The sequence below is a fragment of the Ranitomeya imitator genome, chromosome 2 (genome assembly GCF_032444005.1).
Source record: "Ranitomeya imitator isolate aRanImi1 chromosome 2, aRanImi1.pri, whole genome shotgun sequence".
Classification (NCBI taxonomy): Eukaryota; Metazoa; Chordata; class Amphibia; order Anura; family Dendrobatidae; genus Ranitomeya; species Ranitomeya imitator.
The window spans coordinates 312,753,364-312,897,542 of NC_091283.1; the positions used below are offsets into that span (position 1 = coordinate 312,753,364).

At 45.4% G+C, this 144,179-nt stretch overlaps 1 pseudogene; it reads left to right on the top strand.

Moving 5' to 3' along the window:
• Positions 1–13,535: 13,535 nt before the first annotated feature.
• Positions 13,536–100,041, top strand: LOC138663416 (zinc finger protein 585A-like; annotated as a pseudogene).
• Positions 100,042–144,179: the final 44,138 nt, after the last annotated feature.

The window sequence follows — 144,179 nt, forward strand, 5'->3', positions numbered from 1 at the left end:
GGCATGGCGCTGGGGCTCTGATCTCTATGTCCTGTGTAAGAACTATGGAGATCGCGCTATTCTTCTGTATAATGGGGCATGGCGCTGGGGCCTGAATATGAGACCTTGTCTGATCTGTGTGTCCTGTGTAAGAACTATGGAGATCGCGCTAGTCTTCTGTATAATGGGGCATGGAGCTGGGGCCTGAATATGAGACCTTGTCTGATCTGTGTCCTGTGTAAGAACTATGGAGATCGCGCTCTTCTTCTGTATAATGGGGCATGGCGCTGAGGCCTAAATATGAGACCTTGTCTGATCTCTGTGTCCTGTGTAAGAACTATGGAGATCGCGCTATTGTTCTGTATAATGGGGCATGGCGCTGGGGCTCTGATCTCTGTGTCCTGTGTAAGAACTATGGAGATCTCGCTATTCTTCTGTATAATGGGGCATGGCGCTGGGGCCTGAATATGAGACCTTGTCTGATCTCTGTGTCCTGTGTAAGAACTATGGAGATCGCGCTATTCTTCTGTATAATGGGGCATGGCGCTGGGGCCTGAATATGAGACCTTGTCTGATTTCTGTGTCCTGTGTAAGAACTATGGAGATAGCGCTATTCTTCTGTATAATGGGGCATGGCGCTGGGGCCTGAATATGAGACATTGTCTGATCTGTGTCCTGTGTAAGAACTATGGAGATCGCGCTATTCTTCTGTATAATGGGGCATGGTGCTGGGTCCTGAATATGAGACCTTGTCTGATCTCTGTGTCCTGTGTAAGAACTATGGAGATAGCGCTATTCTTCTGTATAATGGGGCATGGCGCTGGGGCCTGAATATGAGACCTTGTCTGATCTGTGTCCTGTGTAAGAACTATGGAGATCGCGCTATTCTTCTGTATAATGGGGCATGGCGCTGAGGCCTAAATATGAGACCTTGTCTGATCTCTGTGTCCTGTGTAAGAACTATGGAGATCGCGCTATTGTTCTGTATAATGGGGCATGGCGCTGGGGCTCTGATCTCTGTGTCCTGTGTAAGAACTATGGAGATCTCGCTATTCTTCTGTATAATGGGGCATGGCGCTGGGGCCTGAATATGAGACCTTGTCTGATCTCTGTGTCCTGTGTAAGAACTATGGAGATCGCGCTATTCTTCTGTATAATGGGGCATGGCGCTGGGGCCTGAATATGAGACCTTGTCTGATTTCTGTGTCCTGTGTAAGAACTATGGAGATAGCGCTATTCTTCTGTATAATGGGGCATGGCGCTGGGGCCTGAATATGAGACATTGTCTGATCTGTGTCCTGTGTAAGAACTATGGAGATCGCGCTATTCTTCTGTATAATGGGGCATGGTGCTGGGTCCTGAATATGAGACCTTGTCTGATCTCTGTGTCCTGTGTAAGAACTATGGAGATCGCGCTATTCTTCTGTATAATGGGGCATGGTACTGGGGCCTGAATATGAGACCTTGTCTGACCTCTGTGTCCTGTATAAGAACTATGGAGATAGCACTATTCTTCTGTATAATGGGGCATGGTGCTGGGGCCTGAATATGAGACCTTGTCTGATCTCTGTGTCCTGTGTAAGAACTATGGAGATCGCGCTATTCTGTATAATGGGGCATGGTGCTGGGGCCTGAATATGAGTCCTTGTCTGATCTCTGTGTCCTGTGTAAGAACTATGGAGATCGCGCTATTCTTCTGTATAATGGGGCATGGCGCTGGGGCTCTGATCTCTATGTCCTGTGTAAGAACTATGGAGATCGCGCTATTCTTCTGTATAATGGGGCATGGCGCTGGGGCCTGAATATGAGACCTTGTCTGATCTGTGTGTCCTGTGTAAGAACTATGGAGATCGCGCTAGTCTTCTGTATAATGGGGCATGGAGCTGGGGCCTGAATATGAGACCTTGTCTGATCTGTGTCCTGTGTAAGAACTATGGAGATCGCGCTCTTCTTCTGTATAATGGGGCATGGCGCTGAGGCCTAAATATGAGACCTTGTCTGATCTCTGTGTCCTGTGTAAGAACTATGGAGATCGCGCTATTGTTCTGTATAATGGGGCATGGCGCTGGGGCTCTGATCTCTGTGTCCTGTGTAAGAACTATGGAGATCTCGCTATTCTTCTGTATAATGGGGCATGGCGCTGGGGCCTGAATATGAGACCTTGTCTGATCTCTGTGTCCTGTGTAAGAACTATGGAGATCGCGCTATTCTTCTGTATAATGGGGCATGGCGCTGGGGCCTGAATATGAGACCTTGTCTGATTTCTGTGTCCTGTGTAAGAACTATGGAGATAGCGCTATTCTTCTGTATAATGGGGCATGGCGCTGGGGCCTGAATATGAGACATTGTCTGATCTGTGTCCTGTGTAAGAACTATGGAGATCGCGCTATTCTTCTGTATAATGGGGCATGGTGCTGGGTCCTGAATATGAGACCTTGTCTGATCTCTGTGTCCTGTGTAAGAACTATGGAGATAGCGCTATTCTTCTGTATAATGGGGCATGGCGCTGGGGCCTGAATATGAGACCTTGTCTGATCTGTGTCCTGTGTAAGAACTATGGAGATCGCGCTATTCTTCTGTATAATGGGGCATGGTGCTGGGTCCTGAATATTAGACCTTGTCTGATCTCTGTGTCCTGTGTAAGAACTATGGAGATAGCGCTATTCTTCTGTATAATGGGGCATGGCGCTGGGGCCTGAATATGAGACCTTGTCTGATCTGTGTCCTGTGTAAGAACTATGGAGATCGCGCTATTCTTCTGTATAATGGGGCATGGTGCTTGGGCCTGAATATGAGACCTTGTCTGATCTCTGTGTCCTGTGTAAGAACTATGGAGATGGCACTATTCTTCTGTATAATGGGGCATGGCGCTGGGGCCCGAATATCCTGTACAGGGGTCTCTGGAGAGATAATCCCACCCCAGCATTCTGGATGAGGGAAGGGAAAAGGGATTTGGGACATTTTACTGTAATTTCCCTTAATAAAAAATAACTGATTAATAAAAGTGTTTTGTTTTCCCCCATTTTGTCTGTAGGAGAGGTAAAGAGCCGTGGCTGAAGATGCTTTATCTCCAGAAGGCTACAGGAAAGGGAGGATTGGCAACTCTGAATGTCCTTGTCTATTCTGGGATTGGGAGTTAAGAAAAGGGGCAGGAGGACATTTTTGGATTTGTTTTCTGGCGTCGGGGGCAAGAGATGTAATATTTGTCCACACAGTGTAAATATATGAATACAGTTAGGTCCAGAAATATTTGGACAGTTGCTGAATCTTCGTGATTACAGCTCTGCAGGCCACTAATTTGGATTTAGAATGAAACAACTGAGATACAATTGAAGTGGAGACATTCAGGTTTAATTAAAGAGGTTGAAAAAAATATATCCTGTGAAACGTTTACGAATTTTTCTACAAATTCTTATTTCAGGGGATCGCGATTAATTAGTCAAATTATCTTTACCATAAATAAAATATTCATTTTTAATACTTTGTAGCGAATCGGACGTGGCCTGGCATCTGACTAATATGGCTGTGCGATTACTGAGCTCCTTCTCACCCAGAGCCAGGATAGCAACGTAGGCAGCGTTCATTCTACTTTTTATGGTTCATCCCGCTAATCTAACACCCTCCATGATGACCCGAGGTAGAAGAAAGCAGAAGAACCAAGGAAAGCTGGAGTTTTACTTCACAGAAGACCGGAGCAGCAAGGAGGGCACTGAGACCTCCATTAACAGCCGGATCTCCGCAGACGGCATGTTGCCCCCTGTGACCCGGACACCTCCAGCGGAGTTGCGCTCTCCACCGGCAGTGAGTATGGGATCCCTGGGTCTCTCCCTGCAGCAAAATCACTCACCGGGTTCAAGATATAGTCCCCTGGCAGACATGGAGGAGCATGTAGTCCCATCGGGGAGGTGGAGGGATATTTCCTCTCCCACAGTTAACCAAGCTGCACACAGCCAGAGACTAGGGGAGGAGCTGCAAGTGTCAACAGGGGAATCAGCCAGCGCTGCTACATCCAGTGCTACACTTGCACTGGCACAGTTCACCCCGGTTATACTGTGATCAATGACATTATACACAGGAGCTCTGTATATAGTGTCAGTTTAAAGGTAACACAGTGATCACTGGTGATATTGTACACAGGACCGCTGTATATAGTATAAAGTGTATAGTGACAGTGTACAGATAACACACTGACTCACCAGTGATGTCTCTAGGTGAAGTCCTTCATCTTTGCTTTTCATCTTCATCCCGCACAGACCACCATCATTTCTTCCAACCAGAGTTTATCTCTGCAGGAAATAACACAGTTAGCTAGAGCACCGCTTGCAGAACACATTGCTTAATTTTTCTCAACTTCTACACTACACCAGATGAAGAAAAAAAGGCGACATAGTGTCACTCTGCACAGTAACAGGACCGCCTCCCGCATTTAAAACAGTATCCTCAAAAAAATAAAATGAATACATCACTGCAATAATAATATTCCTTAATTAGCCCTTATGGTAATAATATCCCCCATCCTGGCCCCCGTGTGTTTGATTCTTGGCTCCACCCATATGTTCTCCTATCTTGGCCCCATATGTTCTCCCATTCTGCCCTCATGAGCATCCATTCTGCCCACATGTGATGTCCCATCCTGCCCCATCTGTCCTGTGATCCTGCCCCATCTGTACGGCGATCCTGCCCCATCTGTCCCATGATTCTGCCACACCTGTCCCGTGATCCTGCCCCATCTGTCCTATGATCCTGTCTCCATCCTGCCCTGTGTCTCCATGCTTTCCCCTGTGTCTCCCATCCTGCCCGTGTCTCCCATCCTGCCTCCTGTGTCTCCATCCTACTTCATTTCTCCATCCTGCCCCGTGTATCCATACTTCCCCCTGTATCTTCATTCTTCCCCGTGTCTCCATTCTTCTCCGTGTCTCCATTCTTCTCCATGTCTACATTCTTCTCCATGTCTCCCATCCTGCCCGTGTCTCCCATTCTGCCCCCGTGTCTCCCATCCTGCCCCCGTGTCTCCCATCCTGCCCCCGTGTCTCCCATCCTGCCCCCGTGTCTTCCATCCTGCCCCCGTGTCTCCCATCCTGCTCCTGTGTCTCCCATTCTGCCCCCATTTCTCCCATCCTGCCGTCTGTGTCTCCATCCTACCCCCGTGTCTCCGATTCTGCCCCATCTGTCTCCCATCCTGCCCCCGTGTCTCCCATCCTGCCCCCATGTCTCCCATCCTGCACCCGTGTCTCCCATCCTGCCTCCTGTGTCTCCATCCTGTCCCATTTCTCCATCCTGCCCTGGGTATCCATTCTTCCCCCTGTATCTCCATTCTTCCAACTGTGTCTCCGATCCTGCCCTTGTGTCTCCCATCCTGCCCTTGTGTCTCCCATCCTGCCCTTGTGTCTCCCATCCTGCCCTTGTGTCTCCCATCCTGCCCCCATTTCTCCCATCCTGCCCCCTGTGTCTCCCATCCTGCCTCCTGTGTCTCCATCCTGCCCCATTTCTACATCCTGCACCGTGTATCCATACTTCCCCCTGTATCTCCATTCTTCCCCCTGTCTCCCATCCTGCCCCTTTGTCTCTCATTCTGTCCCAGTGTCTCCCATCCTGCCCCCGTGTCTCGCATCCTGCCCCATCTGTCTCCATCCTGACCCCATGTCTCCCATTCTGCCCCATATGTCTCCATTCTGCCCCCATTTCTCCCATCCTGCCATCTCTGTCTCCATCCTGCCCCATTTCTCCATCCTGCCTCGTGTCTCCATTCTTCCCCGTGTCTCCATTCTTCCCCCTGTGTCTCAATTCTTCCCCGTGTCTCCATTCTTCCCCCTGTGTCTCCATTCTTCCCCCTGTGTCTCCATTCTTGCCCCTGTGTCTCCATTCTTGCCCCTGTGTCTCCATTCTTCCCAGTGTCTCCATTCTTCCCCCTGTGTCTCCATTCTTCCCAGTGTCTTCATTCTTCCCAGTGTCTTCATTCTTCCCCCTGTGTTTCCATTCTTCCCCGTGTCTTCATTCTTCCCCCTGTGTCTTCATTCTTCCCCCTGTGTCTCCATTCTTCCCCCAGTGTCTCCATTCTTCCCCCTGTGTCTTCATTCATCCCCCTGTGTCTCCATTCTTCCCCCTGTGTCTTCATTCTTCCCCCTGTGTCTCCATTCTTCCCCCTGTGTCTCCATTCTTCCCCCAGTGTCTCCATTCTTCCCCCTGTGTCTTCATTCATCCCCCTGTGTCTCCATTCTTCCCCATATCTCCATTCTTCCCCCTGTGTCTCCATTCTTCCCCCTGTGTCTCTCGTCCTGCCCCGTGTCGCTTTCAATAATAAAAAAAAAACTTTCTCCTCACCTGGCCGTGCTCCTGCGGCGATGCTCCCTCCATGCAGTACAAGCGTGCACTCGCCGGCGAAAGACAATGATGTCATATGCCGGCGACGTGTGCGCTGACGTCAGCTGCCAGCCTCCGATTGGCTAGCGGCTTTTAACGATTGCCGTGTGGGCCCGGAGGCAGGTTCAGTTATTGCACCGGCAAAAGCCTGCCACTGGGGCTAGATGAGCAGAAGAGACAGTGCCCGATGTGGGCCCCTCTGCTCATCGGGCCCCATACGCTACTCAGGGCAGTGATGCCCTATGGCGGCCCTGTTCACAAGATTTGGCCCCCAGAATTATGACTCTATAGAAATAAAGGGAGAAAATGAGCGTCTGTGTGTTGAATTCAAAACAACAGTTGCTGCCTAAAAAGTCATAAAGATTTAGAGGGACAGCACCCAAAGAGTCGCTCTTAAAGGGGACAGCAACCATAGAGTCGCTAAGGTGGGGCAACCAGAAAACATGCTCTAACGTCTGTAATTATAGCAGCAGCTGTTGCAGAAGTAATTGGGGCCCCATTTATGAGAATTTTCTCACAGTAAGATCGTTCTAGTTACCTATAGCAACCAGAGTGCAGCTTTCAGCACTGAAGCTGCTGAGGTAAAGTGAAAGCTGAGCTCTGATTGGTTGCTATGAACTAGACTAGAACAGTCTGACTGGGAGGCAGTCACACATTTTCTGCCTTATATACGGTATATAGATTCACCTATTAGCTCTCTAATCAGTGTGGCCTGATTACTAAGGGTCATAACACTAAGAACTGGTTTTTAAAATGCTGCCCCAAAAAAGGACCTTCTATTGGCCAAGTTAATCCAAAAGCTCAGAAAGTAAACCTTCTCAAACAGCGGAAACAAGTGAACAATATGAGCCCTGGCTTGAAAAGAAATGGATGAGACAGGCTGAATCAAAAGGCAGCAGAAACATCTGAGCAATGGGAATGTTGGGCAGGCTGACTTGGGTTTGGAAGTTAGGTCACATCTTAAAGTCATAATAAGCAAAATGGACGTAATATGAGAATATTGTTCAGCAAAAAAGGTTTAACTTTAAAGGGAACCTGTCCCCCCCCCCCCCCCCCAGGCGTTTTTATCTAAGGGAGCCACCTTGTGCAGCACTAATGCTGCATTCTGCCAAGGTGGCTCTTTTAGTTCGGGTCCCTGCAAACGCTGCAATAATAATTTTTATAATGTGCCCCTCATACCTGAAGTTTGTCAGGGGGGCATGTCTTTTCCCCCCTGACACAAACGCCTCCCAGCCGTCTCTCCGGGCCTCCGTGTGCCGCCTCCGTTTCCTTCCTGAACGTACCCGGCGCCTGCGCTGTAGGTTATTTTTTCGGGCATGCGCAGTTTGTGCTGCCCTTCGACTCCCATCACATGATAGGAACTTACAGCGCTGGCGCCGGGGACGTTCAGGAAGGAAATGGAGGCGGCGCCCGGAGGCCCTGAGTGACGGCTGGGAGGCGTTTGTGTCAGGGGGAAAAAGACATGCCCCCCTGACAAGCCTCAGGTATGAGGGGCACATTATAAAAAAGATTATTTCAGCGTTGGCAGGGACCCGAACTAAAAGAGCCACCTTGGCAGAATGCAGCATTAGTGCTGCACAAGGTGGCTCTTTTAGTTAAAAACGCCTGGGGGGGGTGACAGGTTCCCTTTAACCCCTTTCTGACATGGGACGTACTATCCCGTCGAGGTGGGGTGGGCCCCCATGACCATGGACGGGATAGTACGTCCAGCGCGATCGGCGGCGCTCACGGGGGGAGCGCCGCCGATCGCGGCCGGGTGTCAGCTGTTTATCGCAGCTGACATCCGGCACTATGTGCCAGGAGCGGTCACGGACCGCCCCCGGCACATTAACCCCTGGCACACCGCGATCAAAGATGATCGCGATGTGCCGGCAGTATAGGGAAGCTTCCCGCAGGGAGGGGGCTCCCTGCGGGCTTCCCTGAGCCCCCCGCAGCAACGCGATGTGATCGCGTTGCTGCGAGGGTCTCACCTCCCTCCCTGCTTCCTCCAGCCCCGGATCCAAGATAGCTGCGGATCCGAGTCCTGCAGGGAGGGAGGTGGCTTCACAGAGCCTGCTCAGAGCAGGCACTGTGAAGGCTGCAGCGCTGCATGTCAGATCAGTGATCTGACAGAGTGCTGTGCAAACTGTCAGATCACTGATCTGTGATGTCCCCCCCTGGGACAATGTAAAAAAGTAAAAAAAAATTTTTCAAAATGTGTAAAAAAAAATAAAAAAAAATATTCCTAAATAATGAAAAAAAATAAATAAATATTATTCCCCTAAATATATTTCTTTATCTAAATAAAAAAAAAAAACAATAAAAGTACACATATTTAGTATCGCCGCGTCCGTAACGGCCCGACCTATAAAACTGGCCCACTAGTTAACCCCTTCAGTAAACACCGTAAGAAAAAAAAAAAAGAGGCAAAAAACAACGCTTTATTATCATACCGCCGAACAAAAAGTGGAATAACACGCGATCAAAAAGACAGATATAGATAACCATGATACCGCTGAAAGCGTCATCTTGTCCCGCAAAAAACGAGCCGCCATACAGCATCATCAGCAAAAAAAAAAAAAAGTTATAGTCCTGGGAATAAAGCGATGCAAAAATAATTATTTTTTCTATAAAATAGTTTTTATCGTATAAAAGCGCCAAAACATAAAAAAAGATATAAATGAGGTGTCGCTGTAATCGTACTGACCCAAAGAATAAAACTGATTTATTAATTTTACCAAACGCGGAACGGTATAAACGCCTCCCCCAAAAGAAATTCATGAATAGCTGGTTTTTGGTCATTCTGCCTCGCAAAAATCGGAATAAAAAGCGATCAAAAAATGTAACGTGCCCGAAAATGTTACCAATAAAAACGTCAACTCGTCCCGCAAAAAACAAGACCTCACATGACTCTGTGGACCAAAATATGGAAAAATTATAGCTCTCAAAATGTGGTAACGCAAAAAATATTTTTTGCAATAAAAAGCGTCTTTCAGTGTGTGATGGCTGCCAATCATAAAAATCCGCTAAAAAACCCGCTATAAAAGTAAATCAAACCCCCCTTCATCACCCCCTTAGTTAGGGAAAAATTAAAAAAATGTATTTATTTCCATTTTTCCATTAGGGCTAGGGTTAGGGTTTGGGCTAGGGCTAGGGTTAGGGCTAGGGTTAGGGCTAGGGCTAGGGTTAGGGCTAGGGTTAAGGCTACAGTTAGGGTTGGGGCTAAAGTTAGGGTTAGGGCTATGGTTAGGGCTAGGGTTAGGGCTAGGGTTAGGGCTACAGTTTGGGTTGGGGCTAAAGTTAGGGTTGGGGTTTAGATTACATTTACAGTTGGGAATAGGGTTGGGATTAGGGTTAGGTGTGTGTCAGGGTTAGAGGTGTGGTTAGGGTTACTGTTGGGATCAGGATTAGGGGTGTGTTTGGATTAGGGTTTCAGTTATAATTGGGGGGTTTCCACTGTTTAGGCACATCAGGGGCTCTCCAAACGTGACATGGCGTCCGATCTCAATTCCAGCCAATTCTGCGTTGAAAAAGTAAAACAGTGCTTCTTCCCTTCTGAGCTCTCCCGTGTGCCCAAACAGGGGTTTACCCCAACATATGGGGTATCAGCGTACTCAGGACAAATTGGACAACAACTTTTGGGGTCCAATTTCTCCTGTTACCCTTGGGAAAATACAAAACTGGGGGCTAAAAAATAATTTTTGTGGGAAAAAAAAAGATTTTTTATTTTCACGGCTCTGCGTTATAAACTGTAGTGAAACACTTGGGGGTTCAAAGTTCTCACAACACATCTAGATAAGTTCCATGGGGGTCTAGTTTCCAATATGGGGTCACTTGTGGGGGATTTCTACTGTTTAGGTACATTAGGGGTTCTGCAAACGCAATGTGACACCTGCAGACCATTCCATCTAAGTCTGCATTCCAAATGGCACTCCTTCCCTTCCGAGCCCTCCCATGCGCCCAAACGGTGGTTCCCCCCAACATATGGGGTATCAGCGTACTCAGGACAAATTGGACAACAACTTTTGGGGTCAAATTTCTCCTCTTACCCTCGGGAAAATACAAAAGTGGGGGCTAAAAAATAATTTTTGGGGGAAAGATTTTTTTTTTCAATTTTCACGGCTCTGCATTATAAACTTCTGTGAAGCACTTGGTGGGTTAAAGTGCTCACCACACCTCTAGATAAGTTCCTTAGGGGGTCTACTTTCCAAAATGGTGTCACTTGTGGGGGGTTTCAATGTTTAGGCACATCAGTGGCTCTCCAAACGCAACATGGCGCCCCATCTCAATTCCTGTCAATTTTGCATTAAAAAGTCAAACAGCGCTCCTTCCCTTCCGAGCTCTCCCATCCGCTCAAACAGTGGTTTACCCACACATATGGGGTATCAGCGTACTCAGGACAAATTGTACAACAGCTTTTGGGGTCCAATTTCTTCTCTTACCCTTGGGAAAATAAAAAATTGGGGGCGGAAAGTTAATTTTTGTGAAAAAATATGATTTTTTATTTTTACGGTTCTACATTATAAACTTCTGTGAAGCACTTGGTGGGTCAAAGTGCTCACCACACATCTAGATAAGTTCCTTAAGGGGTCTACTTTCCAAAATGGTGTCACTTGTGGGGGGTTTCAATGTTTAGGCACATCAGGGGCTCTCCAAACGAAACATGGCGTCCCATCTCAATTCCAGTCAATTTTGCATTGAAAAGTCAAATGGCGCTCCTTCGCTTCCGAGCTCTGCCATGCGCCCAAACAGTGGTTTACCCCCACATGTGGGGTATTGACGTGCTCAGGACAAATTGTACAACAATGTTTGGGGTCTATTTTCTCCTGTTACCCTTGGTAAAATTAAACAAATTGGAGCTGAATTAAATTTTTTGTGAAAAAAAGTTAAATGTTCATTTTTATTTAAACATTCAAAAAATTCCTGTGAAGCACCAGAAGGGTTAATAAACTTCTTGAATATGGTTTTGAGCACCTTGAGGGGTGTAGTTTTTAGAATGGTGTCACACTTGGGTATTTTCTATCATATAGACCCCTCAAAATGACTTCAAATGAGATGTGGTCCCTAAAAAAAAATGGTGTTGTAGAAATGAGAAATTGCTGGTCAACTTTTAACCCTTATAACTCCCTAACAAAAAAAAATTTTGGTTCCAAAATTGTGCTGATGTAAAGTAGACATGTGGGAAATGTTACTTATTAAGTATTTTGTGTGACATATCTCTGTGATTTAATTGCATAAAAATTCAAAGTTGGAAAATTGCGAAATTTTCATAATTTTCGCCAAATTTCCATTTTTTTCACAAATAAACGCAGGTACTATCAAAGAATTTTTACCATTGTCATGAAGTACAATATGTCACGAGAAAACAATGTCAGAATCACTGGGATCTGTTGAAGCGTTCCAGAGTTATAACCTCACAAAGGGACAGTGGTCAGAATTGTAAAAATTGGCCCGGTCATTAACGTGCAAACCACCCTTGGGGGTAAAGGGGTTAAATCGCCTGGTGTGTGGTGGTCAAAAGGAAATGTCAGTTTGCCATCTTTAACTCTACCTCCCGAACCACTTTTCTCATACATGGCGGGAACAACTCATGAGTCTAAGCATTAACTGTAAATTATTAGGAGACAATTCATCTTTCCAGATGACATCCTTTGGTACGACAGCTGGACTCGAGGAAGCTGCATTTATGGCGACTGTAGAAAATCAAGACTCAATATTTTTACAAATTTACTGTTCGGGAGATGAACAGATACAAGCTGATCGAAATTATGAAGCTATACCTGAGACAAAAAGATTTTGTTTTGAATTTGCAAAAATGTTTTGATCAACACAATCAGTTAGTAAACCTTTATAAAACAGCCTTATAAGTAATGCCAAGTGCGGAATATCAGGGTGTAATAAGAGCAGACAAGACACCGGTTGGTGGCACAAAAGGAGATTTACTTCTCCCGGTGTTAATGAAGTAGCTATTGTAATGGTTGGACGGGACTTTCTAAGCCGAGATATAATTATTCAGTGACGTAGAGAACATGTTCAGTGTATTACAGAAACACATAGATCATATGATGCTCTGCAATATCCTATAATATTGTGGAATGGCCAAGATGGCGATCACTATAATCTAACAGACTGATCCCAACACTGCGAGGCCGACCAATAAACCAACCAATAAAATATCAGCTATGGACGTCTACACCTACCAAATAATGATCAGACAACAATGGAGGCAACTTTCTCCTCAATATATAGTAGATCTGTATGCCAAGATAGAAAGCGAGCGTCTTCTGTACATACAGCTGAACCAACAAACACTTACAGGGAGGCCATGCCAAAAGCGTGGTCTGATGGAGGATGGTCCACACTGGGACATGACATTGCAGGAGACGTCCCTCACTCGCTTTCTAACCTGCTCCCTATAATGACTACAACCTGTGCACCTTCCAATCCCCGGGCTCTGTGGGACAAATACACAGAATATCCTAGAGAAGATCTTCATAGAGAGCACAGGAGAGGTAATCCGGACTTAGACATCAATGTCACTGCCGACAGATTCACCACAGTCCTCCTGACTCTAGAAGAAAGGAGCCGATGTATCAGTAGTGACCCTCTAATAGCATCAGGTCACCGGCACCAGCTCCACCAGCCTTTGTGTCATGGGCAGAGATATTCTGGGAGAGAAAAGCCAGGATTTGGGAAGATGAGAGGATTTGTCCCAGTAAATAAGCCTCTTCTGGTTGATGACCACAAATCGGGGGATTTGGCAATTATGGCTCAGATTCCAGGTGAGAAGAGGAGACGGTTTTCCTTGTTGCCCCAGGAGGTTCCGGTAAAACATTCTTATTAATTTGCTGCTCTCAGAAATTCCCTCCATCAATAACATTGCTCCGGCCGCTGCATCGTCTGGGGTTGTGGCCGCTCTCTTAGATGGAGGCGCACGGCTCAGTCAGCACTAGGATTACCCCTGAATCCAGCGCTCTTGGAATCTCCCGTCTGTAATATCACTAAGGTCTATGAAAGATCTGGGGGGATCCAATCACTTAATGGGGGGAATTGTTCTACTGTTTGCAACGTTACCTGTTCTTAAAGGAACAAGACCAGCAGAGGAGCTGAATACAAAGTCAGCACAGCAGAGTGCTGCATACACTGAGGCCTGTGATCATGTGACCCTGACTCCTCCCCTCCTGTTAGCTCATCACAGGTCCTGTGCGCACAGAAAGGCCATGTATGTGGAGTGCGGCTCTGCGGGTTGAGGTAGGTGCTGGAGATTCCCCATTACTGAGGTGCACATACACAAATGATTATCCAACTGTAAACTATAACTAATAACAATAAACTAAATGTAATTATATTATTTTCCAACAAAAAAAAAATTAACAGCAGTTTTTTTTATGTAAAATGATAAATAAGTCACATGGTGCAAAATGTACTGTTTTCAACTGTCACAGGTATAATTGACATGTCTTTTGCATAAATATTTTTCACATCTGTAACATATCACATTTGATTTGTGATTGCTTGATGTTGGACAAAAGTCGCGTCGTTTCCGTTTTCGGCTGGTTGCGTTGCTGGTGGCGTCCGTGGGTATTGTAGCAGTGCTGGTGGAAGCTGTTGGTTCACTCTCTTTATCTTGCTGTTGGATCCTGTGGATAATGGCTGCCGCTCCATCAGCTCTGGGTGTTACCTTTCGTTCTTCAATATATGGGCTAACCAGTGATTTTCCCAACTCCTCTATAAAAAGTCTTCTCTTAGGCCAGTCTCACACATCCAGATAATTCCGTACCGGAAAAATCTGTACCGGAATTATCCGTGTCCGTGTGCCGGTGCGTTTCTGTGGCACATCAGTGTGGCACACGAGCGGCACACGTGTGCCGCCCGTGTGCCCACTGGGTACCACACGCACCGTGCCGGAGACAGCGCTAAATCTTAGCGCTGTCCCCGACATCGTGCTGAAGCCCCATTCATATCTTCCCTGCAGCAGCGTTTGCTGTAGAGAAGATATGAATGTTAGTGTGTAAAATGCAGATCCAGGTCATCAGCCCCCTCCCACCCCCTGTGCGCCCCCAACGCGCTGTGATTAAAATACCTAGCTTCCGGCTCCCTCGCAGCGTCCTGTCCTGGCCGCACCATGTACTGTATGAGCGGTCACGTGGGGCCGCTCATTTACAGTAATGAATATGCGGCTCCACCCCTTTGGGAGGTGGAGCCACATATTCATGATTGTAATCGGCAGCCCCACGTGACCGCTCATACAGTACATGGTGCGGCCAGGGCAGGACGCTGCGAGGGAGCCGGAAGCTACGTGAGTATTTTAATCACAGCGGGGGGGGGGGGGGGGGGGGCGCACAGGGGGTGGTAGGGGGGTGGGGACCTGGATCTGCATATTACACACTAATATTCATATCTTCTCTACAGCAAACGCTGCTGCAGGGAAGATATGAATTGCGGCTTCAGCACTAGGGGGGGACAGTGCTTAATGTAGTGCTGTCTCCTGCACGGCACACGGACTGCACACGGACAACGTCCGTGTGCGGTACGTGTTTTACACGGACCCATTGACTTTAATGGGTCCGTGTAATCCGCGCGCTCCCACGAACACTGACATGTCTCCTTGTTTGGCACACGGAGACACGGTCCGCAAAAAATCAATGACGTCTGAAAAGATGCATTGATTTTAATGTGTCTACATGTGTCAGTGTCTCCGGTACGTGAGGAAACTGTCACCTCATGTACCGGAGCCACTGACGTGTGAAACCGGCCTTATATAGTTTATTTTTGTTCCAATTTGGGTCTATTTCCTTCCATAGCACAAATGCTTTGTATGCTGACACATCAAGCATATTGTAAAAAAATCACCATTGGCCACCGATTTGTTTTGCGCTTACAGGTATAAGTGCCTATCAGTTGATCTAGAGTATCAACAGCCCCTTTTGTAGCATTATTTTCTAAAATGATGTCCGGTTTTCTGTCATCTCTATTACTGATTTCAATATCATGATGAATTGTGCTCATCAGAATTACCTGCTTGTGTTTCTTTGGGACGTAAGAAACTACTGTGGTATCCTTAGTAAAATAAAACATACTGTAGAACTATAAATTTCTCTCTTACTGAGAATACCTTGCGGCAGTTTTGGCTTATTTTTTTCTAATAGTACCCAACATAGTCATTTTTCTTTTCATCAACATCTGCCCTAATTGATATGATGTAAAAAAAAATAATCCATCAGCAGTATTGTAATGAGAAAAATGTATGTATGTGTAAATCTGCCTGGACCAAAAGGACCTAAATAAATTGATAAATACTTAGTAGATGTAATATATAGTCCAAAATGAGATTATAGCTCCTTTATTTTACTCATAAAATGGCTGGAGATCACTATAAAAGGCTATTGGTCATTTTTGACCGAAGAGTACAAGTGTATAAAAAATTGTGGAGCAAAAAGTAAACATAAAGAAATATATATAACAATACGCATAGTAAGAACCCCTCAAATGAGGATAAGTCAATCAACCACAAGTTTCAGAACCGCATCTTGAATATTTTAAAAAATGTTAAAGTTCAAAATCAGTCATTTTTGACCGAAGACAACAGCAGGGTTAACCCCTTCAGCACTGAGACTCTTTTGGTGTCTCTGTGTGGTGTGAGCAGTGATGTGGAGCATACACTTTGCCACGTGGTTTTTTTTTTGCCTTCCTCTGGATCAACATGTTAGTGCATGTTAGGTTAGGCTATGGGTGAACTAGATGGACTTAAAGTCTTCCTTCAACCTTAATAACTATGTTACACAGGCGTAGCTAGGGTTTTGGTTCAGGAAGGGTGAAGCTTCTGAGTGGGCCCCTAACCAGGTAACCTTGATTACAACTCGGTGACGCACCCTAAGGCCGGGATCACACACGCGAGATACGGCCGAGTCTCGCATAGTAATCCTCGACCCTGCCGCCTATGCTCCGGAGCGGAGCGTGCGGCTCCATGTATTGCTATGCAAACGCACGCTCCGGACTGCAGGCGGGAGGGCCGGGGATTACTATGTGAGACTTGGCCGTATCTCGCACGTGTGTGATCCCGGCCTAATACTGGAGGAGAACCTCAGCAGATGACCGCGCTGTTACTGAAGATAATCTCTATATAAAGACCAACATGGATATTACCGCCATATGGTCAATGGTAGATACCAGTCCTACAGAACATATAGGAAATCACAGCACAGTTATAGATGGTGACTTACCACTGACGTTCTTTTTGATGGAATCGTTCACTTTTCCTGTCTTTTCCATCTGGCCCAGACAGACATGACTTCTTCCAGACAGAACTCGGCTGCAGAGAATACAAAAAGACACCTTTCACTTCTCATATTCCAGCCCCATCACCATCTATTCCCAACCTGCACAAATTCCTCATCCTGCTGATATCCCAAAACTGAGCTGCTGCTGCCGTATGTGTCCCTATTACTGCACCTGCTGTGTGGTTCTCTGTGCCTTCTAAATTCTAAAGCACCCCTCTATAATACAGTAATGCCAGGTGCAAGTGCCCTAGAAAACAGTACCCACATTTTTCCCCCTAGAAAGTAATAATTCCCCCTGTGTGCCCCTTTGACAGTCACAGTAACCTGAGTTCCCCTATAACAGTAAGCGCCCACTTTTCAGTTTATAATGTCTCGAGACTCCCCCCTGTACAGCTCCCCTATGCACAGTATGATGCTCTCTTATACACAGTATAATGCCCCCTCACTGTATATATACTGACCCCTTAGTATCCCCCAAACGGTTTGATAGGTCCAACACTGTATGATGGCCCCCTAGATAGCCTCCATATAGTATAATGCACCAGACAATCCTCAATATAGTCCTCAATATAGTATAATGCACTCCTCATAGGCAGACTCTATATAGTATAACACACTCTCCATAGGCAGATTTTATATAGTATAATACACTCCTCATAGGCAGACTCTATAGTATAATGCAGTCCTTAACCCCTTTACCCCCAAGGGTGGTTTGCACGTCAATGACCAGGCCAATTTTTACAATTCTGACCACTGTTTCTTTATGAGGTTATAACTCTGGAACGCTTCAACGGATCCTGGTGATTCTGACATTGTTTTCTCGTGACATATTGTACTTCATGATAGTGGTAAAATTTATTTGATATTACCTGCGTTTATTTGTGAAAAAATGGAAATTTGGCAAAAATTTTGAAAATTTTGCAATTTTCCAACTTTGAATTTTTATGCAATTAAATCACAGAGATATGTCACACAAAATACTTAATAAGTAACTTTTCCCAAATGTCTACTTTACAACAGCACAATTTTGGAAGCAAATTTTTTTTTTTGTTAGGAAGTTATAAGGGTTAAAAGTTGACCAGCAATTTCTCATTTTTACAACACCATTTTTTTTAGGGACCACATCTCATTTGAAGTCATTTTTAGGGGTCTATATGATAGAAAATACCCAAGTGTGACACCATTCTAAAAACTGCACCCCTCAAGGTGCTCAAAACCACATTCAAGAAGTTTATTAACCCTTCAGGTGTTTCACAGGAATTTTTTGAATGTTTAAATAAAAATGAACATTTAACTTTTTTTCACAAAAAATTTAATTCAGCTCCAATTTGTTTTATTTTACCAAGGGTAACAGGAGAAAATGGACCCCAAGAGTTGTTGTACAATTTGTCCTGAGTATGCCGATACCCCATATGTGGGGGTAAACCACTGTTTGGGCGCATGACAGAGCTCGGAAGCGAAGGAGGGCAATTTGACTTTTCAATGCAAAATTGACAGGAATTGAGATGGGACGCCATGTTGCGTTTGGAGAGCCACTGATGTGCCTAAACATTGAAACCCCCCACAAGTGACACCATTTTGGAAAGTAGACCCCCTAAGGAACGTATCTAGAGGTGTGGTGAGCACTTTGACCCACCAAGTGCTTCACAGAAGTTTATAATGCAGAACCGTAAAGATAAAAAAATCATATTTTTTCACAAAAGTTATCTTTTCGCCCCCAATTTTTTCCCCCCCAAGGGTAAGAGAATAAATTGGACCTCAAAAGTTGTTGTAAAATTTGTCCTGAGTACGCTGATACCCCATATGTGGGGGTAAACCACTGTTTGGGCACATGGGAGAGCTCGGAAGGGAAGGAGCGCCGTTTGACTTATAAATGCAAAATTGACAGGAATTGAGCTGGGACGCCATGTTGCATTTGGAGAGCCACTGATGTGCCTAAACATTGAAACCCCCCCAAGTGACACCATTTTGGAAAGTAGACCCCCTATGGAACTTATCTGGATGTGTGGTGAGCACTTTGACCCACCAAGGGCTTCACGGAAGTTTATAATGCAGAGCCGTAAAAATAAAACAAAATTTTTTTCCCACAAAAATTATTTTTTTAGCCCCCAGTTTTGTATTTTCCCGAGGGTAACAGGAGAAATTGGACCCCAAAAGTTATCCAATTTGTCCTGAGTACGCTGATACCCCATATGTGGGGGGGAACCTCCGTTTGGGCGCATGGGAGGGCTCGGAAGGGAAGGAGCGCCAATTGGAATGCAGACTTAGATGGAATGGTCTGCAGGCATCACATTGCGTTTGCAGAGCCCCTAATGTACCTAAACAGTAGAAACCCCCCACAAGTGACACCATTTTGGAAAGTAGACCCCCTAAGAAACTTATCTAGATGTGTTGTGAGAACTTTGAACCCCCAAGTGTTTCACTACAGTTTATAACGCAGAGCCGTGAAAATAAAAAATTTTTTTTTTTTTTCCCCACAAAAATAATTTTTAAGCCCAAGTTTTGTATTTTCCCAAGGGTAACAGGAGAAATTGGACCCCAAAAGTTTTTGTCCAATTTGTCCTGAGTAAGCTGATACCCCATATGTTGAGGTAAACCCCTGTTTGGGCACACAGGAGAGCTCGGAAGGGAAGGAGCACAGTTTTACTTTTTCAACGCAGAATTGGCTGGAATTGAGATCGGACACCATGTCGCGTTTGGAGAGCCCCTGATGTGCCTAAACAGTGGAAACCCCCCAATTATAACTGAAACCCTAATGCAAGCACACCCCTAACCCTAATCCCAATGGTCACCCTAACCACACCTCTAACCCGGACACACCCCTAACCCTAATCCCAACCCTATTCCCAACCGTAAATGTAATCCACACCCTAACCCTAACTTTAGCCCAACCCTAAACCTAACCTTAGCCCTAACCCTAACCCTAGCCCTAACCCTAGCCCTAGCCCTAACCCTAGCCCTAGCCCTAATGGGAAAATGGAAATAAATACATTTTTTAAATTTTTTTATTTTTCCCTAACTAAGGGGGTGATGAAGGAGGGTTTGATTTAATTTTATAGCGGGTTATTTAGCGGATTTTTATGATTGGCAGCCGTCACACACTGAAATACGATTTTTATTGCAAAAAAATATTTTTTGCGTTACCACATTTTGAGAGCTATAATTTTTCCATATTTTGGTCCACAGAGTCATGTGAGGTCTTGTTTTTTGCGAGACGAGTTAACATTTTTATTGGTAACATTTTCGGGCACGTGACTTTTTTTATCGCTTTTTATTCCGATTTTTGTGAGGCAGAATGACCAAAAACAGCTATTCATGAACTTCTATTGGGGGAGGCTTTTATACCGTTCCGCGTTTGGTAAAATTGATAAAGCAGTTTTATTCTTCGGGTCAGTACGATTACAGCGATACCTCATTTATATCATTTTTTATGCTTTTATTCGATAAAAACTATTTTATAGAAAAAATAATTATTTTTGCATCGCTTTATTCTGAGGACTATAACTTTTTTATTTTTTCGCTGATGATGCTGTGAGGCTCGTTTTTTGCAGGACAAGATGACGTTTTCAGCGGTACCATGGTTATTTATATACGTCTTTTTGATCGCGTATTATTCCACTTTTTGTTTGACGGTATGAGAATAAAGCGTTGCTTTTTGCCTCGTTTTTTTTTTTTTACGGTGTTCACTGAAGGGGTTAACTAGTGATATAGTTTTATAGGTGGGGTCGTTACAGACGCGGCGATACTAAATATGTGTAATTTTATTGTTTTTTTAATTTAGAATAAGAAATGTATATATAGGAACAATATTTATTTTTTTTGCAATTTTTTTTTGAATTTTTGAAAATTTTTTTTTACACATTGGAATATATTTTTTTTACACTATAACATTGCCCCAGGGGGGGCATCATGTTATAGTGTAAGATCGCTGATCTGACACTTTGCTGTGCAGTGTGTCAGAACAGCGATCTGACATGCACAGCTCCAGGCTTCACATTGCCTGCTCTGAGCAGGCGCTGTGAAGCCACCTCCCTCCCTGCAGGACCCGGATGCCGCGGCCATCTTGGATCCGGGCCTGCAAGGAGGAGGAGGAGGAAAGAGACCCTCGCAGCAACGCGATCACATCGCGTTGCTGCGTGGGTCTCAGGGAAGCCCGCAGGGAGGCCCCTTCCTGCGCGATGCTTCCCTATACCGCCAGCACACCGCGATCATGTTTGATCACGGTGTGCCGGGGGTTAATGTGCCGGGGGCGGTCCATGACCGCTCCTGGCACATAGCGCCGGATGTCAGCTGCGATAGGCAGCTTACACTCGGCCGCGCTCCCCCCCGTGAGCGCTGCCGATCGCTATGACGTACTATCCCGTCGAGGGTCAGATAGACCCAGGTCACCTCGACGGGATAGTACGTCCAAGGTCAGAGAGGGGTTAAAGGGAACCTGTCACCAGTTTTGGCCTATATAAGTTACGGCCATCACCTTTCAGGGCTGATATACAGCATTCTATAATGCTGTATATCTGCCCCCAACCTGACCTGTAAGAGAAGAAAAAGACCTTTTATTATAATCACCTGTAGGGCAGCCCAGTCTGAGGGATGTCGCAGGTCATAGAGCCCCGGCATCTGCGCACTGCAGTACTTTGCTCTGCCCTGAACAGGGCACATAAGTACGCCTGCGCAGGAGCGCGATGTCGGGGAGCCTGTGTGGATGAAGCAGTGATGCATCATCCACTTGAAGCAAGCAGGAGGACAGTGATCATAAGAAGATGGGAGGCGCTGGGCCAAGAAGAGCGACACCCCTCGGACAAGACAGCCCCGCAGGTGAGTATAATAAAAGTTATTTTTCTTCTCTTACAGGTCGGGTTGGGGGCAGATATACAGCATTATAGAATGCTGTAGATAAGCCCTGAAAGGTGATGGCCGTATCTCTTATCGGCCAAACCTGGTGACAGGTTCCCTTTAATATAATGCACCCTCATAGGCCGCCTCTATAATATATTACAGCCCCAAATATACTGCACCCCCATAGGCATCCTCTATAGCATTTTGCAGCCCCTAATATAATTCACCCCCATAGGCAGCCTCTATAGCATAATGCAGCCCCTAATGCACCCCCATAGGCAGCCTCTATAGCATAATTCAGCCCCTAATATACAGCACCCCATAGGCAACCTCCATAGCATAATTCAGCCTCTAATATAATGCACCCCATAGGCAGCCTCTATAGCATAATTCAGCCCCTGATATACAGCACCCCATAGGCAACCTCCATAGCATAATTCAGCCTCTAATATAATGCACCCCATAGGCAGCCTCTATAGCATAATGCAGCCTTTAATATAAAGCACCTCCCGTAGACAGCCTCTATAGCATAATTCAGACCCTAATATAATGCACCCCCATATGCAGCCTCTTTAGTATAATTCAGCCCCTAATATAATGCACCCCATAGGTAAACTCTATAGCATAACACAGCCCTTAATATAATACACCCGCATAGGCAGCCTCTATAGTACAAGGCAGCCCTTAATATAGTGCTCCTTGATAAGCAGCCTCTATAGCATTATACAGCCCCTAATACAATGCACCCCCATAGGCAGCCTCTATAGCAGTGGTCCCCAACCCTTTTGACCTAGAGAGCCACCTTCAGTACTGAGAGGGTCGCGAGCTTCATTCAGCTCTGACAGCTGAACCATTGTGGTAACCAGGGTTTACCACAATGCCCCAATTCAGTATTCTCCCATCAAGGACTGACAACACACTGTCGCATCCAGCTTCAAGAACCTCCTCTAACAGGTAATATCATCCTCCATGCCTAAAACACCTCTAAACCCCTAAGACCAGTATATGTGAATCCAGATCTGCTCTTCTGTGCAGGGCTACTCAAAAATTCACCATTTTTAGGTGTACTCTTCACACCTGTTTGCTAGACCTGGAGCTAATGCATCAAGCTGACAGACAGTCACGAGCCACAATTCATGGGACCGCGAGCCACATGTGGTTCCCGAGCTACAGGTTGGGGACCCCTGCTCTATAGCATAATGCAGCCCCTAATATAATGCACCCCCATAGGCAGCCTGTATAATATAATGCAACCTTTAACCCCTTAGCGACCGCCGATACGCCTTTTAACGGCGGCCGCTAAGGGTACTTAAACCACAGCGCCGTTAATTTGTGGTATAATTTCTCCTGTTACCCTTGTGAAAATAAAAATTTGGGGGCAAAAAGATCATTTTTGTAGAAAAAATGCGATTTTTTTTATTTTTACGGCTCAACGTTATAAACTTCTGTGAAGCACATGGGGGTTCAAAGTGCTCACCACACATCTAGATAAGTTCCTTATGGGGTCTGGTTTCCAAAATGGTGTCACTTGTGGGGGGTTTCCACTGTTTAGGCACATCAGGGGCTCTCCAAATGCGACATGGCGTCCAATCTCAATTCCTGCCAATTCTACATTGAAAATGTAAAACGGCGCTCCTTCACTTCCAAGCTCTGCGGTGCGCCCGAACAGTGGTTTACCCCCACATATGGGGTATCAACGTATTCAGGAGAAATCGCACAACAACTTTTGTGGTCTAATTTCTCCTGTTACCCTTGTGAAAATAAGAATTTGTGGGCGAAAAGATCATTTTTGTGTAAACAAATGCGATTTTTTATTTTCACGGCTCTACGTTATAAACTTCTGTGAAGCTCTTGGGGGTTCAAAGTGCTCACCACACATCTAGATAAGTTCCTTAAGGGGTCTAGTTTACAAAATGGTGTCACTTGTGGGGGGTTTCCACTGTTTAGGCACATCAGGGGCTCTCTAAACGTGACAAGCGTCCGATCTCAATTCCAGCCAATTCTGCATTGAAAAAGTCAAACGGCGCTCCTTCACTTCCAAGTTCTGCGGTGCGCCCAAACAGTGGTTTACCGCCACATATGGGGTATTGGCGTATTCAGGAGAAATTGCATAACAAAATTTATGGTTACATTTCTGTTTTTACACATGTGAAAATAAAAAAAATGGTTCTGAATTAAACTGTTTGCAAAAAAAAGTTAAATGTTCATTTTTTCCTTCCACATTATTTCAGTTCCTGTGAAGCACGTAAAGGGTTAATAAACTTCTTGAATGTGGTTTTGAGAACCTTGAGGGGTGTAGTTTTTAGAATGGTGTCATATTTCGTTATTTTCTATCATATAGACCCCTCAAAATGACTTCAAATGTGATGTGGTCCCTAAAAAAAAAGGTGTTGTAAAAATGAGAAATTGCTGGTCAAATTTTAACCCTTATAACTCCCTAACAAAAAAAAGTTTTGTTTCCAAAATTGTGCTGATGTAAAGTAGACATGTGGGAAATGTTATTTATTAACTATTTTTTGTGACATATCTCTCTGATTTAAGGGCATAAAAATACAAAGTTTGAAAATTGCAAAATTTTAAAAATTTTCGCCACATTTCCATTTTTTTCATAAATAATCGCAAGTAATATCGAAGAAATGTTACGACTATCATGAAGTACAATATGTGACGAAAAAACAGTCTCAGAATCAGCGGGATCCGTTGAAGCGTTCCAGAGTTATAACCTCATAAAGTGACAGTGGTCAGAATTGCAAAAATTAAGTACCAAATTGGCTCTGTCACTAAGGGGTTAATATAATGCACCCTGTGACGCAGTGACCACTGTTACAGCTAATGGGCACTGTGTGTGTGCTTCAGGATGTGCTTGGAGGCACAATTCTGATGGTGAATTAGGGACTGGCATTATTGTAAATGGCTGGTATGTTTCTCTGCGCTGTAAGCCCAAAATGATACGGTTATGCTGGGACTTATAGTTTCACAAGTGTTTGTTGTGTTTACTTATAAGGGGGACTTATAGGGTTAGTCAAAGAGCTGGGTGGGAATTGACTAACCACACATGCACCTCCCATCCATGGGGGGTGGTTACAACCATATAATGTGACTGAGGTCTGATCACATTGTCAGAGTGTATGGACCTGAGTGGTCTGTGTTGTAGGTCCTGAAAGAGGTTAGGTCTGTGTTGGAAGCTCTGGCGAGTGACGACTTCCTGAAGAGCATGTGTAGAGACCATGGACCTGGATGGTCGGTGTTGGAAGCTCCTGTGAGTGGAGACTTCCTGGAAGCACCTGGTGAGACCATGTACCTGCAGAGTCTGGGATGGCTTCTGTGTTTCTGTGTTGGGTAAGCCAGAACTGACAAGGAGTCAGCTTGTGGAGCAGAGCTCCTGAGAGGTAACCTCGGGTATGGGGAAAGAACTATGTGCACTGACAAAGGACAGTTACTGAACTGCTCGGTCACCCGGTGACTGGACAGAGACAGGCTTGATTAGTGAATGCTTTGTAAAGCCATGCGTGATGAAGTAATGGACTATGTATAAGCCGGTGATATGCAACCTGGCTTACGGACCGGTTTATGACGTTTCAATAAACCGTATGGACTGTTTTGTGTGAAAAAACTGTGCCTGACTACGTTAATCCGCTGCCAAGCTAGTGTTCCCCAACCCAAACAGTAGGCGCAACGCCAAAACCCGCATAGGCAGCCTCTATAGTATATTGCAGCCCTTAATATGACGCATCCCCATAGGTAGCCTCTATAGCAGTGGTCCCCAACCTTTTTGACCTAGAGAGCCACATTCAGTACTGAGAGGGTCGCAAGCTTCATTTAGCTCTGACAGCAGGTCGCGAGCAACATTCTGCTCCTGTCCCCCTTAATGTAGTGTCAAGCAAAGCCCCCATTACAGTCATCGGGAGTTCGGACAAGCTTGTTACTGGAGTGAGTATCGCAGGTGATGGAGAGCCATGCTCCAGTTCCCAGCCAATAAACACGCCGGGATTGCCTGCCATACACGGTAATGCCGTAGCCATGTGGGCTACTGGCGTTGCTGTGACTGTCCGGCTGCATCACGTCATCTATACAGTGTGCACAGCCATTTTTTTGTACCATACTTTGGCTTTTCTCATGGCATTGTAGAGTTTGAGGACCTAATCTGAGAGTTCTGCACCACCCATGTACCGATTGTAATCCAAGTTACAATCTGGCTTTGGGACTTGTATTGTGGTACCACGAACAGTGACAAGGGAGCTGTTGTCACGGTGTATGGTGGTGAAGATAAGGACATCCCTTTTGTCCTTATAATTGACCACCAGCATGTTGTCGCTGCATTGGGCTCGGCTTTTGCCTTTTCTCTGCGTTTGCCCATTTAGTGGCTTAGGCAGGTCCCTCTGATTTTTTCGCATGGCGCCGCAGGCAACTTTACCTCTCGCAGAGAGGGTCTTGAAGAGGGGGATGATGTGAAAGTTATCAATGTGGAGGTCATAAACCTTATCCAGCAGTGGGTGCATCAATTCCCACACAATATTCCCCCTCACCACCAGGTAATCTGGGTGTCTTTTCCCTTGTAGACCCTAATTCTGTGTGTTTACCCTAGGGTACTCTCGTACAATGTGGACAGTTTAATTCCATACCTGGCCCTTTTACTGGGCAGGTATTGTTGAAATTTTAGCCTCCCTTTGAAATGAACCAGAGATTCATTTATAGTAATGTCCCTTTGGAGGTTGTACGCCTCAGCAAATTTTCTACTGAAGTGTTCAACCACTGGCCTAATTTTATATAGACTATCAAAGTTCGGATCATCTCAGGGAGTACACTGCGCATTATCACCATAATGCAATCATTTTTGGATTTCTTCAAATCGTGTACTTGTCATGGCCATACAGAATATTGGTACTAACTACTCAGAAAACTCGGACTGACATGAAAGACAGCCGAAACAATGAAGAGATCCAGTAATAGATTAAATCAAGGCTTTATTATTAAAACACTTCACCACCAGTTCACTGGTGGTTATGCACTATAAAAACTCTGCACTTACCCGCCCCAGACACGCCCCCGGAAGAAGCTGGATTTGAAACGCGCGTTGGGGTGAGGTGGGACGCCAGTTTAGCCACAGGTAGATATGACATCTGTTTGCTGCAGTTATATATGCTTATTATGCTAATTATGGTTACACTGTTTGTATGCTGAGGCAACTCTAGTGTTACACAGTAAAGTGTATGTGCGGCATCTGCTTTATACTATGTGGCTATATATGCTTATAGCAATTTGTACAAATTGGCATCCCACTTCCTATTAAGGTGCTTGTGCAATATGGCACTAGATATGTTGTTTTAATAATAAAGCCTTGATTTAATCTATTACTGGATCTCTTCATTGTTTCGGCTGTCTTTCATGTCAGTCCGAGTTTTCTGAGTAGTTAGCAGCTGGGAAGTGCCAGTCGTATTATAAGGACAGTGTTTGTTTAGAATATTGGTACTGTAGAGAATATCAGTACTCCAGTATTGCCGAAGCTCTGGTTTTCGGATTATGCCCATATGCAGCACAATTCCCCAAAATGTCATCATCTCTGCTGCATCTACAGGCGTCCATCTGATGTATGATGATGTGGGATTTTGGGTGAAAAATAGATGGGCATACAAGTTTGTCTGGGCCACCATAAGATTTATTATTTCCTCGTTGAAAAAGAATTCAATTTCAGTGAGGCCAGTGGTGTCAAACTGGATTCCTTAGCTGCTGATCAAATCCGGAATGACGGTATCAGGGCAAACTATCAGGAGAAACCGCCAGGTGGCACTCCCCAGTGGTTTATGCTGCCCTGACAGTGATAACCCAGAGTCTCAGACAGCCTGTGACAGCTGTACTCACAGCGCCCGAGAGCTGGGCAAGAAAACACCGTTACAGCAGAGCTGGAGTGAGCAGAACACCAGGTGGTGAGTGTACTGAAAGGACCTGTGGTCACGTGACAACAGGGGGCGGGGCTTAGTGTCCTGTAGCAGGAGTATGCAGGATACTACAGGAACAAAGGGTACAGGAGAAGGGAAAGGGAGTCACCGGACATCAGGGAAAGGATGAGGCAGAGGAAGACGCAATTCAAGACAAGCCGAGGTCAATAAACGGGAGCGGTAACACAGTACACAGGGAGCAAGGAAATAAAGAATAGTCAGGGACGTGGCAGGAGTCAGAAAACCAGAGAAGCAGATACACAGTACAGAATCAAAAGGCAAAATCACACCAGGGAACAGAACCGAGTCAGAACCATACAAACAAACTAGAATACAGGCACAAGGCACAAGCAAACAGGGGTCAACACACTCAGCCAATAGCAAAGATATAACTGACAGGGATTGGAGCTTCCCAGGGCTATAAGAAGCTCACCCCGAACCAAAGAGAGGCCAATAATAAGCCCCAGGTGTGCAGGTCAGAGCCTGCACTGATCAACACATTAACCCCTGGCGTGCAGGTGAAACCCTGCACTGGGATCATGACAGAAGGGCTAATAATTTTCGGAGATGCAATCTATATAGGATCGATTGTTGGAGGGGTTGCCTAGGTCCTAGGGTGCCTTGTTGGGTTCTTTCCTAACTAGATGAGGAGGACTAAAGGAATGTGGGATCTTCCTCACTGGCTGAATCCGTCTTGGAGGCAAGGAAAAGATATGCCTGCTCTGGTGAATACCGTCTTGACGAATGGGCCATTTTTGTTTTATCTTTCAAAACCATGGGGATGTCTGTGCAAGTGGTGCTTTATACTTGTAATGAGTGGAGCTTCTGTATAGGATACTATTTACTAAAATTACAGCAGGTAAAGACCCCAATATCCACAGGTGTCCCTTCTAACTGGGGAAACTGTCACCTCTAATAATCCTCGAACAGTTCTGACAAACACAGAAAAGTGCCCCTTTATGGAGGTGACAGAAAGTCTGTTTAGTCACTTTAGCTTCATAGTATCAGCTTGTCACGATTCCCCTGACCGCTGTCACCAATTGGTCAGGATTCCCACCGTGACCATCACCCCTACGTCACAAATTGAGGTGACTTGAGGCCAACAGACGGCTATCACATGTGCAGGGGGGCTTATCTTAGTTATCCCTCCACTGCTACAATGTGATGAAACAACACACACAGGGCTATTGACCTCTTAGTTTACAGCAGGGGCTTATTCTAGGTATCCCACTGCTTTTCTATATACCACGAACTGCAGGGATTTATGTATATCCCACTTACAGTTCCACTTAACACTTGCAGCTCTCTGGCGCCCCCTTACTCTCAGGTCAGATTAGGTACTGCACCCTGGGTAATTAGTCGCCAGAAAGGCTGCCTGCTATGTACTGGCTATTGGGCACGCTGCAGCGACGCGATATCTACTCCCACTCAGGCAGGAACAATAATTAGCAATGCCGCAGTCGCTTCAGCATAACCCCAAAAGTCAGCACACTCTCGCTGCCACCAGCTTCGATTAAACGGGTCCGAAGCTAACCCAACACAACAGTAACAGTAGCGTATTTTCCCTTCAAGAGACTTAGGGTACGGTTTAGAACAGGAGAAAGAACTGGTATTAAATAATATACCCCATCAAAAGTTTCAGGCAGTGTTTTATCAAAATATTTTACAAAGATGTTACAAATGAGACAATTGCAAATATGTACAAGGGTAATTATGAAATAAACAGGGATTAAATGAGAAAAGTATCACTCACATGTTCAAAGCATTGCAGGCAACCATACGTCCCAGCTCATTTGGACGTGTGCAGGGCTCTTCCAGGAGAAGACAAGAAATCAAGCAGAAAAGTGACTCCTCAGAGCCTGCCAGACACTTAAAACATTAAGGCTGTGACATCACAGAAAGGCTGGCTTATCCAGACCCTCCTCTCTCTACATTCTGCCTAAACTTTAAACTATTTTCTCTGATTTCTATAACTTCACTACAAAACATGTCAGAGTCCTAACATACTCCTCATTCATCTCGGATTAACGTGAGCATTCTAATGAGATCAAATATTTCCTATCTGGGATACATATTTACAGAGAAAACCCTACTTCTTTACCAGACGGAGTTAGAAGCCCGTGTTTCGGGGAATGGGTAGATACACCGAGTGAGAATAAGAATATATATTTTCGTATGTCTAGCTTAAATCGCTTGCCTAATATCTAACAAAAACTAAACAAAGAATCTTTCATGGATCCTCGAAGTTTCTACTTCACTTGTAGCTGAACAAGAGCTTACACAGGAAATGCCGGTCGTAAATAACTTTGGCTCTCCTAACCCCCACACTCTCTGAGAAGGAAAGCCAGGAATTTGCAGCTACAACTGTTGCAGTATCACTCCAAGAAGGGGGGCTTAGCCCACGCAGGCTAGCAAGAGAACTACTTATGATATTTAATACCATATCGTGACACCTCCCCCTTTTGGTGTGCGCTAGGGAGGCAGTACCCCACAGTATGCCTCCATGGGCACCTCAGTAGGTTCACCCTGGCGGGAGAGTCCATCTGCATTCCCATGCTCTTTGCCCGTTTTGTGTTCAATGGTGAAGTCAAACTGCTGAAGGGCAAGGCTCCAGCGTAGCAACCTGCCGTTGGTTCCACACATGGCGTTTAGCCAGCGCAGAGGGTCGTGGTTGGTCACCACAGTGAAGGGGCGACTGTACAAGTAGTGCTGCAAGCGCTGCAGGGCCCAGACTATGGCCAGGCACTCCTTCTCGATTGTGGAGTAGGCCACTTCCCTCGGCAAAAGTTTCCGGCTCAGGTATAACACGGGGTGCTCTTGGTCCTCCGAGTCAACCTGGCTGAGCACAGCACCAAGGCCAAACTCGCTGGCGTCGGTCTGCACCAAGAACGGTCGACTACTGTCGACTGCTTTCAACACAGGGGCGTTGCACAGTGCGGTTTTCAACGCCTTGAAGGCCCCCTCACAGCCATCTGTCCAGTTGACGATGTGGGGTAGCTTCTTCCTGGTGAGGTCCGTCAAAGGTTTTGCCAGGCTACTATAGTGCTGTACGAAGCGCCTATAGTACCCTGCAGTGCCCAAGAAGGACATCACCTGTTTCTTGGTCACGGGAGTGGGCCAGTTTACGATCACTCCCACTTTGTCAGGCTCTGGCTTCAGGGTGTTCCCGCCTACCCGGTGCCCCAGGTAGTGAACCTCCCTCATGCCCATCTGGCACTTTCCCGGCTTGATAGTCAGTCCTGCTTGGTGAATTCGCCGGAGCACCTCCTCGAGATGCTGCAGGTGTTCCTCCCAGGAGAGACTGAAGATGGCAATGTCATCCAAGTATGCCACGGCGTACTTCTCCAGTCCATGAAGCAGGAGGTTGACCATCCGCTGGAAAGTGGCAGGGGCATTCTTCATGCCGAAGGGCATGACCGTGGACTCGTACAGTCCAAAGGGTGTGATAAAGGCGGACTTCTCCTGCGCCTCGGGGCTCAGGGGAATCTGCCAGTATCCTCGACTCAGATCCATTATTGTTAGGTAATTTGCGCCAGCTAACTTCTCAAGCAGCTCCTTGATGCGCGGCATTGGGTGCGCATCCGAGGCTGTGATGGCGTTGAGCCCCCTGTAGTCCACGCAGAACCTGGTGGTCCGGTCCTTCTTTGGCACGAGAACTACAGGTGATGCCCACGCGCTCTTTGACCGTAGAATCACCCCCAGCTGTAACATCTCATCGATCTCTTGGCGCATTGTCTGCTGCACCTGGTCAGAGATTCGATAGGGTGTTCGCCGTAGTGGGGCATGATTCCCGGTGTCCACCTCGTGGACTGCTAGCTGAGTCCTCCCAGGTCGGTTGGAGAACACGACCCGGAAGGGTTCCAGTGTGGTTTGCAACTGCAACCGCTGGGATTCAGTTAACGAGGCGCTTACCTCCACGTCCTCAATGGACCCATTGGCCTTGGCTTGGGCCAGCATGTCCAGGAGGGTGTCTTCCTCCCTGTCTTCGGGCAAGCTGCAGATCGGTAGGATGAAAGGTTCACGTTCGTGATGAGCCTTCATCATGTTGACGTGAAAGGCCTTTCGCCTACCCCGAGCGTGGTCAAGCGTGACCATGTACGTGACCGGGTTGAGCTGTTGGTGGACGACGTACGGGCCCTCCCAGGCTGCCTGAAGCTTATCCGTTGGTACGGGGACCAGCACCCACACCTTTTGACCCACGTGGTAGGTCCGCTCCCGGGCGTTCTGGTCGTACCAGTGCTTCTGATCAGCCTGAGCCTGCGTCATGTTGTCATGCACCAACTGCGTCAAGGTCTGCATCTTGTCACGGAAGCGCATGACATACTTCACTAGGGACACTTCAGAAGGGTTCGGCTCCTCTTCCCAGGATTCTCTTACCAACCCCAGGGGTCCCCGGACTCGCCTGCCGTACAGGAGCTCGAAGGGGGAGAACCCCGTCGAGGCTTGCGGAACCTCTCGGTAAGCGAACAGCAGGTGTGGGAGGTACCGCTCCCAGTCGCGCCCTTGAGTCTCAACCAGCATGCGTAGCATCTGTTTGAGGGTACCATTGAAGCGTTCACACAAGCCATTGGGATGTGGGTGATGCGCACTCGATACCAGGTGCTTCACCTGCATTTTCTTAGAGAGCCTCCATTAGGCGAGACATAAATTGGGTCCCTTGATCAGTAAGCATTTCCCTGGGAAACCCTACACGTGAAAAGATGGCCAACAGGGCATCCGCCACCTTATCTGCCCTAGTTGACGACAGAGCTACTGCCTCTGGGTACCGGGTAGCATAGTCTACCACAGTAAGGATGTATTGCTTTCCAGAGCTGCTGGGGACGGCCAGCGGGCCCACAATGTCCACCGCGATCCTCTGGAAAGGCTCCTCTATCACTGGCAAAGGGATCAGGGGAGCCTTAAGAGCAGGCCCCGCCTTCCCCACTCTTTGACAAGTGATACAGGAGCGGCAGTACTTTGACACATCTGTCCCCATCTTAGGCCAATAGAAGTGTTGAGACAGCCGGGCCTTAGTTTTGCTGATCCCCAAGTGTCCAGCTAGCGGGATCTCATGGGCAATCCGCAACAACTCACCCAGGAATTGCTGCGGGACGACCAGCTGTCTTTCCCTCAACCACTCCTTTTGTGATTCTCCGGGTACTGTCTCCCGGTACAACCTTCCTCGTTCCCAGAACACCTTCTCCTTATCAGCCTCGGAGAAGTGCGTCCTGGCAAGTTGTCTCAAACTCTCTAGGCTCGCATCTGTGTGCAGAGCGGCCTGAAACTCCTGGCTAGGGGAAGCCAGAAGCGACGTCAGGGTCCCTTCCCCACGGGAACCCTCTTGGACCTGCTCTGGGTCCACCTATGGTTCAGTCACAGTAATGACTGAGGAGGGTCCGGAAGGCTGACAGTTATCTGCGTTCCGGGCACTCTGACTGCGGGTGACAGCACCTACGTAGGCTGTCTCCCCGGGGGTTTCTACAGACCCATCAGCCGGCGCTGCTATGGGCTCTACCTCCCCATCCACCCCCAACACTCCAGGGGCAGTGCTACTTATGGGCCAGTTACCTTCCTCGGTGGCACTGGTCACTTTCATGGCATCACCTTCCTCACGGTTCCCATGCATCTCCCCATTTCCTGTAGCACCGACACTTGCCCCTGTTAGGGGTTCCTCAGCCGTCTCACTCCGCAGAGCGACGTGGCTGGGCACGCCTGTACCTATGGACACATTAACCTTCATAGAAAAATCATTATCAGGTTCAGCTGGCACAGGTACAACATTTTCACCATCAATCCTAGGAAAAAAATGGTTAATAGATGCATCATTACAAGATAAAGCATGGTCAGGTAACACATGCGATTTCCCATCATCATCATCATCAGGGTTAACTTTACCCTTATTAGTAGATTGGGGAGGGGTATCAGTGACGTAGTGGGCAACCAACCTCCCCAAATCAGTCCCCAACAAAACATCAGTGGGCAAATTATCAGACAGCCCCACTTCCTTCACCCCGCTCCCGACACCCCAATCAATAAAAACCCGGGCCATCGGTAAGGGACAGCTGATGCCCTCAATCCCAGTGACAGTTAGGGTTTTCCCCGGAATGATTTCTTCAGGGGCCGCCAGTTCGGGTCGGATGAGGGTTCGTTCAGCCCCGGTGTCCTTGAGGCCTGTAGCAACATGGCCTCCCACAGTGACGGGCTGTACGTTGTCACACACCCTCCCAACCACACCACCCACCAAAAGAACCGCTGCATTAGGCACTGGGGCCTTGGCTGGGGGGTTCTTCGGCCTGTCTGGACAGAAGGTACTGATATGCCCAGGCCGCTTGCAGTAGTAACACTGGCGAGGTTCGGTGGTAGGTCTGGTGTTGTTGGCCACAGGGCCAGGACCTCTGGTGTGTTGGCTGGCAGGGGTACTGGCGTTGGATGCAGGCTTACCCCCTCTCCAGCTGGTGGTGACTGGCTTCCGCACTTCCGATCTACGGTTGGCCTCATAGGCATCGGCAATCTGCGCTGCTTTCGTCACGTCTTTGGGTTCTCTGTCCATCACGAACTGTCGCACCTCAGCTGGGCAAAGATGAAAGAACTGGTCTTTGATCATCAGGTCTCGCAGCTGTGCAAAGGTGGTCACTGACAGTCCTTGGGTCCACTGGTCAAAGTGGGTCCCCAGTCCATGCACCACATCACTGTAACTGTCGTGTGGGCCACGTTGGAGGGTCCGGAACTTTCTACGGTACACCTCGGGTGTAAGCTGGTACTTGGCTATCAGAGCCTGCTTGATGGCCTCATAGTCTCCATCTTGTTCTTGAGGGAGGGCAGCAAACGCCTCCAGAGCTTTGCCTCTCAGCCCTGGTGTCAGGTATCGTGCCCATTCTTCTGTAGGCAGCCGGTACTGTCTGCAGGCTTTCTCAAAGGCCCGCAGAAACGTGTCCAAGTCTCCGTCCTTCTCCATAACAGGAAAGTGATCGGGTCGGGGCTTCGGCGTCTGAGCGCTGCTGGGCTCACGGTTGGTCTGGGACAACCCCTGCATTTGCAGTCGTGCCATCTGTAGCTGGTACTCCCGCTCCGCTTGGGCCTCTCGCTCGGCTCGCTGGGCCTCTCGCTCGGCTCGCTGGGCCTCTCGCTCGGCTCGCTGGGCCTGGGCCTCTCGCTCGGCTTGCTGGTATTGCTGGATCAGCTGCAGACGTCTCTCTAGGTCATCTGCGGAGCCTTGATGCAGAGCCAGCTGCAGGAGGAGGTCTGCACCCCCCTGGTTGCCAGTAGGGCCCGTATTCAGTGGTTGGACCTCTGCTGCAGCACCATGTTCGCTTGTGCTGGCTTCTGAGGCCTCTGGGCTCTTTGGCCTGGCTTGGTCTGCTTCAAATTGCACCAGTTCAGCGACCATTTGAGCCTTGGACCTGTCCTGGGGGTTCAGGCCATGTCACGTGCATATCCCAGCAAGAAAGTCCTTCTTCTGTTGGTTGTACCAGGCTTCCCCTTTCGCAGCCATGATTGCCAAATAAAAGATAGGATAGAAAAACGAAGAGAAGGGAGGGGATAATTACCAGTACGCAATTGTCTCAAGACTAATAAAACACTGAGTTCGTTTTCCAAACTTATTTGCGCAGAGTCCTCGCAAGAACTTTCTGCAAGTTTTTAGTGAGAGGAATGATTACTCAAACCAAATCACTAATGCTCTAAGATATCCCACCGCCTTGCCACCAATTGTCACGATTCCCCTGACCGCTGTCACCAATTGGTCAGGATTCCCACCGTGACCGTCACCCCTACGTCACAAATTGAGGTGACTTGAGGCCAACAGACGGCTATCACATGTGCAGGGGGGCTTATCTTAGTTATCCCTCCACTGCTATAATGTGATGAAACAACACACACAGGGCTATTGACCTCTTAGTTTACAGCAGGGGCTTATTCTAGGTATCCCACTGCTTTTCTATATACCACGAACTGCAGGGATTTATGTATATCCCACTTACAGTTCCACTTAACACTTGCAGCTCTCTGGCGCCCCCTTACTCTCAGGTCAGATTAGGTACTGCACCCTGGGTAATTAGTCGCCAGAAAGGCTGCCTGCTATGTACTGGCTATTGGGCACGCTGCAGCGACGCGATAACTACTCCCACTCAGGCAGGAACAATAATTAGCAATGCCGCAGTCGCTTCAGCATAACCCCAAAAGTCAGCACACTCTCGCTGCCACCAGCTTTGATTAAACGGGTCCGAAGCTAACCCAACACAACAGTAACAGTAGCGTATTTTCCCTTCAAGAGACTTGGGGTACGGTTTAGAACAGGAGAAAGAACTGGTATTAAATAATATACCCCATCAAAAGTTTCAGGCAGTGTTTTATCAAAATATTTTACAAAGATGTTACAAATGAGACAATTGCAAATATGTACAAGGGTAATTATGAAATAAACAGGGATTAAATGAGAAAAGTATCACTCACATGTTCAAAGCATTGCAGGCAACCATACGTCCCAGCTCATTTGGACGTGTGCAGGGCTCTTCCAGGAGAAGACAAGAAATCAAGCAGAAAAGTGACTCCTCAGAGCCTGCCAGACACTTAAAACATTAAGGCTGTGACATCACAGAAAGGCTGGCTTATCCAGACCCTCCTCTCTCTACATTCTGCCTAAACTTTAAACTATTTTCTCTGATTTCTATAACATCACTACAAAACATGTCAGAGTCCTAACATACTCCTCATTCATCTCGGATTAACGTGAGCATTCTAATGAGATCAAATATTTCCTATCTGGGATACATATTTACAGAGAAAACCCTACTTCTTTACCAGACGGAGTTAGAAGCCCGTGTTTCGGGGAATGGGTAGGTACACCGAGTGAGAATGAGAATAAGAATATATATTTTCGTATGTCTAGCTTAAATCGCTTGCCTAATATCTAACAAAAACTAAACAAAGAATCTTTCATGGATCCTCGAAGTTTCTACTTCACTTGTAGCTGAACAAGAGCTTACACAGGAAATGCCGGTCGTAAATAACTTTGGCTCTCCTAACCCCCACACTCTCTGAGAAGGAAAGCCAGGAATTTGCAGCTACAACTGTTGCAGTATCACTCCAAGAAGGGGGGCTTAGCCCACGCAGGCTAGCAAGAGAACTACTTATGATATTTCATACCATATCGTGACACAGCTCTAATGCAATGGTGAGAGAGCGATTTACCCTGAAGAGTCACAGATTGTGGGGTTGTTATAAAATGTTATATTTAAGGGGTTTGTGTTGTCTCCTTATAAGAATCACAATGGTTTTGTTTCTTTTCAACTGATAGATACAAACTGTCACGGGGCTACCACGACAGAGAGGTTTCAGAGAACCGCAGCACACTGGGCCTCGTTCACACACAGTGAACAGAAGCTCTTCACCTGTATTCTGACCTGGCTGCTGTGTGCCAGCAGTGCAGGAGTTAACCTTATTGCTGAGTTGCTGAGAGCTGGGTCTCTCACTTGAAGTGGATTTTGTAATCTGATCGATCCTCTATATCAGTGGTCCCAACCTTTCTGACCTTGAGAGCCACATTCAGCTAAGAGAGAGGGTCGCGAGCCACATTCAGCACTGAGAGAGGGTCGTGAGCCACATCCAGCTCCCACCCCCTTCAAAGTAGGATCAACCAAAGCCCCCATTACGGGTATAATGATAACCGAAGCTCTTCCGCAGAAATCACTCCAAAGCAGTAGACTGAGATCTAGAGGTTCCCACAATACCCCCATTCAGTATTCTCCCAGCAAGGACTCCCAACACACTGTCACATCCAGCTTTGAGCACCTCCTCTAACATGTAGTACCAACCTCCAGCGTACCATACCTAAAACATCTCTAAACCCCAAAGACCAGTAAAAGTGCATCCAGAACTGCACTTCTGTGCAGGGATACTCACAAAATTCACCATTTTGAGATGTACTCTTCATACTTGCAAGTTGGCAGACAGTCGAGAGCCACAATTCATGGGACCGCGAGCCACATGTGGCTCCCGAGCTACAGTTTGGGGAGCCCTGCTCTATATAGACCCAGTCCTGACTTCAGCTATTGTCAGCGATTAGTTCTACTGCCTGGCTTGGAGGTTGAAGGAGCGTAGTTTTGGAGTTGGAGGTTTATTTACAGAGATTGGTGTCTGCAGTTTTGGTTGCATGTTAAACCTGTTTTCCTTCCTAGTTTTTTCCTTCTCTTCCCTTCTCTGTTTTTCTCTGTGGTTGTGTGAGCATTTGGTGAGTCTGAGACTTTTAGTTACCTTGTCTGTATACCCTGTTATTTGTTGTATTGTTACACTGGTGCAGTCCTCCACCCTTGGGGGTGAGGGGGCCACTGATAGGGTCTGCACAGGAGACAGGGATACGCTGGCGGCTCAGATCTCCTAACCATCATAGGTACCCCTGAGATAAGGGAAAACCAGGGCCCCATTATAGTGGCACGGACAGGTGCGGGTCCCAGTACACCGTCCTGCCCCTTTATCGCCGTTAACGGCGTGACACAAACAACCCAACTATGAAAGAATGGAAGCAAGCAAACATGTATTACTCTCATTGTATGGTGCCCCTTTTTTGGTCCCCACACACAGTATAATGTTCCCACAGTACCACTGATTGTTCGCAGCCGGCCACGAAGTATATAGCACAGCCACGTAGTATATTGCACAGCCACGTAGTATATTGTTGTGAATTCCGCTCTTGGGCTCCCTCCGGTGGTTGTAAGTGGCACTTTTGTGAGTTCTGCTCTTGGGCTCCCTCCGGTGGTTTTAAGTGGAATGGCTGCTCCTTGGATTTAGCTGTCAGCAGCTGCTTCCACTGATTGTCTTTTCTGCTCGGCTATTTAGCCTGGCTCTTTCCTTCAGCTTGTGCCACTTGTCAATGGTTCCTGGTTGGATTCACATCTCTTTGGATTTCCCTGTTATCCTGACCAGTTTAACAAAGCTAAGTCCTTGCTTGCTCTTTTCTGTCCACAGGTTGTGGACTTATCCGTTCTGTGCTTTCTATGTTTGTCCAGCTTGTCAGTATGAATTAATTCTGTGATGCTGGAAGCTCTGGGAAGCAGATTTACCCTCCACACCTTTAGTCAGGTGTGGAGATTTTTGTAAACTCTGTGTGGATTTTTTGTAGTGTTTTATACTGACCGCACAGTATTCCATCCTGTCCTATCTATCTAGCTAGACTGGCCTCCTATGCTCATCCTAGTTTCATTCTGTGTATGTCTTTTTCCCTCTCCACTCACAGTCATTACTTGTGGGGGGGCTATCTATACTTTGGGGATTTTCTCTGAGGCAAGATAGTTTTCCTGTTTCTATCTTTAGAGGTAGTTAGTTCTCAGGCTGTGACGAGGTGCCTAGGGAGTGACAGGAGCATCCCACGGCTACTTCTAGTGTTGTGTTGAGCTTAGGGACTGCAGTCAGTACAGATACCACTTCCTTCAGAGCTCGTTCCATGTTGCTCCTAAACCACCAGATCATAACAGTATATAGCACAGCCACGTAGTATATAGCACAGCCCCCGGAGTATATAGCACAGCCCACGAAGTATATAGCACAGCCCACGGAGTATATTGCACAGTCCGCGTAATATATTGCACAGCCCGCGTAGTATATTGCACAGCCTGCGTAGTATATTGCACAGCCCGCGCAGTACCACGCACGCAGTATATAACACAGGCTTGTAGTGTATAACACAGGCCACGTAGTGTATAACACAGGCCATGTAGTGTATAACACAGGCCACGCAGTATATAGCACAGCCCACGCAGTATATTGCACAGCCCGCGTAGTGCATTGCACAGCCCGCGTAGTACATTGCACAGCCCGCGTAGTATATTGCACAGCCCGCGTAGTACATTGCACAGCCCACGTACTATATTGCACAGCCCGTGTACTATATTGCACAGCCCATGAAGTACATTGCACAGCCCGCGCAGTACATTGCACAGCGTATATAGCACAGCCCATGTAGTATATAGCACAGCCACTTAGTATATAGCCCAGCCACGTAGTATATAGCACAGCCCACGTAGTATATTGCCCAGCCCACGTAGTATATTGCACAGCCCACGCAGTATATAGCAATGTGGGCACCATATCCCTGTTAAAAAAAAGAATTCAAATAAAAAATAGTGATATACTCACCCTCCGTTAGCCCCCGGATCGAAGCGGTTACCGATGCTCCTTGCGCGCTCCGGTCCGAAGAGTCAATTGCGATCTCGCGAGATGATGACATAGCGGTCTTGTGAGACCGCTACGTCATCATCTCGCGAGACCGCAATGCATGGAGCGGTCACCGGGGTGTCGCGAGAAGCGGGAAACGCCGGTTCCTGATCCGGGGGGCCGACGGACGGTGAGTATATAATGATTTTTTAAATTTTTTTAAAATTATTTTTAACATTAGATCTTTTTACTATTGATGCTGCATAGGCAGCATGAATAGTAAAAAGTTGGTCACACAGGGTTAATAGCAGCGTTAACCGAATGCGTTACACCGCGGTCAACACTGCCATTAACCCTGTGTGAGCGCTGACTGGAGGGGAGTACGGAGCGGGCACTGACTGTGGGGAGGAAGGAGCGGCCATGTTGCCGCTGGACTGTGCCCGTCGCTGATTGGTTGTGGCTGTTTTGCCACGACCAATCAGCGACTTGGATTTCCATGACAGACAAAGGCCGCAACCAATGAATATCTGTGACAGACAGACAGAAGGACAGACAGAAAGACGGAAGTGACCCTTAGACAATTATATAGTAGATGCCCCATATAATGCTCCATGCAGTTCTTTATGGCGCCATAAATGCACCATATAATGCTCCATGCAGTTCATTATGGCCCCATAGATGCCCCATATAATGCTCCATGCAGTTCTTTATGGCCCATAGATGCTCCATAAAATGCTCCATGCAGTTCTTTATGGCCCCGTAGATGCCCCATATAATGCTCCATGCAGTTCTTTATGGCCCCATAGATGCCCCATATAATGCTCCATGCAGTTCTTTATGGCCCCATAGATGCTCCATATAATGCTCCATGCAGTTCATTATGGCCCCATAGATGCCCCATATAATGCTCCATGCAGTTCTTTATGGCTCCATAGATGCCCCATATAATGCTCCATGCAGTTATGGCCCCATAGATGCTCCATATAATGCTCCATGCAGTTCTTTATGGCCCCATGTAATGCTCCATATAATGCTCCATGCAGTTCTTTATGGACCCATAGATGTCCCATATAATGCTCCATGCAGTTATGGCCCCATAGATGCTCCATATAATGCTCCATGCAGTTCTTTATGGCCCCATAGATGCCCCATAACTGCTCCATGCAGTTATGGCCCCATAGATGCCCCATATAATGCTCCATGAAGTTATGGCCCCATAGATGCCCCATATAATGCTCCATGTAGTTCTTTATGGCCCTATAGATGCCCCATATAATGCCCCATATAATGCTCCATGCAGTTATGGCACCGTAGATGCCCCATATAATGCTCCATATAATGCTCCATGCAGTTATGGCCCCATAGATGCCCCATATAATGCTCCATGCAGTTCTTTATGGCCCCATAGATGCTCCATATAATGCCCCATATAATGCTCCATGCAGTTATGGCCCCATAGATGCCCCATATAATTCTCCACGCAGCTATGGCCCCATAGATGCCCCATATAATGCTCCATGCAGTTCTTTATGGCCCCATAGATGCCCCATATAATGCCCCATATAATGCTCCATGCAGTTATGGCCCCATAGATGCCCCATATAATGCTCCATGCAGTTCTTTATGGCCCCATATAATGCTCCATGCAGTTGTGGCCCCATAGATGCCCCATATAATGCTCCATGCAGTTATGGCCCCATAAATACCCCATATAATGCTCCATGCAGTTCCTTATGGCCCCATAGACACTCCATATAGCATTGTGCCACATGTAATGCTGCTGCAGCACTAAAAAAAAATGACATACTCGCCTCTCGTCGCTGCCCGCTGCTCCTCAGCGTCCCCTCTCTCCACACTGACTGTTCAGGCAGAGGGCGGCGCGCACACTAATACGTCAACGTGCCCTCTGACCTGAACAGTCACTGCAGACAACGCGGAAAACGAGGCGGCGGCGGAATTCGGAAAGGTGAATATGACATACTCGCCTGCTCCTGGCGCTCCTGGCGCGGTCCCTGCATGTCCCACGTCTCCCATGGGAGTGGAGTCCATATTTATAACTTTAATGAGCGGTACCAGTGACTGCTGAACAGGGGAAGAAGCTACCGCGCCCAAAGACCGTGGGACATGCGGGGACCGCGCCAGGAGCGCTGGGAGCAGGTGAGTATTTGACAGGCATCGCTCCCCCTCACCCGCCGACCCCCCCACCTTCCATGACTCGAGTATAAGCCGAGAGGGGCATTTTCAGCCCATTTTTTGGGCTGAAAATCTCAGCTTATACTCGAGTATATGCGGTATTTCTCCTGTCACTTGTAATGAATATCTCCTGCAGTATTGCTAATGTCGATTCCAGTGTCGGTAAATGAGACGAGAATTAGCGTTATGGAAGATGAGTCTATGAGAAACGTATTCAGCTGACGACTCCGAGGAACAAACTGCTTGTTGTCTGTGGCCTAAATATATAGGTTTTATTAGTAGATGTAAAGACGAAAACTAAATACTGTAAAATAATAAATTTCCTCATATGTTTCCCTTATTATCTCCAGTAATTGTATTATTACACAGGATTTTAATGATGTTACATCGGCTCATCTTCTTCTCATTCAGGTCTCTACAATATCATATCGTCTCAGTGAAGATCTTCTATATAAAAGAATTTTCCTGATTTACCCAGCAAAGATGGATATAGACAGAGAAAAGATGGTAGAGAAAATATTGCACCTCACCCTAGAGATCCTCTTCCGGCTTACTGGAGAGGTGAGAGATTCTGATGACGTCACATTACATCATTCTCATCTATGGGAATAACAGATGGACAGAACTGGAGAGGTGAAGACTCTGGAAATGTCTGTAGTGAGATTTATTAATGTGTCTCTCCATTACCAGGATTATACAGTAGTGAAGAAGACCTCTAGTGATCGCTGTCAGGACCCTGTGTCTGAAGGATGCAGAAGACCCCTGAGCCCAATCACGAGGCCTCTTCCTCACCCCCTGATACATGAGGACATCAATGACCAGAAGATCCTAGAACTCATCTACAAGATGACTGAGCTGCTGACTGGAGAGGTGACACTGCTGGGAATGCTGGGACATTATACAGTAACACTATGAAGGGATCGGGGGATAACGCTATCATTGTATGTGTCAGGTTCCTATAAGGTGTCAGGATGTCGTTGTCTATTTCTCCATGGAGGAGTGGGAGTATTTAGAAGGACACAGAGATCTGTACAAGAACGTCATAATGGCGGTTCCCCAGCCCCTCACATCACCAGGTAATAGACAGGTCTAAATACACATGGCCTATAATTATCTGTATGTAAAGAATGAATTCAGTCCCTGTATGTATTTCCTCCAGATCTAACAAGTAAGAAGACAACACCTGAGAGATGTCCCCATCCTCTTCTTCCACAGGACTGTAAACAAGAAGATCATAATGTTCTTCAGGATCATCAGGTAGATGGAGAGAAGGTGTCATGAGATCTCCCCTATGATGTTTTGACAGCTGTGAAGGTCTTGTGCTCAGTCTTGTTTTATCCACCAGTATTATATGTTTTATACTTGTGTAATGAGAACGGTGGAGATGGCAGGATTAGAGCTGATCATAGATTTGACTTTTCCATCTATCTGTGACTTTTTGTTTTAGAGTGAAGATCTGACCCATATTAATACTACAGCGACATATGTGAGGGGTGATGAATGGTGCCACGTAGTATATAGCACAGCCCACGGAGAATATAGCACAGCCCACAGAGTATATAGCATAGCCCACAAAGTATATAGCACAGCCCACAGAGTATATTGCACAGCCCGCGTAGTATATTGCACAGCCCGCACAGTGCCAGGCACGCAGTATAAAACACAGGCCACATAGTGTATAACACAGGCCATGTAGTGTATAACACAGACCACATAGTGTATAGCACAGCCCACGCAGTATATTGCACAGCCCGCGTACTATATTGCACAACCCGCGTACTATATTGCACAGCCCACGGAGTATATAGCACAGCCACGTAGTATATTGTTATGATTAGGTAATTCAGTACCACAACGGACATAGAAGTCAGAGCACATACAGTGACCTGACAATAACCCAAAAACATAGAACGAGCTCTGAGACGTGGGAACTCTGCTGACCGCAATCCCTAATCCTCTCCAACTACACTAAAGGCAGCCGTGGATTGCGCCTAACGCTCCCTATGCAACTCGGCACAGCCTGAGAAACTAGCTAGCCTGAAGATAGAAAATAAGCCTACCTTGCCTCAGAGAAATACCCCAAAGGAAAAGGCAGCCCCCCACATATAATGACTGAGTTAAGATGAAAAGACAAACGTAGAGATGAAATAGATTTAGCAAAGTGAGGCCCGACTTTCTGAACAGAGCGAGGATAGGAAAGGTAACTTTGCGGTCAACACAAAACCCTACAAACAACCACGCAAAGGGGGCAAAAAGACCCTCCGTACCGACTAACGGCACGGAGGTACACCCTCTGCGTCCCAGAGCTTCCAGCAAGCAAGAAAAACCAAATAAGCAAGCTGGACAGAAAAAAACAGCAAACAAAAATAACAAAAGCGGAACTTAGCTATGCAGAGCAGCAGGCCACAGGAACGATCCAGGAGGAAGCAAGTCCAATACTAGAACATTGACTGGAGGCCAGGATCAAAGCACTAGGTGGAGTTAAATAGAGCAGCACCTAACGACTTCACCACATCACCTGAGGAAGGAAACTCAGAAGCCGCAGTACCAATCTCCTCCACCAACAGAAGCTCATAGAGAGAATCAGCCGAAGTACCACTTGTGACCACAGGAGAGAGCTCTGCCACAGAATTCACAACAGTACCCCCCCCTTGAGGAGGGGTCACCGAACCCTCACCAGTGCCCCCAGGACGACCAGGATGAGCCATATGAAAGGCACGAACAAGATCGGGAGCATGGACATCAGAGGCAAAGACCCAGGAGTTATCTTCCTGAGCATAACCCTTCCACTTAACCAGATACTGGAGTTTCCGTCTTGAAACACGAGAATCCAAAATCTTCTCCACAATATACTCCAACTCCCCCTCCACCAAAACCGGGGCAGGAGGATCAACAGATGGAACCATAGGTACCACGTATCTCCGCAACAATGACCTATGGAATACGTTATGGATGGAAAAAGAATCAGGAAGGGTCAAACGAAAAGACACAGGATTAAGAACCTCAGAAATCCTATACGGACCAATGAAACGAGATTTAAACTTAGGAGAGGAAACCTTCATAGGAATATGACGACAAGACAACCAAACCAAATCCCCAACACGAAGTCGGGGACCCACACAGCGTCTGCGATTAGCGAAACGTTGAGCCTTCTCCTGGGACAAGGTCAAATTGTCTACTACATGAGTCCAAATTTGCTGCAACCTGTCCACCACAGTATCCACACCAGGACAGTCCGAAGACTCAACCTTCCCTGAAGAGAAACGAGGATGGAACCCAGAGTTGCAGAAAAACGGCGAAACCAAGGTAGCCGAGCTGGCCCGATTATTAAGGGTGAACTCAGCCAAAGGCAAAAAGGACACCCAGTCATCCTGATCAGCAGAAACAAAGCATCTCAGATATGTTTCCAAGGTCTGATTGGTTCGTTCGGTCTGGCCATTAGTCTGAGGATGGAAAGCCGAGGAAAAAGACAAGTCAATGCCCATCCTAGCACAAAAGGCTCGCCAAAACCTCTAAACAAACTGGGAACCTCTGTCAGAAACGATATTCTCTGGAATGCCATGTAAACGAACCACATGCTGGAAGAACAATGGCACCAAATCAGAGGAGGAAGGTAATTTAGACAAGGGTACCAAATGGACCATCTTAGAGAAGCGATCACAAACCACCCAAATGACTGACATTTTTTGAGAGACGGGAAGATCTGAAATAAAATCCATAGAGATATGTGTCCAAGGCCTCTTCGGGACCGGCAAGGGCAAAAGCAACCCACTGGCACGAGAACAGCAGGGCTTAGCCCGAGCACAAATCCCACAGGACTGCACAAAAGAACGCACATCCCGCGACAGAGATGGCCACCAAAAAGGATCTAGCCACTAACTCTCTGGTACCAAAGATTCCAGGATGACCAGCCAACACCGAACAATGAACCTCAGAGATAACTTTATTCGTCCACCTATCAGGGACAAACAGTTTCTCCGCTGGGCAACGATCAGGTTTATTAGCCTGAAATTTTTGCAGCACCCGCCGCAAATCAGGGGAGATGGCAGACACAATTACTCCCTCTTTGAGAATACCCGCCGGCTCAGATAAACCTGGAGAGTCGGGCACAAAACTCCTAGACAGGGCATCCGCCTTCACATTTTTAGAGCCCGGAAGGTACGAAACCACAAAGTCAAAACGGGCAAAAAACAGCGACCAACGAGCCTGTCTAGGGTTCAACCGCTTGGCAGACTCGAGATAAGTCAAGTTCTTATGATCAGTCAGGACCACCACGCGATGCTTAGCTCCTTCAAGCCAATGACGCCACTCCTCGAATGCCCACTTCATGGCCAGCAACTCTCGATTGCCAACATCATAATTTCGCTCAGCAGGCAAAAACTTCCTGGAAAAGAAGGCGCATGGTTTCATCACCGAGCCATCAGAACTTCTATGCGACAAAACAGCCCCCGCTCCAATCTCAGAAGCATCAACCTCGACCTGGAATGGAAGCGAAACATCTGGTTGACACAACACAGAGGCAGAAGAAAAACGACGCTTCAACTCTTGAAAAGCTTCCACAGCAGCAGAAGACCAATTGACCACATCAGCACCCTTCTTGGTCAAATCGGTCAATGGTTTAGCAATACTAGAAAAATTGCAGATGAAGCGACGATAAAAATTAGCAAAGCCCAGGAACTTTTGCAGACTTTTCAGAGATGTCGGCTGAGTCCAATCATGGATGGCCTGGACCTTAACAGGGTCCATCTCGATAGTAGAAGGGGAAAAAATGAACCCCAAAAATGAAACCTTCTGAACACCAAAGAGACATTTTGATTCCTTCACAAACAAAGAATTAGCACGCAGGACCTGAAACACCGTTCTGACCTGCTTCACATGAGACTCCCAATCATCCGAGAAGACCAAAATATCATCCAAGTAAACAATCAGGAATTTATCCAGGTACTCTCGGAAGATGTCATGCATAAAGGACTGAAACACTGATGGAGCATTGGCAAGTCCAAATGGCATTACAAGGTACTCAAAATGGCCCTCGGGCGTATTAAATGCAGTTTTCCATTCATCGCCTCGCTTAATACACACAAGATTATACGCACCACGAAGATCTATCTTGGTGAACCAACTAGCCCCCTTAATCCGAGCAAACAAATCAGATAACAGCGGCAAGGGGTACTGAAATTTGACCGTGATCTTATTTAGAAGGCGGTAATCTATACAAGGTCTCAGCGAACCATCCTTCTTGGCCACAAAAAAGAACCCCGCTCCCAATGGTGACGATGACGGGCGAATATGCCCCTTCTCCAAGGACTCCTTCACGTAACTCCGCATAGCGGCGTGCTCAGGCACAGATAAATTAAACAGTCGACCTTTTGGGAATTTACTACCAGGAATCAAATCGATAGCACAATCACAATCCCTATGCGGAGGTAGGGTATCGGACTTGGGCTCATCAAATACATCCCGGTAATCAGACAAGAACTCTGGAACCTCAGAAGGGGTGGATGACGAAATAGACAGAAATGGGACATCACCATGTACCCCCTGACAACCCCAGCTGGACACAGACATGGATTTCCAATCTAATACTGGATTATGGACTTGTAGCCATGGCAACCCCAACACGACCACATCATGCAGATTATGCAACACCAGAAAGCGAATAACCTCCTGATGTGCAGGAACCATGCACATGGTCAGCTGGGTCCAGTACTGAGGCTTATTCTTGGCCAAAGGCGTAGCATCAATTCCTCTCAATGGAATAGGACACTGCAAGGGCTCCAAGAAAATCCCACAACGCCTAGCATACTCCAAGTCCATCAAATTCAAGGCAGCGCCTGAATCCACAAATGCCATGACAGAATAAGATGACAAAGAGCAGATCAAGGTAACGGACAAAAGAAATTTTGACTGTACCGTACCAATGGTGGCAGATCTAGCGAACCGCTTAGTGCGCTTAGGACAATCAGAGATAGCATGAGTGGAATCACCACAGTAGAAACACAGCCCATTCTGACGTCTGTGTTCTTGCCGTTCAACTCTGGTTAAAGTCCTATCGCACTGCATAGGTTCAGGTTTATGCTCAGTTAATACCGCCAAATCGTACACAGATTTACGCTCACGCAAGCGTCGACCGATCTGAATGGCCAAAGACATAGACTCATTCAGACCAGCAGGCATAGGAAATCCCACCATGACATCCTTAAGGGCTTCAGAGAGACCCTTTCTGAAAATAGCTGCAAGTGCACTTTCATTCCATTGAGTGAGTACGGACCACTTTCTAATTTTCTGACAATATACCTCTATCTCATCCTGACCCTGACACAGAGCCAGCAAATTTTTCTCTGCCTGATCCACCGAATTAGGTTCATCGTACAGCAATCCGAGCGCCAGGAAAAACGCATCAATATTACATAATGCAGGATCTCCTGGCGCAAGAGAAAATGCCCATTCCTGAGGGTCGCCACGTAAAAAAGAAACAATGATCCTAACCTGTTGAACTGGGTCACCAGAGGAGCGAGGTTTCAAAGCCAGAAATAGTTTACAATTGTTTTTGAAACTCAGAAATTTAGTTCTATCTCCAAAAAACAAATCAGGAATAGGTATTCTAGGTTCTAACATAGATTTCTGATCAATAGTGTCTTGAATCTTTTGTACTCTTGCCGTGAGCTGATCCACACATGAAGACAGACCTTTAATGTCCATCGCTACACCTGTGTCCTGAACCACCCAAATGTCTAGGGAAAAAAAAAGGCAAAACACAGTGCAGAGAAAAAAAAAATGGTCTCAGAACTTCTTTTTTCCCTCTATTGAGAATCATTAGTACTTTTGGCCTCCAGTACTGTTATGATTAGGTAATTCAGTACCACAACGGACATAGAAGTCAGAGCACATACAGTGACCTGACAATAACCCAAAAACATAGAACGAGCTCTGAGACGTGGGAACTCTGCTGACCGCAATCCCTAATCCTCTCCAACCACACTAAAGGCAGCCGTGGATTGCGCCTAACGCTCCCTATGCAGGTAACCAAGGAAAGAAAAGATCATGTCCACAAAAACGGGAGCACCTCAAACAATTACCAAAAAAGTACAAAGTTTTTATTGAGGAAATATAACAATAATCATAATACATCACACAAGAAAACAAGACTAAAAACATTTAAAAATTCAAATGCACAAAACAAACGTGCACAACAGACATTTCCTAATATAGGGAAAATGACTAACCACATCCCCTTCCCCTCCCAAAAATAGAGATAGATATATACAGCGTGATGGCCTACGATTTAGCCGTATAGCAATACATATAATACAAATAGTCTCTATAAAATACTAACAGTCTCTGTAAAGTGCTCTCATATCCCCACTATCAAAAATACAGTGCATGCCTATATATAAACCCGCTGATATCACAGTACCATATGGTCCTAAGGAAAATCAAAGCCAAGGAACAAATGATAATAACAGACATACAACAATCAATGCCTCAATGGCTACTGAGAAAAAGCTCATGCCACACTAGTGCAGATGCAAATGCACAAGGCTATCAACATAGTGGTCTTATACATGCCTGAATAGAGCATCATATACCTGTGCCTAAAAGGAGCCGCTGACATGCAATGGATCAGGACCCCAAGACAAGCTAAATAAAGGGGAGAGAGGGAGGAGGGGATGTGGGGTGCAAACCCACGCGTATCGCCGCGACTATGGCGGCTTCCTCAGGGAAAGAATAGCAGCATATTGTGTGAAGTACTCAGTAAAGCTATATATACAATCATGAAACAATTAGATGGAGTTCACCTGTGAGAGAGCGGCAGCGGGGGGGCACATGGAGCCAGATGGTAGCGGCCATATTGTTATTGTTAGTCCTAGATACCGGCGCATAACAAATAAAGTTGCGTGATAATCCGGGCATGCGTGCTGAGCACCATGTAGGCACGCCCCGGTCACTCTGAGTAACAGCGCATAGCAGATGAGGCTTGTGTAGTGACCAGACACGGGCATGCGCACTAGGCACCGCAAACCTGCGCAAGCGCACCTGCGGCTACTCTTCAGCAGACCAGTGGTGGACTGGAGTGCGCCTGCGTACTAGGACTATGCTGTACAAGAAAGCGCAACGCCATCCAGAGGGCGGTCCCAGGATGTACCGCTGCACAGAACCCAATAGCACACAAGTGGATATTTAGATTACACCCCCATTGATAGACGCTGTATTTAGATTACAACCCCATTGATAGACACAGCCCCGCATGTATATGGAGAAGAAAGTGGCACTGGTACACTAAGTCATAAGCCAGAAGGAGAGAATAATACAGTACAAACATAATTTTGAGCGGCGTAGTCCAAAATGTGACAGCAAGACCACTGCATTTACCAACACACTATGAGACACTTTATAAGTATAAACTATAAAGAAATTAGCAAGATAAGCAAAATAAGCAAAATGACCTAAAAAATAATAATAAAATGAAAAGATATATGCAATGATCGAGAATAACCTAAATAACTCATATATATTTATTGTAAGTATAGTGTGAACATAACTATACACAAGACCAAAGTGCAAATTCGTCCACATATATGCCCGTCGATCTTAGCTAGAAGAATATAAACAGAACACCAAACGACCACAGCTGTAGGCAATGTAACAATATATGAAAACATATGAAAAAATAAAATAAAATAAACATATGCGAAAGGGTAATGCACTTAGTACTATAAGGTACCATGATAGACCTCCTATTCACATAAAACACCAAAACCCAATCAGAGATGTAAGACAGAAGCTAAGTCAATTGAGCCCAATAGACAAAGCAATAACATGAAAGGCAAAAAATGCAGACTCTGAGACCACCAGATGCCATATGGTAATGTGATATAAAATAAATCACTAGGTAGAAATACTAGTTGTCCTAAGTATACAAAAGACAGTACATTCCACTGTTTTATGATGGAGGCCGAATCTAAAGGACCACCAAAAAACCTGCTGTTCTTTGAATATGGGTGAGACACCACTGAATGCCACATGGTACTGTGATATAGGGTGAGCAACTAGATAAAAAAGCCAGCTAGCCTAAGTACACATAAGACAATACATTCCTCTATATTACGATGGATGTCAGACTCAAAAGAGACCACCAGGTAACTTGCCATTCCTGAATGTGAGTTAGGCATAAAAGCCAGTGAACAAAAGTTCTTCATTTAGTCCATTTGGTGATATACTTTTTAAGTTATAGATCCAACGTGACTCTCGTCGTAGGAGTTCCTTAGTGAGATCCCCACCACGGATATTACCCAAGACTTGGTCCACCACCATAATCCGCATTCCATGATGCCTGCTTGTTGTGAATTCTGTGGCAGAGTTCACTCCTGTGGTCACAAGTGGTACTTCGGCTGATTCTCTCTGGGAGCTTCCGTTTGTGGAGGAAAGTGGTACTGCAGCTTCTGAGTTTCCTCCCTCAGGTGATCTGGTGAGGTCGTTAGCTGCTTCTCTACTTAACTCCACCTAATGCTTTGATCCATGCTTCCTGTCAATGTTCCAGTGTTGGACTTGTGTTTCTCTGGATCATTCCTGTGGCCTGCTGCTCTGCATAGCTAAGTGCTTCTTTGCTATTTGTTGCTATTTTTTCTGTCCAGCTTGTCTATTTGTTTTGCTGGAAGCTCTGGGACGCAAATGGTGTACCTCCGTGCCGTTAGTTCGGTACGGAGGGTCTTTTTGCCCCCTTTGCGTGGTTTTCTTTAGGGTTTTGTGTAGACCGCAAAGTTATCTTTCTATCCTCGTTCTGTCTAGAATATCGGGCCTCACTTTGCTGAATCTATTTCATCCCTACGTTTGTCTTTTCATCTTACTCACAGTCATTATATGTGGGGGGCTGCCTTTTCCTTTGGGGTATTTCTCTGAGGCAAGGTAGGCTTTTTTTTCTATCTTCAGGCTAGTTAGTTTCTCAGGCTGTGCCGAGTTGCATAGGGAGCGTTAGGTGCAATCCACAGCTGCCTCTAGTTGTGTTTGGAGAGGATCAGGAATTGCGGTCTACAGAGTTCCCACGTCTCAGAGCTCGTTCTATTATTTTGGGTTATTGTCGGATCACTGTATGTGCTCTGATCGCTATGTACATTGTGTTACTGAATTGCCTATTACAACACCTGCTGTTATGATGTTCCATGAAGTGGGAAGCAACAGATGAGATTGTTTTTGCCTTTGCACTGTCCGCCTTAGCATTAGCAATGTTGGACATATGCTGTTGGACCCTCCGTCTGACCTCCTGGGTTGTCTGTCCGACATACAGCCTTGGACAGGAACAAATCAGTACATAGACCAAGTTCCTCGATCTGCAGTTGGAGTATGTCTTTGTTTTCAGTTCTCCTGGAAAAATTGACAGAATCAGAGAATCCGTGGCAACCATATAAGGACACACGTTACAGTTACCACATGGGAATGTTCCCTTAATTCTGCTTCCTGATCCCAAACTCACAGTGGGCCTTCTAAAATGGCTAATGGTGAGAAAATCTTTGAAGTTCTTGGCCCTCCTGGCAATAACTCTTGGTCTATCTGAAAGGAAGGGCCTCAACTTGGCTTTATTCAATAATATCCCCCAATGTTTGTCCAGAATATTGTGAACATCCCGCCACTGATTATTGTATGCCGTGATAAGATTAATAGTTGGCATATCTTTAGGGGCCTTAGGCTCTAGAAGACTCAATCTGTTGCTATTTCGTGAATGTTCGAAGGCACGTGCTATGGTCTTACGCGGGTACCCCCTTTTAGACAAACGATTGGTAAGGTCATGTGCCCCTTCACGAAAATCTAAGTCTGAACTACAGTTACGTCTTACCCTCAAGAATTGTCCTTTTGGAAGATTGTCACGTAGATGTTGAGGGTGAAAACTTGAGAAATGAAGGAAGTTGTTTGTAGCCGTAGTCTTACGAAAAATTTTTGTTTGAATCTGGTTGCCAACCTTCATGACCTTCAGGTCCAAGAAATCAACTGATGTCGTAGATAAACAAGCTGTTAGGGAGATATTCAATCCATTACTGTTCAATTTGGTAATGAAATCCCTACAATCAGTTTCATAGGAAAAGCAGATCATCAATATATCGAAACCAACGTAAAACGTGGTTATTGAAATCCGGAAGGGGGCACACCTGTGTTTCCTCCCACCAACCCATGAAAAGGTTGGCATAGGAGGGCGCACAACGGGCGCCCATAGCTGTGCCAATGATCTGCTTATAAAATGTCCTATCGAATACAAAATAGCTGTTGGACAAAACAAAGGACAAAAGATCCAAAATGAAAGACTGATGTCTCCGATCACCTGTAATCTGCTGATTCAAAAAGAATGAAACCGCCTCAATGCCCAACGTATGTCCAATGCAGGTGTATAATGATGTAACATCCATCGTGACAAGAATGGTGTTGTTTGGAACCGTTAGATCTTGCAGCTGCCGAATCAGATGAGAGGTGTCCTGGATGTAGGAACCTAGATGGAAAACAAGCGGTTGCAAAAAATGATCCAAATAGATGCAAGGCCTCTCATACAGCCCGCCAATACCCGCCACAATTGGCCTACCCGGTGGTTCCTGAATCGATTTATGAATTTTCGGTAGAAAATACAAAGTGGGAACAATCGGGGACTCCGTGGTCAGGAACTTGAATTCCCTATTGTCCAAGATATTGTTATGCTTAGCGGAAGTAAGAAGGCGATCCAACTTCTTCTTGAAAATACCTGTAGGATCAGAAGGCAGGACTTGATAACATTTGGCATCACTTAGTTGACGCCTAGTCTCTTTCAGGTACATATCAATAGGCCAAAGGACAATATTCCCACCCTTATCCGCCTCCTTTATAATGAAGGACAAGTTCTCTTTAAGCCTGGCCAGAATCTGTCTATCTCCCACTCCCAAGTTTTCACCTTGATGTTTGTTGAGCTGGAGTCTAGCTACATCCTGACTTACCATATTATAGAAGATTTGGATAGAGGGAGATACTGCAAATGATGGCGTGATCTGCGAGGGCAAATGCCAAGACTTCTGGCCATCTCGGGTGACTGGGAGTTCGTTTTCCTCCAGGAGATGTACAAGATCACTAAAAACCTGTCTCTCATCATGTGGCAAAGAGTCGACAATCGAGGGCTGGTGGTACATAAGTTTGAAAACCAGCTTCCTGCAAAATAAATACGCATCCTTTATGAGGGTAAATTTATCCAGCCTGTTCATAGGGGAAAAGGACAGACCTAGTGCCAAAACACGTTTTTCTTCATCTGTTAAGATGTAACTTGATAAATTGATGATCTGCAAATTACCTGTATCATTAGTGACCGTCCCTGAGGCTACTTCTTCCTGTTGTGTCTCAGTGATCTCTTGTAGGTCGGCAACTCAGCACAGCCTGAGAAACTAGCTAGCCTGAAGATAGAAAATAAGCCTACCTTGCCTCAGAGAAATACCCCAAAGGAAAAGGCAGCCCCCCACATATAATGACTGTGAGTTAAGATGAAAAGACAAACGTAGAGATGAAATAGATTTAGCAAAGTTAGGCCCGACTTTCTGAACAGAGCGAGGATAGGAAAGGTAACTTTGCGGTCAACACAAAACCCTACAAACAACCACGCAAAGGGGGCAAAAAGACCCTCCGTACCGACTAACGGCACGGAGGTACACCCTCTGCATCCCAGAGCTTCCAGCAAGCAAGAAAAACCAAATAAGCAAGCTGGACAGAAAAAAACAGCAAACAAAAATAACAAAAGCGGAACTTAGCTATGCAGAGCAGCAGGCCACAGGAACGATCCAGGAGGAAGCAAGTCCAATACTAGAACATTGACTGGAGGCCAGGATCAAAGCACTAGGTGGAGTTAAATAGAGCAGCACCTAACAACTTCACCACATCACCTGAGGAAGGAAACTCAGAAGCCGCAGTACCACTCTCCTCCACCAACGGAAGCTCATAGAGAAAATCAGCCGAAGTACCACTTGTGACCACAGGAGGGAGCTCTGCCACAGAATTCACAACAGTATATAGCCCAGCCACATAGTATATAGCACAGCCCACTTAGTATATAGCACAGCCCACGTAGTATATTGCCCAGCCTACGTAGTATATTGCACAGCCCATCGCAGTATATAGCAATGTGGGCACCATATCCATAAAAAAAAGAATTAAAATAAAAAATAGTGATATACTCACCCTCCGTTGGCCCCCGGATCGAAGCGGTTACCGATGCTCCTCGCGCGCTCCGGTCTGAAGAGTGCATTGCGGTCTCGCGAGATGATGACGTAGCGGTCTTGTGAGACCGCTACGTCATCATCTCATGAGACCGCAATGCATGGAGCGGTCACTGGGGTGTCGCGAGGAGCGGGAAAGGCCGGTTCCTGATCCGGGGGGGATGACGTTCGGTGAGTATATAACAATTTTTTATTTTTTAAATTATTTTTAACATTAGATCTTTTTACTATTGATGCTGCATAGGCAGCATGAATAGTAAAAAGTTGGTCACACAGGGTTAATAGCAGCGTTAACCGAATGCGTTACACCTTTGTCAACGCTGCCATTAACCCTGTGTGAGCGCTGACTGGAGGGGAGAACGGAGCGGGCACTAACTGTGAGGAGAAAGGAGCGGCCATGTTGCCGCTGGACTGTACCCGTCGCTGATTGGTCGTGGCTGTTTTGCCACGACCAATCAGCGACTTGGATTTCCATGACAGACAGAGGCCGCGACCAATGAATATCTGTGACAGACAGACAGAAGGACAGACAGAAAGACAGAAGTGACCTTAGACAATTATATAGTAGATGCCCCATATAATGCTCCATGCAGTTCTTTATGGCCCCATAGATGCCCCATATAATGCCCCATGCAGTTCTTTATGGCCCCATAAATGCACCATTGTTATGACCTGGTGGTCAGGACAATAATGGACCTGGTGGTTAAGAGCACACGGAATGACCTGATAGTTACTGATAATAAAGGACGAGCTCTGGGACGTGGGAACTCTGCTGACCGCAATCCCTAAACCTTTCAAACACATTAGAAATAGCCGTGGATTGCGCCTAACGCTCCCTATGCAACTCGGCACAGCCTAAGAAACTAGCTAGCCCTGAAGATAGAAAAATAAAGCCTACCTTGCCTCAGAGAAATTCCCCAAAGGAAAAGGCAGCCCCCCACATATAATGACTGTGAGTAAAGATGAAAATACAAACACAGAGATAAAGTAGATTTAGCAAAGTGAGGCCCGACTTACTGAACAGACCGAGGATAGGAAAGGTTACTTTGCGGTCCGCACAAAAACCTACAAAAAGACCACGCAGAGGGCGCAAAAAGACCCTCCGCACCGACTCACGGTGCCAAGGCGCTCCCTCTGCGTCCCAGAGCTTCCAGCAAGCAAGACAGCAAATTAAATAGCAAGCTGGACAGAAAAATAGCAAACCAAAGAAATACAAGCTGGAACTTAGCTTCTGATGGGAAGACAGGTCACAAGAACGATCCAGGGGTGAACAGACCAATACTGGAACATTGACAGGTGGCATGGAGCAAAGATCTAAGTGGAGTTAAATAGAGCAGCAGCTAACGAATTAACCTAGTCACCTGTGAAACTCAGAAACACCCACCAGAGGAAGTCCATGGACAGAACCAGCCGAAGTACCATTCATGACCACAGGAGGGAGCCCGACAACAGAATTCACAACAGTACCCCCCCCCCTTGAGGAGGGGTCACCGAACCCTCACCAGAGCCCCCAGGCCGACCAGGATGAGCCAAATGAAAGGCACGAACCAGATCGGCAGCATGAACATCAGAGGCAAAAACCCAGGAATTATCTTCCTGACCATAACCCTTCCACTTGACCAGGTACTGGAGTTTCCGTCTCGAAACACGACAATCCAAAATCTTCTCCACCACATACTCCAACTCCCCCTCAACTAACACCGGGGCAGGAGGATCAACGGATGGAACCACAGGCGCCACGTATCTCCGCAATAACGACCTATGGAACACATTATGGATGGCAAAAGAAGCAGGAAGGGCCAAACGAAATGACACAGGATTGATAACCTCAGAAATCTTATACGGACCAATGAAACGAGGCTTAAACTTAGGAGAGGAAACCTTCATAGGAACATAACGAGACGACAACCAAACCAAATCCCCAACACGAAGTCGGGGACCCACACAGCGCCAGCGGTTAGCGAAACGTTGAGCCTTTTCCTGGGACAATGTCAAATTGTCCACCACATGAGTCCAAATCTGCTGCAACCTATCCACCACAGTATCTACACCAGGACAGTCTGAAGACTCAACCTGCCCTGAAGAGAAACGAGGGTGGAAACCAGAATTGCAGAAAAACGGCGAAACCAAAGTAGCCGAACTGGCCCGATTATTAAGGGCGAACTCAGCCAACGGCAAAAAGGACACCCAATCATCCTGATCAGCAGAAACAAAGCATCTCAGATATGTTTCCAAAGTTTGATTAGTTTGTTCGGTTTGGACATTTGTCTGAGGATGGAAAGCCGAGGAAAAAGACAAATCAATGCCCATCGTAGCAAAAAAGGATCGCCAAAACCTTGAAACAAACTGGGAACCTCTGTCAGAAACGATGTTCTCCAGGATACCATGTAAACGAACCACATGCTGGAAAAAAATGGCACCAAATCAGAGGAGGAAGGCAATTTAGACAAAGGTACCAAATGGACCATCTTAGAAAAGCGATCACAAACCACCCAAATGACCGACATCTTTTGAGAGACGGGGAGATCCGAAATAAAATCCATAGAAATATGCGTCCAGGGCCTCTTCGGGGCCGGCAAGGGCAAAAGCAACCCACTGGCACGAGAACAGCAGGGCTTAGCCCGAGCACAAGTCCCACAGGACTGCACAAAAGAACGCACATCCCGCGACAAAGACGGCCACCAGAAGGATCTAGCCACCAAATCTCTGGTACCAAAGATTCCTGGATGCCCAGCCAACACTGAACAATGAATCTCAGAGATTACTCTACTAGTCCATCTATCAGGGACAAACAGTTTCTCCACTGGGCAACGGTCAGGTCTATCAGCCTGAAAGTTTTGCAGCACCCGCCGCAAATCAGGGGAGATGGCAGACAAAATTACCCCCTCTTTGAGAATACCCGCCGGCTCAGGAACACTCGGAGAGTCAGGCACAATACTCCTTGACAGGGCATCAGCCTTCACATTCTTAGAGCCCGGAAGGTACGAAACCACAAAATCAAAACGGGAGAAAAATAACGACCATCGAGCCTGTCTCGGATTCAACCGTTTGGCAGACTCAAGATAAGTCAAATTCTTGTGATCTGTCAAGACCACCACGCGATGCTTGGCTCCTTCCAGCCAATGACGCCACTCCTCGAATGCCCACTTCATGGCCAACAATTCACGATTACCAACATCATAGTTACGCTCAGCAGGCGAAAACTTTCTAGAAAAGAAAGCACATGGCTTCATCACCGAGCCATCAGAACTTCTTTGCGACAAAACAGCCCCTGCTCCAATCTCAGAAGCATCAACCTCAACCTGAAACGGAAGCGAAACATCTGGCTGGCACAACACAGGGGCAGAAGAAAAACAACGCTTCAACTCCTGAAAAGCCTCTACAGCCGCAGAAGACCAATTGACCACATCAGCACCCTTCTTGGTCAAATCAGTCAACGGTTTAGCAACAGTAGAAAAATTAGCGATGAAGCGCCGATAAAAATTAGCAAAGCCCAGGAACTTTTGCAGGCTCTTCACAGATGTCGGCTGAGTCCAATCGTAAATGGTCTGGACTTTAACAGGGGCCATCTTGATAGTAGAAGGGGAAAAAATGAACCCCAAAAATGAAACCTTCTGAACTCCAAAGAGACACTTTGACCCCTTCACAAACAAGGAATTCGCACGAAGGACCTGGAACACCATTCTGACCTGCTTCACATGAGACTCCCAATCATCCGAAAAGACCAAAATATCATCCAAATACACAATCAGGAATTTATCCAGGTACTCTCGGAAGATGTCATGCATAAAGGACTGAAATATTGATGGAGCATTGGAAAGCCCGAATGGCATAACCAGGTACTCAAAATGGCCCTCGGGCGTATTAAATGCTGTTTTCCATTCATCGCCTTGTTTAATACGCACAAGATTATACGCCCCTCGAAGATCTATCTTGGTGAACCAACTAGCCCCTTTAATGCGAGCAAACAAATCAGACAGCAACGGCAAAGGATACTGAAATTTGACTGTAATTTTATTAAGAAGGCGGTAATCAATACAAGGTCTCAAAGAACCATCCTTCTTGGCCACAAAACAGAACCCTGCTCCTAACGGTGATGACGACGGGGGAATATGGCCTTTCTCCAAGGATTCCTTTATATAACTCCGCATAGCGGCGTGTTCTGGCACAGATAAATTGAGCAGTCGGCCCTTAGGAAACTTACTACCAGGAATCAAATTAATTGCACAATCGCAATCCCTTTGAGGAGGTAGGGCACTGGCTTTGGGCTCATCAAATACGTCCCGATAATCCGACAAAAACTCTAGAACTTCAGAAGGAGTGGAAGACGAAATAGACAAAAATGGAACATCACCATGTACCCCCTGGCAACCCCAGCTGGACACAGACATAGATTTCCAGTCCAATACTGGATTATGAACCTGTAGCCATGGCAACCCCAAAACGACCACATCATGCAGATTATGCAACACCAGAAAGCGGATATCCTCCTGATGTGCAGGAGCCATGCACATGGTCAATTGGGTCCAATACTGAGGCTTATTCTTGGCCAAAGGTGTAGCATCAATTCCTCTCAATGGAATAGGATACTGCAAGGGCTCCAAGAAAAAAACCACAGCGCCTAGCATACTCCAAGTCCATCAAATTCAGGGCAGTGCCTGAATCCACAAATGCCATAACAGAATAGGATGACAAAGAGCAAATCAGAGTAACAGACAATAGAAATTTAGACTGTACCGTACCAATGGTGGCAGAGTTAGCGAACCGCTTAGTGCGCTTAGGACAATCGGAGATAGCGTGAGTGGAATCACCACAGTAAAAACACAGCCCATTCCGATGTCTGTGTTCTTGCCGTTCAGCTCTGGTCAAAGTCCTATCACATTGCATAGGCTCAGGCCCATGCTCAGATAGTACCGCCAAATGGTGCACAGCTTTACGCTCATGCAAGCGTCGATCGATCTGAATGGCCAAGGACATAGACTCATTCAGACCAGCAGGCTTGGGAAACCCCACCATGACATCCTTAAGGGCTTCAGAGAGACCCTTTCTGAAGATTGCTGCCAGGGCACATTCATTCCACTGAGTGAGCACAGACCACTTTCTAAACTTCTGACAATATATCTCCGCTTCTTCCTGACCCTGACACAGAGCCAGCAAGATTTTCTCTGCCTGATCCACTGAATTAGGTTCGTCATAAAGCAATCCAAGCGCCAGGAAAAACGCATCAACATCACGCAATGCCGGATCTCCTGGCCCAAGGGAAAATGCCCAGTCTTGAGGGTCACCACTTAACAAAGAAATAATGATCTTTACTTGTTGAACAGGGTCACCTGAGGAGCGAGGTTTCAAGACAAGAAACAATTGACAATTATTTTTGAATTTCAAGAACTTAGTTCTATCACCACAAAAGAAATCAGGAATTGGAATCCTAGGCTCTGACATCGGATTCTGAACCACAAAATCTTGAATGTTTTGTATCCTTGTAGTGAGATTATCCATCCAAGAGGACAGACCTTGAATGTCCATGTTTACACCAGTGTCCTGAACCACCCAGAGGTAAAGGGGAAAATAGAGACAAAACACACTGCAAAGAAAAATAAATGGTCTCAGAACTTCTCTTATCCCTCTATTGAGATGCATTAGTACTTTGGGCCACCTGTACTGTTATGACCTGGTGGTCAGGACAATAATGGACCTGGTGGTTAAGAGCACATGGAATGACCTGATAGTTACTGATAATAAAGGACGAGCTCTGGGACGTGGGAACTCTGCTGACCGCAATCCCTAAACCTATCAAACACACTAGAAATAGCCGTGGATTGCGCCTAACGTTCCCTATGCAACTCGGCACAGCCTAAGAAACTAGCTAGCCCTGAAGATAGAAAAATAAAGCCTACCTTGCCTCAGAGAAATTCCCCAAAGGAAAAGGCAGCACCCCACATATAATGACTGTGAGTAAAGATGAAAATACAAACACAGAGATGAAATAGATTTAGCAAAGTGAGGCCCGACTTACTGAACAGACCGAGGATAGGAAAGGTTACTTTGCGGTCCGCACAAAAACCTACAAAAAGACCACGCAGAGGGCGCAAAAAGACCCTCCGCACCGACTCACGGTGCGGAGGCGCTCCCTCTGCGTCCCAGAGCTTCCAGCAAGCAAGACAACAAATTAAATAGCAAGCTGGACAGAAAAATAGCAAACCAAAGAAATACAAGCTTGAACTTAGCTCCTGATGGGAAGACAGGTCACAAGAACGATCCAGGAGTGAACAGACCAATACTGGAACATTGACAGGTGGCATGGAGCAAAGATCTAAGTGGAGTTAAATAGAGCAGCAGCTAACGAATTAACCTAGTCACCTGTGAAACTCAGAAAAACCCACCAGAGGAAGTCCATGGACAGAACCAGCCGAAGTACCATTCATGACCACAGGAGGGAGCCCGACAACAGAATTCACAACACACCATATAATGCTCCATGCAGTTCATTATGGCCCCATAGATGCCCTATATAATGCTCCATGCAGTTCTTTATGGCCCCAGAGATGCTCCATATAATGCTCCATGCAGTTCTTTATGGCCCCATAGATGCTCCATATAATGCTCCATGCAGTTCTTTATGGCCCCGTAGATTCCCCATATAATGCTCCATGCAGTTCTTTATGGCCCCATAGATGCTCCATATAATGCTCCATGCAGTTCTTTATGGCCCCATAGATGCCCCATATAATGCTCGATGCAGTTATGGCCCCATAGATGCTCCATATAATGCTCCATGCAGTTCTTTATGGACCCATAGATGTCCCATATATTGTTCCATGCAGGTATGGCCCCATAGATGCTCCATATAATGCTCCATGCAGTTCCTTATGGCCCTATACATGCTGCATATAATGCTCCATGCAGTTCATTATGGCCTCATAGATGCCCCATATAATGCTCCATGCAATTATGGCCCCATAGATGCTCCATATAATGTTCCATGCAGTTCTTTATGGCCCCATAGATGCTCCATATAATGCTCCATGCAGTTCTTTATGGCCCCATAGATGCCCCATATAATGCTCCATGCAGTTATGGCCCCATAGATGCTCCATATAATGCTCCATGCAGTTCTTTATGGACCCATAGATGTCCGATATATTGCTCCATGCAGTTATGGCCCCATAGATGCTCCATATAATGCTCCATGCAGTTCTTTATGGCCCCATAGATGCCCCATATAATGCTCCATGCAGTTATGGCCCAATACATGCCCCATATAATGCTCCATGTAGTTATGGCCCCATAGATGCCCCATATAATGCTCCATGTAGTTCTTTATAGCCCCGTAGATGCCCCATATAATGCTCCATGCAGTTATGGCCCCATAGATGCCCCATATAATGCTCCATGCAGTTCTTTATGGCCCCATAGATGCTCCATATAATGCCCCATATAATGCTCCATGCTGTTATGGCCCCATAGATGCCCCATATAATGCTCCACGCAGTTATGGCCCCATAGATGCCCCATATAATGCTCCATGCAGTTCTTTATGGCCCCATAGATGCCCCATATAAGGCTCCATGCAGCTATGGCCCCATAGATGCCCCATATAATGCTCCATGCAGTTCTTTATGGCCCCATATAATTCTCCATGCAGTTGTTGCCCCATAGATGCCCCATATAATGCTCCATGCAGTTATGGTCCCATAGATGCCCCATATAATGCTCCATGCAGTTCTTTATGGCCCCATAGACACTCCATATAGCATTGTGCCACATGTAATGCTGCTGCACTAAAAAAAAAATGACATACTCACCTCTCGTCGCTGCCCGCTGCTCCTCAGTGTCCCGTCTTTCCACACTGACTGTTCAGGCAGAGGGCGGCGCGCACACTAATACGTCAACACGCCCTCTGACCTGAACAGTCACTGCACACGACGTGGAAGACGAGGCGGCGGTGGAATGTGGAAAGGTGAATATGACATACTCGCCTGCTCCCTGCGCTCCTGGCGCGGTCCCTAAATGTCCCACGTCTCCGGGAGCGGCAGCTTCTTCCTGTAGTGAGCGGTCACGTGGCACCGCTCATTACAATAATGAATATGCGGCTCCACCCCTATGGGAGTGGAGTCCATATTCATAACTTTAATGAGCGGTACCAATGACCGCTGAACAGGGGAAGAAGCTGCCGCGCCCAAAGACCGTGGGACATGCGGGGACCGTGCCAGGAGCGCTGGGAGCAGGTGAGTATTTGACAGGCGTCGCTCCTCCTCACCCGCCGACCCCCCCACCTTCCATGACTCGGGTATAAGCCGAGAGGGGCATTTTCAGCCCATTTTTTTGGGCTGAAAATCTCAGCTTATACTCGAGTATATGCGGTATTTCTCCTGTCACTTGTAATGAATATCTCCTGCAGTATTGCTAATGCCGATTCCAGTGTCGGTAAATGAGATGAGAATTAGCGTTATGGAAGATGAGTCTATGAGGAACGTATTCAGCTGCCGACTCTGAGGGAGAAACTGCTTGTTGTCTGTGGCCTAAAATATATAGGTTTTATTAGTAGATGTAAAGACGAAAACTAAATACTATAAAATAATAAATCTCCTCATATGTTTCCCTTATTATCTCCAGTAATTGTATTATTACACTGGATTTTAATGATGTTACATCGGCTCATCTTCTTCTCATTCAGGTCTCTACAATATCATATCGTCTCAGTGAAGATCTTCTATATAAGAGAATTTTCCTGATTTACCCAGCAAAGATGGATACGGACAGAGAAAAGATGGTGGAGAAAATATTACACCTCACCCTAGAGATCCTCTTCCGGCTTACTGGAGAGGTGAGAGATTCTGATGACGTCACATTACATCATTCTTATCTATGGGAATAACAGATGGACAGAACTGGAGAGGTGAGGACTCTGGAAATGTCTGTAGTGAGATTTATTAATGTGTCTCTCCATAACCAGGATTACATAGTAGTGAAGAAGACCTCTAGTGATCGCTGTCAGGACCCTGTGTCTGAAGGATGCAGAAGACCCCTGAGCCCAATCACGGGGCCTCTACCTCACCCCCTGATACATGAGGACATCAATGACCAGAAGATCCTAGAACTCATCTACAAGATGATTGAGCTGCTGACTGGAGAGGTGACACTGCTGGGAATGCTAGGACATTATACAGTAAAGGTACCGTCACACATAACGATATCGTTAATGATATCGTTGCTTTTTGTGACGTAGCAACGATATCGTTAAGGAAATCGTTATGTGTGACAGCGACCAACGATCAGGCCCCTGCTGGGAGATCGTTGGTCGCTGAGGAAAGTCCAGAACTTTATTTCGTCGCTGGACTTCCCGCTTACATCGCTGGATCGGCGTGTGTGACACCGATCCAGCGATGTCTTCACTGGTAACCAGGGTAAACATCGGGTTACTAAGTGCAGGGCCGCGCTTAGTAACCCGATGTTTACCCTGGTTACCAGCGTAAATGTTGAAAAAACAAACACTACATACTTACCTTCAGCTGTCTGTCCCCGGCGCTGTGCTTCTCTGCACTCCTCCTGCATCCTGTGTTAGCGCCAGCCAGCTGGAAAGCACAGCGGTGACGTCACCGCTCTGCTTTCCGGCTGACCGGCGCTGACAGTGCAGAGGAAAGCAGAGCGCCAGAGGACAGACAGCGGAAGGTAAGTATGTAGTGTTTGTTTTTTTAACCTTTACGCTGGTAACCAGGGTAAACATCGGGTTACTAAGCGCGGCCCTGCGCTTAGTAGCCCGATGTTTACCCTGGTTACCAGGGACCTCAGGATCGTTGGTCGCTGGAGAGCTGTCTGTGTGACAGCTCTCCAGCGACCAAACAGCGACGCTGCAGCGATCGACATCGTTGTCGGTATCGCTGCAGCGTCGCTTAGTGTGACGGTACCTTAACACTATGAAGGGATCGTGGGATGACGCTATCATTGTATGTGTCAGGTTCCTATAAGGTGTCAGGATGTCGTTGTCTATTTCTCCATGGAGGAGTGGGAGTATTTAGAAGGACACAAAGATCTGTACAAGAACGTCATAATGGCGGTTCCCCAGCCCCTCACATCACCAGGTAATAGACAGGTCTAAATACACACGGCCTATAATTATCTGTATGTAAAGAATGAATTCAGTCCCTGTATGTGTTTCCGCTAGATCTATCCAGTAAGAGGACAACACCAGAGAGATGTCCCCGTCCTCTTCTTCCACAGGACTGTAAACAAGAAGATCCCAATGTTCCTCAGGATCATCAGGTAAATCTGACAGGGAGAAGGACTTGGGGATCCTAGTTAATGATAAACTTACCTGGAGCAGCCAGTGCCAGGCAGCAGCTGCCAAGGCAAACAGGATCATGGGGTGCATTAAAAGAGGTCTGGATACACATGATGAGAGCATTATACTGCCTCTGTACAAATCCCTAGTTAGACCGCACATGGAGTACTGTGTCCAGTTTTGGGCACCGGTGCTCAGGAAGGATATAATGGAACTAGAGAGAGTACAAAGGAGGGCAACAAAATTAATAAAGGGGATGGGAGAACTACAATACCCAGATAGATTAGCGAAATTAGGATTATTTAGTCTAGAAAAAAGACGACTGAGGGGCGATCTAATAACCATGTATAAGTATATAAGGGGACAATACAAATATCTCGCTGAGGATCTGTTTATACCAAGGAAGGTGACGGGCACAAGGGGGCATTCTTTGCGTCTGGAGGAGAGAAGGTTTTTCCACCAACATAGAAGAGGATTCTTTACTGTTAGGGCAGTGAGAATCTGGAATTGCTTGCCTGAGGAGGTGGTGATGGCGAACTCAGTCGAGGGGTTCAAGAGAGGCCTGGATGTCTTCCTGGAGCAGAACAATATTGTATCATACAATTATTAGGTTCTGTAGAAGGACGTAGATCTGGGGATTTATTATGATGGAATATAGGCTGAACTGGATGGACAAATGTCTTTTTTCGGCCTTACTAACTATGTTACTATGTTAGATGGAAAGAAGGTGTCATGAGATCTCCATTGTGATGTGAAGATCTTGTGCTCAGTCTTGTTTTATCCCCCAGTATTATATGTTTCATACTTGTGTAATGAGAATGGTGGAGATGGCAGTATTAGAGCTGGTCATAGATTTGACTTTTCCATCTATCTGTGACTTTTTGTTTTAGAGTGAAGATCTGACCCATATTAATACTACAGCGACATATGTGAGGGGTGATGAGTGGTGTAAAGAGGAGATTCCTACATGTGACTACCCAGGTGAGTAGTAACCACTAAATATACAAAACTTTATTAAATACCATTAAAATACAGAAACAAACATAACAAAAGGGTATTCACAGGAAAATGACAGTGGTCAACCAAGAGCAAGGAAGGCACCACAGAAAAACAGGCAATAAAACCCAAGGCAAAAAAATAATGATAGTTATGTAGGTATGCTCAAAAAGTGCATTGTGCTGACATGTGCCACTTGAAGATCTAATAGGTATGGAGTATGTATAAGAATACAAATTAATAACGGCACAGGAGAGGTGCAAAAAGTCAATAACCACAGTGGTAAAAAAAGCAAGAACCATCAAGCCAAAATAAAAAGGTTATGCCTAGGGGTTTACCTGAAGAGCCGTGGTGCCTACAACCCCAATGCGCGTTTCGGCGCAGTGCCTTCTTCCGGGGGTCTGGCGTCATGAAGAAATGGTGCCCTTATATACGTCAAAAGCATTAATCATGATTGGTATGGAAAGAGGACGTGACGCTTGCTTAAAAAGGCGGCGCATGCGCAGTCGACCGCTTGGAGGTAAGAATCACTAAGGGCCTCATCGGCTGAGAGAGTACACGTCACCAGGCCACACCCTCGGGTGAACACGTGAGCAGGTCCGTGGACGCAACCCGCCCAGAGCCTAAATGAAGACGTCGTCGGCAATGCCAAACAACGGAGCGCCGATATGCACAGAGCGATTTAACATGAAGAAAGGTGTCAGGATACCACAGGAGGTAAAAATCAGTGGGGAAAGAAGGGGGTGATAATAATTGTGAGTAAAATCACATCCTATGTTTTTGCCTTGGGTTTTATTGCCTTTTTTTACTGTGGTGCCTTCCTTTCTCTTGGTTGACCACTGTCATTTTCCTGTGATTACACTTTTGTTATGTTTGTTTCTGTATTTTAATGGTAATTAATAAAGTTTTGTACATTTGTCTATTTGTTCGGTTTGGTGCTTTTTTCCTTTATATGATTTTCATTAATTGAGCAGTGAGTGTGAATTTCTGTACAATAACAGGATGTACAATAACAAATTGTTATGTGGTAAAGTGTTAGCCAGAAAAATCGATGTGAATACTTCTCTGCCCAATGATGACAAAAGTATTCTAGGAGTGATACCTTAATTGGCTAACCAGAAAATAATATGTTTGCAGCTTTCAGAGCACAGGTGTGAATTGTATCCATGTAGTGATTCATAAATCCAGGTGTTAAATTGAGTCCTAGTGTCAAAGAATTGAACATCTTCAGTAGTTTGAATTCTCATATTTTTCTTTCTGTGTCATCCTTAAAATGACCTTTTAGTATTAAGACTTTTAAGTCTGTCATACATTGTCCAGTTCCAGAGAAATGTTTTCCCACAGGCGTGTCCACAATATGAGCCAAACACAGGAGAAATGCATGTTCTATTAAAGGGACTAACATTCTGTCCTACAAAACAGCTTGAAAGGGCTCAGTTCTGTAGCGATATCGAGGAATTCTTCCACAAATTGCTACTCAAAAAATTCTTTCATAACAGATATCACATCACAAGACAATGTGAACGACACAGCAAAAAAGAAAAAGAGGACAAGCTGGACCCCGCAACCTGGCCACAACCAAACTCTGGATCACTACATTGACTGTTTTTCGTAAAAAAGTTAAATCTGACAGTTTGGACAGACACCATAAAGTGCCGCAAAATATCACTATGGAGGAAAGAAAAGCCATACAATCCTTAAAAGCCAATAACAATGTCATCATCAAACCAGCAGACAAAGGAGGAGCTGTAGTCACAATGAACACGACAGATTACATCCAGGAAGCAAACAGACAACTCTTGGATATAAAATGCTACACTCCACTTCAGGGAGATCCGACCAAACAATACACAGAGGAACTAACACATATCATCAATGGATTTGATTCTACTTCATCCTCAATGCTGGAACTAACACCAGACAATCCCCAAACAGGTACCTTCTACATGTTGCCTAAAATACATAAAGAAGGTAATCCTGGGAGGCCTATCACCTCTGGTATTGGGACTTTAACTGAGAATATCTCAGGCTGGGTGGAGAACATTCTGAAACCCTTGGTGAGGTGCACACCCAGCTATATCCAGGACATCACGGATATTGTTATGATCAGGTAATTCAGTACCACAATGGACATAGAAGTCAGAGCACACACAGTGACCCTTGCCTCAGAGAAATACCCCAAAGGAAAAGGCAGCCCCCACATATAATGACTGTGAGTTAAGATGAAAAGACAAACGTAGAGATGAAATAGATTTAGCAAAGTGAGGCCCGACTTTCTGAACAGAGCGAGGATAGGAAAGGTAACTTTGCGGTCAACACAAAACCCTACAAATAACCACGCAATGGGGGCAAAAAGACCTTCTGTACCGACTAACGGTACGGAGGTACACCCTCTGCGTCCCAGAGCTTCCAGCAAGCAAGAAAAACCAAACAAGCAAGCTGGACAGAAAAAAACAGCAAACAAAAATAACAAAAGCGGAACTTAGCTATGCAGAGCAGCAGGCCACAGGAACGATCCAGGAGGAAGCAAGTCCAATACTAGAACATTGACTGGAGGCCAGGATCAAAGCACTAGGTGGAGTTAAATAGAGCAGCACCTAACGACTTCACCACATCACCTAAGGAAGGAAACTCAGAAGCCGCAGTACCAATCTCCTCCACCAACGGAAGCTCATAGAGAGAATCAGCCGAAGTACCACTTGTGACCACAGGAGGGAGCTCTGCCACAGAATTCACAACAGTACCCCCCCTTGAGGAGGGGTCACCGAACCCTCACCAGAGCCCCCAGGACGACCAGGATGAGCCATATGAAAGGCACGAACAAGATCGGGAGCATGGACATCAGAGGCAAAGACCCAGGAATTATCTTCCTGAGCATAACCCTTCCACTTAACCAGATACTGGAGTTTCCGTCTTGAAACACGAGAATCCAAAATCTTCTCCACAATATACTCCAACTCCCCCTCCACCAAAACCGGGGCAGGAGGATCAACAGATGGAACCATAGGTGCCACGTATCTCCGCAACAATGACCTATGGAATACGTTATGGATGGAAAAAGAATCAGGAAGGGTCAAACGAAAAGACACAGGATTAAGAACCTCAGAAATCCTATACGGACCAATGAAACGAGGTTTAAACTTAGGAGAGGAAACCTTCATAGGAATATGACGAGAAGACAACCAAACCAAATTCCCAACACAAAGGCGGGGACCCACACAGCGTCTGCGATTAGCGAAACGTTGAGCCTTCTCCTGGGACAAGGTCAAATTGTCCACTACATGAGTCCAAATCTGCTGCAACCTGTCCACCACAGTATCCACACCAGGACAGTCCGAAGACTCAACCTGCCCTGAAGAGAAACGAGGATGGAACCCAGAGTTGCAGAAAAATGGCGAAACCAAGGTAGCCGAGCTGGCCCGATTATTAAGGGCGAACTCAGCCAAAGGCAAAAAGGACACCCAGTCATCCTGATCAGCAGAAACAAAGCATCTCAGATATGTTTCCAAGGTCTGATTGGTTCGTTCGGTCTGGCCATTAGTCTGAGGATGGAAAGCCAAGGAAAAAGACAAGTCAATGCCCATCCTAGCACAAAAGGCTCGCCAAAACCTCGAAACAAACTGGGAACCTCTGTCAGAAACGATATTCTCTGGAATGCCATGTAAACGAACCACATGCTGGAAGAACAATGGCACCAAATCAGAGGAGGAAGGTAATTTAGACAAGGGTACCAAATGGACCATCTTAGAGAAGCGATCACAAACCACCCAAATGACTGACATTTTTTGAGAGACGGGAAGATCTGAAATAAAATCCATAGAGATATGTGTCCAAGGCCTCTTCGGGACCGGCAAGGGCAAAAGCAACCCACTGGCACGAGAACAGCAGGGCTTAGCCCGAGCACAAATCCCACAGGACTGCACAAAAGAACGCACATCCCGCGACAGAGATGGCCACCAAAAGGATCTAGCCACTAACTCTCTGGTACCAAAGATTCCAGGATGACCAGCCAACACCGAACAATGAACCTCAGAGATAACTTTATTCGTCCACCTATCAGGGACAAACAGTTTCTCCGCTGGGCAACGATCAGGTTTATTAGCCTGAAATTTTTGCAGCACCCACCGCAAATCAGGGGAGATGGCAGACACAATTACTCCCTCTTTGAGAATACCCACCGGCTCAGATAAACCTGGAGAGTCGGGCACAAAACTCCTAGACAGGGCATCCGCCTTCACATTTTTAGAGCCCGGAAGGTACGAAACCACAAAGTCAAAACGGGCAAAAAACAGCGACCAACGAGCCTGTCTAGGATTCAACCGCTTGGCAGACTCGAGATAAGTCAAGTTCTTATGATCAGTCAAGACCACCACGCGATGCTTAGCTCCTTCAAGCCAATGACGCCACTCCTCGAATGCTCACTTCATGGCCAGCAATTCTCGATCGCCAACATCATAATTTCGCTCAGCAGGCGAAAACTTCCTGGAAAAGAAGGCGCATGGTTTCATCACCGAGCAATCAGAACTTCTCTGCGACAAAACAGCCCCTGCTCCAATCTCAGAAGCATCAACCTCGACCTGGAATGGAAGCGAAACATCTGGTTGACACAACACAGGGGCAGAAGAAAAACGACGCTTCAACTCTTGAAAAGCTTCCACAGCAGCAGAAGACCAATTGACCACATCAGCACCCTTCTTGGTCAAATCGGTCAATGGTTTAGCAATACTAGAAAAATTGCAGATGAAGCGACGATAAAAATTAGCAAAGCCCAGGAACTTTTGCAGACTTTTCAGAGATGTCGGCTGAGTCCAATCATGGATGACTTGGACCTTAACAGGGTCCATCTCGATAGTAGAAGGGGAAAAAATGAACCCCAAAAATGAAACCTTCTGAACACCAAAGAGACACTTTGATCCCTTCACAAACAAAGAATTAGCACGCAGGACCTGAAACACCGTTCTGACCTGCTTCACATACGACTCCCAATCATCCGAGAAGACCAAAATATCATCCAAGTATACAATCAGGAATTTATCCAGGTACGCTCGGAAGATGTAATGCATAAAGGACTGAAACACTGATGGAGCATTGGCAAGTCCGAATGGCATTACTAGGTACTCAAAATGGCCCTCGGGCGTATTAAATGCAGTTTTCCATTCATCGCCTCGCTTAATACGCACAAGATTATACGCACCACGAAGATCTATCTTGGTGAACCAACTAGCCCCCTTAATCCGAGCAAACAAATCAGATAGCAGCGGCAAGGGGTACTGAAATTTAACCGTGATCTTATTTAGAAGGCGGTAATCTATACAAGGTCTCAGCGAACCATCCTTCTTGGCCGCACAAAAGAACCCCGCTCCTAATGGCGACGATGACGGGCGAATATGCCCCTTCTCCAAGGACTCCTTCACGTAACTCCGCATAGCGGCGTGCTCAGGCTCAGATAAATTAAACAGTCGACCTTTTGGGAATTTACTACCAGGAATCAAATCGATAGCACAATCACAATCCCTATGCGGAGGTAGGGTATCGGACTTGGGCTCATCAAATACATCCCGGTAATCAGACAAGAACTCTGGGACCTCAGAAGGGGTGGATGACGAAATAGACAGAAATGGGACATCACCATGTACCCCCTGACAACCCCAGCTGGACACAGACATGGATTTCCAATCTAATACTGGATTATGGACTTGTAGCCATGGCAACCCCAACACGACCACATCATGCAGATTATGCAACACCAGAAAGCGAATAACCTCCTGATGTGCAGGAGCCATGCACATGGTCAGCTGGGTCCAGTACTGAGGCTTATTCTTGGCCAAAGGCGTAGCATCAATTCCTCTCAATGGAATAGGACACTGCAAGGGCTCCAAGAAAAACCCACAATGCCTAGCATACTCCAAGTCCATCAAATTCAGGGCAGCGCCTGAATCCACAAATGCCATGACAGAATAAGATGACAAAGAGCAGATCAAGGTAACGAACAAAAGAAATTTTGACTGTACCGTACCAATGGTGGCAGACCTAGCGAACCGCTTAGTGCGCTTAGGACAATCAGAGATAGCATGAGTGGAATCACCACAGTAGAAACACAGCCCATTCTGAAGTCTGTGTTCTTGCCGTTCAACTCTGGTCAAAGTCCTATCGCACTGTATAGGCTCAGGTTTATGCTCAGATAATACCGCCAAATGGTGCACAGATTTACGCTCACGCAAGCGTCGACCGATCTGAATGGCCAAAGACATAGACTCATTCAGACCAGCAGGCATAGGAAATCCCACCATGACATCCTTAAGGGCTTCAGAGAGACCCTTTCTGAAAATAGCTGCGAGCGCACCTTCATTCCATTGAGTGAGTACAGACCACTTTCTAAATCTCTGACAATATACCTCTATCTCATCCTGACCCTGACACAGAGCCAGCAAATTTTTCTCTGCCTGATCCACTGAATTAGGTTCATCATACAGCAATCCGAGCGCCAGGAAAAACGCATCAATATTACTTAATGCAGGATCTCCTGGCGCAAGAGAAAATGCCCAGTCCTGAGGGTCGCCACGTAAAAAAGAAATAATGATCCTAACTTGTTGAACTGGGTCACCAGAGGAGCGAGGTTTCAAAGCCAGAAATAGTTTACAATTATTTTTGAAACTCAGAAATTTAGTTCTATCTCCAAAAAACAAATCAGGAATAGGAATTCTTGGTTCTAACATAGAATTCTGAACCACAAAGTCTTGAATATTTTGTACTCTTGCCGTGAGCTGATCCACACATGAAGACAGACCTTTAATGTCCATCGCTACACCTGTGTCCTGAACCACCCAAATGTCTAGGGGAAAAAAAAGGCAAAACACAGTGCAGAGAAAAAAAAATGGTCTCAGAACTTCTTTTTTCCCTCTATTGAGAATCATTAGTACTTTGGGCCTCCAGTACTGTTATGATCAGGTAATTCAGTACCACAATGGACATAGAAGTCAGAGCACACACAGTGACCCGACAATAACCCAAAAACATAGAACGAGCTCTGAGACGTGGGAACTCTGCTGACCGCAATCCCTAATCCTCTCCAACCACACTAGAGGCAGCCGTGGATTGCGCCTAACGCTCCCTATGCAACTCGGCACAGCCTGAGAAACTAGCTAGCCTGAAGATAGAAAATAAGCCTACCTTGCCTCAGAGAAATACCCCAAAGGAAAAGGCAGCCCCCACATATAATGACTGTGAGTTAAGATGAAAAGACAAACGTAGAGATGAAATAGATTTAGCAAAGTGAGGCCCGACTTTCTGAACAGAGCGAGGATAGGAAAGGTAACTTTGCGGTCAACACAAAACCCTTCAAATAACCACGCAAAGGGGGCAAAAAGACCCTCCGTACCGACTAACGGCACGGAGGTACACCCTCTGCGTCCCAGAGCTTCCAGCAAGCAAGAAAAACCAAACAAGCAAGCTGGACAGAAAAAAACAACAAACAAAAATAACAAAAGCGGAACTTAGCTATGCAGAGCAGCAGGCCACAGGAACGATCCAGGAGGAAGCAAGTCCAATACTAGAACATTGACTGGAGGCCAGGATCAAAGCACTAGGTGGAGTTAAATAGAGCAGCACCTAACAACTTCACCACATCACCTGAGGAAGGAAACTCAGAAGCCGCAGTACCACTCTCCTCCACCAACGGAAGCTCATAGAGAGAATCAGCCGAAGTACCACTTGTGACCACAGGAGGGAGCTCTGCCACAGAATTCACAACAGGATATTCTTTGCAAATTGTCAGCGCTGGGCCCACTTCCAGAGGACACGATACTAGCCACCGTGGATGTAGAGTCTCTCTATTCCAACATTCCTTATGAGGATGGAATTGCAGCATGGAAATGGAGCGCCCCCAGATGCAGGGCCGCGGGGTACTCGGTCCGGGGTTGCCACGGTGGCTAGACCCGGTCCGTGACCCTGCTAAGGGGCATCCAATGAAAGGTGATGGTGCGTGGTGCAGAACGCGAGGAATAACAAGGACGCAGGGTTGCAGTCTTTTTACCTTTTTACTGAAGGCTTCGGGGTCTGCAATCCAGAGCACTGCTAACAGGGCTGGCTGAGACCGGCCGGTCCGAAGGCTCATCCAGAGTTCCCTTTGCAGGTGGAAATAAGTGTCTACCTTCTAGCGCCTGTGTATTGTAGTCCTTCCCTGCTGAGCACCACGGGATAGTCCTCACAGCTGTCATATCTGTTCTTTCTCTCTCCATCCCCCAGTATAATATGGCTAGGACACACCCGTATGACAGGTAGGCCTGGAGTTATTCTGGGACCCTGGAGGCGCCCCTCTCCCACGATTGCCTCCTATGACCGTTCAGGTGATTTAGGTCAGACAGCCAACCTATAATTAACTGTCCTGCCGCTGTTTGAAGTAATGCGTAGAGTCTGTTACTTCCTCGGTGCTCCGGCCACCGGCTACACGCCTCAGAAGGATGTTGCCGCGGTCTTAGGGGCACGACTCCTTCTGGTTCTATCTCCTTCGTACTATGATCACACTTCTCACTTCTCCACAATATACTTCGCTTCGTGTCCTTCCTTAAGATGCCGCCGCAAGGTAGTGCAGGCGCGGCTCCGTAACAATCTGTCCTTTCTGCTAGGTACCTGCCAGGATCCTACTTCTGACAGGTCCTCTCCCGAGCTGCTTCTCCCTAACTTCCTGTCCAACCCCCAGTTTTACCAGAGTGTGAGGAGTGGCCTAATACATAGAGCCTTTTGCTCCCCCTAGTGGCCGGAGTGTGAAGTGTAATGTGTGACTGTGATACCTGGTCAGCTGAACTCCTTTAGTGCAATCAGACATAACATCTCTCCTCTTAGTGGCAGAGCGACATTACTGCAACGACCAGGACTCTGGGGCGCTGCACTAATTTCCTTCAAAACAACAATCTAGCCACAGAACCGGCACTGTGACTAAATCAGGTTTATGCTCCATCACAACTATTTTTCTTTTGGGAACAATTAATACCAACAGTGTATGGGTAGCGCCATGGGAAGCAAAATGTCCACACAATATGCTAACTTATTTATGTTGAAACTGGAGTAAGAATTTTTGTCATCTTGCTCTGTTAAACTTCTTGCATACTTCCGCTACATTCATGATCTGCTAATAATCTGGACAAGCTCAAAAGATAATCTACTCACCTTCCACAATAACTTCAACAAGTACCACCTAACCATCAAGCTTACCCTCAACCGTTTGAAAGATCCAAATACATTTTCTGCACATGACCATATACATCAAGGACAACACCATACAAACCTCAATTTACCATAAGCCCACAGGACGTCCGGCATATCTTAGATGGAACATCTTTCATCCAACACACACCAAAAAATCCATCATCTACAGTCAAGCTCTGATGTATATTCGGATCTGTTTAGACAGTAAAGAAGGGGAACTACAGCTGCTATCACTGAGGAACACATTCCTACAACAGGGATACCATCCACTGGTAATAGATGAACAGGGAGGACAACAACAGGGTACCTCTTGTGGTCACATACAACCCTCACATGAGCATCTTAAGGATAATTGGTGCTGATCTCCAACCCATATTCCACAGAGACCACAAATTGAAAGACATATTCCCAGAACTACCACTTCTCTCCTACAAACAGCCCCGTAACTTAAGGAATCTCCTTGTCAGAAGTGTCCTCTCATCACCATCAGTGATGGGGCACATTCCCATGTAACAATAAAAAAAGCAAAACTTGTACTCACATATTACCGAAAAATATAGTCCATGTACCAAACACAAATCAGGACTAAAGGTCACGGGTTCCTTCTCATGTACATCCTCCAATGTGGTGTATATGATACAATGTACGAGGTGCCCTGGAAGTATTTATATTGGGGAAACCATGCAAAAACTACTAACTAGGATGAATCTACACAGACACACAATCAGGAATGAAATGGACACACCTGTGGGAAAACATTTCTCTGGACCTGGACACAGTATGACAGACTTAAGTCTTAATACTAAAAGGTCATTTTAAGGATGACAGAAAAAGAAAAATTTGAGAATTCAAACTAATGAAGATGTTCAATTCTTTGACACTAGGACTCAATTTAACACCTGGATTTATGAGTCACTACATGGATACAATTCACACCTCCACCAGAAGGACTCCAGATAACTAAGAACATCATTCCCACTGCCTCTCCATTTGTAAGAAAATACCTAATTAGTAACATAGTAACATAGTTAGTAAGGCCGAAAAAAGACATTTGTCCATCCAGTTCAGCCTATATTCCATCATAATAAATCCCCAGATCTACATCCTTCTACAGAACCTAATAAATGTATGATACAATATTGTTCTGCTCCAGGAAGACATCCAGGCCTCTCTTGAACCCCTCGACTGAGTTCGCCATCACCACCTCCTCAGGCAAGCAATTCCAGATTCTCACTGCCCTAACCGTAAAGAATCCTCTTCTATATTGGTGGAAAAACCTTCTCTCCTCCAGACGCAAAGAATGCCCCCTTGTGCCCGTCACCTTCCTTGGTATAAACAGATCCTCAGCGAGATATTTGTATTGTCCCCTTATATACTTATACATGGTTATTAGATCGCCCCTCAGTCGTCTTTTTTCTAGACTAAATAATCCTAATTTCGCTAATCTATCTGGGTATTGTAGTTCTCCCATCCCCTTTATTAATTTTGTTGCCCTCCTTTGTACTCTCTCTAGTTCCATTATATCCTTCCTGAGCACCGGTGCCCAAAACTGGACACAGTACTCCATGTGCGGTCTAACTAGGGATTTGTACAGAGGCAGTATAATGCTCCCATCATGTGTATCCAGACCTCTTTTAATGCACCCCATGATCCTGTTTGCCTTGGCAGCTGCTGCCTGGCACTGGCTGCTCCAGGTAAGTTTATCATTAACTAGGATCCCCAAGTCCTTCTCCCTGTCAGATTTACCCAGTGGTTTCCCATTCAGTGTGTAATGGTGATATTGATTCCTTCTTCCCATGTGTATAACCTTACATTTATCATTGTTAAACCTCATCTGCCACCTTTCAGCCCAAGTTTCCAACTTATCCAGATCCATCTGTAGCAGAATACTATCTTCTCTTGTATTAACTGCTTTACATAGTTTTGTATCATCTGCAAATATCGATATTTTACTGTGTAAACCTTCTACCAGATCATTAATGAATATGTTGAAGAGAACAGGTCCCAATACTGCCCCCTGCGGTACCCCACTGGTCACAGCGACCCAGTTAGAGACTATACCATTTATAACCACCCTCTGCTTTCTATCACTTAGCCAGTTACTAACCCATTTACACACATTTTCCCCCAGACCAAGCATTCTCATTTTGTGTACCAACCTCTTGTGCGGCACGGTATCATACGCTTTGGAAAAATCGAGATATACCACGTCCAATGACTCACCGTGGTCCAGCCTATAGCTTACCTCTTCATAAAAACTGATTAGATTGGTTTGACAGGAGCGATTTCTCATAAACCCATGCTGATATGGAGTTAAACAGTTATTCTCATTGAGATAATCAAGGAAATTAGATTTCCTTGATTTATCTTTAGGAGGCACTGTCTCTCCCATCCCCTGAACAAATGTCCTACTGTAGTATTCCTTAAATGTTGTGTTTTTTCTTATTAATCTATTTGTAATCTTGCCTGAAGAAGGAGCCACTGTGCTCTGAAAGCTGCAAACATGTTATTTTCTGGTTAGCCAATAAAGGTATCACTCCTAGAATACTTTTTTCATCATTGGGAGATGTGTTGGCTCGGCCCCTGGTTTCATGGCTTCACTCCATGTTATAAATGACATTATGTTTTCGATCCTAAGGAATTCAGATCACTGCACAATCTCTCCTGAAATGGGGAGCAATATTATATTCTCTAATCTTCTGGTCAGGACTCATAGTAGCCTAAATGGTCTACCATAAATTAATGCAACTCCGGTTTAATGTTGAAGTTCTTCCCTCGTACATACGTTGTTGTTGGGAATGTAACATATAATAAAATTTTTTTTTTTTTTACCTGTTCATACTGTATGATAGTTTAATTGTGGTGGGATTGATCTGCCTCACTTATGTGAGTCTGTAACTCCATGATAGTCTTAAAAAAAGCTCTCAGTCACCTCTTCCAAATGCTTAACCCCTTCCCGACCTGTGACACAGCGTATGCATCATGAAAGTCGGTGCCAATCCGACCTGTGAGCCATATGCAGTGTCACAGAATGATCGCATTCCTGCATGCCGGGTAACTCCAATTTCACCTGACCTACAGAAACAGGGGGAGTGGTACTTCAGCACAGTGGGTGGCTTTGCTCCCCCCCCCCGTGGCTACGATCGCTCTGATTGGCTGTTGAAAGTGAAACAGCCAATCAGAGCAATTTGTAATATTTCATCAATTAAACTTGGTGAAATATTACAATCCAGCCATGGCCGATGCTGCAATATCATCGGCCACCGCTGGAGACCCCGATCTGACCCTGCTACCGACTGACAGCGGCGATCTGCCGCTGCCGTCAGTCTTTCCTACCCCTCCGTTATGTTCTCCACGCCATCCTCTCCCCTCCGCCCCCCCATCCTGTCCGGCGCCTCCCCCCCCCCCCCCCCCCCGCTGTCCGATCCCACCCCCTGTACCTCTGGAGTCCCTCCCGATGTCCGTCCGACTTGTAGCATGGCGGCGCATGCGCAATGCGCCCGCCTTCTCGGCCGGCCGGCAGATTCGTTCATTCATTTTGATCACTGTGATAGGTTTTATCACAGTAATCAAAATAAAAAAATAGTAAATAGCCCCCCCCCCCCTTTATTAGCCCCATAGGTAGAGAGCAGCATAAAATAAAGAAAATATATTTATTTTTATTTTTCCACTAGGGTTACAGTTAGGGCTAGGGCTAGAATTAGAACTAGGGTTAGGGTTAGAACTAGGGTTAGGGTTAGAATTAGGGTTAGCGTTGCAATTAGGGTTAGGGTTGGAATTAGGGTATGTGCACACGGTGCGGATTTGGCTATAGATCCGCAGCGTATGGCCCCTGCAGATTCGCAGCAGTTTTCCATGCGTTGTAGAGTACCATGTAAACCTATGGAAAACCAAATCCGCTGTGCCCATGGTGTGGAAAATACAGCGCGGAAACGCTGAGTTGTATTTTCCGCAGCATGTCAATTCTTTTGCGGATTCCGCAGCGTTTTACACCTGTTCCTCAATAGGAATCCGCAGGTGTAAAACTGCAGGAAATCCGCAGGTAAAATGCAATGTGTTTTATCTGCGGATTTTTCAAAAACGGTGCGAAAAAATTCCGCACACGAATTCGCAAAGTGGGCACATAGCCTTAGGGTTAGGGTTGGAATTAGGGTTAGGGGTGTGTTGGGGTTAGGGTTAGGCTTGTGGTTAGGGTTATGGTTAGGATTAGAGTTAGGGGTGTGTTGGGGTTAGGGTTATGCTTAGGGTTGGGATTAGGGTTAGGGGTGTGTTGGGATTAGGGTTGTGATTAGGGTTATGGTTAGGGTTGGGATTAGGGTTATTGGTGTGTTGGGGTTAGTGTTGGAGTTAGAATTGAGAGGTTTCCACTGTTTAGGCACATCAGGGGGTCCCAAACGCGACATTGCGCCACCATTGATTCCAGCCAATCTTACATTCAAAAAGTCAAATGGTGCTCCCTCCCTTCCGAGCCCCGACGTGCGCCCAAACAGTGGTTTACCCAAACATATGGGGCATAAGCGTACTCAGGAAAAATTGCAGAACGTTGGGGGTCTAATTTCTCCTGTTACCCTTGGGAAAATAAAAAATTGGGGGCTAAAAATGTATTTTTGTGGGGAAAAAAATGATTTTTTATTTTCACGGCTCTGCGTTATAAAATTCTGTGAAGCACTTAGGAGTTCAAAGTGCTCACCACACATCTAGATAAGTTCCTTGGGGGGTCTAGTTTCCAACATGGGGTCACTTGTGGGGCATTTCTACTGTTTAGGCACATCAGGGGCTCTGCAAACGTAACATGACGCTTGCAGACCATTCTATCAAAGTCTGCATTCCAAAACGTCACTATGTCCCTTCCAAGCCCCGACGTGTGCCCAAGCAGTGGTTTACCCCCACATATGGGGTAACTTCATACTCAGGACAAACTGGACAACAACTTTTGCAGTCCAATTTTGCCTGTTACCCTTCAGAAAATAAAAAATTGTGGACTAAAAATCATTTTTGAGGGAAAAAAAAAAGATTTTTTATTTTCACGGCTCTGCGTTATAAATCTATGAAGCACTTGGGGGTAAATAGTGCTCACCACACATCTTGATTAGTTCCTTGGGAGGTCTAGTTTCCAAAATGGGGTCACTTGTGGGGGAGCTCCAATGTTTAGGCACACAGGGGCTCTCCAAACGCGACATGGTGTCCTCTAAAGATTGGAGCCAATTTTTCATTTCAAAATCAAATAGCGCTCCTTCCTTTCTGAACCCTGTCGTGCGCCCAAACAGTGGTTTACTCCCACATATGGGGTATCAGCGTGCTCAGGACAAATTGGACAACAACTTTTGTGGTCCACTTCCTCCTTTTACCATTGGGAAAATAAAAAAAATTGTTGCTAAAAGATCATTTTTGTGACTAAAAAGTTAAATGTTCATTTTTTCCTTCCATGTTGCTTCTGCTGCTGTGAAACACCTGAAGGGTTAATAAACTTCTTGAATGTGGTTATGAGCACCTTTAGGGGTGCAGTTTTTAGAATGGTGTCACTTTTGGGCATTTTCAGCCATACAGACCCATCAAACTGACTTCAAATGTGAAGTCGTCTCTAAAAAATGGTTTTGTAAATTTTGTTGAAAAAATGAGGCCGGCTTCACACTTGCGAGTTTTACGGACGTAAGAGCGCAGAAACTACGTCCGTAAAACTCGCAAAAAATACGGCACAATTATTCTCTATGCCCCTGCTCCTATCTGCCGTATTTTACTGATCAGTATTATACGGCTTTCTACGGCCGTACAAAATCGCAGCATGCTGCGTTTGTCACCGTACTGCGCAAGAAATACGCCAATGAAAGTCTATGGAAGCGTGAAAAATACGGATTTCACACGGACAAGCAGTGTGACTTGTGAGAAATACGCAGCGCTGTTAGAGAGAAAAGCCGGTAATTCAGTGCGGTGTACAGTAACATCACACTGACAGCTTCCAGTAGAATAGGTAGAATAATTGTGTACACATAGAATAGGTATATATATATATATATGTCAGTGAGACACATATATGTATATATATTAATATTTATTCCAGTGCTATACAGCTTGAAAGCCGGTAATTCAATTACCGGCTTTTTCTTTCTCCTTCCTAAAACCCGACATGATTTGAGACATGGTTTACATACAGTAAACCATGTCTTCTCTCCATTTTTTTGCAGATTCCACACTACTAATGTCAGTAGAGTGTATCTGCAAAATTTGGCCGTTCTAGCTCTTAAAATAAAGGGTTAAATGGCGGAAAAAATTGGCGTGGGCTCCCGCGCAATTTTCTCCGCCAGAGTAGTAAAGCCAGTGACTGAGGGCAGATATTAATAGCCTGGAGAGGGTCCACGGTTATTGGCCCCCCCCTGGCTACAAATATCTGCCCCCAGCCACCCCAGAAAAGGCACATCTGGAAGATGCGCCTATTCTGGCACTTGGCCACTCTCTTCCCATTCCCGTGTAGCGGTGGGATATGGGGTAATGAAGGGTTAATGCCACCTTGCTATTGTAAAGTGACATTAAGCCTAATTAATAATGGAGAGGCGTCAATTATGACACCTATCCATTATTAATCCAATAGAATGAAAGGGTTAAATAAAACACAAACACATTATTTAAAATTATTTTAATGAAATAAAAACAATGGTTGTTGGAGTATTTTATTCTACGCCCAATCCAGTCACTGAAGACCCTCGTTCTGTGAAAGAAAAAACATAATAAACCAACAATATACTTACCCTCCGCAGATCTGTAACGTCCAACGATGTAAATCCTTCTGAAGGGGTTAAAACATTTTGCAGCAAGGAGCTTTGCTAATGCAATGCTACTCCTCGCTGCAAAACCCCTGGGAATGAGTCTAAATATAGATCAATGAGCTATATTTAGCTTCATTTGCGGTGAGGCGCCCTCTGCTGGCTGTTTATAGATCGTGGGACCTTGCCTAGAAAGCCTGGGAGCTTTCTAGGAAATTTCCCACGATCTATGAACATCCAGCAGAGGGCGCCTCACCGCAAATGAAGCTAAATATAGCTCATTGATCTATATTTAGACTCATTCCCCGGGGTTTTGCAGCGAGGAGCAGCCTGCATTAGCAAAGCTCCTTGCTGCAAAATGTTTTAACCCCTTCAGAAGGATTTACATCGTTGGACGTTACAGATCTGCGGAGGGTAAGTATATTGTTGGTTTATTATGTTTTTTCTTTCACAGAACGAGGGTCTTCAGTGACTGGATTGGGCGTAGAATAAAATACTCCAACAACCATTGTTTTTATTTCATTAAAATAATTTTAAATAATGTGTTTGTGTTTTATTTAACCCTTTCATTCAATTGGATTAATAATGGATAGGTGTCATAATTGACGCCTCTCCATTATTAATTAGGCTTAATGTCACCTTACAATAGCAAGGTGGCATTAACCCTTCATTACCCCATATCCCACCGCTACACGGGAATGGGAAGAGAGTGGCCAAGTGCCAGAATAGGCGCATCTTCCAGATGTGCCTTTTCTGGGGTGGCTGGGGGCAGATATTTGTAGCCAGGGGGGGGCCAATAACCGTGGACCCTCTCCAGGCTATTAATATCTGCCCTCAGTCACTGGCTTTACTACTCTGGCGGAGAAAATTGCGCGGGAGCCCACGCCAATTTTTTCCGCCATTTAACCCTTTATTTTAAGAGCTAGAACGGCCAAATTTTGCAGATACACACTACTGACATTAGTAGTGTGGAATCTGCAAAAAAAATGGAGAGAAGACATGGTTTACTGTATGTAAACCATGTCTCAAATCATGTCGGGTTTTAGGAAGGAGAAAGAAAAAGCCGGTAATTGAATTACCGGCTTTCAAGCTGTATAGCGCTGGAAAAAATATTAATATATATACATATATGTGTCTAATGACATATATATATATATATATATATATATATATATATATATATATATATATATATAGACAACATATATATATATATTTTTTTTTCTTTTTGGGACACATGGATCATTTCTATAGCGGTATGTTGGTTTTGCAAGCCTGCGAGAAAACCACGCAGTACGGATGCCATACGGATTACATACGGAGGATGCCATGCGCAAAAAACGCTGACCCACCCTGCCTACGGAGGAGCTACGGACCACTATTTTCGGGACATTTCAGCGTATTACGGCCGTAATATACGGACCGTATTTTCATACGCTGAGTGTGAAGCCGGCCTGAGAAATCGCTGGTCAAATTTTAACCCTTATTACTTCCTAGCAAAAAAAAAAAATAGTTTCCAAAATTGTTCTCAGGAAAAGTAGACATGTGGGAAATGTAATTTATTAACTATATTGTGTAACATAACTCTCTGGTTTAACAGAATAAAAATTCAAAATATGAAAATTGCAAAATGTTTGCTAAATTTCCAATTTTTTCACAAATAAACGCAAAAATTATCAACTTAAATTTACTACTAACATGAAGCCCACTATGTCACGAAAAAACAGTCTCAGAATCGCTAGGATACGTTGAAGCGTTCCTGAGTTATTACCTCATAAAGGGACACTGGTCAGAATTGCAAAAAATGGCCAGGTCATTAAGGTCAAAATAGGCTGGGTCATGAAGGGGTTAAGATCTAAATTTAAAGTGAACCTGTCAGCAGGATTGTGCACAGTAACCTACACATCGGGTCAGGTCAGCGCCGTTATACTGGTTACATTGATACCTGGTGATGAAATCCGTCTTGTGGTTGTTGTTTAATTTTTTTTTGTAGTTTTCAGTTAATGAGATTCTCGTGCTCTTGGGCGGGGCTGTGGGCGGGGCTTTATGTGGTGCTCTGCTTTCATATTCATCTGTATTGGCTTATGGCAGGTCATTGATCCTTCAGTGACCTGCCCTCCATTCTTTCATAATGCATATAATAATGTTGGTATTATTGTTGATCATGCCTATAATAATGTGGCTATTGTGAGGCTTAGAAATTTTTTTACATCCAACAAAATGACACCGATGGCGCAAGTCCAGTTGCATCTTTCTCTTACTTATAGATGCTACTGCACAGGCGCCGCCATCGCCGGTGACATTTTGGTGGATGTAATTTATTTTTCAAGCCTCACAATAGCCACGCATTATCAACAATAATATCAACGCTATTATATGCATTATGTAAAAATGGGGTAGGTCACTGAGGGATCAGTGACCTGTCATAAGCCAATACAGATGCATATGTAATCAGAGCACCACATCAAGCCCCACCTCCTGCTCCACCTCGGAGCACAAGAATCTCATTAACTGAAAACTACAAATACAGATTAAACAATAACCACAAGACAGATTTCATCAACAGGTATCCATGTAATCAGTATAACGCCGCCGACCTGACAGTGTCTGTAGGTTACCGTGCACAATCCTGCTGACAGGTTCACTTTAAGACATCTCAGCTCTGCACTATTATAGACAGTTCTTTTTAAATGTGTAATATTTCTTCTTGATACTTGTCTGACAGAAAATATTGGCCCTTACGATACTTTAGATTGTGAAGTCACCGAGCCGCATACTCTAATTACATCAGAAAGGTTTCACCACTAGCTACTCATTTATTACTGATGAAGACTGTTGAGGTTGATGATTTCAGTAGTTGTGTTATTGTTTATAGTCACAGTTTTTGATTACAGAAGTCAGTGTAAAAAATACTGATTTAACCTCTTCCTGCAGCCAGTTTTGTGTTCCTAATCAGGCCCCATTTTTCATATCTGACATGTGTCACGTTATGTAGTGATAACTTTGGAATTAATCACAAAGGATAATAGAAAACAAATGGATCTTACAAATTATTTTCCAACTTTGTACAATACCCCACATACGATTGTACTGTCTGGGCATATGGCAGAGTTCAGAAGGGAAGGAGCGCCATGTAGCTATTTGAATGTAGATCTAGCTAGAATAGATTGCAGACACAATACATTGGGTCACCTGGCAGCTCAAAAGATATCCACCATGGACATGCTTTGCACTATCTTCTCTGCTTTCCATATCTCAAGGATTGCCTTGCTCATCACCCTTTAACACCCTTGCATGTACCTGGACTTACACTGGGACCCCTAGACTTGGACTATGGTGTTACCTGCGATTCTGTGGTATTAGATGTCAAGAAGAATAGTCAGGTATCTGGGTCAGAACCAGAAGGACAGAATCAGAAGACACAAGAGTAGTCGGTAAACGGGCCACGTTCACAACAGGAAGCAAATACACAAGCCACAAGGTGAGCACAGAGGACTGAATCAGAGGAGAACAACGCTGTTTCTGGCAGATTCCTGTCATATGCTTTGAGCTGTAGTAGGGTGTGGTACTTTCCAATTGGCTGAAGTAGGCAGCAGATTACTCCCAGCTGGACAGCAGGAACAGATCCCAGAGGAGATTCGACACACCATATGCAGAAGCCCTAATTGGGGTTGATCGAATAGCTTCGGATAAGTGCTTATCTGAATAGCTATAGTGCTTCCCGAATAGCTGCCTTGGTAACCTGGATACCTGTAGCGCTCCTGATAATGAGCTGTTTGGCTTCGCTGCTTCATGTGTCGTGGCTATTTGAAAAATGGGCATGGGCTCTGCATCTATGAGTTGTGACTGTCACACAGCCACATTAAAGGCAGCTGCAGCAATGAACAGATGATTATCGGGAGCGCTCCATGTAACAAGGTTCCCGAGGCAACTATTCGGTAAGCGCTATAGCTATTAGGATAAGGAGTTATGGAAAACTATTTGATCAACCCTAACCCTAATATAACTAAATGACAGAAAACCAGAATAGTCGAAATCCCCATAAAGTGATTCCATTTTATAGATTAATTCACTGAGGGTTATAATCTATACACATGTGGTCAAAATTGTTGGTACCCCTCGTTTAATGACAGAAAAACACACAATGGTCACAGAAATAACTTGAATCTGACAAAAGTAACAATAACTAAAAAAAGATTGTAGACGCCTGTGATGCTAATTAGTGGACACACCTTAATTTAACATGTCCCTTTTGTCACATATTCAGGGGTATCGTCATTTCTGTCTATGCCTTTTTCATAAGTTTTATTTTTTTTAAATTCTGTGGAAGCATGGTTGAAAAGCAATGTCTCATGTTCATTTGTTCATTTTCATAGATTATTTATTATTACTTTTGTCAGATTCAAGTTATTTTTGTGACGGTTTTGGGATTTTCTGTCATTAACCCCTTCATGACCCAGCCTATTTTGACCTTAAAGACGTTGCCGTTTTTTGCAATTCTGACCAGTGTCCCTTTATGAGGTAATAACTCAGGAACGCTTCAACGGATCCTAGCGGTTCTGAGATTGTTTTTTCGTGACATATTGGGCTTCATGTTAGTGGTAAATTTAGGTCAATAAATTCTGTGTTTATTTGTGATAAAAACGGAAATTTGGCGAAAATTTTGAAAATTTCGCAATTTTCACATTTTGAATTTTTATTCTGTTAAACCAGAGAGATATGTGACACAAAATAGTTAATAAATAACATTTCCCACATGTTTACTTTACATCAGCACAATTTTGGAAACAAATTTTTTTTTTTGTTAGGAAGTTATAAGGGTTAAAATTTGACCAGCGATTTGTCATTTTTACAACGAAATTTACAAAACCATTTTTTTTAGGGACCACCTTACATTTGAAGTCAGTTTGAGGGGTCTATATGGCTGAAAATACCCAAAAGTGACACCATTCTAAAAACTGCACCCCTCAAGGTACTCAAAACCACATTCAAGAAGTTTATTAACCCTTCAGGTGCTTCACAGCAGCAGAAGCAACATGGAAGGAAAAAATGAACATTTAACTTTTTAGTCACAAAAATGATCTTTTAGCAACAATTTTTTTATTTTCCCAATGGTAAAAGGAGAAACTGAACCACGAAAGTTGTTGTCCAATTTGTCCTGAGTACGCTGATACCTCATATGTGGGGGTAAACCACTGTTTGGGCGCACGGCAGGGCTTGGAAGGGAAGGAGCGCCATTTGACTTTTTGAATCAAAAATTGGCTCCACTCTTTAGCGGACACCATGTCACATTTGGAGAGCCCCCGTGTGCCTAAAAATTGGAGCTCCCCCACAAGTGACCCCATTTTGGAAACTAGACGCCCCAAGGAACTTATCTAGATGCATAGTGAGCACTTTGTACCCCCAGGTGCTTCACAAATTGATCCGTAAAAATGAAAAAGTACTGTTTTTCACAAAAAAATTCTTTTAGCCTCAATTTTTTCATTTTCACATGGGCAACAGGATAAAATGGATCCTAAAATGTGTTGGGCAATTTCTCCTGAGTACGCCGATACCTCATATGTGGGGGTAAACCACTGTTTGGGCACATGGTAAGGCTCGGAAGGGAAGGAGCGCCATTTGACTTTTTGAATGAAAAATTATTTCCATCGTTAGCGGACACCATGTCGCGTTTGGAGAGCTCCTGTGTGCCTAAACATTGGCGCTCCCCCACAAGTGACCCCATTTTGGAAACTAGACCCCCCAAGGAACTTATTTAGATGCCTAGTGAGCACTTTAAACCCTCAGGTGCTTCACAAATTGATCTGTAAAAATGAAAAAGTACTTTTTTTTCACAAAAAAATTCTTTTCGCCTCAATTTTTTCATTTTCACATGGGCAGTAGGATAAAATGGATCATAAAATTTGTTGGGCAATTTCTCCCGAGTACGCCGATACCTCATATGTGGGGGTAAACCACTGTTTGGGCACACGGCAGGGCTCGGAAGGGAAGGCGCGCCATTTGACTTTTTGAATGGAAAATTAGCTCCAATTGTTAGCGGACACCATGTCGTGTTTGGAGAGCCCCTGTGTGCCTATGCATTGGAGCTCCCCCACAAGTGACCCCATTTTGGAAACTAGACCCCCCAAGGAACTTATCTAGATGCATATTGAGCACTTTAAACCCTCAGGTGCTTCACAAATTGATCTGTAAAAATGAAAAAGTACTTTTTTTTCACAAAAAAATTCTTTTCGCCTCAATTTTTTCATTTTCACATGGGCAGTAGGATAAAATGGATCATAAAATTTGTTGGGCAATTTCTCCCGAGTACGCCGATACCTCATATGTGGGGGTAAATCACTGTTTGGGCACACGGCAGGGCTCGGAAGGGAAGGCGCGCCATTTGACTTTTTGAATGGAAAATTAGCTCCAATTGTTAGCGGACACCATGTCGCGTTTGGAGAGCCCCTGTGTGCCTATGCATTGGAGCTCCCCCACAAGTGACCCCATTTTGGAAACTAGACCCCCCAAGGTACTTATCTAGATGCATATTGAGCACTTTAAACCCCCAGGTGCTTCACAGAAGTTTATAACGCAGAGCCATGAAAATAAAAAATAATTTTTCTTTCCTCAAAAATGATTTTTTGCCAAGGATAATAGGAGAAATTGGACCCCAAATATTGTTGTCCAGTTTGTCCTGAGTACGCTGATACCCCATATGTGGGGGAAAACCACTGTTTGGGCGCACGGCAGGGCTCGGAAGGGATGGCACGCCATTTGGCTTTTTAAATGGAAAATTAGCTCCAATCATTAGCGGACACCATGTCACGTTTGGAGAGCCCCTGTGTGCCTAAACATTGGAGATCCCCCAGAAATGACCCCATTTTGGAAACTAGACCCCCAAAGGAACTAATCTAGATGTGTGGTGAGGACTTTGAACCCCCAAGTGCTTCACAGAAGTTTATAACGCAGAGCCATGAAAATAAAAAAAAAAAATTATTTTCTCAAAAATGATCTTTTAGCCTGCAATTTTTTATTTTACAAAGGGTAACAGGAGAAATTTGACCCCAAAAGTTGTTGTCCAGTTTCTCCTGAGTACGCTGATACCCCATATATACGCTGATACCCCATGGGGGTAAGCCACTGTTTGGACACATGCCGGGGCTCGGAAGTGAAGTAGTGACGTTTTGAAATGCAGACTTTGATGGAATGCTCTGTGGGCGTCACGTTGCGTTTGCAGAGCCCCTGATGTGCCTAAACAGTAGAAACCCCCCACAAGTGACCCCATTTTGGAAACTAGACCCCGAAAGGAACTTATCTAGATGTGTGGTGAGCACTTTGAACCCCCAAGTGCTTCATAGAAGTTTATAATGCAGAGCCGTGAAAATAATAAATACGTTTTCTTTCCTCAAAAATAATTATTTAGCCCAGAATTTTTTATTTTCCCAAGGGTTACAGGAGAAATTGGATCCCAAAAGTTGTTGTCCAGTTTCTCCTGAGTACGCTGATACCCTATATGTGGGGGTAAACCACTGTTTGGGCACATGCCGAGGCTCGGAAGTGAAGTAGTGACGTTTTGAAATACAGACTTTGATGGAATGCTCTGCGGGCGTCACGTTGCGTTTGCAGAGCCCCTGATGTGCCTAAACAGTAGAAACCCCCCACAAGTGACCCCATTTTGGAAACTAGACCCCGAAAGGAACTTATCTAGATGTGTGGTGAGCACTTTGAACCCCCAAGTGCTTCATAGAAGTTTATAATGCAGAGCCGTGAAAATAATAAATACGTTTTCTTTCCTCAAAAATGATGTTTTAGCAAGCATTTCTTTATTTTCACAAGGGTAACAGGAGAAACTGGACCCCAGTAATTGTTGCGCAGTTTATCCTGAGTATGCTGGTACCCCATATGTGGGGGTAAACCACTGTTTGGGCACACGTCGGGGCTCGGAATTGAGGGAGCACCATTTGACTTTTTGAATACGAGATTGGCTGGAATCAATGGTGGCGCCATGTTGCGTTTGGAGACCCCCTGATGTGCCTAAACAGTGGAAACCCCTCAATTCTAACTCCAACACTAACCCCCCCACACCCCTAACCCTAATCCCAACTGTAGCCATAACCCTAATCACAACCCTAACCCCAACACACCCCTAACCCTAATCCCAACTGTAGCCATAACCCTAATTCCAACCCTAACCCTAAGGCCATGTGCCCACGTTGCGGATTCGTGTGAGATTTTTCAGCATCATTTTTGAAAAATCCGCGGGTAAAAGGCACTGTGTTTTACCTGCGGATTTTCCGCGGATTTCCAGTGTTTTTTGTGCGGATTTCACCTGCAGATTCCTATTGAGGAACAGGTGTAAAACGCTGCGGAATCCGCACAAAGAATTGACATGCTGCGGAAAATACAACGCAGCGTTTCCGCGCGGTATTTTCCGCACCATGGGCACAGCGGATTTGGTTTTTCATATGTTTGCATGGTACTGTAAACCTGATGGAACACTGCTGCAAATCCGCAGCGGCCAATCCGCACCGTGTGCACATAGCCTAATTCTAAAGGTATGTGCACACGCTGCGGATCCGCAGCAGTTTCCCATGAGTTTACAGTTCAATGTAAACCTACGGGAAACAAAAATCGCTGTACACATGCTGCGGAAAAACTGCACGGAAACGCAGCGGTTTACATTCCGCAGCATGTCACTTCTTTGTGCGGATTCCGCAGCGGTTTTACAACTGCTCCAATAGAAAATCGCAATTGTAAAACCGCAGTGAAATGCGCAGAAAAAAACGCAGTAAATCCGCCATAAATCCGCAGCGGTTTAGCACTGCGGATTTATCAAATCCGCAGCGGAAAAATCCGCAGAGGACCAGAATACGTGTGCACATACCGAAACCCTAACCCTAACCCTACCCCTAACCCTAGCCCTAACCCTACCCCTAACCCTAACCCTACCCCTAACCCTAACCCTATTCTAACATTAGTGGAAAAAAAAATATTTCTTTATTTTTTTATTGTCCCTACCTATGGGGGTGACAAAGGGGGGGGTCAATTATTATTTTTTTTATTTTGATCACTGAGATATAATCTATCTCAGTGATCAAAATGTACTTTGGAACGAATCTGCCGGCCGGCAGATTCGGCGGGCGCACTGCGCATGCGCCCGCCATTTTGGAAGATGGCGGCGCCCAGGGAGAAGACGGACGGAGCCCCGCAGGATCGGTAAGTATGATGGGGTGGGGGGGGAGCACGGGGGGGGGATCGGAGCATGGGGGGGGAATCGGAGCGCGGCAGGCGTGGAACGGAGCACGGGGGGCGTGGAACGGAGCACGGGGGGGCTGGAACGGAGCACGGGGGGGTGGAACGGAGCACGGGGGGGTGGATCGGAGTGCAGGGGGGGTGATTGGAGCACGGGGGGGTGATTGGAGCACAAGGGGAGCGGACAAGAGCACGGGGGGGAGCGGAGCACTGGACGGAGGGGAGCCGGAGCAGTGTACCGGCCAGATCGGGGGGCTGGGGGGGCGATCGGTGGGGTGGGGTGGGGGCACATTAGTATTTCCAGCCATGGCCGATGATATTTCAGCATCGGCCATGGCTGGATTGTAATATTTCACCCGTTATAATAGGTGAAATATTACAAATCGCTCTGATTGGCAGTTTCACTTTCAACAGCCAATCAGAGCGATCGTAGCCACGAGGGGGTGAAGCCACCCCCCCTGGGCTAAACTACCACTCCCCCTGTCCCTGCAGATCGGGTGAAATGGGAGTTAACCCTTTCACCCGATCTGCAGGGACGCGATCTTTCCATGAAGCCACATAGGCGTCATGGGTCGGATTGGCACCGACTTTCATGACGCCTACGTGGCGTCATGGGTCGGGAAGGGGTTAAATGAGGGGTAACAACAATTTTGACGACATGTGTGGTCTGTTTTTCCATTTACAAATGATAGATCTGAGTGAGGGCTTGTTTTTTGTGAGATGAGAATTGATATTATTTTCGCCTACATAACATTGATTAGTTTCTTTTTATTCAATATTTGGGAAGCAGAATGAATAAACTGTTGAACACCATGCACTACTGATTCATCTATTAATGTTTTCTATTAGACTGTGAACTGTTATTATCTTGGTAAATAATTACAGTTTTTTTACATAGCTTGCCATTTTATGGACAGTTTAAAGGGAATCTGTCACCCCAAAAATGGCCTATAAACTAAGGCCACCGGCATCAGGGGCTTATCTACAGCATTCTGTAATGCTGTAGATAAGCCCCGGATGTAACCTGAAAGATGAGAAATAAAGGTTAGATTATACTCACTCAGGGCGATCCCGCTGCAGTCCGGTCCGATGGGCGTCGCGGTCCGGGTCCGGTGCCTCCCATCTTCATAGGATGACATCCTCTTCTTGTCTTCCTGCCACGGCACAGGCGTACTTTGCCCTGTTGAGGGCACAGCAAAGTACTCCAGTGTGCAGGCGCCGGGCGCCTCTGACCTTCTCGGCGCCTGCGCACTGGAGTACTTTGCTCTGCCCTCAATAGGGCAGACAAAGTACGCCTGCGCCGGAGCCGCGGCAGGAAGATAAGAGGACATCATCCTGTGAAAATGGGAGGCACCGGACCCAGACCGCGATGCCCATCCAACCGGACCGCAGCGGGACCGCCCCTGGGTGAGTATAATTTAACCTTTATTTCTCATCTTTCAGTTTACATCGGGGGCTTATCTACAGCATTACAGAATGCTATAGATAAGCCCCTGATGCTGGTGGCCTTAGTTTATAGGTCATTTTTGGGGTGACCGACTCCCTTTAAGTAGAAATGTTCAAAAATATAAAATTCAAGGATATTTTAGTCAGAAATAATTGTTTTTTTCTTAGCCGATGACTGTATCCGGAGATCAGAGGGACAGCTGACATCTTCAATTTTTAAATCGGATGATCTCGAAATCCCACAGGATGCAACTGAATTGAATGCCATGACTTCAGAGATACCATCATCCCTTCACAGCAAAGTTCTGTCATCTGATCCTTTGAAACAGGTCCTGTCTCCTGATTTATTACTGACTACAAAGGAAAATAAAAGTCACAAAATAAGCATTAAAACACAATCTGCTCTTAAAGAAAAGAAGTCATTTTCACATTCAGAATATGGAAATACCACAAACCAAAGAACCCACACAGCTGTGGTTAAGCACCAGAGAACCCACACAGGGAAGAAGCCATTTTACTGTTCAGAATGTGGGAAGTGTTTTAAACAGAAATCGACTTTGGTTACGCACCACAGAACCCACACAGGGGAGAAGCCGTTTTCATGTTCAGAATGTGGCAAATGTTTTAACGAGAAATCAGTTTTGGTTAAGCACCAGAGAACTCACACAGGGGAGAAGCCTTTTTCCTGTTCAGCATGTGGGAAATGTTTTAACCAGAAGCACAAGCTTGTTATACACCAAAGAACCCACACAGGTGAGAAGCCTTTTGCCTGTTCAGAATGTGGGAAATGTTTTAACCACAAATATAAACTAGTTACACACCAGAGAACCCACACAGGGGAGAAGCCTTTTTCCTGTTCAGAATGTGGGAAGTGTTTTAACCAGAAAACAAATCTGTTTAAGCACCAGAGAAGTCACACAGGGGTGAAGTATTTTTCCTGTACAGAATGTGGGAAATATTTTAACCAGAAATTTATTCTTGTTGCGCACCAGAGAACTCACACAGGGGAGAAGCCTTTTTCCTGTCCAGCATGTGGGAAATGTTTTGTGAATAAATCAAATCTTCTGAGTCACCAGAGAACCCACACAGGGGAGAAGCCTTTTTCATGTTCAGAATGTGGGAAATGTTTTTACCAGAAATATAAACTAGTTACACACCAGAGAACCCACACAGGGGAGAAGCCGTTTTCATGTTCAGAATGTGGCAAATGTTTTATCGAGAAATCAGCTTTGGTAAAGCACCATAGAACCCACACAGGGGAGAAGCCTTTTTCCTGTTCAGAATGTGGGAAATGTTTTAACCAGAAATATAAACTAGTTACACACCAGAGAACCCACACAGGGGAGAAGCCGTTTTCATGTTCAGAGTGTGGCAAATGTTTTATCGAGAAATTAGCTTTGGTTAAGCACCAGAGAACCCACACAGGGGAGAAGCCTTTTTCCTGTTCAGCATGTGGGAAATGTTTTAGCCAGAATCACAAGCTTGTTATACACCAAAGAACCCACACAGGTGAGAACGCTTTTTCCTGTTCAGAATGTGGGAAATGTTTTAACTAGAAATCATATTTGCTTAATCACCAGAGAATTCACACAGGAGAGAAGCCTTTTTCATGTTCAGAATGTGGGAAATGTTTTAATGAGAAATCAGATTTGGTTGTGCACCATAGAACTCACACAGGGGAGAAGCCTTTTTCCTGTTCAGAATGTGGGAGATGTTTTAACCACAAATATAAACTAGTTACACACCAGAGAACCCACACAGGGGAGAAGCCTTTTTCCTGCTCAGAATGTGGGAAGTGTTTTAACCAGAAAACAAATTTGTTTAAGCACCAGAGAAGTTACACAGGGGTGACGTATTTTTCCTGTACAGAATGTGGGAAATATTTTAACCATAAATTTATTCTTGTTGCGCACCAGAGAACTCACACAGGGGAGAAGCCTTTTTCCTGTTCAGCATGTGGGAAATGTTTTGTGAATAAATCAAATCTTAGTCACCAGAGATCTCACACAGGGGAGAAGCCTTTTTCATGTTCAGAATGTGGGAAATGTTTTAACCACAAACGTAATCTTGTTGTGCACCAGAGAACTCACACAGGGGAGAAGCCTTTTTCCTGTTCAGCATATGGGAAATGTTTTACACAGAAACCAAACTTTGTTAAGCACCAGAGAGCTCACACAGTGGAGAAACCTTTTTGCTGTTCAGAATGTGGGAAAAGTTTTAAGCATAAATCAGATTTTGTTATGCACCAGAGAACCCACACAGGGGAGAAGCCCTTTTCATGTTCAGAATGTGGGAAATGTTTTAAACAGATATCAGATTTTGTTAGTCACAAAAGAATTCACAGGAGGGAGAAGCCTCTTTCATGTGATTAATGTGGAAAATATTTTACACAGAAATTAACTCTTAATAAACATCAGAGCACTCACACAGGGGAGAAGCCTTTTCCATGTTCAGAATGTTGAAAATGTTTTAACCAATAATTGCATTTTCTTAAAGTGGTTGTCCACTAGTAAGGCAATCCCTTGTCATTCCTCATGTTTGGCTTTGTTAACCCCTTTCCCACCTTGGACGTATCCATATGTCCCTGTAACCTGGGTCATATTGACATCTCAACGATTTTGCTCTCACACGGCCTGTGCAAACGTGATCACCGCTGGGATTCAGCTGATTCTGACTGCTGACACCCGACACTCAGTGCCAGGAGTGGTCCCACATCGCTCCCACGGTACTTTAGTACCTAAGTGATGTGATCGAGCTCACAGCAGACCGCCTTTTTGCCTTTGGATCGGAGACCCTGCAACATCTTTGTGGAGTCCTGATCGTTGCCATGGTGACCCAGTGTCGTGATGAAAACCTGAGCTAGCAAAGTTGCTTTATCATAATCGGCAACTTTGTGTGTCAGAGCAGCGGTGACAGTTTGCATAGCATAGGGATGCTCCTGCATCCCCATGCTATACAAGTGATCAGCCTGGATAAAATGAAAGTCCCATAGTGGGACAAAGTAAAAAAAAAGTTAAAGAAAGTTAAAAAAAAGTTTATAAAAAATGTAAAAATATAAAAAGATCAAAAATAAAAAGTAAAAATATATTGTACCCATTAATAAATATTTGAATAAAAAAATATAAGCAATCAAAGTACACATTTGGTATCATCGAATCCAGAACAAACAGACCTATAAAACTGTCCCACTATTTAACCCCTTTAGTGAACACCATAATAATTAAATAAAAAACAAGACAAAAAACAATGCTTTGTCATCATACCGTTGAAGAAAAAGTGGAATAAAAAGCGATCAAAAAATAAATATAAATAAACATGGTACCGCTGAAAACGTCATCTTGTCTGCATAAAAGGAGCCATCATACAGATGCACACTGGAAAAATAAAAAGGTTATAGCTCTCTGAATAAAGGAATGCAAAAATAATAATTTTTTCAACAGGAAAGATTTATATCTTGGTACCGTGTTAGCCAGTAGATAGAATAATATTTAGAATTGAGAGTCCTCAGTGGTTGATACCTTTTAATGGCTAACTGAAAAGATGGTAACAAATTGCAAGCTTTTTTCTATAAATTGTTTTGTGTGAAAGCGCCAAAACATAAAAAAGATAAAACTGTGATATCGCTGTAATCAAACTGTCTTATCAATTTTACCACATGCGGAGCGACATAGCAAACAAAGAATCCTGAATTGCTGATTTTTGTTCATTCTTCCTCCCAAAAATCAGAATAGAAAGCGATCAAAAAGTATCATGTGTCAGACATTGGTACTAATAAAAACGTCAACTTGTCTCGCAAAAAACATGCCCTCACATGATATGGTGATGCGCAATAAAAATCATTTTTTAATTGTGTGACTGCAGACAAACAAAAAAGCAATATAAATCTGGTATCACTGAACCAAAGAGTAATGTTGCCTAATCACTTATACCGCATGAGGAATGATGCAGAATGTAAGTCCGCAAGGACTGGGTCCTCTCCCCTCTGCACCAGTCTGTCATTGTAAACGTTATCTGTAATCCCTTTTCTCATGTACAGCACCGTGGAATTAATGGTGCTATATAAATAAATAATAATAATGTAAAAAATAAATTAAACCAATTCTTCACCTGCTGTTTTGTTCGTTCTGTCTCACCAAAGATTGCAGTAAGGCTTGGCTCACATTTATTCTGCGCTGAGTGCTTACACCAATGTAAATCTCTGAAGTATGTGATTCAGACTGAATCCCAGCAGAATATTCCCTATAGTGAGGAAGATGGAGGCACTGTGGACGCCATAGGACCTGTGAATCGGTGGTGTCAATCTTTTTAGGACTGCATAAAAGTGCTGTCGGCCACAGTTTTGTGCATTTCTAAAAAAAGGACAAAGCTGAACAGAGGCCAGACGAAGTTCAGAATAACTCTGCTGCCTCATTGAAGTGAATGGATCCCTTGGGGGTTTCATCTGAATCTCATCACTTGGAGATTTAGATGGAAACCCCAGAGTAAGTACTCAGTGTAGAGCGCTTTATAAATGTAATCCCAAACATTATGTAAAATGTTCCCACTAAAAGCTTCAAATCAATCCACAAAAGAGCAAGCTCCCACTCAGGTCTGTCATCTGTTAACGGAAATATAGGGGGCTTCCACGTTACTGGTAGCACAAAGGCTCTGGAAAAGTGAAATGGCTCCATAACCTTCCAAAGAAATTCAACAAATTCTGCGCTCTCAAATACAAATGCCCCCCTCCCTTCTGAACCCCATAGTGTAACTAAACCACATATTATGTCCACATTTGGCGTTTCTAGAGCAAGGAGAGCCCGCCTAACTTATGGGTGTGTGTCTCCTTAAGTATGAGGTGGGCATAACGTACTGGTGCCTGCAACGTACTGATGATAGCAACATACTGGTCACTACAACGTACTGGTCACTACAACGGCAGTTTGCAATTTTGACTAGTCAACATTCATTGCTGCTTGTTTCTGGAAAACACCCATGGAGTCAAAATCGTCACTGCACCTGTAGATAAATTTGAAGAGGGGTATATTTTCCAAAATGGGGTCACTCTTCTAGCAACTAGGGACTCTGTATATGGAGTCCGCAAGCTATTATAGCAAAATCTGCATGCCAGGAGGCAAATAGCGCTCTGTCCCTCCCAAGTCTCTAGCATGGCCAAGCACTACTGTACAGCCACATATGGGGTATTGCCACGTTCAATATAACTTGTTGGACAAATTAAGGTGCCCTTTTTACCCACTTCTTGTGTGAAAATGTAAAATCTGGGGCTAAAACAAAATTTTGGTGTTAAAATTGTAGTTGTTTTTTCTTCACTACCCAATGATATCAAATTATGTGACACACCCGTGGTGTCAACATGATCACTGCACCCCTAGATGAATTCGTTTAGAGGTGTTTTTTTTTATAAAATTGAGTCATTTATTGGGGTTCTGGCAAATCAGGGGCTCTCCCAGAGGGTCAAGGCACCCGCAAACCATAACAGTAAAATCTGCATTGTAGTATGTGGTCCTTCACTTCTGAGCTTTGCACTGTGCCTCAAAAATATTTCCCGATTACATGTAGGGTATTGACGCACTCAGGAAAAAATGAACCTCAGTTTAATGGTATAAAATTCTGTGAGGCACACGTGGTGTCAATATGATAATTGCACCCCTAGATGAATTTATGTAGAAGTGTAGTTTGTAATATGATGGGGGGGAGTTCTGTTCTGGCACCTCAACAGCTCTGCCAATGTGACATGGCTCTCTCAAACCATTCAGCAAAATCCGAACTCCCATATGGCACCTCTTCCCTTCTGAGCTGTGCACTGTGCCTCAAAAATAGTATTCTCCCACATTTGGGGTATTAGCATAAGGCCGGGGACACACACAACGTATAAAAAAATGGACCGTTTTTGACGGACGAGAATCGCACAAATGTTACCAAAACATTGATCCGTGTGCAGTGCGAGGATGCGATTTTCTCGCATCAAATGATCCGTGTGACATCCGTATGGCATCCGTACTGCGTGTTTTTATCGCAGGCTTGCAAAACCGACATACGGCTATACAAGGGATCCATGTGAAAAAAAAAAAAAACATATATACTGTCTATATATATATATATATATATATATATATATATATATATATATATATATATGTCAGTAGACACATATATGTATATATATTAATATTTCATCCAGCGCGATATAGCAGAAAGCCGGTAATTCAATTACCGGCTTTTGCTTTCTCCTTCCTAAAACCCGATATGATATGAGACATGGTTTACATACAGTAAACCATCTCATATCACCATTTTTTTTGCATATTCCACACTACTAATGTCAGTAGTGTGTATATGCAAAATTTGGCCATTCTAGCTAGTAAATTAAGGGGTTAAATGGCGGAAAAAATTGGCGTGGGCTCCCGCACAATTTTCTCCGCCAGAGTGGTAAAGCCAGTGACTGAGGGCAGATATTAATAGCCTGGAGAGGGTCCATGGTTATTGGCCCCCCCCTGGCTAAAACACCTGCCCCCAGCCACCCCAGAAAAGGCACATCTGGAAGATGCGCCTATTCTGGCACTTGGCCACTCTCTTCCCATTCCCATGTAGTGGTGGGATATGGGGTAATGAAGGGTTAATGCCACCTTGCTATTGTAAGGTGACATTAAGCCAAATTAATAATGGAGAGGCGTCAATTATGACACCTATCCATTATTAATCCAATACTAGTAAAGGGTTAAAAATACACAAACACATTATTAAAAATTATTTTAATGAAATAAAAACAAAGGTTGTATTAATTTATTTAACGCCCAATCCAATCACTGAAGACCCTCGTTCTGTAACAAAAAAAACATAATAAACCAACAATATCCTTACCTTCCGCAGATCTGTAACGTCCAACGATGTAAATCCATCTGAAGGGGTTAAAATATTTTGCAGACACGAGCTTTGCTAATGCAGCAGCTCATGTCTGCAAAACCCCGGAGAATGTAGGTAAAGTAGGTCATTGACCTATATTTACCTGCATTTGCGGTGAGGCGCCCTCTGCTGGCTGTTCCTAGATCGTGGGAACTTTCCTAGAAAGCTCCCAGGCTCGAGTTCATATGAGGACAACCAGCAGAGGGCGCCTCTTATGATCTTGAATTACCGGCTTTAAAGATGTCTAGCGCTGGATATATATACATATATGTGTCTCACTGACATATATATACAGTGGGGCAAAAAAGTATTTAGTCAGTCAGCAATAGTGCAAGTTCCACCACTTAAAAAGATGAGAGGCATCTGTAATTTACATCATAGGTAGACCTCAACTATGGGAGACAAACTGAGAAAAAAAAATCCAGAAAATCACATTGTCTGTTTTTTTAACAATTTATTTGCATATTATGGTGGAAAATAAGTATTTGGTCAGAAACAAACAATCAAGATTTCTGGCTCTCACAGACCTGTAACTTCTTCTTTAAGAGTCTCCTCTGTCCTCCACTCATTTCCTGTAGTAATGGCACCTGTTTAAACTTGTTATCAGTATAAAAAGACACCTGTGCACACCCTCAAACAGTCTGACTCCAAACTCCACTATGGTGAAGACCAAAGAGCTGTCAAAGGATACCAGAAACAAAATTGTAGCCCTGCACCAGGCTGGGAAGACTGAATCTGCAATAGCCAACCAGCTTGGAGTGAAGAAATCAACAGTGGGAGCAATAATTAGAAAATGGAAGACATACAAGACCACTGATAATCTCCCTCGATCTGGGGCTCCACGCAAAATCCCACCCCGTGGGGTCAGAATGATCACAAGAACGGTGAGCAAAAATCCCAGAACCACGCTGGGGGACCTAGTGAATGAACTGCAGAGAGCTGGGACCAATGTAACAAGGCCTACCATAAGTAACACACTACGCCACGATGGACTCAGATCCTGCAGTGCCAGACGTGTCCCACTGCTTAAGCCAGTACATGTCCGGGCCCGTCTGAAGTTTGCTAGAGAGCATTTGGATGATCCAGAGGAGTTTTGGGAGAATGTCCTATGGTCTGATGAAACCAAACTGGAACTGTTTGGTAGAAACACAACTTGTCGTGTTTGGAGGAAAAAGAATACTGAGTTGCATCCATCAAACACCATACTTACTGTAAAGCATGGTGGTGGAAACATCATGCTTTGGGGCTGTTTCTCTGCAAAGGGGCCAGGACGACTGATCCGGGTACATGAAAGAATGAATGGGGCCATGTATCGTGAGATTTTGAGTGCAAACCTCCTTCCATCAGCAAGGGCATTGAAGATGAAACGTGGCTGGGTCTTTCAACATGACAATGATCCAAAGCACACCGCCAGGGCAACGAAGGAGTGGCTTCGTAAGAAGCATTTCAAGGTCCTGGAGTGGCCTAGCCAGTCTCCAGATCTCAACCCTATAGAAAACCTTTGGAGGGAGTTGAAAGTCCGTGTTGCCAAGCGAAAAGCCAAAAACATCACTGCTCTAGAGGAGATCTGCATGGAGGAATGGGCCAACATACCAACAACAGTGTGTGGCAACCTTGTGAAGACTTACAGAAAATGTTTGACCTCTGTCATTGCCAACAAAGGATATATTACAAAGTATTGAGATGAAATTTTGTTTCTGACCAAATACTTATTTTCCACCATAATATGCAAATAAAATGTTAAAAAAACAGACTGTGATTTTCTGGATTTTTTTTTCTCAGTTTGTCTCCCATAGTTGAGGTCTACCTATGATGTAAATTACAGACGCCTCTCATCTTTTTAAGTGGTGGAACTTGCACTATTGCTGACTGACTAAATACTTTTTTTGCCCCACTGTATATATATACCTATTCTATGTGTACACATTTATTCGACCTATTCTATTCTAAGCTGTCAGTGTGATTTTACTGTACACCGCACTGAATTACCGGCTTTTCTCTCTAACAGCGCTGCGTATTCCTCGCAAGTCACACTGCTGGTCCGTGTGTGATCCGTATTTTTGGGGCTTCCATAGACTTTCATTGGCGATTCTCGGCCGAGAAACGCTGACAATCGCAGCATGCTGCGATTTCACTCGGATCCTGAATACGGCCGAGAAAATATCGGATGATGGGAGCTGCCCCATTGATTAACATTGGGATGAGTGCTATGCGATTTTTTATCGCATTGCACTCGTCCCTATTACGGTCTAGTGTGACCCCGGCCTTACCAGGAGAAATTGCACAACAAATTGTATTGTGCAATTTATCCTGTTTCCCTTATAAAAATGCAAAATTTGAGGCTAAAATAATATTTTTGTGAGGAAAATGTGATTTTTCACGGCTCAACGTTATACACTTCTGTGAAGCCCTCGAGAGTTCAATATGCTCACCACACATCTAGATCCATTCCCTGAGGGGTCTAGTTTCCAAAATTGCATCTCTTGAGGGGGATTTTCACTGTTTAGGTACATCAAGGGCTCTTCAAACGCGACATGGAATCTGCTAATTCTTCCAGAAAATTTTGCATTCAATTAGTTAAATGGCGCTCTTCGCTACCAAACTCTGCGGTGCACCCAAATAGTGCTTTTCCTCAACATATGTGGTATTGTCATGCTCAGTATAAATTGCACAATAAATTTTAGGGTCCATTTTCTTCTTGTAAACCTTGGGTCTAAAGTATTTTTTTTTGTGGAAAAAATGTTAAATGTTCATTTTTTGTTCACTTTTTTTCCACATTTAAAAAATTCCAATGAAGGACCTGAAGAATCTGAAGGGTTAATAAACTTTTTGAATGTGGTTTTGAGCAGCTTAAGGGGTGCAGTTTTTAGAATAGTGTGACTTTTGGGTATTTTCTGACATATAGGCACCTCAAAGTCACTTGAAATGTGAGGTGATCCCTAAAAAAAATTGTTTTGTAAATTATTTTTTTTTAAATTTTTTGGGGAAAAGGAGAAATCGCTGATCAACTTTTAATCTTTATAAGTTTCTTGCAAAAAAAATTGTGTAAAGTAGACATGTGGGAAATGTTATTTATTAACAATTTTATGTGATGTATCTCTTTGATTTTAGGGCATACAAATTCAAACTTTGAAAATTGCTAAAAAATGTTTCACAATTAAACACTAGCTATATAAAAAAAAGTTTTTACTACTATGAATTACAATATGTCACGAAAAACGTCTTTTTGTCTTATACTGTTTGTATATTGTTTTGGAAAATTCTATAAAAATTCTGTTTAAAAAATAAAACCTGAAAGTCTCCACTTCAATTGCACCTCATTTGTTTCATATTAAGTCTACATTTGATGGCCTGCAAAACTGAAATCAAGATTGTCACTGACCAAATATTTCTGGCCCTAACTGCATTCATATATTTACACTATATGCGCAAATATTGCATCTTTTGTCCCCACAACCAAAACAAAACCCAAAATGTCTCCTGCCCCTTATCCTAACTACCAATCCCACAATAGACCAGGACATTCTAAGTTACCAATCCTCCCTCTATTGCAAAATTCTCTAGATAAAGCATCTTCAGCCTCGCTTTTTACCTCTTCTACAGACAAAATAGGGGGAAAACAAAAAACTTTTATTAATCAGTTATTTTTTTTATTAGTTCTTTTAAAAGGACAATTACGATAAAATGTCCTCAATTCCATTTTCCCTTCTCCCAATCCAAAATGCTTGGGTCAGATTATGTCTCCAAAGACCCCTGAAAAGGAATATTCAGGCCCCAGCACCATGAGCCATTATACAGAAGAATCGCGCTATCTCCATAGTTCTTACACAGGACCCAGAGATCAGGCAAGGTCTCATATTCAGGCAGTTTCTATTTTACTCCAACCATCTTTATATGACCAAGATCAGAGTCTCATTATACCGAGTAGCATTATACGCTCCAGGGACAAAGACCCCATCTGGTCCTAACATGCTGGGGGGCCGGAGTATCCAGCCATGGGGCCCGGATTCTCTCATTTGTGGTTCCAGCGTTTCTTGTAGAATTAATCCATTTCTCATACAGTCCTGTAGTAATGACTTTGTTCTCACGTTTTGTAGGAGGGTTCGTCTGACTCCATCTTAGGTTATCAATATATGTGCGAGAAACAAGAAACTGACCACTGCAGTTTTACCGTGTGTGTCCGGTGCAGAGTTAAGTGAACTTGTTCAGAAAACGTTTGCCAATCGCAAATTCGGCACGAATGTAGCACATTCAGATTCTTGTTCACTTTCACGAGCATTGTTACTCAAAGTCGGCAATATTCGGTCACAGTTCTGTAAATCATTATGTTTCCACAAATGCTTTTGTTATACACGGGGAGATGCATTTGATGAGAGGAGAGAGGGGTTAGAGGAGCAACTTGTGCTTTTTTTCCCTTTAACTTTATGTGTTGCTGAAGTCACATGTCCTTGGCCCTATAAAAAGCGGACATCTTATTTTGCTGGCGCTATTGTCTCAGTGTCACAGTGCAGACAGGTTGCTCCTGCGCTAGTGCTGCTTCTGAAAGTGAATTTGTCATTTAAATAGGTCGGATCCTGTCCTATGTGAAATCGATCTTCCAGCATCAAAGAAGATTGTGCAAAAATCATGTGGCAGCCTCCGCAGGCACCGTTTGCTACTCCAAATCATTTGTGATAAAACTGTGTTTCAGTGGCAAATCAGAAGGCCTGATTCACCGCAGTTCACCAGGAGAATTTCATTGCGGTGAATTTGAACTGCACTGAACTCATCTCTGCACCATGTTGAGACTTTCTCATGGTGCTAGCAGGGATCTCACCGAGGTCACCGCAGTTCAGACCGCCTGGGAACGCAGCCTCAGTGATCTGCAGTAACCTCTATAACGTCACCGATACTGTGGTCGCAGCAGCTCATTCACCAGTGGTTCCCAGCCTGGACGGTCGCATCTTGGCACCGTCCAGATTGAAAACTATTAAACCCCAGACATGGATTACGGCGTGGGACAGAATGATGGAGAGGTGAGGGATATTGTTGTTTTATATTTTTAGTACAATGGAATTAGGTGTTAGATGAGTATAACTGTGTTTATTTTAAAATAAAAATGAAAAAGTGTCTTTTTGTTTTATTTCAAATAAAAGACTTTATTCTGGCTGTGTCTTTATTTACCACATAACTATAGGATTAGTAATGGAAATTCATCTTATAGACACCTCTCCATAACTAAGCCGTGGGCTTGATGTCACCTGACAATACAAAGTTGACATGAACCCCACAAATATGAGCCCCCTCTTGCCACTGCTACAGAGCAAGTGGGAAGAACTGGGCAAAGCACTTGAATTGGCGTATCTAATAGATGCCCCTTTTCTGGGCAGCCGTGGGCCACTAGTTTTAGGTTTGGGGGCAATATCCATCGCCCCTTACTAGCCTGAGAATGCCAACCCCCATCAGTCTGATTTTAGCTTGGCTGGTTGTCAAAAATGGGGAGGACCCCACACCATTTTTTTTAAATTATTTATTTATTACTGTTATTAGCAGCAGCAGGCATCGGCTGATGGGAGTAGTAGTCCCATCAGCCGACACCAGTGACCGGAGGTAAACTATATACCCCTGATCACAGCTGCAGGCTCTCACTGTCATTTGACAGCGTGGGAACTGTGGTTGTCTGACTGGCGATAATGATTTTACCGCCGATCAGAAGCAGTGTTTGCTGCACTGTCATGCACATGACAGCACAACAAACACCCGGTGTTCAGGGGGCTGAACACGAACAGTAACACGGACTTCCTGGTGAAGTCTACTTTTGGTGTCTGTGTCCGAACAGTCGGTGTTTGGTGTTAGGGCCGATGGAACGCACCGAGTTAATTTGAGAGATGTTATTTGGTGCGTTCCCAGCCCGGGGTCCACCGTGCGGGAGAGGACCTGCTGCTGGCAAATGGCGGACCTATACGGCGGTAGAAACGCACTCTGTTACTTCACAGAGATGCTGTGCCAGATCTCACTCTGACCCTCGGTGGCTTTTAAGCCCGCGCCAGAGGACACCCCGAGTCAGCAGCTGAGACCTTGGCAACTAAAAAATGCAGAACCCTGTTGACTTCACAGGAGTATCCAGCAACTGCCGAGCTGAAGGCAGTGTGTGGCAAAACAAACATACAATCTCCTCACCGGAGGAGCCGGTATTCTAGGGGCTTATTTCAGCCGGGGCCCTAAATCCATGCACACAATCTCCTCGCCGGAGGTGCCGGCATTCTAGGGGCCTATTTCAGCCGAGTCCCTGAACACACATAATTGTGACCACACTGGCGCATGCACATAACTGATTCAATACTAGCGTATGGCCGTGCGGTTATGAGAGCCCTAAATAGCTGCAGCAAGTACAGGACCTTCCAAGAAGGACCAATGAGAGGCTGCTACAGAGCCTGAGCACCTACAGGACCTTCCTAGAAGGACCAATGGATTTAGCTGCAGTATCTGAACATGTGACCCTTGATCTCCACTGAGAGATCTTACTCTGAGCATGCTCAGAACGAGAAAAGCAGGGCTTAGTCCTAGAAGCGTCTGCTCGCCGCTGCCCAACACTGACTTCAATGGCAGAAGCAGGAAAAGCAGCAGTAACCCTTTGTACAGAGTCAGACTGAGCGAGACGATGGGACTGACGTCTCTGCTGAGCAGGCTCCACTGCGGCAGGAGAATAATGGGAGACCGCAGCGGAGATGGCCCGAGATTCCCCCTGTGCAGAGGCGGGAACTCAACCCCTAACAGTTTGGTATAGATGCCAAACTTTACTATTCGGGTTCGCCATCTCTACTCTGGATGAAACAAACATCTTGAGGACTTGGACAATAGGGGTGAGAAGCATTCCTGAGGCTGCAGGATCAGAAGATCTTCACGCAACACGTGAATCGGTGTTCAACTCCATCCTGGGCCAACCTGCATCCTATAAATTTAAACTAGACAGAGCACTTCACCCAAGTGGCTTTCAGGCTCTACCGCGTGATGTGATCTGCTGTGTATATGACTTTCAGTTAAAGAAGGGCATAATATCTAAAGCCTGCACTCTCCGTAGAATTGACTTTGAAGGGACTCCCATTCAATTATATTCTGACCTCTCCTGGATAACCCTCCAAATAAGAAGACACTTAAAACCACACATTTTATCCTTGAAACACAAAGATTTTAAGTAACATTGAGGTTTTCCATTTGCACTTTTAGTGATGAAAGATGGATGCACTACTATCTTACGTTCCCTCAAAGACCTTCCGGCTTGCTGTTCTGACTTGGAGATCCCGCTGTCTAATCTGGTGGATTGAAAACTAGAACTTCCCACTACTTCACCACTATCAATTTGGCAAAGCAAAAGCCCCAGGAGAAACACCACAACGTAACCCAACCTGAGAGATTCTTTTACCTTTAAGCCATGGAAGATACACTTCACTTGATATTTTTTCTAAGATGTTTAATGTTAATGTTTGCCAATTTTCTCTCATTTAATGCTGTATTTGCTTGCTATATATCTGGACGGTGAACTGGGAATAGCTCATCCGACTTTTCTTTAGTGCTTTGTTAGGTGCTATTGCATGGTGCCTAGTGCCACTACTCCCTCACAAGGGTTTGCTTTCCCTGGTTCCTCCCTTGAGAGTATCTCGGGGGAGGTTTCGGGAGATCCATCTCTAAACCACTGATGTTATAAAACTTTGATTTAACCTGTACCAGGAGAGGGGGAGTTTGAGAGCTGACTAAGTTCTTCTCTCCTCCTCTTCCTCTCTAATGGTAACATCATTGATGTGTACATTTTTTTTTAAATGTTTGTTGGATCTTTGTCTCCCCCAGTCCCTCTTGTGTCTTAATCAATAGGTTAAAAAATGGTCCGCTGTCACTGTTCTACTATTTCCTGAATCCAAAAGAAGACTAGTGTTGAGCCACCTCCCTAGTGTTCGGGTTCAGTTCGGTTCGTCGAACAGGGACGTGTTCGACGAATGTTCGTCGAACGTTCGACGAACACCGTCGAACCCCATTGAAACCAATGGCAGGCAAACACAAACACATACAAACACATAGAAAACACCTTAAAAGGTGTCCAAAAGCTGACAAACTGCTCAGAAGACACAACAAACACATGGAAAAGTCACAACTACATATAGTCATGCGAAAAGAAAAGAGGTGGAGGAGTAAAAGGAGGAGGAGACACAGATATAGGCATGTCATGCCCTTCTAAAATCAAGAAAGGCTGGAGTAAAAATCTAAAATCACTCTACCAACACCCAGACGTCTTGACAAAAAAAATAAATATCTTTAGGTAGAATGGCGGCGGGTCCATTCAGAACACTTTCCTTAGAAGACGTAGTGGTACCCCCGTTGGGAGTTGTGCCAAAAAATGAACCCAATACATTCAGACTAATCCACCATTTGTCATATCCAAGAGGCTGGTCAGTAAACGACAACATTGACGCGGAACCAAGTACAGTACTATGTACTGTACCTCCTTTGACGAGGCAATCAGGTGGGTCAAGAAGTTGGTAAGGGGCACCCTAATGACCAAAACAGACATTGAGGGGGCGTTCCTACCTGTGCCTCCGAATAGTGTCCTCCCATTGGGCTGCTTCTGTGAAGGAGCATACTACATAGATCGCTGTTTGCCCATGGGGTGCTCCATATCCTGCTCACTATTTGAGGCGTTTAGTTGCTTCCTTGAATGTGTCGTCATGGATGTTTGTAAGGCGGCACATATTATCCAGAGAATAAAGGTGAAATGAAGTGGCACTCACCCGATCTTGCTGAATGAAAAGTGTCCTTTATTCAGAGTGCGTACTCACAGACATCTAAAGGAGAGGCGGCTTGGTAGAAGGAAGGGTGCGAGGGGAGGCAAGAGGACGACGGCCGTTTCGCGCCTGCGCGCTTCAACGGGTCCTGGACCCGTTGAAGCGCGCAGGCGCGAAACGGCCGTCGTCCTCTTGCCTCCCCTCGCACCCTTCCTTCTACCAAGCCGCCTCTCCTTTAGATGTCTGTGAGTACGCACTCTGAATAAAGGACACTTTTCATTCAGCAAGATCGGGTGAGTGCCACTTCATTTCACCTTTATTCTCTGGATTTTCATTGCTTTTTTGTTGAGCACCACCCGCCTGCTATTGATTACTGCGCGCCGCAGTGGTTCTGAATTGAGTCTCTATTTTTCTAGCGCTGTTTAAAGTTCATTTAGGCGAACTCCACGTTATATCATAGTTGTGGAGGAAACACTTGGTGCCATTCTATCTTCATTTTTACAATTTCGGCACATATTATCCATTACCTCGACGACTTCTTATGCCTGGGCACAAAAGATTCGCCACAGTGTGAAAACACGCGGTAGTCCACCTGTGAAAAGGAGAGAGCTGGAGGGAAAGTGGACACCCCAGAGCCGAGGGGTTAGATTGAGAAAGGAAGAAGGCGGTGTAGCTTGCTTCATGGGTGGGGTACGCTGCTGAGTAGCAGAAATTGCTACTAGGCCCAAAAGGATTTCCTGGGCCAGATGCCGTTAAAAAATAGTACTTAGGTAAACATGCGGGGTAGCTTGCTTCATGGGTGGGGTACGCTGCTGAGTTGCACCAAATTCTACTAGGCCCAAAATGATTTCCTGGGCTAGATGCCGTAATAAAATAGTACTTAGGTAAACAGGCGGTGTAGCTTGCTTCATAGGTGGGGTACTGTGCTGAGTAGCACAAAATGCTATTAGGTACAAAACAATTTCCAGGGCTAGATGCAGTTAAAAATTAGTAATTAGATCAACAGGCGGTGTAGCTTGCTTCATGGGTGAAGTACGCTGCTGAGTAGCACCAAATTCTACTAGGCCCAAAAGGATTTCCTGGGCTAGATGCCGTTACAAAATAGTAGTTAGGTAAACAGGCGGTGTAGCTTGCTTCATGGGTGAAGTACGCTGCTGAGTAGCACCAAATTCTATTAGGCCCAAAAGGATTTCCTGGGCTAGATGCCGTTACAAAATGGTAGTTAGGTAAACAGGTGGCGTAGCTTGCTTCATGGGTGAAGTACGCTGCTGAGTAGCACCAAATTCTATTAGGCCCAAAAGGATTTCCTGGGCCAGATGCCGTTAAAAATAGTACTTAGGTAAACAGGCGGTGGGTGGCTGGGCTACTCTGCTGACAAGCAGACACTGCTCCTAGGCCCTAAACTATTAACTGGATTGGATGCAGCGAAAATAGAGATACACAGGCGGTGTAGTTAGTTTCACAGGCGGGCTACTCTGCTGACGTGCAGACACTGCTCCTAGGCCCAAAACTAATAACTGGATTAGATGCAGCGAAAATTTAGATACACAGGCGGTATAGTTTGTTTCACAGGCGGGCTAATAAATAATAATAATAATAATCTTTATTTTTATATAGCGCCAACATATTCCTCAGCGCTGTACAGTTTGCACACATTATCATCGCTGTCCCCGATGGGGCTCACAATCTAAATTCCCTATCAGTATGTCTTTGGAATGTGGGAGGAAACCGGAGTGCCCGGAGGAAACCCACGCAAACACGGAGAGAACATACAAACTCTTTGCAGATTTTGTCTTTGGTGGGGTTTGAACCCAGGACTCCAGCGCTGCAAGGCTGTTTAGGCCCTAAACTAATAACTGGATTAGATGCATTGAAAATTGAGATACACAGGCGGTGTAGTTAGTTTCACAGGCGGGCTACTCTGCTGACGTGCAGACACTGCTCCTAGGCCCAAAACTATTAACTGGGTTATATGCAGTAAAAATTGAGATACAGTGGGGCAAAAAAGTATTTAGTCAGTCAACAATAGTGCAAGTTCCACCACTTAAAAAGATGAGAGGCGTCTGTAATTTACATCATAGGTAGACCTCAACTATGGGAGACAAACTGAGAAAAAAAAAATCCAGAAAATCACATTGTCTGTTTTTTTAACATTTTATTTGCATATTATGGTGGAAAATAAGTATATGGTCAGAAACAAACAATCAAGATTTCTGGCTCTCACAGACCTGTAACTTCTTCTTTAAGAGTCTCCTCTTTCCTCCACTCATTACCTGTAGTAATGGCACCTGTTTAAACTTGTTATCAGTATAAAAAGACACCTGTGCACACCCTCAAACAGTCTGACTCCAAACTCCACTATGGTGAAGACCAAAGAGCTGTCAAAGGACACCAGAAACAAAATTGTAGCCCTGCACCAGGCTGGGAAGACTGAATCTGCAATAGCCAACCAGCTTGGAGTGAAGAAATCAACAGTGGGAGCAATAATTAGAAAATGGAAGACATACAAGACCACTGATAATCTCCCTCGATCTGGGGCTCCACGCAAAATCCCACCCCGTGGGGTCAGAATGATCACAAGAACGGTGAGCAGAAATCCCAGAACCACGCGGGGGGACCTAGTGAATGAACTGCAGAGAGCTGGGACCAATGTAACAAGGCCTACCATAAGTAACACACTACGCCACCATGGACTCAGATCCTGCAGTGCCAGACGTGTCCCACTGCTTAAGCCAGAACATGTCCGGGCCCGTCTGAAGTTTGCTAGAGAGCATTTGGATGATCCAGAGGAGTTTTGGGAGAATGTCCTATGGTCTGATGAAACCAAACTGGAACTGTTTGGTAGAAACACAACTTGTCGTGTTTGGAGGAAAAAGAATACTGAGTTGCATCCATCAAACACCATACCTACTGTAAAGTATGGTGGTGGAAACATCATGCTTTGGTGCTGTTTCTCTGCAAAGGGGCCAGGACGACTGATCCGGGTACATGAAAGAATGAATGGGGCCATGTATCGTGAGATTTTGAGTGCAAACCTCCTTCCATCAGCAAGGGCATTGAAGATGAAACGTGGCTGGGTCTTTCAACATGACAATGATCAAAAGCACACCGCCAGGGCAACGAAGGAGTGGCTTCATAAGAAGCATTTCAAGGTCCTGGAGTGGCCTAGCCAGTCTCCAGATCTCAACCCTATAGAAAACCTTTGGAGGGAGTTGAAAGTCCGTGTTGCCAAGCGAAAAGCCAAAAACATCACTGCTCTAGAGGAGATCTGCATGGAGGAATGGGCCAACATACCAACAACAGTGTGTGGCAACCTTGTGAAGACTTACAGAAAACGTTTGACCTCTGTCATTGTCAACAAAGGATATATTACAAAGTATTGAGATGAAATTTTGTTTCTGACCAATTACTTATTTTCCACCATAATATGCAAATAAAATGTTAAAAAAAACAGACAATGTGATTTTCTGGATTTTTTTTTCTCAGTTTGTCTCCCATAGTTGAGGTCTACCTATGATGTAAATTACAGACGCCTCTCATCTTTTTAAGTGGTGGAACTTGCACTATTGCTGACTGACTAACTACTTTTTTGCCCCACTGTATATAGGCGGTGTAGTGAGCTTCACAGGCGGGCTACTCAGATGACTATCAGACAATGCTACTAGCCTAAAAGGATTGGCTGAGCTAGATTGCACCAAATGCTGTGACAAACACTTGCACAGCAAGCACTGGCTCAGACCTGTCTGGCAAACAGTGCTATGAACTGCTGTAACCTGCTCTGAAAAGGGCTGATATTACAACTAGTCCTGACTCCCTAAATCTATCTGTAACAACTCTGCTGGCATCACGGCATGGCCTCACATCTCTCACACAATCTTACCCACTGCTCCAGGCCATGATGTGGTTTCTGTTTCATGCCAGCTCCATGTTCTGTGTCTCTGCTATGTGTATAGGGGGCCGGCACCTGAACTCTCTGGTTCTTATAGGAATCAGGTGCATCTGTCTAATCAGTTCCTGACCAATTACCAAGAGGCCTCCTGTATATAGTGCAGCTCCACCCTGTGCTCTGGGCCTGTGCAACTTACTCCCTCAGTCAGTTCTTGCTGCTGAGGTGCCAGGTCCTGTCTCGGTTACTCTCTCTTGTCTGCCACCCAGGGGGGCGTTGTACCCAGGTCTGAGTCCTGTGTAGCCACCCAGTGGGGCTTAGTACCCTGGTCTCTGTCTTGTGTAGCCACCCAGCGGGGGTTCGTACCCTGGCCTTTGTCTGCCACCCAGAGGGGCATTATACCCTGGCTTGTGTCTATGTCTCTGTGTCTTGTCTCGTTCCTGACTTTGTCTTAGTCTAGTCCTATTCCACTGTCTGTTTATATCTGTCTTGGTTTGCCTTTTCTGCTCTGTTCGCCACTGTCTGTGGCTCTGCTTCTCTTTGCTCAGTTCTCCCACAACCTGTGCTTCTGTGTCTCTCAGCTTTTCCCTCAGCTCTGCTCTCTGTAACCTTGCTCTGCACACTGACCTTGCTTTACACTCTGTGGCTTTGCTCTCTGCTCAGCACTCTGACCTTGCTTCCCACTCTGTGGCTTTGCTCTGTGGCTCCGCCTCCAGCATCTTCGCTCTTGGCTCCGCCTCCAGCGTCTCCGCTCTTGGCTCCGCCTCCAGCATCTCCGCTCTTGGCTCCGCCTCCAGCATCTCCGCTCTTGGCTCCGCCTCCAGCATCTCCGCTCTTGGCTCCGTCTCCAGCGTCTCCGCTCTTGGCTCCGCCTCCAGCGTCTCCGCTCTTGGCTCCGCCTCCAGCGTCTTGGCTCTGCCTCCAGCGTCTCCGCTCTTGGCTCCGCCTCCAGCGTCTCCGCTCTTGGCTCCGCCTCCAGCGTCTCCGCTCTTGGCTCTGCCTCCAGCGTCTCTGCTCCTGGCTCCGCCTCTTGCAGCTCCGTCCTTGGCTTTGCCTTCTCTTCTCTTAGTTCCACCTTCTACTCGTACTCAGCCTCCTGCATTTCTGTTCTTGGTTCTAGCTCTTGTGCTTTCGCTCTGCATCCGCTCTTGCGGTCTTTCTCTACTTGTTACTTAGTCCTCCTGTCTGAACAGGTTCCTACCTGTTTCTCATACCTGCCTGCAGACCGGTCCCTACCGGTTCTTCCTATGTTCCAGCCGTACCTGCCTGCCTACCAGAGAGCCAGTCGTGTCCGCCTGCCCGCCAGTGTCTGTTGTACCCGTCTGCCTGTGTCCCAGCCGTGCCCGCCTGTCAGCCAGTGTGCCAGCCGTGCCCGCTCCGTTCCTTACTGGGATCAGCAGCCACAGCCAGACATCACCCTGGAGTGGCACCTGGTAGCTTCCTATTGCACAAGTCTGACCTCACCATCAGAGGCTCCAGCGAACACCTGGGAAGCTACTTAGTTACGCCCCTTCCAGGGAAGTTTGGTCTGTGGTCCAGTGGGGCCACACCCCCGTATGCCCGCGCCAACCAGTCTGGGCGCGTGCGTGACAGTTTGCACAGGCCATGGTCCCCGCTGAGTCCCATGTGCCTTCGCTCTCGGAGCAAGATGAACTCTCTTCTTGCCAGTATTGGCCTCCGAGGAAAATGTTTACCCAGTCTGAAAGCCAGTCCTTCACTGTTCCATCCCCTATTGTCATCTCTAATGAGCTGTTTGATCGAATTCAAGCCTGCGCTCCTAATGACGAATCCAAGCCAGCAGATCCTCCATGCTACTATGGGAACCCAAAGCAATGTTGTGTGCTCCTGGAGCGGTGCTTGCATTATTTCAAGTGGCATGCTACCCAATTCCCCACTGACTGGTTGAAAGTAGGTTTCTTAATGGCCTACCTTAGAGGAGATGCTTTGATGTGGTGCGACCCCCTTTGGGAAGCAGGGGACCCCATCATCTCGAATCTGCCGGCCTTCCTGGTGGCCTTCTGTAAAGCCTTCGATGAGCCAAGTACTGCATCTCCTGAAAAGTCTTCCCCTTCTAGCTCACAGAGACGGTCCAGACGAAAGAAACCTGTAGGTAAACCGTCACTTCCATCCATGACCGTCCAAGACTCATCTGTTCCACAACCCGCCAAAACGGCCACCCGAGCAAGATCCAAGAGGTCTAATAAGAGGGGTCTGGCAAATCTGCAGCCTGAATCGTGCTGAGATTGAAATGCGGTATCCCTGTGGTTGTAAAGAACATTCAGATGGTCTTTGCCCTGTGAAGCCTGTACTCCAAAACCCTGGGCCAGTAGGAGAGGCTGCCCCTGGCGAGAGTACTTCCTCTCCGTCAAAGTTAATGACTTTCTCTGCCTTCTGGTAGCTTTGGTGTGTTTGAGCCGCCTATCATTCGGAGTCAGTGTATGGTCTCCGTTCTACAGCTCCAGAACCCGGTGTGGGCGTTGCCTGATAATGGCCGAGCTCTGCTAAAGAGCAGTCTAGTCCTGCAAGGACAACTACAGCTCCAAGTTGGAGCCTTATACACGAAGAAGTTTGTTTTCCGTATGCTGTCTGTTATGCCCATGGGTCATTCTGAGCCAAGGACTCTACCACCCGCTCTGGTCAAGAGTTCCAGTAAAGTGCGTCGTTTGAACTTACCCAGTCTTGAGAAGTGTCTGGTTCCCATGCATCAAAGACTCTCAGCAGTGTCATCTTCTTCAGCTGGTCTGCTAGTCGTTGAGTCAAGATGTGCTGACGTCACCGAAGATGGGGAAGCGGTGACGATGTCTCCACACATCTCCAATGACTATACCAGTAAACAGTTAGTCGTCGAGTCAAGGTGTGCGAACGTCACTGAAGATGGGGAAACGGTGACGATGTCTCCACACATCTCCAATGACTATACCAGTAAACAGTTAGTCGTCGAGTCAAGGTGTGCTAACGTGACTGAAGATGGGGAAGCGGTGACTATCTCTCCACACATCTCCCACGACTATTCCTGTAATCCGTTCCTAGGAACATCCCCGCCGTTTGGACGATTTCGTCTGGATAACGGGCAGAGGATGGTTCCTATGTGGATACCTTCAGCGTCCTTGTGGCCGGCTGGTGAGGATTTCAAAACAGAAGTTTGTTCACCTCAATCTTTCTCTGACCCGGTGGAGCTGTTGTTCTCCACTCTCATCTCTAATGACTTTTCTTGTGTTCCGTACCTAAGAACATCTCTGCTACCTGTCGGGCAAAAGTTGAATCCTATGAGAAGGCTTCCAGTTTCCATGTGTCCGGCTGGTGAAGATGTTAAGACAGCAGCATTCAATTCCCTGCTACCTGTCTACCTGAAGGAGGTGGTCCAGCTCATTGTGGAAGCTAACCCTGTTGAGCACCAAGAGACTTTGTTTTATGAGAATCCTGGTGACCCGCATGCCTTATTCTACCCTGAAGATGTCATGTTGGCCTGGACTATGTGTGCTCCTAGCCTTCTTCTACAAGTTATTCTGGCGGGCTTGAAGAAGAGGGGCCGTAAAGGGGGGGGGTACTGTAACAACTCTGCTGGCATCACAGCATGGCCTCACATCTCTCACACAATCTTACCCACTGCTCCAGGCCATGATGTGGTTTCTGTTTCATGCCAGCTCCATGTTCTGTGTCTCTGCTCTGTGCATGCTTCATGGCTATGTGTATAGGAAGCCGGCGCCTGAACTCTCTGGTTCTTATAGGAATCAGGTGCATCTGTCTAATCAGTTCCTGACCAATTACCAAGAGGCCTCCTGTATATAGTGCAGCTCCACCCTGTGCTCTGGGCCTGTGCAACTTACTCCCTCAGTCAGTTCTTGCTGCTGAGGTGCCAGGTCCTGTCTCGGTTACTCTCTCTTGTCTGCCACCCAGGGGGGCGTTGTACCCTGGTCTGAGTCCTGTGTAGCCACCTAGTGGGGCTTAGTACCCTGGTCTCTGTCTTGTGTAGCCACCCAGCGGGGCTTCATACCCTGGCCTTTGTCTGCCACCCAGAGGGGCATCATACCCTGGCTTGTGTCTATGTCTCTGTGTCTTGTCTCGTTCCTGACTCTGTCTTAGTCTAGTCCTATTCCACTGTCTGTTTATATCTGTCTTGGTTTGCCTTTTCTGCTCTGTTCGCCACTGTCTGTGGCTCTGCTTCTCTTTGCTCAGTTCTACCACAACCTGTGCTTCTGTGTCTCTCAGCTTTTCCCTCAGCTCTGCTCTCTGTAACTTTGCTCTGCATTCTGACCTTGCTTTACACTCTGTGGCTTTGCTCTCTGCTCAGCACTCTGACCTTGCTCCGCACTCTGTGGCTTTGCTCTGTGGCTCCGCCTCCAGCATCTCTGCTCCTGGCTCCACCTCCAGCGTCTCGTCTCTTGGCTCCGCCTCCAGCGTCTCCGCTCTTGGCTCCACCTCCAGCGTCTCCGCTCTTGGCTCCGCCTCCAGCGTCTTGGCTCTGCCTCCAGCGTCTCCGCTCTTGGCTCCGCCTCCAGCGTCTCCGCTCTTGGCTCCGCCTCCAGCGTCTCCGCTCTTGGCTCTGCCTCCAGCGTCTCTGCTCCTGGCTACGCCTCTTGCAGCTCCGTCCTTGGCTTTGCCTTCTCCTTCTCTTCTCTTAGTTCCACCTTCTACTCATACTCAGCCTCCTGCATTTCTGTTCTTGGTTCAAGCTCTTGTGCTTTCGCTCTGCATCCGCTCTTGCGGTCTTTCTCTACTTGTTACTTAGTCCTCCTGTCTGAACAGGTTCCTACCTGTTTCTCATACCTGCCTGCAGACCGGTCCCTACCGGTTCTTGCTATGTTCCAGCCGTACCTGCCTGCCTACCAGAGAGCCAGTCGTGTCCGCCTGCCCGCCAGTGTCTGTTGTACCCGTCTGCCTGCCTGTGTACCAGCCGTGCCCGCCTGTCAGCCAGTGTGCCAGCCGTGTCCGCTCCGTTCCTTACTGGGATCAGCAGCCACAGCCAGACATCACCCTGGAGTGGCACCTGGTAGCTTCCTATTGCACAAGTCTGACCTCACCATCAGAGGCTCCAGCGAACACCTGGGAAGCTACTTAGTTATGCCCCTTCCAGGGAAGTTTGGTCTGTGGTCCAGTGGGGCCACACCCCCGTATGCCCGCGCCAACCAGGCTGGGCGCGTGCGTGACACTATCTCTCTGACAATTCGCTCCAAAAAAACACTCTTAGTCTGTATAGCGTCCATAGAAGCAGCGGTCCTAACACTAAGCTACAGCAGTGAGGAAATAGTGGCGACGGGGCAAATGGCTGGTTCTTATAGGGCAAGGACATGTGACATACACAGCCAATGACACATGCCATTGCTTGTGTGCATCACATGCACATTGCTGTATGTGCGCACTGCTGATAGGCTGAGAGACTGCACCGCCCCACTGTAAATGTGGGAAAGGAAAAAAAAAAATGGAGATCGGAGTTATTTCAGCACAGACCTATCCCCCACCCACTATACACTGAAACAGTCTATTAACAATGATAAACAGTTTTAATGTGCAAATCAAGCGAGGCTTTTGGTGAACGAACAGTTATCGAACAGAAACTCGAACAGCCGAATTTTAAGCAAATTGTTCGGGTTCGTCGAACGACTCGAACACCGCCCAAAACAGCTCGAATGTGAAATTGGCGAACAGTTTGACTCGAACACCGCTCATCTCTAAAGAAGACCTCTAGTGAGCGCAGTCAGGTCCCTGTGTCTGAGGGATGCCGAAGACCCCTGAGCCCAATCACAAGGCCTCCACCTCACCCCCTGATACATGAGGACATCAATGACCAGAAGATCCTAGAACTAACGTACAAAATGATTGAGCTGCTGACTGGAGAGGTGACACTGCTGGGACGTTATACGGTAGCGCTATGAAGGGATTGGGGGGATGACGGTATCTTTGTATGTGTCAGATTCCTATAAGGTGTCAGGATGTCGCCATTTATTTCTCTATATGGAGGAGTGGGAGTATTTAGAAGGACACAAACATCTCTTCAAGGATGTCATGATGGAGGTTCTCCAGCCCTTGACATCACCAGGTAATAGACAGGACTAAATGCACACGGCCTATAATTATATCTGTATGTAAAGAATAAATTAATTCCCTGTATGTGTTTCCTCCAGATCTATCCAGAGAGATGTCCCCATCCTCTTCTTCCTCAGGACTGTAAACAACAAGATCCCAATGTTCCTCAGGATCATCAGGTAGATGGAGAGAAGGTGTCATGAGATCTCCCCTTTGATGTGTAGACAGCTGTGAAAGTCATGTTTTATCCCCCAGTATTATATATTTTATACTTGTGTAATGAGGACGATGGGGATGGCAGGATTAGAGCTGATCATAGATGTGACTTCTCCATCTGTCTGTGACTTTTACAATATTTGTTTCAGGGTGAAGATCTGACCCATATTAATACTACAGAGACATATGTGAGGGGTGATGAGTGGTGTAAAGAGGCAAATCCTGCAAATAACTGCCCAGGTGAGTAGTAACCACTAAATGCAGAGAAGTCACAGATTCTTCTCAGTCACCGGCTGTAGCTTCTTTATCAGTGGTGTAGTGCGGCCGTATCACAATCGTGTGATCACCATTTTGCATCTAGACCACAACATTATCCTCCACCCAAAACTTGGGCATTGATGGCCCTTTTTATAGATCTTACAACATGGAGGATCCACCTACCCCGAGATTAGGAGACACTGACCCTTGCCTGCCCAGATCTGTAAAGTTCAAATCCAAATGACAGCGTACTTAGTATGTGCTGACAAGTTAGAAAATCACTTGAAGAAAAATATTATGATGGGCCTGTAAGAGAAAGCGGAGGGTAATGATGCTGTTGGCTTCCTAGAACCCTGATATCTTATTGGATGAATCTACCTTCTCTCCCTTCTGTGCTGCTGAATGTGCTCATATGGCCCCTACAAGACCAGGTCCAGTCTTTCTGGACAAACTTCACTTTTATGATCCACAACATTAAATGTGCAGTGAGGCCAAGTGTGAGTTTCCCTTTATCCTGAGTTTTCAATTTGTTTTTACAACCGACTAACTTGAAACTGGGTTGTGATAAACTACATAAAACACATTACACCTGTGCCATGATATAGCTCTAAGCTGTGCGTGGTTGATGGCTGTAATATACATTTAAAGGGGTTGTCCACTGTGATGCGGTGCTGTGACACCGACACCCAATCAGCACTGGCGTCACTCTCTCCGCCTTTGAACAAACTGTACATAAAGGGGAAAACAGAGCTGCAGCTCATCCCAGACTTCCTCTTCATGTTCAGTTTGTCCGAAGGTGGAGACAGTGACGCCAGCACTGATTGGGCGCTGGGCATCACTTGTCATTCTACTGCTTCACAGCCCCGGTGCAGCGAGTGCCAACTCCGCTGGAACAAAGCCAGCATGGCAGTTGGGTATAAGCTTTATTATTTTATCAGGGGCCGAACATTTAGTTTAAGAAGTGCTTGTCCTAGTACTGGACAACCCCTTTAATAAATACTATAGATATGCATGTATTGCCAAGTTTTTAACACTAAGGTTCATATACGGCTTTAAAGAAGGCTACTACTTGTGATATAAAGCAATTTTATTTTAAATTACAAAATTAAAGGAATAGTATGATTGTATACACATTCGTGTATTTTAACATACAAAAGTTAAGTACATATAAAGATCAGCTACATAAAATAATTAAGTACATATAAAGATTAACTATATATACTCACATCATCACCAAGGAGCATTTAAGCCTCATCCATCTGGAATATCAGAGATGCGAGCACCAAGACTGAGAACCCTTGGGAAATTCACAACACTGCACGGGCGTCTCCACTTATGCAGGTATCACAATACTGTACACGTGTACAGGTACCCAACTCTCTGCTTCTATCTTAGTCCTGTTTCTCAGGCCTTATATAGTGATTTACACTGTGTAACTCTGGTTTCACCCTATTTGCCCGTGGCCAGCTTTCAAAATAAGATGAAACCGAGATACCAGGCGAACATCAAACGATGGGCCATAAACTCTGAATATAAAAGCCACAAGAAATAGATAACTCCACCACAGACAGAGGTTAAATAAACCTTCATGTTTTATAAAAACAAACAACAAACATAGAGAAACATAGAATTGTTTGTGAGGTGAAGGCTTTCAGACATTGTGTAAACAGTTCTCAAGATTGTGTCACTATGAGCATTTTCTGTCTGTCTGTAAATGTATGACCATCAATGCTGCTCTGTAATGGTCTGAATGCATTCTGTATATTTCAACATATCATTTTTTATATTCACACTACAATGCACTAAATGACACTGATCTATGAATTGCTAAACGTCTGTGTGTATGGCTGGGTAGAGTAGTCAGGGGCACACGTATGCTTAAGGAGATGATCAGATTGATGATGAAGCCGTGCTGTGTCTTGGATTCATACGATGTTGGATGATACAGAGTCAGCAGTGTTCCGGACTGGCTGCGCTGATTCTAACACCTGCTTGAAAAGGAAAAATCTGCCGCCCTGAGTCTGCGTAATGTCGCTACAGTGCCAGGATCAAAGCAGCCATCTGGAAGGCTCCTGACTCTGCATCATCCAACATAGTACAAATCCAGAACACAGTATGGCTTCATCATTGATTTGATCAAGTGTACGTGTGGCCCAGGCTATGCTACCCAGCCATACATGTAGACATTCAGTAATTCATATATCAGTGTCAATTGTGTATGTAGCGTATATCTTGTATATATTTACTGCATTTCTACCCATTATACATGAGGGCAAGCAGGTGCGTCCGCATATGCAGCTTCATAACACTGACTCCTCTGGTCAGGACTCATAGTGGCTCCAGTGGTCCACCATAAAAGTACAACTCCGGTTTAATGTTGAAGTTCTCCCCCCAAAAATATGTTGTTGTTGGGTATGTAACATGTTGTTTTATTCTTTGTCGATTGGTTAACAACAGTTCTTTAGTTAGTATGATTTTTGGTGGGATCGGCCGGCCTCAATTATGTGAGTCTGCAAATACCTGGTAGCCTGTAAAAGAAGGTCTCCATCACCTCTTCCAAATGCCTGAGATCGAAATTTAAGACACCTTAGCTCTGCACTATTATATAAAGTTCTCTTTAAATGTCTAATATTTCTTCTTGAATCTCATCTGATAAAAACCAAAGCAATACCACTGGGATCAAAAGAAGAAAAACACACAGGGCGTAGGAGTATTGAAATATGGCTTTATTACAAGAAATGCCAGTAATTACATAATAAAAACAAAAATATTAAGAACAAAACCACTTTCGCGCAGCAACAGGATTACAGGGCTGTATATATTAACCAGCAATCTGGCATTACCCAATACCAGGATATAAAATAAATAATATAAAGGGCTGTACAAAAAGCACTATAATGTGTGAAAAAAAGGGGGAGGGAAGGAGGAAGTGGAAGCTATATAAAATTATCACTGTATACAAAAAAGTTTAAAAAAAATGTTTTTATATAAATGCTGTGCAAATCTGCTCATAACAAGTGTAATATAAATACGTGTATAAAAATTGAAAAAATATTTTTTATAAAAAATATTAATTATTTTGCACAAGTGAAACCGTGGATAATCACACAATGTGTGCAAAAAGGAGGGGAAAGGGTTAATATAAACCTATAATGTGAACCATGACTCCTTAAGTAAGGTGCAAATAAGGATAAAGTGATAATGTGCCACAGCCTTAGCTCACAACTAAAGTGCACCCTTGCAGACAGCTGTCACGTGGACATAGTGACAGCGTCTGCCCAAGTTAGCATATATCAAAGTGCAGATGTACAGCCAAGATTAAAAATGTTACCTATATCTGGGGGGCTCTCTCCTGTGACAAAGGTTAATTCCGAAACGCGCGTCGGGCACGCGCTGGCACAGGAGAGAGCCCCCCAGATATAGATAACATTTTTAATCTTGGCTGTACATCTGCACTTTGATATATGCTAACTTGGGCAGACGCTGTCACTATGTCCACATGACAGCTGTCTGCAAGGGTGCACTTTAGTTGTGAGCTAAGGCTGTGGCACATTATCACTTTATCCTTATTTGCACCTTACTTAAGGAGTCATGGTTCACATTATAGGTTTATATTAACCCTTTCCCCTCCTTTTTGCACACATTGTGTGATTATCCATGGTTTCACTTGTGCAATATAATTAATATTTTTATAAAAAATATTTTTTCAATTTTTATACACGTATTTATATTACACTTGTTATGAGCAGATTTGCACAGCATTTATATAAAAACATTTTTTTAAACTTTTTTGTATACAGTGATAATTTTATATAGCTTCCACTTCCTCCTTCCCTCCCCCTTTTTTTCACACATTATAGTGCTTTTTGTACAGCCCTTTATATTATTTATTTTATATCCTGGTATTGGGTAATGCCAGATTGTTGGTTAATATATACAGCCCTGTAATCCTGTTGCTGCGCGAAAGTGGTTTTGTTCTTAATATTTTTGTTTTTATTATGCAATTACTGGCATTTCTTGTAATAAAGCCATATTTCAATACTCCTACGCCCTGTATGTTTTTCTTCTTTTGATCCCTGTGGTATTGCTTTGGTTTTTATCTCTTATGTAGTGTTTTTTTCACTACAATCGGACACAGCGCACCCTGGTGGTTGATTATATATTTTTTCAATCTTACACCTCTTTGTGAGAGATATTATATTATGATGGTTAAATTTCTATAAACCAACTGTGGGTATACTGTGTGTTACTGAATTGAATCTCATCTGACAGAAAATATTGTCCCTTATGATAGTTTAGATTGCCGAAAGCCACCAAGCCCCATACTTTTCACCACTAGTTACTCATTTTTTACTGATGAAGATTGTTGAGTTGGACAATAATAGATCTAAAGAAATGATCAATCTTCAGTTTTCGACTACAGTAGTTAGTGCCAAAAATACTCTGATTTAACCACTTCCCGCAGCCAGTTTTGTCTTCCTAATCAGACCCCATTTTCAAATCTGACGTGTGTCACTTTATGTGGTGATAACTTTTAACTGATAATATTTAGATTGTGAGCCCCATCGGGGACAGTGATGATAATGAGTGCAAACTGTAAAGCGCTGCGGAATATGTTAGCGCTATATAAAAATAAAGATTATTATTATTATTATGAAACAAATGGACCTTACAAATTATTTTTCAATTTCTGTAGAATACGACGATTCCCTATATAGGGTTGTACACTACTGTCTGGGCACATGGCAGGGTTAAGAAGGGAAAGAATGCCATTTAGCAGTTTGAAGGCAATTTTTTTCTGTACTGGTTTGTTGACAAAATTTATTGGGGGCATTGTTTGTGGTCACTTGGCAGCTTAAAAGATGGCTACCTTGAAGAGGCTTGGCTCTATCTAGTCTATTTTCCAGATCCAAGGGATTGTCTTGCTCATCATCCATTAATCCTTCTACATGGATCTGGACTTGGAAAGACTCCTAGGCTTGGGCCATGGTGTTGTCCTCTGTTTTTTGGTGTGAAATAGCAAGAATAATACATAGTCAAGTCAGAACCAGAAGAGGAGAGAAAATACAAAGTCAGAAGACGCAAGAGTAGTCAGTAAACTGGCCAGATTCACAACATGAAGCAAATACACAAGCTGGGAGCCGAGCACCGAGGACTGAACAAGAGGAGGCAAAGGCTGTATCTGACAGGTGTCATGATCCAGTCTGGGTTTTGAGTCCTGTCTGCCCTTTTCCCGGGCTGATCATGTCAAGGGTTAACTTTGCTCTGCCTCCTTCTGGGTTCAGGTTTGCTATTTAGCTCCGCTGTATCCTGCAGGCGGTGTCAGTTATAGTTTCTGCCTACGGCATGTGTAGCTGACTCTGGGTACCCTGATTTGTCCTGCTGCTTTTGCTGACTGTACCCGTGACTGTTTCCTCTCGTGTTGGTATTACCTTGTACCTGACTTGGCTTGGACTTTGACCTGCTGTTTCATTTCTTGTCTTTGGCATATATGCTCCTGACCAGTATTGACCCATTTGGCTTGTTTCTGACTCTGTGCTTGGTTATCCCTTTTGTACTGCGCTAAAGACTAATATCAACCTGGCTTGTTTTACTATTTCGCTGCCTGGCCTGGTGTCTGATGTGAGCGGATGGCTGCTGGAGCTCCTCCCCTGTAACTCACCAGTTATCCTGCTATAAGTCCCTCCGGAGAGTCGGTGGCATTCTGTGCTGGTGGAGAAAGGTACTGGAGGCTGGTCCCTTCGTGCATTGCTGCTGGGAGCTGCAGAGATGGTTTGGAAACAGCAGAAGGACGCCAAGCCAGGAGCGGGGAGCCAGGCTCTAGATGGCGCCGGCTGCGCGGAGGCGAGTCAGAGGGCAGACGCCGCAAATGCCTCTTATGCAAGGAGGTTGGAAGTTGCAGCCAGACTAGAGAAGCATGCGTGGGTGGAGGGAGCTGAGAAGAAAGTAGCCGAGGTGAGAGGGGAGAAACTTGGAGAGACTGTGAGAGAGACAGGAGAAAATTCAGGGGAAGATGTGGTAAGGGAGGGGTCAGAGGGGGAGGAAGAATGCCAAGAGCAGGAGAGTGTGGAGCAGGAAGACATTGGAGATACTGCAGTAGGGCAGCCCACCCTGCGTAATATCTATGATCTGGTCAAATTTAGCAAAACTACTCTAACAGCTCTTACACACAAAGTTGATGGGGTTAAAAAAGAGGTGACCAAGATGAAGGCTGCCATGAACAAAGTTGATACTAGAATAGGGGCAGTGGAGAAAAGAGTTAGTGTTCTGGAGGATCAAGTCGCTAAGGTGCAGAAATCTCACACTCAGTGCCTGCAGAAATGTGCTGCCTTGTCTGATAAAAATGATGATTTGAAAAATTGGTCCAGGAGGAATAATGTGAGACTGGTGGGCATCCTTGAAAAGGCTGAAGGGACTGATTCTACGAAGTGTATTGAAGAATGGCTCCAAAATAAAATCGGTGTTGATAATCTGACTAGGTTGTTTGCGGTGGAAATGGCGCATCGTGTGTCCATGAGACCCCTCCCGCCGGGATCTTCCCCTCGTACTATCAATGCCAGAATCCTTAATTATAGAGACAGAGACATCATATTGAGGAAGGCAAGAGGCCGATGTTTTATGTATTCATGGACAAAAGATCTCTTTCTACCCTGACTACTTGGCTGAGGTCCAAAAGCAGAGGATGGGGTATGGAGCAGTAAAGAAGAGACTGGGAGACTTGGCACTGAGCTATTCTACATTATACCCAGCAAAGCTCAGGGTTGTTGCACTAGGTGCTGTTATTTTTTTTTTCTAACACCGGTGGCGGCTGCTAAATGGATAGACTCAAATATTAATAAACTTAAAGCAGAAAAGTAAAGAGAGAAGTTAGAAGAAGATGGCGAAAGTTGAAATGAAGAAAGTTAAAGGACTACTGCTCTATGGAATCTGCTGATCCCTGTTTTCATATGTGATGCAGATTACGGAGGGACTAATTGTATTTGAATTTGTATTATTATTATTATGTACATGCGGAGGGGTTGTGAGAGTGTGATAGTCAGATAGTGACTTTAGAGGTAAAGTTAAGAGGGTAGATTGTAGCAGGTGTACCCACTCTCTGATGGGAGAGGAGAAATACACCAAAGTTATGGTTTTGGGTTATTGTAATAATATATGCTGACGAGGAATGGGGGAGTAGAGGTTTGATGTTTTAAAATTGTTTTATGGGGTCAGAAATTTGTACATATGAGTACATATGATGGGGGATAGAATTAAAATCCTTAATTGGAATATAAGAGGACTGTCTGAGGGAACGCGAAGAACGGCACTTTATGGGACACGTTAGAAAGAGGGGTCCGGAAGTGATATGACTTCAGGAGACGCATTTATTGAGGGAAAAGGTGGAGATGTTTCAGAGGAGGTGGATTGGGGGGGTCTATCATTCCACATACTCTTCGTATGTTAGGGGGATTTCTTTGCTTATAGATGTTGTGGATGTTTTGAAGGGTTTTTATACTGACCGCACAGAACTCTGTCCTATCCTGTCCTATCTAGCTAGAGTGGCCTCCTGTGCTAATTCTGTTTTTCTGCCTGTGTATGTTTTTTCCTCTCCGACTCACCGCCAATATTTGTGGGGGGCTGTCTATCCTTTGGGGATTTTCTCTGAGGCAAGATAGTATTCCTATTTCCATCTTTAGGGGTATTTAGTTCTCCGGCTGTGACGAGGTGTCTAGGTGTGTTAGGTACACTCCACGGATACTTCTAGTTGCGGTGTTAAGTTCAGGATTGCGGTCAGTACAGTGGCCACTTCCAGTGAAAGTTCTCATGCAGCTCCTAGGTCACCGGATCATAACAGTACTACTGGCCAACAATGAGTTAAATGCATCTCAGAAGAAGGGAAGGAAGCTCTTGAGCCATTTTTTTTTCTCCAGTCTGTTTTGTCTTCTCCTCCCTCTTTATCTCTGGTTGCCTGAGGAGCCTGGTGCAAGCATGAATGTTCAGGAATTAGTTTCTCGTGTAGACCAGCTTGCTGCTAGGGTGCAAGGTATTTCTGATTATATTGTTCAGACTCCTGCTTTTAGAACCGAAGATTCCTATTCCTGATTTGTTTTCTGGTGACAGGTCTAAATTTTTGAGTTTTAAAAACAACTGTAAACTGTTTTTTGACCTGAGACCTCGATCCTCTGGTGATTCCATTCAGCAGGTAAAAATCGTAATCTCCATGCTGCGTGGCGACCCGCAGGATTGGGCGTTTTCCCTGGAATCTGGGAATCCGGCTTTGCTTAATATTGACTCCTTTTTTCAGGCTTTAGGACTATTATATGATGAACTTAATTCTGTGGATCAAGCTGAGAAAACCTTGTTGGCCCTGTCTCAGTGTCAAGAGGCAGCAGAATTGTATTGTCAGAAATTCAGAAAATGGTCTGTGTTGACTAAATGGAATAATGATGCTTTGGCGGCAATTTTCAGAAGGGGGCTTTCTGAATCCGTTAAAGATGTTATGGTGGGGTTTCCCACGCCTTCCGGTCTGAGTGATTCTATGTCTCTGGCCATTCAGATTGACCGACGCCTGCGGGAGCGCAGAACTGTGCGCGCTGTGGCGTTATCCTCAGAGCAAATTTCTGAGCCTATGCAATGTGATAGAATTCTGTCTAGAACGGAACGACAAGGTTTCAGACGTCAAAATAGGTTGTGTTATTATTGTGGCGACGCTTCTCATGTCATTTCTGTCTGCCCTAAGCAGACAAAGAGGATCGCCAGTTCAATTACCATCAGTACTGTACAACCTAAATTTCTGTTATCTGTGTCCTTGATCTGCTCATTGTCATCATTTTCTGTCATGGCGTTTGTAGATTCAGGCGCCGCCTTGAATTTAATGGATTTTGAGTTTGCCAAGCGTTGTGGTTTTCCCTTGCAGCCTTTGCAGAACCCTATTCCTTTAAGAGGCATTGATGCTACACCCTTGGCTAAAAATAAGCCCCAGTTTTGGACACAGGTGACCATGCGCATGGCGCCAGCCCATCAGGAAAATTGTCGATTCCTGGTGTTGTTGAGAGAGGATTTAAAGTGATCCTTCACGGTTGACTCAGTGATTTCCAAATTAATCTAAAGGGCGTTGCCGGCAACTGAAAATGACCAGACGGAGACTCGTGCCTCTGTGTGGGGGATCGAGCAGATCTCTGGGCCCCTGTTTATTGTCTGACTTTTCATAGTCATAGAAATTATACTTCAACCAATCAGCATAAGAACACGTTCACAGTTCTTAACCTATAAGATTACAGGAAAAACTTAACCCATGAGGATACAGGAAAAATGGAAACTACAGATATAGTCATGTCTTTTTGGCATAGAAAAACATATTAACAGATGCCTCAGTCTTGTATAGCGATACCCCCACGAGTCTCTTATCTGGCTCACTCGAGTTAGAATACTCAAGGTCTTTATACCAATTATGAACCATAGACTAGCTGAATAACAAAATGTTATCTTCGTGAGAAACAGGACAGTTATTTCATAGCAGCTGTAACCTTCTACCTAAGTAAATAACAGAATTTATCTTTAACCAACAACAAAATGGAGTCAAAGCACAAAATGGAGAATCTTTCATAATTTGTTCCTTCACATTCCCCCCTAGATAAATTTTGTTAATTAATATCCAGCATCAGAGGTACTATCCCAAGCTATGAGCTCGAGGGGTACTGGTCTTCACATGACTGGTGCCATGTTACCAGCCATGGCTGTTGCGGCGTACCCGTCCCCCCTGTATACTAGAATTTATGAATAACAATTATTGATAACAGTAGTTGGGATCTTTTGAAGATAGCCATGCGCTTGGTTTCAACATCTTCATCTGGTAACTTTGTGAAATCGGTGTAGAGAAGAGCAGGGGTGGCAACGCTTTTGGTTTCATCATTAGTTGTCTTAGTGCAGAATTTCCTAATACATACAGAAATACACCAAAAAAAAAGTTTTAGTATTACATACATGACAAGGATAAAGGCAGCGATATGTAACAAACTTTGTAAGATTCCAGCTATCCAGCCGCAATTCCCTCAAACCAATTGGCTGGATTAAGAAAGGAGAAGGTGTCTGCCCACCAACTGTCCTTATTACGGTCATTGTCTTTATCATATTAATCTCTGAGTCTTTGAATATCTTCTAACTTGTGTGAATACTGGCAGCCATCTTAAATACAGTTACATTTGCATTAGCAAACATAAGGGGAAAAACTTATTGTTTCACAGCATAAGAATATATAAAAGTACAAAAGAGTATAAAGATATATATTTTCAACTTGACAATCCCCCCTAAACACTAAGTTTTTCCCTAAAAAGAAAGATCCTTCGAGACTGTCCATGTGATGGGGAAAGGGGAAGTGGATTTCTTCATCCAGACACCTCAGAAGCTCTCCCCTTGTGAGAGGCCTCCAGGCAGCTGAACCCTTCACTAGCTTCACATGGAGTTCTCCCGCTGTCCCTAAACTAAATCTCTTAGCATCATCTGAGAGTAAAGGGTATTGTCTATCTTCTTGAGGGGGACGTACTTGGGGATCTCCCCTGGATCAGTGCCATCATACTCTGGTGAGTCTACTTCTTGGTTGAGGAAGGTGCCAGTCGGAGTTGCCTCAGTAATAACCCTTTTATACAGGGGAATAACACAACAGAGGATTATCGATCCAACTACAAGAAGGGCAATCAGTACCAGACAAGCTTGTTGAAAGAATCCTTTGAGCCCACCCAACCAGCCGGAAAAGAAAGATGTGTCTACTCCAACATTAGTTTTTAATTCTGCTGCTAACCCATTTATCTTTTTAAGGGCTATCATGGTCTTTCCATTTACCCCAGAGTTCTGAGGGATATAGGTACAACATTCCTCTCCCACCATCCCACAGACTCCTCCTTTCTCAGCTAAGATCATATCAAGGGCGAGTCGGTTTTGGAGGGTCATTCTAGTGTTAGGGCCCAATTCCTCAACTATACCCTGGAAAGCATCACAGGTAAAATTGACAAACCTTTGTTCACTGTAATATATGTAATTGATCCAATCAACATTTTTATTAATCTGCACCTGTGGGATTATAGAAGCAAAGCTAGCATAGATCTAGTTCTGGGCTTTAAATTGGTCAGGCACCCCCCTTGGCACTCCAATGCCATCGACATATATCAATGGATTTTCTTCATAACTCATATGGAGCTGATCGAGACTTCTCCTTTTTCTGGTATATTCATCAGGTGTCTCCGGATGCCAAGGTAAAATCTTGAACTGCATAGCTAGTTTAACAAGGGTACATTGACCTGTCCAGGCATTAGGCAACCTAGGACGGAGCTTACCATCTCCACATAACCAATAAATGTCGTACATATACTGTGTATGATTAGCTAGCAAGTCAGTATCCAGGGAACTGTTCTCTTTACAGAAACCTGTGTCGAAGACCCCTACTGGTGTACCTGTAGTGTCGTGGGAATTATAGCAGGTATAATTATCAGCTAATACGGTTATCCCCCCTGGGACCTTTAGTTTAGGTGCTTCATGAATTAGTGGGACATAATCTGAGCAATCAGTGGGCTTTAAACCCTTCAACAGATTCATAACACAGGCAGTGGTATTAAGTATATCCAATATATCCCAAATTTGATCATCTGGATAATCTGTGGCCCTAACCAATTTATCCCACATTTGTATAACTGACAATTTTATTGGCTATACCCATCTGTACTACTAATCTTTCATGATATTGTACAAACTTATTATTCAAGGATGTTGGAGAATTTAGGCTGTCCCATTCGGTTATCAATATTATTATATGGAAATACGAAAAACCAAAACATCATGTCCCCTTATTTGCTACTAGTCTGTTTGACCAGCTTGCAGTGCGATACGGGGATCCACGTCGGCCTTCCTTCCAGCTTTACTGACATAGGAATAATGAGGAGGACTTGGTAGGGACCATCATACAAGGGTTCTAGTCCGTGTTTTCTGACATAGCTTTTCACGACCATAAAACCACCAGGCTTCAAATTGTGACAAGTGTCGGTTTCTGCTGAATCTGGAAGGAAAGAAGAAACTAAAACATGGGTGTTAGCAACATTTTTACTAAACTGAATAACATATTGAACAGCACGGTCAGTTTCTTCTGGCAACTACTGAGACTGGAAATTTGCAACTGAGAACCTAGCACCAAACAATATCTCATATGGGGACAGGCCATGTTTTGCAATAGGGGTAGTACGAATGTATAAGAGCCCTGGCCATGGAGCCGTAGTCTCCTGCATCATTTTGGTCAATTGTCCCTTCAATATGCCGTTCAGCCTCTTAACTTTCCCACTAGATTGTGGATGGTACGGAATATGGACGGCTACAGTGGATCCAAGCATTGTCAGAACCTCCTGATACACATGAGAAGGAAAGTTCGGGTCTTGGTCACTTTCAACAACTTCTGGAACACCATATATGCATATAACTTCCATCACCAGTTTCTTTGCTGTGGTCTTTTGCAGTCATGTTGGTAACGGGGAATGCTTCTGGCCAATTGGAGAACATATCGACAACCACCAGACAATATTCATACCTTCCAGACTTAGGCAACGTGATGAGGTCCACCTGGAGCCTTTGGAAAGGATAGTCGGGCTTAGCAAGGTGCTTTGGGGGTTTACACGTTGAAGTTGACCGGGATTGCAGGTCTGACAGATACCTCGATGTGTGGGCCCATGCGCCCACGTGGCAATAGCAGGGTACATCCGCTTAGGGAGACACACAAGTTGGTCCTTTATCCAGCGACCATTGTCCATACGTGCTCCATCAGCTTTCCACTGCTTCACTTCTTCCTTTGGAGACATTCTCTGCATCGTCATTAAGCGGTCTCGCGGGGTCCGGCAGAAAACCTCAGTCTGGCATAGATCATCAGGTTCCTGTAGAGTCAGTGTTTCTTGTAACTGTTTACGCTGAGAGCGTGTGGTCACCATAGCTGGTATGGTCAGTTCAACAGGCAGAAGAGCAGCGGCTTTTGCTTGCATATCTGCAGAGGCGTTACCAACAGTCTGTGGACTGTTCTTAGGACCGTGCTCCTTAACTTTGATAATGGCCACCTGAGTAGGTAATTCGATTGAGTCCATGAGGGTTTTAACAGCTTCAGCATTCTTCACTGGAGTCCCGGCAGTAGTAACAAACCCTCGATTGGCCCATAGGGCTCCGAAATCATGAGCAATACCAAATGCATACTGTGAGTCCGTGTATATATTAGCCCGCCTGTCTTTGGCCAGAACACATGCAGTAGACAGATCCTGAAGTTCTGCTTCTTGTCCTGACAGGGAGGGAGGGAGGGAGTGCAGCTCCGTGCACTACAGTGTCTTCCATAGTAACAGCTTATCCGGTGTGGAATCTGCCAAAATCATCACCATATCTGGAACCGTCTTTCAGGGCATTGTAGAGAGGTAGCATTATGCGGGATGCGTCCGGTATTCACTGACAACAATAAGTACATAGTCCAAGAAAACGCTGGAGCGCAGTCTCATCTTTTGGAAATGGAAGGGAGCTGACGGCTATTTTTCTTTCTTCTGTGAGGTGTCTGGCACCCTGAAGGAGACAGTGACCCAAAAATATCACTTGACCAAGGCAGAACCGAAGTTTCGAGGCCGAAACCCGACAGTAATGGAGAATCTTTCATAATTTGTTCCTTCACAGTGTTGCATAACTTGCATGATGCTATCGTGCTGCGTTTTCCATGGTTGCAGGTACATAATCCTGTGTTGGACTGGAAGTCCATGTCTGTGACTAGTTGGGGTTTTCAGGGGGTTCATAATGATGTTCCTTTGATGTCAATCTCCTCTTCTTCACCTTCTGAAATTGCAGAGTTTTTGTCTGATTTTCAGGATGTATTCGATGAGCCCAAGTCCAGTTTCTTTCCACCGCACAGAGACTGCGATTGTGCTATTGACTTGATTCCAGGCTGTAAGTTTCCTAAGGGTCGACTTTTTAATCTATCTGTGCCTGAACATACCGCCATGCGGAGCTATATTAAGGAGTCTTTGGAGAAAGGGCATATTCGGCCATCTTCTTCACCGTTGGGAGCGGTGTTCTCATTTGCTGCTAAAAAAGATGGTTCCTTGAGACCCTGTATAGATTATCGCCTCTTGAATAAAATCACAGTCAAGTTTCAATACCCTTTACCTTTGCTTTCCGATTTGTTTGCTAGGATTAAGGGAGCTAGTTGGTTTACGAAGATTGACCTTCGGGGGGCATATAATCTTGTTCGTATTAAGCAGGGTGATGAATGGAAAACTGCGTTTAATACGCCCGAAGGCCATTTTGAATACCTTGTGATGCCATTCGGACTCTCTAATGCTCCATCTGTTTTTCAGTCTTTCATGCATGATATCTTCCGGACTTATCTTGATAAATTCTTGATTGTATATTTGGACGATATTTAGATTTTTTCCGATGATTGGGAGTCTCATGTGCAACAGGTCAGGATGGTATTTCAGATCCTTCGTGACAATGCCCTGTTTGTGAAAGGGTCTAAGTGTCTCTTTGGGGTGCAGAAAGTATTTTTTTTGGGCTTCATTTTTTCTCCTTCGTCTATAGAGATGGATCCGGTTAAGGTTCAGGCCATTCATGATTGGATTCAGCCCACATCTGTGAAGAGCCTTCAGAAATTTTTGGGTTTTACAAATTTTTATCGCCGTTTCATTGCTAATTTTTCCAGCGTGGTTAAACCCTTGACCGATTTGACGAAGAAAGGCGCTGATGTGGCGAATTGATCCTCTGCGGCTGTCTCTGCCTTTCAGGAGCTTAAACGTCGATTTACTTCTGCTGCGCCAACCGGATGTTTCTCTTCCGTTTCAGGTTGAGGTTGACGCTTCTGAGATTGGGGCAGGGGCCGTTTTGTCTCAGAGGGATCCTGTTGGTTCCTTAATGAAACCGTGTGCCTTGTCCCGTAAGTTTTCGCCTGCTGAATGCAATTATGATGTCGGCAATCGGGAGTTGTTGGCTATGAAGTGGGCGTTTGAGGAGTGGCGACATTGGCTTGAGGGAGCTAAGCACCGTATTGTGGTCTTGACCGATCATAAGAATTTGATTTACCTCGAGTCTGCTAAACGGCTGAATCCTAGACAGGCTCGATGGTCCTTGTTTTTTTCCCGTTTTGATTTCGTGGTCTCGTACCTTCCAGGTTCTAAGAATATTAAGGCTGATGCCCTCTCTAGGAGTTTTTTGCCTGATTCTCCTGAGGTCTTAGAGCCGGTCGGTATTCTGAAAGAGGGGGTGGTCCTTTCTGCCATTTCCCCAGATTTACGACGGGTTCTTCAGGAATTTCATGCTGACAAACCTGACCGCTGTCCTGTGGGGAAATTGTTTGTTCCTGACAGATGGACTAGTAGAGTGATTTCTGAGGTTCACTGTTCCGTGTTGGCCGGTCATCTTGGCATTTTTGGTACCAGAGATTTGGTTGGTAGGTCCTTTTGGTGGCCTTCATTGTCACGTGATGTGCGTTCTTTTGTGCAGTCCTGTGGGACTTGTGCGCGGGCCAAGCCTTGTTATTCCCGTGCCAGTGGGTTGCTTTTGCCATTGCCAGTCCCTGAGAGGCCCTGGACGCATATTTCGATGGATTTTATTTCTGATCTTCCGGTCTCCCAGAAGATGTCTGTTATCTGGGTTGTTTGTGACCGGTTCTCTAAGATGGTTCATTTGGTGCCCTTACCTAAATTGCCTTCCTCTTCAGATTTGGTTCCGTTGTTCTTTCAGCATGTGGTTCGTTTGCATGGTATTCCGGAAAATATTGTGTCCGACAGAGGTTCCCAGTTTGTTTCTAGGTTTTGGCGGGCCTTTTGTGCTAGGCTGGGCATTGATTTGTCTTTTCCTTCTGCGTTTCATCCTCAGACAAATGGCCAGACCGAGCGAACTAATCAGACCTTGGAGACTTATTTGAGATGCTTTGTGTCTGCTGATCAGGATGATTGGGTGGCCTTCTTGCCATTGGCCGAGTTTGCCCTTAATAATCGGGCTAGTTCTGCTACCTTGGTTTCGCCTTTCTTTTGTAATTTTGGTTTTCATCCTCGTTTTTCTTCTGGGCAGGTGGAGCCTTCTGACTGTCCTGGTGTGGATTCTGTGGTGGACAGGTTGCAGCAGATTTGGGCTCATGTGGTGTTGTGAATTCCACTCTTGGGCTCCCTCCGGTGGTTGTAAGTGGCACTTTTGTGAGTTCTGCTCTTGGGCTCCCTCCGGTGGTTTTAAGTGGTATGGCTGCTCCTTGGATTTAGCAGTCTGCAGCTGCTTCCACTGATTGTCTTTCTGCTCGGCTATTTATGCCTGGCTCTTCCCTTCAGCCAGTGCCACTTGTCAATGGTTCCTGCTTGGATTCACATCTCTCTTGGATTTCTCTGATATCCTGACCAGTTCAGCAAAGATAAGTCCTTGCTTTGCTCTTTTCTGTCCACATGTTGTGGACTTATTCGTTCTGTGCATTCTATGTTTTGTCCAGCTTGTCAGTATGGATTAATTCAGTTAAGCTGGAAGCTCTGGGAAGCAGATTTACCCTCCACACCTTTAGTCAGGTGTGGAGATTTTTGTAAACTCTGTGTGGATTTTTGTAGTTTTTAATACCGCACAGTATTCTATCCTGTCCTATCTATCTAGCTAGACTGGCCTCCTGTGCTACATCCTGGTTTCATTCTGTGTATGTCTTTTCCCTCTCCACTGACAGTCATTACTTGTGGGGGGCTATCTATCCTTTGGGGATTTTCTGTGAGGCAAGATAGTTTCCTGTTTCTATCTTTAGGGGTAGTTAGTTCTCAGGCTGTGACGAGGTGCCTAGGGAGTGACAGGAGCATCCCACGGCTACTTCTAGTGTTGTGTTGAGCTTAGGGACTGCGGTCAGTACAGGTACCACCTCCTTCAGAGCTCATCCCATGTTGCTCCTAAACCACCAGATCATAACAGTACAAGTGGCCAAAAATGAACTAAATGCATCTCAAAAGAAGGAAAAAAAAATTCTGAGCCATTTTTTTTTCTGTGCTCTGTTTTGTCTTTTTTTTCCTCTTGATCTCTGGGTGGTTCAGGATTTATGCTCTGGCATGGATGTTCAGGGTTTGTTTTCTCGTGTGGATCAACTTGCTGCAAGAGTACAGAGTATCCAAGATTATGTTGTCCAGACTCCGGCATTGGAGCCTAAAATTCCTACTCCTGATTTGTTTTTTGGGGACAGATCCAAGTTTTTGAACTTTAAAAATAACTGCAAATTGTTTTTTGCTTTGAAACCCCGTTCTTCTGGTGATCCCATTCAGCAAGTTAAAATCATCATATCCTTGCTGCGTGGTGACCCTCAGGACTGGGCATTCTCCCTTGAATCAGGGGATCCGGCATTGCTGAATATAGACGCATTTTTTCAAGCACTCGGATTATTGTATGATGAACCTAATTCTGTGGATCATGCAGAAAAAACCCTGTTGGCCCTGTGTCAAGGTCAGGAAGCGGCAGAATTATACTGCCAGAAATTTAGGAAATGGTCTGTGCTCACTAAATGGAATGAGGATGCTCTGGCTGCCATTTTCAGAAAAGGTCTTTCTGAAGCCCTTAAAGATGTTATGGTGGGCTTCCCTACGCCTGCTGGTTTGAGCGAATCTATGTCTCTAGCCATTCAGATTGATCGGCGTCTGCGCGAGCGCAAAGCTGTGCACCATATGGCAGTGTCCTCTGAGCAGAGTCCTGAGCCTATGCAATGTGATAGGATTTTGACTAGAACAGAACGGCAGGAATTCAGACATCAGAATGGGCTGTGTTTTTACTGTGGTGATTCTGCTCATGCTATTTCTGATTGCCCTAAGCGTACTAGGAGGGTCGCTAGGTCTGTTACCATCAGTACTGTACAGCCTAAATTTCTCTTATCTGTGACCCTGATTTGCTCATTGTTGTCCTTTTCTGTCATGGCATTTGTGGATTCAGGCTTCCCTGAACTTAATGGACTTAGAATTCGCCAGGCGCTGTGGTTTTTCCTTGCAGCCTTTGCAGAGCCCTATTCCTTTGATGGGCATTGATTTGTCTTTTTCTTCGGCGTTTCATCCTCAGACTAATGGCCAAACTGAGCGAACTAATCAGACCTTGGAAACCTATTTGAGATGCTTTGTGTCTGCTGATCAGGATGATTGGGTGGCTTTCTTGCCGTTGGCTGAATTTGCCCTTAATAATAGGGCTAGTTCGGCTACTTTGGTTTCACCTTTCTTTTGTAATTTTGGTTTTCATCCTCGTTTTTCTTCGGGGCAGGTTGAGCCTTCTGATTGTCCTGGTGTGGATTCTGTGGTGGACAGGCTGCAGCAGATTTGGACTCATGTGGTGGACAATTTGACGTTGTCTCAGGAAAAGGCTCAACGTTTTGCTAACCGCCGTCGGTGTGTTGGTCCCCGGCTTCGTGTGGGGGATTTGGTTTGGTTGTCTTCTCGTCATGTTCCTATGAAGGTTTCTTCCCCTAAGTTTAAGCCTCGGTTTATTGGTCCTTATAAGATTTCTGAAATTATCAATCCGGTGTCTTTTCGTTTGGCTCTTCCAGCCTCGTTTGCCATTCATAATGTTTTCCATAGATCTTTGTTGCGGAGATATGTGGTGCCCGTTGTTCCCTCGGTTGATCTTCCTGCCCCGGTGTTGGTTGAGGGAGAGTTGGAATATGAGGTTGAGAAAATTTTGGATTCTCGTTTTTCGAGGCGGAGGCTTCAGTATCTTGTCAAGTGAAAGGGTTATGGCCAGGAGGATAATTCTTGGGTTGTTGCCTCTGATGTCCATGCCGCCGATTTGGTTCGTGCTTTTCACTTGGCTCGTCCTGATCGGCCTGGGGGCTCTGGTGAGGGTTCGGTGACCCCTCCTCAAGGGGGGGGGTACTGTTGTGAATTCCGCTCTTGGGCTCCCTCCGGTGGTTTTAAGTGGTATGGCTGCTCCTTGGATTTAGCAGTCTGCAGCTGCTTCCACTGATTGTCTTTCTGCTCGGCTATTTATGCCTGGCTCTTCCCTTCAGCCAGTGCCACTTGTCAATGGTTCCTGGTTGGATTCACATCTCTCTTGGATTTCCCTGATATCCTGACCAGTTCAGCAAAGATAAGTCCTTGCTTTGCTCTTTTCTGTCCACATGTTGTGGACTTATTCGTTCTGTGCATTCTATGTTTTGTCCAGCTTGTCAGTATGAATTAATTCAGTTAAGCTGGAAGCTCTGGGAAGCAGATTTACACTCCACACCTTTAGTCAGGTGTGGAGATTTTTGTAAACTCTCTGTGGATTTTTGTAGTTTTTAATACTGACCGCACAGTATTCTATCCTGTCCTATCTGTTGTGAATTCTGTTGTCGAACTCCCTCCTGTGGTCGTGGATGGTACTTTGGCGAGTTCTGTCCATGGACTCCCTCTGGTGGCTGTGAGTGAAGCTGCTGCTTCTGAGGTTCCTTACACAGGTGACGTGGTTTATCCTTTGGTTGGCTGCTCTATTTAACTCCACTCAGATCATTACTCCATGCCAGCTGTCCATGTTCCTGCATTGGTTCAGTTCGCTCTTGGATCTTTCTGGTGACCTGTCTTCTCCAGCAGAAGCTAAGTTCCTGATAGTTATTATTTGTTCATTGTTTCCTTGTCCAGTTGGCTTTCATGATTTTGTCTTGCTAGCTGGAAGTTCTGGGATGCAGAGTGGCACCTCCGCACCGTGAGTCAGTGCGGAGGTCTTTTTGCACACTCAGCGTGGTCTTTTGTAGTTTTTGTGTTGACCGCATACATAACTTTCCTATCCTCTGTCTGTTTAGTAAGTCTGGCCTCCCTTTGCTGAAACCTGTTTCATTTCTGCGTTTGTGACTTTCATCTTTACTCACAGTCAATATATGTGGGGGGGCTGCCTTTTCCTTTGGGGAATTTCTCTGAGGCAAGGTAGGCTATATTTTGTATCTCTAGGGCTAGCTAGCTCTTAGGCTGTGAAAAGGCGTCTAGGGAGTGTCAGGAACGCTCCACGGCTATTTCTAGTTGTTGTGATAGGATTAGGGCTTGCGGTCAGCAGAGCTCCCACATTCCAGAGCTTGTCCTGTGTGAGTTTAACTATCAGGTCGTGCCGGGTGCTCCTAACCACCAGGTCCATAACACCTATCTATCTAGCTAGACTGGCCTCCTGTGCTACATCCTGGTTTCATTCTGTGTATGTCTTTTCCCTCTCCACTGACAGTCATTACTTGTGGGGGGCTATCTATCCTTTGGGGATTTTCTCTGAGGCAAGATAGTTTTCCTGTTTCTATCTTTAGGGGTAGTTATTTGTCAGGCTGTGACGAGGTGCCTAGGGAGTGACAGGAGCATCCCACGGCTACTTCTAGTGTTGTGTTGAGCTTAGGGACTGCGGTCAGTACAGGTACCACCTCCTTCAGAGCTCGTCCCATGTTGCTCCTAAACCACCAGATCATAACATGTGGTGGACAAGTTTGTGTTGTCTCAAGAGGAGGCTCAACGTTTTGCTAATCATCGTCGGTGTGTTGGTTCCCAGCTTCGGGTTGGGGATCTGGTCTGGTTGTCTTCCCACCATGTTCCTATGAAGGTTTCTTCTCCTAAGTTTAAGCCTCGGTTTATTGGTCCTTATAGGATTTCTGAGATTATTAATCCAGTGTCTTTTCGACTGGCGCTTCCGGCCTCTTTTGCTATCCATAATGTCTTCCATAGATCTTTGTTGCGGAAATATGTGGAGCCCGTTGTTCCCTCTGTTGATCCTCCGGCCCCTGTGTTGGTTGATGGGGAGTTGGATTATGTTGTTGAGAAGATTTTGGATTCCCGTTTTTCGAGGCGGAAGCTCCAGTACCTGGTCAAATGGAAGGGTTATGGCCAGGAGGATAATTCTGCCTCTGAGGTTTTTGCCTCTGATGTCCATGCTGCTGATTTGGTCCGTGCCTTTCATCTGGCTCGTCTTGATCGTCCTGGGGGCCCTGGTGAGGGTTCGATGACCCCTCCTCAAGGGGGGGTACTGTTGTGAATTCTGCTCTTGGGTTCCCTCCAGTGGTTGTAGGTGGGAATGCAGTTGGCCTCCTGTGCTAATCCTGTTTTTCTGCCTGTGTATGTTTTTTCCTCTCCGACTCACCGCCAATATTTGTGGGGGGCTGTCTATCCTTTGGGGATTTTCTCTGAGGCAAGATAGTATTCCTATTTCCATCTTTAGGGGTATTTAGTTCTCCGGCTGTGACGAGGTGTCTAGGTGTGTTAGGTACACTCCACGGCTACTTCTAGTTGCGGTGTTAAGTTCAGGATTGCGGTCAGTACAGTAGCCACTTTCTCCAGTGAAAGTTCTCATGCAGCTCCTAGGTCACCGGATCATAACAGTTATGGCAGCTAGATGGAATACCTTCCCTCAGGTGAAGTATATCCCCAGGGCTTCCCAGTAGTGTGGGTGGCGATGATGTGTTGTGCAGGTAATAACGAGGACACAGGGTTGCAGTCTCTTTACCTTTTACTGAAGACTTCGGGATCCACAATCCAGAGCACTGCTAACAGGGCTGGCTGAGTCCGGCCGGTCCGAAGGCACATCCAGAGTTCCCTTTGCAGGTGGAAATCAGTGCCTACCACTAGCGCCTGTGTGTTGTAGTTCTTCCCTGCTGAGCATTCGGGATAGTCCTCACAACTTCTGTTCTCGTTCTTTCTCTCTCTCTCTCTCTCCGTCTCCCAAGTTTATCTGGATAGGACGCACCCGTTTGACAGGAAGGCTCGGAGCTATTCTGGGACCCTAGAGACGCCCCTCTCCACACTTGCCCCCTATGTCTGCTTAGGTGATGTATGGTAGACAGCCAACCTATAATCAACTGTCCTGCGGTATTTGAAGTAAGGCATAGAGTCAGTTACTTCCTCGGTGTTCCGGTCATCTGGCTATGCGCCTCAGTAGGATGTTGCCGTTCTCTGGGCACGACTCCTACTGGCTCTCCTTTGTGCTTTGATCTCGTTTCTCACTTTTCCACAATATCCTTCTCTTCGTGTCCTTTCTTAGGATACCGCCGCAAGGTAGTGCAGGCGCGGTTCTGTCGCATTCTATTCTTTCTGCTAGGCCCCTGTAAGGAACCCACCCCTGACAGGTCCTCCCTAGACTCTCCCAGGCTGCGTTCTGTCCTAACTTCCTATCCGACCCCTAGTTTTACCAGTGTGAGGAGTGGCCAAATACATAGTGTCTTTTGCTCCCCCTAGTGGCCGGAGTGTGAAGTGTAATGTGTGCTTGTGATACCTGGTCAGGTGAACTCCTTTAGTGCAATCAGACATAACATCGCTCCCCTTAGTGACAGAGCGACATTACTGCAATGACCAGGACTCTGGGGCGCTGCACTTATATACAGCACTATTTTGCATTTAAAAAATACAGGCCACATATTTGGCAGTGTGATATTTCAGTGACAGGCCTCATATATCTGCATGCTCCAGGTTTGGGCATTTTAGGCCGGTTTCCCACTGTTTTTGCTGTCTGTGACTCTACTTACAGTATATACAGCACTATTTTGCATTTAAAAAATACAGGCCACATATTGGGCAGTGTGGTATTTCCGTGACAGGCCTCATATATCTGCGTGCTCCATTGGGCATTTTAGGCCATTAGTCCATTTTTTTCCTGTCTGTGATTCTACTTATATACAGCACTATTTTGCATTTAAAAAAATTCTACAACCCCCCCCCCAAAAAAAAAATTAAGACAGTCTGTCTTCCATCCACACGTTCGCCAACTTTTACCAGGTCCATACCTATGCTTTGGCGGACGCCAGCCTAGGCAGAAGGATCTTGCAGGTGGCAGCGGTGAGTCCTCTGACCTGATGGAAGTCCGTTTTTCCCACCCCGGTGACTGCGTTTGTCAGACTGAGGCCTGTTGTATCTGTGGTGGAAAAATCATAGCTTGACAGGCATAAGTTTCATAGTTCTGTCTGCTAGCCTTGTTATTTTTTTATTTTAAATTATACAAAACCCTAAAAAAGTTAATACAGTATGTTATGTCAGGCTGAGTTCTGTTGTATCTGGTTTAGAAAAATCGTATTTCAGCAGGCACACTTAGCATAGTTCTGTGTGCTAGGATTGGTCAAATTTTTTTTTGTATATATTTACCAAAAAGCAAAACCACATTAATAGTATTAATCTATTAATACTGTTAAGTCAGACTGAGTCCTGGTGTATCTACTTTTGAAAAATCAAATTTCCGCAGTAGCATAGGTCTGTGAGGTAGCCTTGTGCCACTCTTTTTTTTTGTTTTAAATTCACCAAAAAACAAAAAAGGCCTATACCTACTTCTCCACAGTACATAATTCCTATAGCAGATTGGATTATTTTTTGATCAGCCACGGGCTCCTGTCTCTTGACTCAAAGTTTTGCTCTCCCTTCGGCTGCTGAGCCTTTCTCCGAGAGAATGGACCTGGTCCTTAAACCCTGGTCTCCTTGAAGATCTAACGTGTCAGGCGGCCGTGCGAACAGCAATCTCGGACTTTCTAGATTTTCAGAAGCATGACCCCACGGCCATCCCATACCAATGGGAGGCTTTGAAAGGAGTTATACGAGGAGTATTTATACAACAGTGGGCCCAACTGAAGAGAGAGAGGGAGACTAACATTGTGGGTTTGTTGACCCGTATCCAAACTCTGGAGTTGGATCATAAACGGACTAGAGATGCCTGGGTGCTGGCTGATCTCCTCCGGGCACGCTGTGAGTTGAGTGCCTTATTGGACACGACGTTAGCACGACAGAGGGACCGCTTTCATAAATTTCTGTATAAGTACTCTGATAAACCCGGGAGAGCTCTAGCGAGGTTTTTGCACCCCCGTGCCCCCACCACTTATATCCCTACCATGAGGTCTGCTACGGGTGAACTGGTCCATTTTCCTGAGGAGATTGTGGACTCATTCAGAGTATATTACGACTCTCTCTACAATTTAAGCGGCCCGTTGTCTGACATGTCCCCTTCCGAGTTTCAAGCACGGGTAGACGACTACATCCGGTACACAGAGCTCCCGCCTATGTCGGTGGAGGAGTCCGAGGCCCTGGAGAGTCCTCTCTCGGAACAGGAGGTTTTAGACTCGATAAAATCTTTGGCTAATGGTAAAAGCCCTGGTCCTGACGGATTCTCCGCCGCCTTCTAAAAGTTATATGTGAATTCCCTGGTCCCCTTCATGACCAAACTGTTTAACTCCATCTCGGCCAGCTGCCCCTTTGCCCCCCCAAACGCTGATGGCCACAATCACCGTGATTCCTAAACCGGGAAAAGATCCCCTATTGTGTGCAAGCTATAGGCCCATATCCCTCATTAATGTGGATGTGAAGGTGTTCGCGAAAGTGTTAGCTGGTAGACTGAACCCTATTTTACCTGGGTCCATCCATAGTGATCAGGTGGGCTTTGTGCCGCACAGGGAGGCCAAGGATAACACAGTGAAGACGTTGCTTCTGACCTCGTACATGCGCACCAGAAAGGAAGGAAAGGTAGCAGCATTTTTATTATCTATTGATGCTGAGAAGGCGTTTGATCGCCTAGGCTGGGCCTTTCTACGTGCCTCCCTGAAGCAACTGGGAGTGGGACCTAACATGTTGGAGAGGATTTTTGCTCTGTATCATAGGCCTATGGCCCGTCTTAGAGTGACCGGCACCCTTTCCCCGCCCATTGATATAAGAAACGGGACCCGTCAGGGTTGCCCCCTTTCCCCCTTACTTTATATCCTTGCGATGGAGCATCTCGCAGTGGCATTAAGGAAGACACCTGATATTGAGGGTCTGCGGATTGGCCAACACGAGTTTAAGATATCCCTGTATGCGGATGATTTATTGCTGTACATTACCAACCTGACCGTGGCTTTTCCTGTACTCCTCCGAGAGTTCCGTAGGTTCGGGGAGGTTTCAAACTTTAAAGTCAACTACTTCAAGACGGAGGCGCTCAATATCTCCCTGCCTGATGATCTAGTCTCTCAGCTCCAGGCGTCCTTCTCTTTTAAGTGGAAGACCGATGCCTTAAAATATTTAGGAGCCTTAATACCTGCTGACATTAGCGCAACATATGCTCTGAACTACGTCTTGCTCCTGCAGAAAACTATCTTGGACCTTAAACGATATGGCAGACCTCAGCTATCTTGGTTCGGACGGGCGGGAGTGGTCAAGATGGATATTTTACCCCGATTCCTCTATCTTTTTCAGACTGCGCCAGTGCAGGTTCCGGATTGCTTTTTCAGGCGCTTGCAGTCGGCCATCAATAGCTTTATTTGGGGAGCTAAGAAGCTGCGGACTCGATTCTCAGTGTTAGTGAGACCCAAGACTAAGGGGGGGAAGGCCTTCCTGATTTTAAACGTTATTATCAGGCAGTCCTGCTCTCTAGGATTGTCGACTGGAGGTTTGGTGATGCTCAGA